Source organism: Trachurus trachurus (assembly GCF_905171665.1).
Source record: "Trachurus trachurus genome assembly, chromosome: 6".
Taxonomy (NCBI): Eukaryota; Metazoa; Chordata; class Actinopteri; order Carangiformes; family Carangidae; genus Trachurus; species Trachurus trachurus.
Genome location: NC_139897.1, coordinates 27,444,945 through 27,589,123, shown reverse-complemented (window position 1 = coordinate 27,589,123; position 144,179 = coordinate 27,444,945). Strand labels below are relative to the sequence as shown.

The window sequence follows — 144,179 nt, the reverse complement described above, 5'->3', positions numbered from 1 at the left end:
TGACACTAGGCAAGAAATAGAAATTGTGGGGTGGTAAAATCTCTCGAACAGCTTTCTGTCAATATCAATGTTCTTTTATGTATTTCACTGACCAGGCTGTGCCATTTTGTATTACAAAGTTTTTTGTTTGACTTAATAACAAGTACTGTTTGGATATGACTCATTTGAAATATGCATTCGAGGGAAAAGTACTGCACACGGCATGTTTTCACATCATTGAGTGATCACAAATGACCAAAGCAAATTTTTACTTAGAGCCTACTATAACAACAACTGACGCACTTCATCTTTCCTATTTATTACTCATTTACTGTTGTTGTGTGTGTCAAGTGCTTGCTACCCTGTGTGCCTTTTGATTGATTGATTGATTGATTGATTGATTGATTGATTGATTGATTGATTGATTGATTGATTGATTGATTGATTGATTGATTGATTGATTGATTGATTGATTGAAACACAGGCACAGTACGACATTGGAGTGACTCTGATGCTTAAAGGTACAATATGTAAGAATATGGCCAAAAACGGTTACTGCAGTCAAATTCAAAACACAGCAATCTGTTTTTTTCTCCCAGCCATAGCGGCAGCTCAGTTGAAGCAGACTGAGGCTGAAACGCCACTGACGCTGCCGTGACTGGGAGAGAGGGCTAGGTGGCACAACATGTAAACACGTAAATTCAAAACATAAACATGATTTGCAGTCTGCAAAAAAAGATTTTTAATGCGAATACTCTGGCTGTACTATTGTTGTTGGTGAGTTCATCATGTTATATGAACATTATTCCTGAGTCTCTGTGACATATTAGGAGGATTTTACTTCAGATTTCTTACATACTGTACCTTTAACTTTAGATTTGACAACTTTCATCTCACATCACACAGTGACTCCCTGGTATCTTACTTTTTCTGTCTCTTGATAAAAGGACTCACTAAAGATGAAATATCCTCTTAAATTCCAGTAAATATCAGTATTTCTACTTTCATGCAAAGGGCAAGATGAGACGATAGGACATCAGTGTCCTATTAGTCTGTTGGATGTGAAGCCACAGCTTGATATAAATAACACATCATATTGTAATTTGTAAGTGATAGCCTGCAGGAAGTCACAGCTCTTGGCCAGGGGATAATCTGTTGTTGTGCACTTTGTAGGCTACGTCTGACTCAAACCACCAGATCATCCCCATCACATCCTGTTACCTATGGTCAGAGCCAGGCGAGCTGTTTGCAGTCTCGCAGTCACACGACAGTGGTAGCAATCTTCCCCTCTAATTCTCTGCAAGAATGACATTTTCTTTTACCAAAATACAAAAGGATGAGTCTGGAGGTTTGTTCGTTTACAGTTTACAAATTCAAACCTTGGGTCCCTCCTCTTGGGCTCAACTGTGCAGCCTCCTGCCCCTGACAACAGCAGCAGCAGCAGTCGTCAGGGCTGCAAAGAAAAGGAAATGCAGTCTGAGAGAAGCACTGGAGCCGCTGGCCAACAGCCACCCGTCACCAACAATGAGAGCCTTGAGCATTATACTGTAACGAGTAGGGCCGTTGTGGTGAGCTGGGATTGGGAAGCGGGTGCTAGCGATGGATGCAAGCTGCCACCGCCGTGGAAATGTTGGATGTCCACCACTTAATGCCAGAAGGACAGAAGGACTGGCCATACAATGTCATATAAAGACAAAAACACACTGTATACCCAGTTTAGTGGATAATCAATTGCAAGACAATGGCTGTCTATAGAGAAATTGATATTGACATTGATTTTCTTTAATGTTGGATCCAATGCGCTGTCAGATCCACCACAAGCAGTGGCCAAGAAGTCCAGCACATCAAACCACTTCGTAGGTTTTCTGTTTGCACAAATCTTATGAGTCATATATTCTTTCCTATAATTTTTTCTTGTCTGCACCATCGGGTTGTTGATTTGTCTATTGTGCCCCAATTTCTGCAAAACAAAGAGAAATCATCTGATACTCTTTTTTTTAATTGCTGACTCCAGTCTGGGCACTTAATTGTTCCCATTGTTCTTTTTCTACGTATTGGTTTTCCTGGTTGTTACGAATACAGTATTGTGGTCACATTGGACCTCATTTATCAAACTTACGTAGGATCTGGTGTAGATTCTGGTGTAAATATCAGCATGCGCCAAGTGTCACATGTGAAGTGTGTGCACTGCCGATTTCGGTGTAGAACCGTTGGGGTGTTGATAAATCTGGCGGCTGAAAACGATCCTAATTTAAATGTCACACCCGATATATTTTAGCGTACCCTACTCTCATGTTCAGATGTCGATTCTTGCGGTAGATTTGGCGTGCACCCTTTTTTTTTTGGTGTATGCGAGTTTGATAAATGAGGGCCATTGTGTTTACCATCCTCGTTGTGACGTGATAATGCATCTGCTCCTGTCATTTCTTCTGGATCTCTTGGATTTAGGATATTATTAGGTCGTCAGCTGTAGTAAAATGATCTTTTCCCCAAAGCAGCAGGAGACCATTGGAAATAGACACAGAACGTGTGACAATAGTTAGGCTGTGTCATGGTTGGTTAGTTTCCTGCCGTGGAAAATGGGTATTATTGGTCAACACTGGATGAATGAGTCGGCTCAGTATGTGGAAGTCATAAACAGACCGACTACTGAAAATTGATATTCAGCCTCTAGTAAAACTGCAAATTTAAACACAGCCCAGATGAAACATCCATTGGTCACTGGAAGACAAAAAAAAAGATGAGTCATCCATTTTATGTTTACTTTTAGTTTGTGTTTTAAGGAACTAAGAGAGAAAGTTTAGGATTAAGAGAGTGCATATCTTGTCCATCTTATCTGGGATTAAGGACAAGTGTCTGTCCAGCAGATTAAATGCCACCTGGACTCTTTTCTTTCGTTGTTTTAGACCGGCTCAGATTTCATCTACTTCAGAAGTGAGTTGGATTAAGGACATGCACTCCTACCATCCCTAATTGGTTGAAGTTTTTTCAGGCTTTGATAAAAAATGAAAAAAACAACCTGACCCAGACTCGTTGTACCAAAGAGGAAGTGAGAAAAATCAACTGTTGAGCTTTGAATAATGAGTTGATTCATTAAGCTGTCATACTAATCATGGGGATCTTGTTTGGGAAGTTTGGTTTTTATCTCCGTCCTTCCGGGGCCACGGGGCCCTTATAGTCACAGCTCCAACACATGCAAATAGCTTTGATTTACAAAACCCAGAACTCCACTTCAATTCAAAATTCAAATCACATATGCACATTTAATTAGTATTTTTGATAGCACTTATCGGCCACAAGGTCAGAATAATGACTATAGTTCTATGAGTATAGTTCCAGTGGTTCATTATTACAAATTCACATCATCACCAATTAACACTCACATCTATTTATTATATACTGTGAAGACACTGATAGAAGCAGGGTTTTATGGCACCATTAATTATAATTTATTGTAATTCACTGAACAAGTATAGAAGATTGAGTGGTCTGATTATCTCAGTCAGTTTACAATCACAGTTATTATTCTTATGAGCCATGAATGCAAGAGTAGAATGCATCATATTCATGCTACAACATCTATAACAGCGTCCATACTGTAGCCTTACAGTATAATGGCATTATTCTACATGTACTCTTACTTAAATGTGCTTGCACAGCTAAAACACAACTCTGAGTAGATTTTTTGTGTGTTAATTAGTGTTTTCTAACCTGCTAATCGTCTCTGCAGCCCATCAGATTCGTCTTGTTACCACCTGTTTAACTAATGAAAGCTATTTCTTCCACTTTACAAGTGTTGAGGAATGAAAATAGTTTACAACTACATAATAAATCCCATTGTTCTCTCCACATCTTCACACAACTCCTCCGTGTTATTGTCACATCTGCCAGCTCTCACAACCTCACAGCTTTAAATCCATAGGTGGTGTTTTTTAATACTTATTCTACGTAGTTACACGTTATCACTCAAGACCAAAGCATTTAAAAGCATTTGTGGTCTGGACTCCTAGGAATGGGGTCACAGAGTCTTCACCTTTTAGTTTCTATTATTATGTATTCCTTTCATTTCCCTGATGTATTTTTGCTTATTTTAGCTGCTAAATGAATTGAAATGTAATTATTATACCTGAATATTTCCTCCTCTCAAATAACATTGATTTATTTGCACCATGAGTGTCAAAATGGTCATTAGAGTATTAGAGCTGCCGTGGAGCAATTCTGTTTGACATTTCAACCAACCAAAAGGCTCCAAATTCAAACAGTTTAGATCTTGCATCCAGCTTATTCTGACCTTTCAACACATTTTCAAAGCGACCGCAGCTCTGTGTGAAGTTTTTGTTCTCTCAGATTTATATCAGGAGTTGAAAAATGTTTTACTTTCTGCCATAAATGATGAATGTGGAATTACTGCTTTGATGTTTTTCCACTCTAACAGGCACCGACCGACTACTGTGTTCAAAAACCTTCCGCTCCTTCGTACAACATGTCCGCCATGGAGATTCATCACCGAGCCAGCATCCTACCCCGCGCTGAACGGCAGCACTAGATTTCTGTCATGTGAAATGACTTCAATGGATATTTTATCAAAGCTTAATGCAGTTAAGTCATGTGTCCTTGGAAATGAACAGTCTTCATAATTATTGGATTAAATGTTCAGTTGATGGTTTACTGAACAACATACTTTCCTAATAAGTGAAATTAAATGATTGTCTGCAGTTGTCGGACCGGTTCACATCCTGCAAGGAGATGTAGAAACAGCTCAGACATACACAGGGGTCCTGAATGAGTCTGTGATGAATGCATAAGGTTGTGCACTTTGAACTGTACTCAAGGTCCTTGTCCCAGATTTGTCTATATGGATTGCATTACCGTTGTTTATGTTTGAGGCCCAAATGCCTTAAAGAAAATTCCAGGAAGTTCATTGCAGATGGTCAACGAGGTGATTGTGATGCTACAGTATGAAAACAGGCAATAAATCAGTGTAGTGCAGTGGTTTTCAAAAATGAGGGCCATGCCCCTGCCCCTAGGGTGCCACCATGCAGAGGCCACTAGGAAAAAATATATATATACTATATACATATATATATATATATATATCATATAAGTTATATCATATCTTATTGAAAGCTTATTTACCATGCTCGTCTTTCTATTGCCTGCAGTTAAAACATAATGCATCTGTTTAACATGCCTGTCACAAATGTAATTATTCTTGCATTCATAAAAATAAAGCAAAAAAAAGTTGGTTTTTTTAGCTTTATTTTGCATTACTGACAATGATGGATGGTCAGCGGTGAAAAGCAAGTTAGGTCTACTCAAGGGTTACACACGCTATGCATTTCAGTAACTCAATCTGAATTTTTATTTAATATCTATTATTTATTTTAACTCTCTCACTGAAAACAGCTGCCTGCTGCTTCTGGAAATGAGGCTGATGAGACTGAGAGTGAGACTGAGGCAAAACAGTGAAACGCGGCGATAAAAGTAAAACAATGAGATTAAAAATGCTATAAAGAGCAAAGCGATCTCTCACATTACACCTAGTCATTTGATATATTAATTCAAAATATATTGATTACAAGAGCTTAATTTAAAAATTGCCTTCTGGCCTGAATCAACACTTATTTTTTTATTAACACCATGTGTTCACTGATAGCAAAGAGTCCATATTTACATAAATTCAATCTGAAAATTGCATTGCTAATTAAAGATAAACAGAAACACATTGCAGTCAACTCTTCATCCTTCACTCATTGAGAGCTCACACTAAATATTTCTCACTCTCTAATGTGCCTCATTTGATTTAAGCTACATATTACTGGAACATGGCAGCTAGTATTAAAATATCCCAAATTCGATTTAGCTCGGAGTAAAACTGGCAGCCGTCAAAATGACTTATCACACACCAGCAACTGTCCATTATGTGCAAGCAGCTGTGCAGTGTTTACTGCTTTTTCTTTCTGTTGGAAATGTTCTCGTTGACTTGACTCCCTGGATTTCTTCAGTCAATGATATGTTTGTTCTGTCAGCAATCGCATGTAGATTTTAGTCTTTTATTGTTTATTGTTGACAGCTATTGGACACTGACTCTTTCTCTCTCGCGCGCTCTCTTTCTTTTCCATAATAGCAGTCATTCATACTTGAGGGAGAGACCATGGGTGGACAAATAATCAATGTTTCTAACCCTCGAGGTGTCAACAGTTTAGGTTTTGTTATTTATTTTCTTTCTTTCTTTTTTAAAAATTTCCAAAATCACAAGACTCTGCAAAATTTGAGTACACCAATTTAGTTTTTTAGGAAACTGAAATTCTGAAAACAAGAATTGCAATAAATAAGAAGTGAACAGAAATGACAGCCTTGGAAATCCTGTGGCTACAGTTGTATAACCAACTTACTTATTGGGATTGTATAACTGTTATATGATTGATTAAATGGTTGGCAGGATTATAAACTCCCAGTCATCTGATATAAATCTTGATTCTGTGCTAAGGTGCCCAGTCCACCGGAGGCTACACGAGTCTAAATATATAATAAATCTGTAACCCATCTGCACCCATGTAATTTGAGCCCATCTGTTGTGCAGAGATTACTAGGATTGAGACCTCCGATGTAGAACCAGTGTTGCACACACACACAGACACACACTGCTAAATTTGAATCAGGATGTGTGTTGTATATCAATGTCCAGCAAACACAGTGCGAGGCAGGATTGGCAAATGTCGTATCTCCCCTTTTCAATGACCTCTTTGTTTTCTGTGAGAAAATCTATATTTAGCCACGTGGTCTGACAATTGTGGGAATTTAGTAAATTAGATATGTCTCAGCCTCAGTCATCCAGGTCACGATCGTATTTCTGCACTTACGCAACGTCATCTGAAGTTCTTGAGGACATCTGACATCTTGTGTTAAGTATAAGTGAAGGGTAAACACAAGTACCTGCAGATAAACCCATTTATTTTTCCGGTTTGAAATCCCCTCTCGTGAAAATCATCCACTCTGGTGCTGACAGCCATTTTCCCCCTTGCTCTGTATCCGATTGGTTACAGCTCATGTCACTTATTGGTTAGCCTGATTCAGACATGATAATCTTAATAACTTTAATGAGAAGAAGAAGACGAAGAACAAGAAGAGGAAGAATTCATTTTATCTATAGGCGCCTTTCAAAACGCCCAAGGTGAAAACAATGTAACAAATCTATAATATTAACAATAAATCAATAGAATAAATAAAACATTTTCATTGATGTGTCCTTGGTCCATGACCAGAAGAATCACTGTGCCGATACTGTATATGGCTGCCAGTTGTATTATTGGTTAAAACCGGAATTTTACTAGGGTATGTCCATTTTACACATCCACAAAATACAGGTTTACACACAGAAACCCTCTTAGGGCATCTAGAATAAAACAAAACATGACTTGACAAAAGTAAAAACCACCCTCAGAACTCTTATTGTTTGACCTTTGAGAGGGAATCAAGCCTGTAGTTTACAGAAGAAATAAGATGTTTCGGTGAAATGAGACGTGAAATCTTATGATGTTTGTCTGCATTATGAAGAAACAATGCGTTTCTCATCTTGTTTACGTTGTCTGAGCAGTGTAACGAAATGTTTGTGGCCGGCTTTACTGATACCTTTGATGCCCAAATCGAATCACATCGTTCTCATTCTTTTCCCTCCAGATACAGTTTTATTCAGTTCCCGCTGGGATCTCTATGCAAACCACATGATGTTGTTTTGTTTATCCTGTTTTTATGTTTTGTTTGCCAAACTATTATCATCATCATCATCATACATGACACGTGGAATGAGCTGGATATTAAATATTCTCAGACTGAAGTCAGAGAGGATGTGGCCTCGTGGGGGTGGGGGATGGGGGTAGGCAGGAACACAACTGAGATGGGCAGTAAATGAATTGCAGCATAACTCCTCAGTGGCCTCTAAGTTTTCTCCTTCACTCTTTACTTCATCCATCTTTTCTCCCACACATGTGCATCCCATACCAGCCTCCATTCAGCCTTTCACTTCTCTGCTGAAAGTGATATCCATCTTCCCTCAGTGAATCATATGACTGCCTCTCTTCTGTAATTGAGTAGAGCTGCACATTGACTTTTCATTAGAGCAGGAATGGAGATGGGTCAAACTACTGGCTGTGGTGAATAAAATAAAAAAAAAGGATCTCTAATATGCCCTCTCATCTTGCTGAAGACAGCTCCCTACTCAGCTGCTGTGTGTTGAATTAGCCGTGACCTGGAAAAAATCTATCCTTGGATGTTTCACACTCATATGGAAATAACTAAAAAGAAAGAGTCAGGCTTCCTCACTCCCAAAGCTCATTAATCTAGCCTGTTTTGCATTGACCTTGTCAGCACAACGCAATGCATTAGCAACAGACATTCGAGCAGCCCCATAAAAAATGAAACTAAAAGTGGAATACAAGAGTGGTGTGTGTAATTTTGAACATATTTTCCCATTATTTAACATATTGGAAAAGACAAGTGTCAAATTAGCCTGACATTTAGCCTGTATACTAACATTTCCTAAAGACAAGGGAGGCCCCTACAGTTTAACAGCTCCTTGGAGACACAAGGAAGGTCAAGGGACAAAAATGTCTGTATTTTTGAACATACTTTTGAACATGTGGCTACATTTAGCCTGTATGCTAACATTCCCAAGCTAAAAAAACAACTTACAACTTATGCAAGGTGGAGTAGGCCTATCATAAGTTTTGCAGCTGCTTGGTGCCAGAAAGAAGGTCAATGGGCAAACGTTATTGAGAATTGGGCCTGTACCAAATTAAAGGTGGTGCTAGTGTAACAGGAAGTCCGCAGTGCACTCACTCACCCATAAAGGACGTGCAAACCAAACTGCCAAGTGGTCATTGACCTCTTGGCAAAATGGTTTGCATCTTCGCCAGCAGTGCGGGAGAGCAGAGTTCAAACCCCACCTACAATGCAGAGGGCCAGAAAACATTAGCTACACTAGTTAAAAAGTCAGATTCTTAGGGTCGGTCCTTTTTGAGATATTTCATTGTGGAATACAAACGTCTTTAAAGGGATAGTTCAACATTTTGGCAAATTGGCCCATTGCCATAATTGCTATAGTCATAGCAGTAGGTTCGTTACCTTTAATTGTAGGTGTAAGCTATTTTTAGTACAGCGGAGCGCAGCAGCAGGCTGCTCAGAGCTACGCTATGGAGGCTAAGGGAATTTCTTGGTTTCCCTCATCAAACTCATCAAATACAAAATCCCAAAACTCCACAGCGCTTTTGTAGACAAGTTGTGAGCTGCACAACCACCACGCTATGAGATAATGACGGAACGATACGAAACGGAGCCGTTTTTGAGGTAAATTCATACAAAACCGCTGATGCGCGTTGCGTTCAGGGACAGTTTTTCAGCAAGCAGTCTCCGTATTTACCTTGTATTTACCTCGAAAACGGCTCCGTTTCGTATCGTTCCGTCATTATCTCATAGCGTGGTGGTTGTGCAGGTCACAACTTGTCTACAAAAGCGCTGTGGAGTTTTGGGATGTTGAATTTGATGAGTTTAATGAGGGAAACCAAGAAATTCCATTAGCCTCCATAGCGTAGCTCTGAGCAGCCAGCTGCTGCGCTCCGCCGTACTGAAAATAGCTTACACCTACAATTAAAGGTAATGAACCTACTGCTATGACTATAGCGATTATGGCAATGGGCCAATTTGCCAAAATGTTGAACTATCCCTTTAAGGTATCTCCTTACAGCTGTTATGACGGTGACTGGCAGTATTTATATTTCAGCGGAGGGACGTGAAAGTTCAATTAACTATTTTAAGTGGACGCAAGATTAGGAACGCTCTCAAGTGCAGAATGGGTCATCAAAAATCATCTAAAACTGTTTTACAGGAAGAGAAAATACATCGATTTTGATGATAATTTTCTGAAAGGAATTTGGCAAATATCAACTGAGCAATCAACATGTGGATACAAGGTTAAAGCTGGAATTTCCTTTTTCATGGGTTAATAGCTCTGGAAACCCAAATCCACAAAAGCCTAAAAACTATGTGATTTAGGGTCTTATGTACATAATATTAAACATGTAAAAAATAATGTGCTTGTGTCAGAGCAAAGATGAGGTTCATCTATTAAGACTGGATGTGTTAAAGTGAAAAAGGCTGGTATCAGAAAATCAGAGCAGATTTATCTCTTCCATGAAAACGTGTCTCAATGAAGAAAGCATCCCATTGTCATTCATCTCAGCTAACATTTCATGTAAAAATAATGCTAACTATTCTACGAAGTAATATTAAAGCAGAAGTAAGCGATCCGGTCGTTTTGGGTAATGCTGCGTTCCAGGCAGGCTTTTGAAACTGTAAATTACAGCTTCAAGTCACGACTTACGACTTTGTAGCGTTCCAGGCAACCCACTCGTGTTTTTCCGACCTGTTTTACCTGTGAAAGTCACTATAACGGCCACTCGTAACTTCCGACCCGTGAACTCGTACCAGATCAAACTGGTATGACTTCACAGGTCGGAAAAACACGAGTTACGGGTTGCCTTGAACGCACCATAACGTCTTGTCAGCCGATGGAGTTAGCAGCCCCCGCCCTCGTCATGGATCTATTGGTCCTCGTCCCTACGTCACCACATTCAGGCGCATCCCTTGGCTGCACACACAGCCCTTCATGCCGTTCTCTCTCCTCATTGGATAAAACTTGCAGGATACGAGAAAAGTTTTCTCTTCGGCTCAGAGCAGAGCAGAGTGACTGACAGACCCGTGTTTCGGTCCAAACACTCTATGTAAGTGATTGCTGTCGGAAGATATAACTATTTAAGACTTATATTAACACAAAAATATTGCTTACTTCTGCTTTAATATGAATCATAAAACATTTTGAAACTTACCATTCAGTGACCACCTCAAATGAATTGTCTTCTGAATCATCCTCGATGTCCTCGTCGCCATTGCTGTGTTGTTGCTATGAGATTGTTTGACATGGGCGGAGCCAGGGAGATGTCAGTCAAAACGAGGGAGCTGCCAATTAAAACTGTGTCTGTCATTTCTTTCTACCTCCATTGAATGTCTTTTGAATCATTGCCCCTAGACCAATAACCAATTTGTCACGAATAAACTGTTGTTATGGTTTAGGGGGACGCAGTTGTTTGGGTTAAAATAATAACTTCATTAGGATTACAGGACCCTTTTCGTTATGGTTACAACACTAAACACGGACATGGTCACGGTTATGTTACGATGGATGAGAAAAACAAACATATATAACAAGATTGATTTTTCAAACAAGAGAGGAACAGATGTCAGTCCAATACAATGTAATATTAACCACAATGACATAAACAAAGTGATTATATTACAGACTGCAAACATAATTTTGGTTTTCATTATGTAGTTGCAGCAACATGAAATTATTGCAAAGACAGACATGCCACTATTACCGCAGACAGCCATGGTTTGCAGACTGCACAGTGTGTATTTGCACATTGTTACTGTTTGATCCATATAAAACAGAAGTAGATGTATCAACATCCAAGATTCAGTTAAATTATCATAGTGCAGCACAGAACCGTGTGCCCACAACTCTGAATGTGGTAACACCACCCAATGCTACTTACAAAACACAAAGATTATATAAATAAATTAATGAATAAATGAATCTATGAATGATCAAGTAAGAAAAATTGAAACTATTTTCATGGTAGAGGGTGGAGGACGGAGTCAACACAGCCTGAGGACAGACACCACTCTTCAGTCTGGTGGTGTGGCAGCAGATAAAATCCTTGCTAGGCGACGGCGAGAGGGTGAATGGGCCGGAGCTCAGGCGGGTTTTGTGTTTTAGTGTTTTTTGTCTCTGGGCAACCCTGTGGCTAAGATTAATTATAGCTGCAGTTGCTGATGATGTAAACAGAACAATCAGTGCTTTATATTTGATTTAATCAAATGTTACAGTTGAATCCAGCCATTGTGTGCTATAAACCACAGGATCAGTTGTACATTCAGTTTAGCAAAGCTCGTGTCGATCAAATAACAACACTGCAGACTGAATGAAGGCAGTTAGAGATTCAGAGAGACATTTGGAAGAAAGTCAATGTTTTTGGGGAAAGAGAAGGAAAACTAGGAGAATAATTACTGGAGACCGAAGAGATATCAGACTAGAAAGTGACCTCAATCAGGCTCCATCGTGATTGTCTGATAGCTGGAGACAGGATGGATTCAAAGTTTGACAGTAGCATCATTATATGCTGATTGAGATGATGGTGAAGTATGGTAAGTTTACCAATCTAACCAAGATCAACTGATCCAGTGAATGAGACTGAGGCGTGAAGATAGACAGCATACAGCATATTCAGTGTTTATACCAGGAACAGCACACATGTGCATGCAAATCTGCTACATGGATTTCAAGTTCATGTTTATCACCCTAATTTTATGTAAATTGAAATGATTATTGATAACTGCAACCAGTCCACACAGTCATGTGTTGTGTGCACCTGGTGTTTTAGCGAACTCAGATTCCCGAAGCCTCATATCAGCTTCAGCCAAACTCTAGGAAGCATTTTTTTTGCATGAAACACAGGCGGTTTTATTCCCATGTACCTCTTATGATGTAGTTGCACAACACTGATTGGGTTTATTGATTAAGGGAAAACGAGTACAGCCGTCAACTTACGGACATTATATTAAGATTCCTGTGGAAAAAAAACACCAAACCGATCTTTGTCCACGAACGTTGGCAGATTTACCTCTTTTTTTTCAGCTGTGTTTGAATATATTCCTACATTTGCCTCACCACTGCTTAATTTTACTTAAAACATTTGCTTGAAATTTTTCCCAGCTGTGAGTAGCTCTTGCATTCCTTGTTTCCTTTTGCACAACAAAATGCTTTAAGAAAATGTTCTCACAAAAGGAAGATAAATTGCCGCACTGTTGTTTTGAAGACAGCATGTGACAGTGGTCTGCGTTTGAGAAAAGAACACTTCTTTAAGAAAACTTTAGCGATATGTGAATTGCATGGTTTGTGTTGAACAGGCAGCACTTGAGTGTGATGCACAAATGAAGCTTTTGATTCACAAAAGTCAGTACAGTACAGAATATTTCATATATCTTGACCGCTAAACCGCAAATACGCACGGTGCATAGTGGGAAATTTCCAAAAGGGATCACGGGGGCAACTATTCTTGAATAAGGTTTGACATAATGGGTGACAGTGTCGAGGAGTAAAAAGGGGGGATTTTGCAATGAAAAGAGGGACTTTCATTTTTTGCAGGGATTGAAGCAAGAACACATGTTTGTCTGTTTCTTTATTCCCAGGCTTAGGTTCCGCTGTTTTTTTTTTTTGTAGTGCAGTTCAAACAGTGTGTAATCCTTGAGGGACAGGTACGGCTTCTTTTCATATTTACTATGAGAATACGACGATGAGTCAGATATTTGACTTTGTATTTCACAAGACTTTATCTTTAAGTGAGTCAAATAGCTCTGAGTAGTCCAACACACACACACACACACACACATCCTGCAAGTTCAAACAAAACTCATGTTGACTCATGACAGCCTGCAAAGGGTAAGAAAAATGCACTCACTTATAATGGGAAAGCCCTTATGTAAACCCTGATGTAGCTTCTTGTAAGCCAGTGGGATATCGTCACACTCGAGACTTAAAACTATTTGTCCAACTTTATTTTACTTCAGTCTCCTGAGAATAATGTCAAAAAGTCAAAACCGTGACTCACAATATCCTTTCTTGAGAAAGAGCCAAAGCTGTTTTTGGAGATGGTTGGCTCTTCAATCTGTGCAGCACTTGAGATTTATATATATATTATAGAACTGTGGGTTTCATGCATAATAGCACCTCAGCCAAACATACCTCGCCAAGTATAGTCACAGCAGTTTAGGAATTAGTTATTTTTATGAGTTTGAATGTTAAACCATAACAGATGCACCACATGGGTGGGATGTAGTAATGGCCAACAATACATGATCAGTGATATCACTCTGCAGAGGAAGGCTTTTGTCTCCGTCCACCTGTTACATGAGCCGATTTAAATGAATGATACAACGCTCCTCTGTAATCCTGCACAGGAAATCCATGGTGTATTAATTTGTACCATAGGGTGCTCAGAAGATATGAATCAACATAGCTATAATATAGGACATAAACAAGCAAAAAAAAAAACAGTGCAATCGACCAGCTGCTTTAATGGACTCCCACACCTGGTTGTAACTCTAGTCGACAATAGACTCTACTGTGTCCATTGTAGGTTTCTTTGATACAAAAATAAGTGTTTTAAAAGCTCTGGTGATCAATGGATACGAATCATTCCAGCGATTGATTCATTGGTACTGCAGCTCTGTAGCTGTGGCAGTGCAGGTTTGTCATTGGTTGATCACCTTGGTTTGCGCTCGTTTGCGATACCTCAACAACAGATGAGGGACATTCAGTGTCCCCAGAGGGTGACGCTGAAGGACTTTGGCGATCATTTGACATTTCTTCTAGTTTGACAACTGCTATTTGGTCCAACAGATTTTTATTTGTATAATACCCTACTTTGGTTTATGACCAAATGCCTGCAAAACTATGGATGCTAGCTGATAGCTTGGTGTAGCTTTGGTAGCTTTTATCACGTACCAAATATGGCCACTATTTCCCAGGATCTCTTTTCGGGGGTGGATCACTACATCTTCAGGGCTGGGGATACCTTGTTAGCATGCTAACTCTGGCAAACTTCCTAACTTCAGTAGAAGAAAGGATATAATAGAGACAAGAATCAAAAGGATAGTTCAACATAGCAAATTCGCCTATTGCCTATTGTCATTGGGTAGGTTCATTACCTTTAATTATTGGTGTATGTTGTTTTGAGATCCGCGGGGCAGAGAGGCGATCTGCTCAGCTAACACAATGGAGATGAACGGAACAGGTCCCCTGCCCCTCAAAACTCATCAAATACACAATCCAACAACTCCAAAACGCTCTGGTGGACAAGTTGTGACCTGCACATTCACCACGCTATGAAATTATCATGTAACATTACTAGACGGAGTTGTTTTAGAGGCAAATGCAGCCATCACAGTCACAGCCACGAGTTACCAGTAAGGAGAAGTGACGGCGTGTGGTGGTTAGCGGTACTGAAGTTAAACTCACTCACCCATAAAAGACGTGCTAATCCACTTGCCAAGTGGTCGATGACCTCTTGGCGAAACGGTTTGCATCGTCGCCTATGTGGTGCGGGAGATCCAGGTTTGAAACCCACTCAGGGCAGGCCAGAACGACATCGGTCACATTGGTGCCATGACCCGGATGCCCTGAGTGGAGTGAGTTTAGGTTTTATTCATTGATTTATGTAGTGACTAACAACCAGGCAGCATCACTTAACTTCCTCTTCTGCCATCAATTTGTCCATGTAATCCTCATTAGACCATTTTGTCTCTTAAATGACATAATTATTTCTGTTGCTTTGTTGTTGTTAGCTTTGTTGACAAAGTTTCAGTTGTTGTTCCAGTGAATTTTCATCTCCCTCTGTTTTGCCTTAAAGGTAATGGAACTGTTCTGGTGTGGTGGTCCTATTCTTTTAACAATGAGTACTGGTTTTGCAATCCCGCCTCTGACAGCCAAAATATTTTTCCCCCTGTGGACACAATGCCCAGATTGAACTGGCAAACTAAACTGCAATAAAAGAAAGGAAGGAGCACTAATATAAAAATACATCTGTGATATGAGAACATTAGAAACACAGTTATCACGCTGCATCACTAGTGGATTAAAGGATATTTTGAAGCAATTACTGGCGATCTGGAAGAGATAGACATGTAAACATAGGGGATGAAAATGGTGAACATCTTGAAATTACAGGTTTCTTTTCTGTACTGTAACAACACATTCACACAGACAGTTCATTTATCAAGTTTGTTTGACAGGAGGGATGAAACAGGTGCAGGCTCCCACCATCAGCGTGACACATCCCACCCAACCAGCTGCTTCCACTGAACGAAAGCATTTCTTGTAATTTTGTTTTGTTGCATGTTTTGTCTTGAGGAATCCCCCTGCGGCTTCTCTATCTCTTGTTCCTTTTCCCGCCGATGAAAGCCGACAACCAGGACATTAATCAGGCAAAGACAGCTCAGACCGCCGGTCCAGTTTCGTGCAGAGCAATATCTGCTCATCCTCACGTAAAACTGAATTGAATCAAGCTGTCATTAATCACCCCTGCAATTTACTGAGCTAGAAATTTAAATATTAGACCCTGAACAGCAGTTTGAATTTTGCATTTTCTTTTTCTCACGGCTTCGCTCTTTTATTTTTTGCCGCATTCGTGAGTGAGGAAAAGCCACGGAGGAAGAAAGCAAAGGGTCACCTGTCGGACTTTAAACCCGGGCTGTGATGACCGTCCGACGCACAGCTACACGTTAACACTACCTTTATGCAAATGTGAAGGAGGAGGCCGTCGCTCATGTCCTGGTCCGGCTCAAGCACCAGTAACCTGCACATCTCGTGTTGAAATGAGGTTTTCTCATGACCTGCAGGTGAAGCACAGAGGTGGAAAAGCCTGAGGGCATGAGGGTGAGAAGAAGTTGCACAGCCATGATGCAGCCTCTGGTATTTAACCCCTTACAATGTTCAGTATGCCCGCAGAGAGCGATCTGTAGATCAGTGAGATGTCGGGCCGTATACAGCTTTGATATTTTAACATTTATTCCTTCCTCTTAACTCGGATTGAACCTTGTACCTCCCTCTCTGTCTTTATTTTTATTACCGTCATTTCCCCAAAAGATTAATTCAGATTAATCTGCTGCTTATCAAGGTTGGAGAACTTCCTCTTTCATCAGAATCAAAGAAAAGAAAAGAAAAGAAAAGAAACATGCTGACCATTTCTACATTTTCTTTTTTTCCAAAACAGAAAAGGTACGTGCTGCCCTGATTGCCGAGCACTGAGCAGGTCCCAAGATATTAAAATATCATGATCTATGAATCAGAGTTTGAATTTTGTTGTGGATTGTAAATTTTTTTGTTTGTTTGTTTGTTTTTTTCGTAATTGTAGTTTTCATTTATTTCAAATTGGTTAGCTCATTACATCTTCCAGGTATACAGCAACAACATGAACAAGAGCAGGAAGGGAACAGGCAATAATCTCTTGCAGGTATTCAAGCAAATTATTAAAGACAAAAAAGAAAAAGTCAGCATTAAATAAATATCATATGGATATTAATTACAACAACCTACAACAAGAAGAAGTTAACAATTAGCAGGAGACCACAGTCATGAGTCCAGGTTTTCAGCCAATGAAAAACCCACCATGTTGGTCCTTTAATGTGGTTTCTCCTGATCAACATAGACTCATATGAGGCAGTTTTTTTTTTCATCATGTAGTTAACCAACTCTCTCATTTCTTGGGGTTTTGGCTGATTTCCAGTAACTGGGTATCGTTCTAGCAGCTGCACTCAGTCCAGTCATAACCACTGGAAATCCTTCTATGGATATGTTAAGTACTTCAAATGAACACTGGCAGCGTCTCTTACTCACCCCACTCACTCACTCTCATGTCTGGGAATTTCACTCCTAGGGGGTTGAACAACTAAACAGTCCCAAATGAATCAGAATTTGTTTGTTTTTTCTAAATGTCCATTTTCCTGCTGCTGAGTTGCCCTGCTTGACAAAATCGTCATTTCAGATAACTATATGAAAAAGAAAATCTGTCCTTTTGACCATTATAAGTGAAATGATGTCCCTTTAGTTCCTTTATTTGTGTCATTGTGGAATGTGAAAAACCTGATGGAGACGGTCGTTCAGACGTCAGACGCATGTGTCTAACACATTATTTGAAAATCTGGCACTTGGCACCGACTCCTGCTTTGATGTTTATTCACGGTAATTACCCATGAGGCCATCTGGCCACAAGAAATCAACAAGTTCCCAAAGTGAGTAATAGTCACATCTAGATTCATATCAGACTCATGGAAGGAAAAGAAAAAATCAGTTTTAATAATAATGTTAACAACGCACCACTTTTTTTTAAACGGAGACCAAACAAACACTTATGGTGTTGTCGTGAGAACTCAATGATTAGCGATAATTTGTGGATGCAAATAACTCAGCAGTCTGTCGTCAGCCGTCTCTTTGAATCCAGCACAGCATTATTTCCTCAGTTTCCTCTGGTTAGTTCCAGGTTTCAGCTAATATTCAATATCTTTTATATATTTGTACATCTAAAACAAAAACACTGCAAAGATATATATATATATATATATTAAACAAAAAAACATGTGGGGAATTAAAGTCGTTTTGGTCACTCTATAACCCCAAGGCTCTTGTAGTTTTTCCCAGAACCTTATTTGCCATGAAAACCAGCGGAGGAGGAGGAAGTGCTACTTGGACATGCGACAGTTTGAAAACAGAAAACAAAAGCTCCTGATGCATGAGTGAATGATTTTCACCAGAGATGGAACAGATTTCCCAGAGAGCCTGTGATGATGAGTCGCTACATATTGGTTTTGTTTTTAATCCATAGCAACAAATATTTCTCTTGTATTTCTCTGTGTGAATGAACTTCTGTGAGTAATTAACTTCCATTCTCATAAAACTGAGTGACATGCATAATTTGTGTAAATGAGGTTTTAAACCTCACAGAGCAAAACCATATCTGTATTTGACAATATTCTGGTCCGGATCTGATGTTTTTTGAAGGTTTATAATGAATAAATAAGAAATAACATTACCAAATCTACCCCAAATCAATATCAGAAAGAAAAATTAATTATCTGAGGTTTCTGTGAAAGTTCTTTGTTCGTGACTGTGTTTTCTAGAGAACCGTCCCACGTTCACACCAGTTTAAGCAGAACCAGAGTGGCATATGTTACTTCTTCAGTTTTTTAAAGTTTATTAAAAAGGATAGTTCAACATTTTTGGCAAATCCAAAACTCCAAAATGCTCTGGTGGACAAGTTGTGACCTGCACGTTCACAAGGCCATGAAATAATAATGTAACATTACGAGACAGAACTCTCACGCACTGCAATAAAACTTAAAACCAGCAACCCTATTTACATGAACAGCACTGTTTTAAAGGAGGTAGTGGCATTTACCTACCTAAGCAGTGTTGTGGACATTATTGGAGGGACATGTTTCATTTATGCTGATATAAAGAGCAGAATCAACAAGGCAAGAGTGGTGTTCAACATACACAGGAAGATCTGGAGCTCCAAAAACATCTCAACAAACACCAAAATATGCATCTTCAACTCCAATGTGAAACAGCATCGCTGTATGGATCTGAGAGTTGGAGGACAACAAAACACACAACACTCAGGCTGCAAACACTCATCAACACCTGCCTCAGGAGAATACTGCACATCTGGTGGAGAGAACAAATGAGCAATGCTGACCTGTGGGAAAGAACAAGCCAGGATCCCATTGACTTACAAATTCGAAGGAGAAAGTGGAGCTAGATTTGCCACACCTATGAGAAAACCTGCCACAAACATAACCCAACAAGCCCTGCAGTGGAACCCCCAAGGGAAAAGGAAACAAGGTCAACCCAGGAATAGTCGGAGGGTAACCTCGGTCCGGGGTGGGTAACCTCGAAAGAACTGCCACACTGTAAAAACTCAACATCTTTCTAAGAATATTTGTCTTATTTCTTGTCCAAATGTCTCATTTCTAGTCAAAGCTAATCTCTTTCCACTTAAGACTCATAACCTAAAAATGTACTTGTTTTTAGATAATTTTCACTTGTTTCAAACTAATTTTCACTTGAAATAAGTAGAAAAGTCTGCCAGTGAAAGCATGTTTTTTGTGCTTGTAATTAAGGAAGAAAAACTTGTTCCACTATCAGATTTTTTCTACTTATTCCAAGTGAAAATATGCTTCAAAGAAGTAAAACGTGTCTAAAAACCAGCTACTTTTAATATGATGTGTCTTATTTTAAGTATAATGAGATTTGTTTTGACTAGAAATGACATTTTGACTAAAAATAAGACAATATTCTTGGTAAGATACTTGGGTTTTTGCAGTGCAAGAACCGTGTGAAGTGGAGGACATTTGTCGATGGCCTATGCACCCAAGAGGAGCAATGGGCTTAAGTCAAGTAAGTTATAAGGAAATACATTCAGACACGGCTGCTGGGCGGAGTGATTTCAAAAGTGCAAATAATTTGGAGTATTTGCTTTGTGTATCGTAATGTTACATAATTATACATGATTATTTCATAGCGTGGTGAATGTGCAGGTCACAACTCCTCCACAAGAGCATTTTGGAGTTGTTGGATTGTGTATTTGATGAGTTTGATGAGGGACAGGGGACCTGTACCGTTCACCTCCATTGTGTTTGCTGAGCAGCTCACGTCTCTGCCCCGCTGATCTCAAAACAACATGCACCGATAAAGGTAATGAATCTACTGCTATGACTATAGGGATTATGGCAATTTGCCAAAATGTTGAACTTATCCCTATTGGTCTAGCATTGGAGTGAACTCAGCCTTGTCCATCTCTTCCACGAGTTCTGGGTACGACTTTCTCTGTCTCGTATCTCGCTTTCTAGCTTTTCTTGAAAAGAGACGAAAATATGAATGACCCACTCTTTACCCAGCCGCTGCCTTGCTCGTTGTGGGGAAGCCCTGACGAGTCGATTACTGAATGCCTCAGTGTTTCTATCTGTCTTCCCTCTCTGTTTCTAACAATAAATTAGCAAGTGTTGAACGGGAAATAAACGGAATTGAGTTGCTCAAACTATCACAGTCAGCAAAGCGTGCTGCATTTTTGGAACCAAACTCAAACGTCACTGGACTCCTTACTTTTCTACTGCACTTGATAATCGACTCATCAGGGCTTCCCCACAACAAGCAAGCGACTGGAGGAGAGTGGATGAGTTTTGTTTTTGTCTCTTTTCAGGCAACGCTAGCAGGTGTTTGATGCCTCGTATTATGGGCTGGGACACTATTTCTACTGTTGCTGAAGTTTGGTGCTGTTCTGAGCATTATTTGTGGCTTTTTTTGATGGCGGTTGGTTGGTGGAGGAATCGACAGCAGTGTTTTGCTATCGCGCGGTCTTTGCTGAAGTTGCTACAACTAGAGAAGCTACAGTAGCAGTCGGCACACTTGATCTCTTGAGGGGAGGGGGTCTTACTCCGTGTCACGGTGAACGTGGGTTAAACCTACGCCGGAGTATCCCTTTAATATAGAAACAAGAAGCGAGTGTAGAATTGGCTGATTTTCATTTGAGTGTTGATGAGTGTATTTTTCAGTTGGTTGGCTGGAGACAAGTCAAATCATCACACACAGGAGGCTGAGTGTTGTTTCTTTTTGTAAGGTAGCGTGAACTGCCCTCCAACCTTCCTCTGCTGATGTGTTTGTGTTTGTGTAACTGTTACCCAGTCCCACCCTGCTCCTGGATCAGCTCTAACAACCTGCCGGAGCAGCACCAACAGCGCTTCCTCTGAGGAAAGTGCTGCCATATGGAAGCTCAATTAAAGAGCTGCAGGAAGGTGTGGCGTCATAATCTGTATATAATTGTCTGCCTAACTTGATATCCTGTTTTAAAACAAAACTCAACTTCGATTTCACTTAAAAAAAAAAAAAAAAAATCATATTCGATATTCAGTTAATATTTCCGGTGTTTGTTTTAATTTGTTAATTAAAGCCACAGCGGTGACACAGCGCTTAGTTTTTTATGGGCCCTCAGGGGAGAGTTGTGAAACCGCATTTATTTCTGATGCTGCATGTGGTGCGGCGGTTTTTTCTCCGCTCCCCATTCCTGTGATTAAATGAGAAGGAATATCCACTGGTAACTTTGTGCTCACTATTGCACAGGTGCTGTGTGTCCTGGAGGGCTCCATGCACTTCCCCTTAAATCAGTGTTAAAATGTGTGAAATGCAGCTCACGCTCTTAGAAAAGTTGACATGTTATAGTCATACGCGGCTGTGCCTTGAAGTCAGGCCTGGAGCCAAATTCTTGCTTTCTGAACAAGAATTTACCAACACACACACACACACACACATGAAGCTCACAGCACCACTGGCTGGACTGGCCTAATTACACATTTCCAAAGAGCAAGTTCCCACAGGTAACAGTTAACCAGCACATGTCACATAGTTGTGTCATTGTATGCAAATATTCTTTTAAAAAAATGCAAGACGTGGCATGTAGACTTTACAAAACAGTAGACACAGTGGAGGTAAAGTTCACCAAAATTCACCAAAATACAGTATGTTTATCATAAGACAGCTCTGTGCAGTGGCTTAAGGTCTTTTTACATCTTTAAAAATAATACTCCTCTTTTTATTTTGCATCTTTTGTTTGTGTAATTCTCATTATTTTCATATATAATGTTATATTATTGGTGAAGGTGTATGGTGAATATAAATAAAAAGCTACCTTCTTACTTTCTTACTACATTACTTCCTACTTTATTCACTGATCTACTATGACCTGCATCTAAAAAAAATCCCTCGTAGTTATTGTAATGCTGATGAATGCTTTATTGTCTTTTATTGTCATTGCACAGTACAATGAAAATAAAGAAAACAGAGGATGAAAGGACAATCACGCATACTAAAAATCAATAAATACCCATATCAATAATAATAATTTAAAAAACTGATATATATTAAAAGTTAAAAACTAAGAGTAAGGTTGTGTATTTCAAGTGCAGAGTTGGAGGGGAAATAGGTGTGCATGTTTGTATTGATAGTCCTAATGGCCCAGGGGAAGAAACTGGGCCATAAAACTAATCATATATAACCTCATATATCATCATATCCTTCAAATCTGCAGATTAAAATAAAATATTGTCATTGTGACTTTCAATCTATCAATAAAAAGGCCAAGGCTCAACTTCCCTACTTGTATATAAATAAAGATAGCTTACATGTGTCATCTATGACCCAGTTTAAAAAAGCTGTCCCTAATAGCTATTACAATCATATCTAACCAGGCAAGAAAATCCTTCTATCTATCTCTAAAATCTGAACCATTTTCAGGTCCTTCACTGGATTTAAAGACTGTGAATAAACTGGACTTTGGAATTTAAACCAGAGGAAAAACCTGTCTGACTTCAGTGGGCAAACTGATAAGCATCTGCCAGCCTGTTGCTAATGTCGTTAGTTATGGTGCTTCGACGAGGCTGGTTAACTGGCGGTGGTTAAAGGTGGAGACAACGACCCCGGGGCTTTATATGACACGGACATAAACCACTGTGACTCCATTAAGGTCAGAATATTGTGGCCCCCCGACTTCTGTTTTGTGGCTCCTTTGCTGACGACTGCGTGACCTGCTGTGGCTTTGTCCACGTTAAAGATGAACTCAGTGAGGAGTTTCAGTAAAACGTGGAATTTCGACAATTTCACTTTTCTCAGAAGTCACAGACTCCCTGCCAGTTAGCTGTGTATGATTTGTGGTTGTGGTGCATCTTCCGCTTGTGCACATGAAAAGATCTGGTTAGTTTTTGTTGTTGTAGGGTTTGTGTGTGTGTGTATGTGTGTGTTGCGCAGTGAATAATGAGCTTTTAATAAGCAACTTCATAATGAAGGCCTTTCCTGTTGTTTTGGATTCCAACAATGACAGAAGAGGAGTGTGTGAGCCATGTGTTTGATCCGTGGATTATTGCAAAAACATCTGTGAATGAAGTGTGATTCAGAAAATTAACTGCAAAACTGTGTAATGCCTGTTTATTAGAAACATACAGTACATAATATATTTGTGGGTTTTATTATGGCAACTTTGCAAGTTTCAGCTACTAAATCTTCATCTTTTTTGTCATTAAAGGTCATCAAAGTGGAGGATTTACAAAACTTACATTTTCACGTGTGGATCAGTGTGACAATAACTCTGTGGTTCACTAATTGCACGTTACTTGGTTAAAGGTATGCAAGGTATGCAGCGTGTAAATGCGCTACAAAGCTGAACGCTACATGTAAGCGTTGCGTACGTGACATTCACATGCGACATCACACCAGCAGCGCTCCACTTTACATCTCTCTTTGTTAAGACGACTCACACGGTCTCCTAAGAAATTTCTTTTCACGATGCATGCCACTGTTAAGACGGATCCTTTACGTTTACTTCCAGGGGGTTCATTGAAGCCGGCGGCTCTTAAGAAACGGCTGTTTAAGTGAAGCAAGACAAGTCTTTGGATTAACCACGGTCTGACCCCTGGTTTTTAAAGGGGGCTTAGCAAGCCCTTTCCTTGGCCCCAGTCTGGCCCCTGTGGTTTAAAAAAAAAGAAAAGAAAAAAGGGCCCCTGTCTGTGGCAAGTCTTGTAATTAACAGTAGGAGGGAGTCCCGGCTTAGAGTATGAAACTGTATCACTTTGTTGCCTGTGATGATCATGCCATTGCAATTACATGAACAATAACATCCAATAAACTGGTGGGAAATGTATACACAACAAACATTTGATGGGATAAATGTATATACTGTGGTTACCTGTGGTTTAATTAACACTCTGGACTTATAGAAACACCCTGTTAAACAGTTTTTACAGACAACTCAAGAGATTTTTCATTCACAGCTGCAAAGACAGTCATCTCTGATTCATCGTTAAAAGATAGATAGAAAGATAGATAGATAGAAACCCCACCCTTTGCCGTAAATACACCAAGGCAAAGCTGCCCATACGTCAGCGCCGCAGCATTGATTAAGTTGAGATCAGCGTCTTTATCAATTCCATAGTAAATTCCTACAGTATCAGTCTGTGCACACGGCCTCCGGCTGCCTGCTTGGCCTCAGGGGGTTAAAAATAAATGTCTCTCTCGCTAATGGGCATGTTTCAGCTGCGTTGATAACAGTTTCATGTGATTCAGTGAGACAGACTGTTGGGCACCGGGTTGCTGCTGACATTCCTGCTCCTCTAGTGACGTTTTTTCAACTCACTCAGTTCATAATAAGAGATAGTCCAGGGAATGTGCTGACACACACGCACACACACACACACACACAGAGACAGAAGGCCACGCTCACAATGCGACTCAAGCCGGATAAAAAGATTGAGGAGAAAAAAATCTTCGGCTGAGTCTTGTGTTTTGTGTTAAAAGTGGACGTCGTTAAATCCTCCAGAAGTTCTTCTTCTGAGCATTATAACCTCTGATCTGACTACGCTGCTGCTTATACATCTGCAATGTAAGCAAAGGAAAAGAAAATCACATAATGTGGCTCGGTGTTCAAGCTGCAAGCATCTGTTCCCCTCTCGCATTTCTGCAGCAACGAGGCTTTTATGTGTAGAGAGTCATTTATTTTGATGACTCTGCTCAGATTTTCTCCTTTATCTATATCGAAGGCTTTAAAGCTGCAAATAATGATCAGTTTTTAATGCTAGGTTATTCATTTTTCGGCAACAACTCGCTTAATTCTGAGTCTCATTATTAATATTATTCATATTATTAGAGGAAACTGAATGTCTTTGTTAAGTCAAAACAGGAATTTAGGAATTGGGTCATGGATATTTGTCAGTGTTTGTTGGGTAATGGAGAAAATAATTATAGTTATTTGATAATTCAATTGCTCAAAATGGATGCAAAATGTGGTTTTGAATGCTGAAATGAAAATAAAAAATACCAAAATAATAAGATTATGTTAATAAATGATTTAAAAAAAAAGTGGATTCAAGGAAATTAAAAGAGATTTAAAATATAATTAAAGTAACTTTTTTCTGTTTTATCAAAGCACGATGTTATCCTTATTGAACGAGAGCTCACTGTGGTGTTCATGCTCCAAGAGATGTTTGGCTTTGCGCTGCGGTGCGAGGTTTACCACGTAGGGTCGGACAGAGCCGAGCACCCAGGTGGCAAATTGGGCTTTAAAGGAGACGAGGTGAAGAGTCGAGTTTGTTCAGGGACTTAAAAGCGCTCCAGGTTGGCGGGCGTCACTGACAACGTGAATGATGTATTGTCTGCCGAGCCCCAAAATAAACCGATCTGTGGGTGTTTGCTGCCTGCCTCATCAATGAGCTACCAATGTATCGGGGGTCAAAGGTCACAAGGCTGAGTAAATAAACAGAGGGCAACAGAGGCAGCCTTTCACCACACAGGGAAACTCTACTGTTTGATGGTTGCTAGGAAACTGGACACCAGTCAAAACTGCAAACTATTTTTAGTTTGATCCTCGAACTGATAGTGACCTGACCAGGCTTCAGTCAGTTAGTCTGTCTGTCTATCTATCTATCTATCTATCTATCTATCTATCTATCTATCTATCTATCTATCTATCTATCTATCTATCTATCTATCTATCTATCTTCATTTACTTATTTGTGACAAATAATATTAATTATTTTTAGGGAGTAGCTACAAGGGGTTTTGGAAAGCAAATTGTTTTCACACTACATTTCCCTTGAGCCTCCGAGCGCACGGTGAAATTCTTGGACCGGTGCAAGACGGACGAAAGCAAAAACATTTGCCAAGAATGTTTTCATTAATCAAGAATGAAAGTCGGAGGTGCGAAGACGATCAGATACCGTCGTAGTTCCGACCATAAACGGCGATTCAGCTGCGTTATTCCCATGACCCACCGGGCAGCGTCCGCCAAACCAAAAGTAGGAAATGCTGGGTGAGTCGACCACTAAATAATAATGACAAAATAACGATAAAGACAAAACGATAGTGTGGGTAACATAGATTCATCCACATTAATATGAGACTTTTTTTTTATAACCAAAAGCAAACTTCTTGGGGTCTCATTAAGTTTAGAATACTTTTTTTTCTCACACATTTGTATGTATTAATAAATGTTTGTTTAACTTTATCCATGTTAATATGTATATACACCTGTCAGAACAGAACACAGCTGCGTTAACATGCGTCTCCATGTCCACGTTGAGATCCGATCACATGTTTGCACTGGTAAATCAAAATAGAAAAAGGAAAATAAATAGGAGAAGAACAGAAAACTGTAGCCGTCATCCTCACTCCATCTACGAGTATCCACAACGTCTCCACAGCTTCTGACGCTGACCGTCATTCCTAAATTTCCTCTCTTTGTCAATTTCTTCTGCTAATTCAGCGTGACTTCAGCTATGGCTTTCAGCATTCACACGCATTTTCCTTATGGAAATGCTCTTTCTAGCAATTCTCACATCTTCCGACATGTTTTGTAGTCCGACTAGTCCTGTATACTTTGTGCTACTTCAACAATTAAACCATCAAATTGTGCAGTTTCTTCTGGACATTCATTTTTTTTTACTCTTTATACTTTTTTTTTCAAATATTAAACTTTTTCAGATTTTTTTGTCCCATAGGAAATGCATTGGAACGGTCCTCAAAATGTCAGGACAGGACACACCTGTGCAGGGCTCCAGAGTGCGGGCGCATTACGTCTGTCCGACTACCCATTTCTCCGACCATACATTTCTTTATTTTTGCATCCATTAGTCCGACCTCCCATTTCTCCGACTTAAGTAGCCCTAACCCTTAACCTTACCCAGAACCTAACCTTAACACTGTAGAATGGGTAGTCGAAGAAATGAGCCGTCGAACTTTTGGGCAGTCGGACTGATGTATGCTCCCCCCAGAGTGCAACCAATTTGGTCAGAGGCGGACTGGCCATCTGTGTGATCTGGAGAATCACAGAACGGCCGGTAGTCCAGGACGGCCGCCAGAAAAGCCACTCGTGATCGTTTAGTTATGCTTCCAGAGGTCTATGGTTGAGCTTGTGTGCGATATTTTATCCCAGTATTGATATAAAACAGACGCGGCCCGACACACGAGCATTAATTTTCATGCATCCGATTGTGTTGGTGGGGACGGCCCATTGAGAACTCACATGTAGGAGCCCATACAGATCCATGCACATCTGGGAGCTCAGAAGAACAAACAAGTAGCTCACTCCTTGAGAGCAGAGGAGGGGGACAGGAAAGAGGCAGGTGCGTGTGTGTGAGAGAGAGGGGAGAGGGGTGGCTGGGGGAGCTACAGTAAAAGACTGTGTGTGTGTGAAAATTAGATACCACTACTAGTAATACTATAGCTATTGCTAATATAATGTACTTTAAAGCAGAAGTAAGCGGAATGTTTGTGTTAATATACAGTAAGTCTTAAATAGTTATATCTTCCGACAGCAATCACTTACATAGAGTGTTTGGTCCGAAACACCGGTCTGTCAGTCACTCTGCTCTGCTGTAAGCCGAGGAGAAAACTTTCCTTGTATCCTACAACCTTTATCCAATGAGGAGAGAGAACGGCATAAAGAGGCGGTCCTCTCTGTGTGTGCAGCCAAGGGATGCGCGTGAATGTGGTGACGTAGGGACGAGGACCAATAGATCCATGACGAGGGCGGGGGCTGCTAACTCCATCGGCTGACAAAAAGTTAGCCAAAACGACTGGATCGCTTACTTCTGCTTTAAGGACAAGCACTTTTATTTGGAAATGTTTTATTTTGCTTAAAGCAGAAGTGAGTGGTCCGGTCGTTTTCGCTAATGCTGCGTTCCAGGCAGGCTTTTGAAATCGTAAATTACAGCTTCAAGTCACAACTTACGACTTTGTAGCGTTCCAGGCAACCCACTCGTGTTTTTCCGACCTGTTTTACCGGTGAAAGTCACTATAACGGCCACTCGTAACTTCCGACCGGTGAACTCGTACCAGATCGAACTGGTACCACTTCACGGTCGGAAAAATACGAGTTTCCTTGAACGCACCATAACAGTCCTCGTCGCTACGTCACCACATTCACGGCGTTCCTTGGCTGCACACACAGCCCTGCATGCCGTTCTCTCTCCTCATTGGATAAAAACTGTAGGATACGATAAATGTTTTCTCTTCGGCTCAGAGCAGAGCAGAGGGACTGAGAGACCCGTGTTTCAGTCCAAACACTCTATGTAAGTGATTGCTGTCGGAAGATATAACTATTTAAGACTTATATTAACACAAATATATCACTCACTTCTGCTTTAATGTTTTAGTTTTAAATGTTCAATTTCAGCTCAGTGAAGCACTTTAAACACTTTATTTTTCTTTTCATATATAATTGTATGTTTCAAATAAAGACAAGCACTTCTCTACACCTCATTATTGATTAAAAATCATTCACATTATATGAAAGTTATGAAGAGCGATAAAAAGGTGACCTTATGGCATTAAAGGCAATACAATGAAAAATTTGGGTGCACCTTAAAAAAAAGGTAAGGTGTACCAGTGCAACTGTAATGCTACCTACCTGGCCCTCTGCGTTGTGTTTCGGTCAATGAGGTCAATGACCGCTTAGCAGTCGGTTTGCGTGTCCTTTGGTCCAGGGTTGACATTTTGAATTCCCATGTAGGGCCCTGTAAAGTGCTCTCAGGATAAACTACAGATAACGAACAGTGTGTTTACTGATGTTTTGTCAGAACAAAACAAGACGTCCAAACAAACACGGTGACAACATCTCGTGTGCAACAGAGACATTCGGTACAAATTTGAACCTAATTGATTAATGAGACTTAGAATACACATACAAAGAATCTCAGAAATGAAGACATGATTCAATTTAAACTTGCTTTGCAGGACAAACTTTGTGAGGTCCCATGAATCTAATAGAAGTTTCTACATGACATTGTTTTTTTTTTTAGAGAAAACATGATGTGAACTGTGAGATATTCAGACCTCTGGATGACTTGGTAAAAAAAAAAAGACCTAGTTAAGATAAAAGAGAAGACATAGGTATCTATGAGACTTTGTGGTTTCTACAACGTCCTTCATCTTTTGGCAGCCCAGTGTCCCTGAGGGACTGCAGGTGGCGCTGAGGGTAAAGAGGATGCAGGTGGATGTTGGAGACTACTGTCTTTGTAAAAAACAGGAAGAAAGCTAATGAGGGACCCTAATTACTTTAATTATTAAAGACACAAAATACAGCTCAGTGTGGGAAAACGGGCAGTGAAGGTGAGAGAGTAAAAGTTCATTTTAGGGAGTAGTGAAGAGTAAAAAGGTTATATAAATATCTATTTTTCTTTTATAAAGAAGCATTTTATGGAGCTAATTTATTCCCTCAGTCTGGGGAAGGTGTACTGGTGTGGGCGGAGTTGTGTTTTGTTTAGTATTTTCCATTAGTTTTGTCTTTGTATGTTTTAGTCATATACCGAATTTTCCGGACAATGAGTTGCGCTTTTTTTAGTAGTGTGACTTAGCGAAGCGACTTACATATAAAAACTACACTCCATATCATCTATGGCCACAAGATGGCACTGTCTACAGGTTATAAAGTATGCAGCCGAAAAAACGGTTATCAAGCCGCAGAAAGAAAGTTTGCTGAGAGTAAGAAACTTGCAGGGACTGGGCAACAAGCAGTGGTAAGTCTCACAATGCGTTCACACCAAAAGCGACAAACTTGCCTGTGGTTGCTCATATCACGCCGCCTGCCAGTTCTAGCAGGCCCTTGCACCAAGCGACCAAAAGGGCATGACTTTGAAGCTGCGCTGCAGATGTGTCCATTCAGGCTCTCTCAATTTCTATCGCTATGAGAATCCGAGTCCGCAATTGGTTGTCGCTGCGGTCGCGCTGCTGCTCATTCGCATAAAGTTGAGCCTCTCTCAACTTTTGTCGCTCACCTGGCAGGCCTTGTTCTTGCCATCGCTTCAACTGTCGATTAAAGCACCGACCAAAAAACTGTTAAAAAAATAAATGCCACTTAGCTATAATGTTTTTTCGTCTTCATGATGCTTTTTTTAATGTTCAAGTCTGTAGATGGAGGAAGGTAGTGATTTTCTGATAGGGAAAAGCTCTACAAATGCCTTAGTTTTATGCAGTCTACGGCGGTACCAACTGGTCAAATTGGCAAAAAAACAAAAAACAAGAGCTACTTTCGAGTTCTGAAGTCCGGTCTGGTCACATCGCCGAAAAACGTCTGAGCAAGTTTCCAAAAAGGCATTATGGATAAACTGACATATTGGGGATCTTTTGGGAAAAGGATACTTTAGTTTTATCCAATGCGAACAATTTTGCCAGGGGCGGACTGGCCATCTGTGTGATCTGGAGAATCACAGAACGGCCGGTAGTCCGTGACAGCCACCAGAAGCCACTCGTGATCGTTTAGTTATGCTTGCAGAGGTCTATGGTTTAGTTTGTGTACGATGTTTTATCCCTGTATTGATAAAAAACAGACGCGGCCCGACTCATGAGCATTCATTTTTGGCCGGAACAACATGCGCCGAACTTGATTGTGTTGGTCGGACCGTCGTCCAGTTGAGAACTCACATGTTGCGCATCAGCGGAATCACGTGACTGCAAACCACCTATACTCCGGTGCAACATATAATCCTGAAAATACGGTGCAATTACTCAGTCTAACTGTCAGTGTTTGAGGTAAAACTATCACTTGTATGGTAAATTATTGTTCTCTCTTCAGATCTGAACATAATAACTCCTTGAATAAAACAAATCCAAATGTTTTCTCTGATCATTTCTCTGACCTTTCTCCTGCAGCACCACCATCAGACCCTCGGACCAAAGTTCCCACTTGTACATGAATCTAAATGAATCTAAATCTAATTGGCCGAGTGCCATTAACATTTAATGAGCACATTCATGCTCTTCATTCCTATTTAACTTCATTACGAACAAATTTCACTCTCAGATGGTTTGTGTGGTTGTTTTATATTATTTAGGAAGTGGACAGCCTGCCCAGGAGCACAACAGTTTTGTTTATTTGACTGCAAGAAGAAGAAGAAGAAGAAGAAAAAAAAAGGGGCCCAAATAAATTCTGGAAAACTCAATCTTAAATTTCAAGGAATTGGATAAGAAATATATTTTTGGTCTTTGTGATGTTCAAAACAGATTCTTTGTGCAGACTTAAAAACGATTGTTCCTTAAAATTCATGAACTCTTGCACTTGTACTGTACATGTGTTCTGTGGCATTTCTGCAATGTTCACAGAGAGTTCCCCTGTCTCTCACAAATCAAACCATGGCTGCTGCAGATTTTTATCTCCCTCCTGCTCCCTGTCGGCACTTCTGTAGGTGACACTCTCATCGTTTCTTTATCCAAAATGGCCACAGTCATTCCTTTTTTTGTTTTTCAATGACTCCTTTGCTTTCTCTGGCGCAGATAGAGAATAAATGAAAGAATTAATAACACATTTGATTCATGCATATGGAAAATCTTTGATTTAAAGAGGAACTATGCAAGATTTTGACTTGAATTAAACAGCTTCTGAGCAATTGTGATGGTTGAATGACTTGTTCCAGGGAGAATGGAGGCTCTCTGCCTTCCACCTAGTGGCTCTTGGCCAAAAAAACAACCTCGTAAGATCAGAGCCTCCGACCCGGCGTCCCAGATTACACGCCCCGTAATCCATAATCTTCTGTTCATGACAGATACAACTACCCAAATATAACATGTGTATGATAAATAACATTATCTACTGCTCCATTGATTGCCTTATTGGCGGCTTTGTTGAAAACAAATGCATATGGCCAAAGGGGAAGGAGGAGGGTTAGCAAAACAGTGAAAAAGCAACCAGACTTGCATAGTTCCCCTTTAAAAACAATGCAAATCTTTATTCCTATAAGAATTGATGCTATAAATATTAAAATAATACTCACAAAAACATGTTTTCACCTGTATGTACAGTGAAGACAACAGACTGATACTTAAGCATCACTAATGCTCTTTCAGCTGAATGGGATCAAATCACTGTGGCCAAGTTTTAAAATCTTAGAGAGAAGCTTTCCCAGAAGATTGGAGGGTGTTTACAACAACAACAACAACAACAACAACAACAACAGATTAATGCCAATGGTTTTGGAATTAACCAACTTAATCCCATCAATCACAATGGTGGTGACCATAAAAGAAGTAGAAAAGTTTGTGAATGAAAACCACATTTCTAATTTCATTTTCAAACAGATATACGATATATATATAAATAAAAGCAGTATTTATTTTCATTTTTACTCAAAAAGCACTCATGTTGAGGTATTGAAGGTAACTAATTAATTAAAGGTTATAAAGGAGGTAATAAGGTATCTTGAAGTCTAACTATAATGGAGGTACATCATAATTTATATGTATATACAGGTTTCCATAATGGACAGAGTAGAAAGGGTTAATAATAATTCCTAAATTTATCATGCATTTTGTTGTGAAGTCTTCACTGGCTTGTTCACCCTGCTACACCAACATGTCCTCAGGCTGAGACGACACTGAATTCATCCTCCACACTCCACCGTGAACAACACTTTTATTTTTATGACTTGATTATTTTTTTATTTATTCAATTTATATAACTCTGTTTTTTCTGCCAGTTGTATAAACGGAGGGTAATCTGTGATTTTGTTATAAAATCTGGTGTTTTATAACCTTTATTCAGGAATCCACACGCTTTTTTTTGTTGTTGGTCGTGTTGTGTGTGCAGAGCTAGATGGCACAGTGTTATAATCTGTGTGTGTTAGATTTAAGAATTTAACAAATGTGTGTTAGTGTAATGTCAGCCTTGAAGAAAATGCAAACAGACTCAGTTTGGCTTCATGTATCAGATGGTTTTTTTTCTTTCTCTTCAGATAGGTAAACACAGTTACAGTAATTGGTTCTGCAAGAGATTAAAGGAAAAAGGACGTTTTCCAAGTTAGAAAAAAATGACCTACTTTTTCTTTTTTTCTTTTTTTTTTTTTTTACTTTTTGAACAATTCTAATTTGATAAAGACATTACTTAAATTGCTTAGCATAACAGATTTGCACTGACATGGTTGGGGCAGAGCAGTGTTGGTCAAATAAGGTGCAAGAGGAAGCAGCAATAAAGGAATTGTGGTGAACGGAGGAAGCTGCTGGGAAAGAGCTCAGAGTTTATTAAATTAAATTAGTCCCTTTAAATTAAATTTTAGTACAGTTTAATATTTACATCCCTGCCGGTGCTGCATGTACAGAAATCAAAGCAGAGAATGATTGAAAAGTATGAACAATATTGAGTTATACATGTTTTTGTTGCATTGCTTGAATGGTAAATTGGTGACATATACATCTGAAAATCTATTTAGTTATTTATTTCCTTTTTGATTTATTCATTATATCTTTGTGCATGGAGAGTTGACCTTCAGATTTGGTCAAGTGTTGGTAACATTCGCTGATTATTTTACCTTGGTTTCATTTGGTGACTATAGAAACTTTGTTCCTATGCTTTGTGTTGCTTTTCTATTTTTGGCAACATTAGAAATTATTAATGGCTTTAAAGGGTAAATTATCACAAAGGATTAAGGGTAGGCATATACACTTACCCATAAAGTTGGAATGTTTTTCTTTTCTTTTTTACCTCTTTTCATGAATTAATTGTGACAATATGGTTTATACTTGATAGATAAAGTGTATATCCTCTCAAAAGTTTATTGATGAATCCTTTCCAAACATATCACTTAAACCACAATTAACCCTTGCAAACTGTGTAATTCAGGCTTAATAAACAAAATTGGGGGTATTGAACAACAGGACTGAGGGCTTTATATCATTTTTTAAAGTTTAACAGAAACACAAATTCAAAGGGGATTTCATGCAAATGAATGTCCAATATTGTGCAGTCACTGATACTGAGTATGTCCATCCCTAAGAAGACGTCGTGGCGTACTGTCCACAACCTCTAACTGGTTTCACCTGGGTGACTGACTCAGTATGTGGTCACTGTACCTGGTCAAAGGTGATGACTGATGTGTATAAATAGGAATAAAAAGAGGAATGTGTCTAGAAAACTAAATTATTCCAACTTTAAGAGCGACAGTATATAAGTGGAATAGCGTCAGTCTCCTCTTTTTTAATCTGCTAAATAATCTGAAATCACACGTTATGTCAGATTGTACTATATGTGCACATGATGGGAATAAAACCAAAAAAATCAGAGCACTTTAACAATTTTTAACCCAATTCCAGCACCAAACTGATTTCTCATTTGTATCTAAATTTATAACCAGTATTTTTTTTGCAGTGCGACCCTCCAGGAAGCCTGTAAAGATGCTGCAGACATACTTACTTATGTTCAACCTGCAGCTAATTCTTTTCCACTTTAAGTCTTTGCGTTTTGAGGCAAAGCAGAGACGGCAAAAGTTTAGACGACGCCAGTAATTGTCTGGCTCGAGCTTCACCATTAGACAGGCATGTACTTAAAAGCCGCACAACCACCTATTGTGGGGCTCTTAAGCAAACACTTCCCCCCAAAGAAGGAGAGGAGGATGAACTATTGATATTTAGTGGTTTTCTGGGAAGACGCTGCCGTGTTCAGATTTAATCTCAGCTGTGTTGTGTTCTTCATCAAGGACACACAGACAGTAATTACTCAAAGCGGAGGAGAGACAGAAAGAGAGAGAGAGATCCATCTCTTCATCTCTTCATTTACATCTCATTTGCACTCATCAGTCCGTCCAGTGTCCTTTAAGTCAGACCTTGGTCGGGCGCACGGCTGAAATTGAAAATCATTAGCATTTCAAACTCTTGAAGATCGTCTAACAAAAAGAGCACGAGGCCGACAAATGCAAATCTACTTCTTTTTTTTCGCCCCCTCTTTTGTACATGAGCAGCACTCACGTGTTTGTTTTAAAGCTGCATCCCACCGAGGACGAATCAGCTGAGAGCCTTGAGCACTTTACTTTGCGCCCCCTCCCACCCCACCCCCCAATGTGAGATGATGCTCTTGGTCTGATGGACAGACTCCCTTCAGCAGCGTGTGTCTCGACAGCGCTACATACTGCAGGCTTAAATTCCTGAGGGTTTTAGATAAAGGCAAAGAGTCGGCTTGCAGAAGCTATAACTGCTACAGTCAATCATGCGGTGTCTGTGTGTATACAGGCATTTCTGTCAACGTGTCCACAGATGCGTGTGACGATTTGTCATCACCTCAAAAACCATGCATAAGGAGCCTGAGATGTGCAGTTGTCTGCTGGAGTTCACACGATTAAGACAGTGTCGTTTAGTTTCTGCTTGGTTTTAGTGGCTGAACATTGATATTTTGTGATATGCAAGCTTCAAATGAAACATAAAGTCTACTTATCTATTGTTTAAAAAGTGATTTACTGATTTGCCACTGATTTAGAGACACGTCACCGTTGCATAGTTTATCTACCGACAAAGACTAGTGTGTTTTTCAACTTTTATTTATGTATTTATTTAACCATTTTTTACCCAAGTGCAGCCTGAACCAAAGAGCAAAGGCTCTTTGAGGGGGGAGCGGGGGAATAGTTGGGGTGCAAAAAGGCCAAAAGGGCAGCAGGTCAGTCAGTCTCAGATGTCCAATCTGTCTGCCCGAGTCAAATTTACACTCAGGGGTCACATGATGGCTCATGTTGCACGGACACAACTGCAAACACACACTCACTCACACAACACGTTTTAGCTGCTTAATTAGCAAAGAAGGTCGTCTTCACCTGATGAGCTAAAACTTGTGCAACACCTCTTACCTGTGATCGCTGAGCTGCACTGTGTGTGTCCGCTGCATCATGGAGGTGAGTAAAACCCTCTTCTTCAGGAGACACGTGAAAGCTGTTTGGGATTTGCAAAACAGCAGCAGGACACTCATCATGTGAGATACGGGGTCAAACTGTTTCTGGCGCCAAGTCTGGAGGAAAACCAGCGATGATACCGTCCGTCCAACAGGAAACCCATCGGTGATGACGAGAGCATCAGGCAGGGATGTTGAAGGAGACCTCAGACTGGTGCTGAAGCTTCAACCTGCTGACACCGCGATGAACCCGCTGACCTGAACCCATCTAAGCACCTCTGGAGAGACATGGAAACATCTGTCCACCAGCCCCCATCCCACCTGACAGAGGATGAAGGGATCTGCAGAAAATCCCCAAATCCAGGTGTGCAGAGTTCGTGGCATCACAGAGGAAGAGTTGGGATCTAATCTGACTATGCGTGTCAATCTAATATTTCACTTCCTCTTTCACAAGCGGCACTATGCAGGATTTTTAACTTATATTTGTACCTGAATTAAACAGCTTCGGGGTAATTGTGATGGTTATATAAATGACTTGTAACTTGTTACAGGGAGAATGGAGACTCTCTGCCTTCCATCTTGTGTCTCTTGGCTGAAAACCAACCTTGTAAATCAGGGCTGCCGACCTGGCGGCCCAGCTCCCGTCTCTGTGGCACCGCGACACACCCGAATGACAGATAAGAGTACACAAATATACTCATCATAACTCCGTGATATGATGTATAACATTATCCATCTCTCCATGGGTTGCTTTCTAGACGGTTTTGTTAAAAAACAAATGCACATGGCCAGGATGAAGGTTAGCAAAACAGCGGAAAAGCGACCGCACTTGCATAGTTCCCCTTTGATAACAATGCAAATATTTATTCAAATAAGAATTGATGCTTTAAATATTAAAAAAATAGTTCCCCTTTAAATAATTATGCAAAAATACACTATGGGATGACACGACTTTGACTGGAACGATTTCAGCACAAGGCTGCGACATAACAAAACGATAAAGAGAAAAGGGATCTGAATACTTTCTGAATGCACTTCACTATCCTCTGGCACGAAGGCCCTGGATAATAACCGTGGAGCAAGCATGTGTGACAGCAAACGCCCCGGAGCAGTATACAGGCACAAAAAAAAAAAAAAAAACGGCTGATCGCACTGCATGAAAGGCAACATTGTGAGTGACAGCTCCACAGTTACATTCTGCTCCGGTCCTGCTGACAGATTAGTCTCTGGCTCAGTTCAACGTGTTGACAAGCTCTCACTACAATTTCCTGCGATGCGTCATTTCTACACTGTTTAAAAGTAATTAAAAGAGGCTTTAGGCTCTTGGCGTTCCTGATGGACATTAATACCCTGATGCTTTATTCCTATTGGCTTCTCCCGTCATTTTTCCCATTTGTCCCAACACTGTCACCGACCACTAATCCATAGGAAACAGATGAGCGACAAGGAGGTTAGGTGTAACTCGATACTCTTGTGTTTATACAACGTACAACTGCAGTTATTTCCCCAAGGAAGATACCTGGCAAATTTGTGTGTTTGATCTCTGTGATGTGTGTTTGTAAATAAATACAGAAGAGTAGCTTACATTATTAAAGTTACAATCAATGTTTTGTGAATTAAACAGGGTGATGGAAAGATGGATTATTGAAACACATACTACTGCTAATATTTTTTACAGTGTAACTTAACTCAACCCTTCAGAAATACTTAACTCCAATGTTTCTACTATGAAGCAGGAAGAGGTTAGAGAGATAACTTCAGGTTTAATCCTGGGTTAATCCTTATATGCTGAACTTTTAACCTGCTCTGGAGCGACTGATAATTATAGGCTTCACATATTATGTATGAAGCTGGATTAAAAAACAACAACAACAGGAATTAACTAAACTGAGTTTTGTAGTAGTAGTAAATTCAGTTTATCATTCTGTGTTTTGTGAATTTAACGGATTCTTGAAACACATACCGCTGCTTATTTGTTTACACTGCAACCTTTCATAGTTGAAAGTTTAACAAATTAAATTCTTCTCTTCATCACTCATATTCAACCCTCATGAAATACAAAACTTGAATGTTTCTATTAGGAAGCAGGAAGAGGTTAGAGAGATAACTTCAGGTTTAATCCTGGATTCACTTCTACCAGTCGCAGATAAATTACCATGCTGTTTACTTATGCTATACATTTCCTGCTGATTAACAAAGTCAAGCTTTGTAGTACTGGTTAGTTTAGTTCATCATTGTGTGTTTTGTGGATTTTAAACTTTTAACCTGGTCCAGAGCGGCTTTACTTACCACGATTACAGTGGGGAAAATAAGTGTTTAATCCCTTGCTGATTTTTGCTCTTATTAAATGTATAACCTTCATATGATCATATTATATTTCCTTGTTGATATTTCTATTCTTAAGATAAATTTACCATAAACACGATAGACTGTCCCGTTTCTTTGTGAGGGAGCAAACTCACAAAATTAGCAGGCGATCAAATACTTATTTTCCCCAATGTATAATAATAAGCTTCATGTATTTTGCATGAAGCTGGATTGGAAAAACCAGGATTAAAAAGGACTACGTGTCATTCATCCACATTAATATGAGACTCTTTTAAAACCAAAAGCAAACTCCTCGGGGTCTCTTTAAATGAGCCGAGCTTTGTGATACAGGCTAACCAGAGCAGTCAGTGTTAGGTTTAGTCCAGGATATGTTCGACTTGTTTAGTCACGTGGCTAACACACTGTTACTGATACAAAACCTGGGGGACTTTTTTTTCTTCCTTTTTTAAGTATGCTGCATCAGTGCAGGAATTCAAACCAAGTCAAGCTGTCGTTGCATTAGATTTGGTGTATTTGCAAATAACATTACATTGAAAATCCAACCAGTCTAACAGAGAGGCTATCAGCAGCATACTTTGGGTACATTGGATTTCAATGTGGAACTCAATTTGGGAAAGCAGAAATTGGATTGGCACCGGGCGGCGGCAGCATCCTGCGACGAAGGATGGCATGATGCGCCATGTGGCATTAAAACGAGCTGAAACGATGCTTGTGTTGTGTTTCATCAACGTTCGTCTGTAGCAGCAGCAGCAGCAGCAGCAGCAGCAGGCGTCTGGACACAATACAAACCAAAAGCGATGAGTTGTGTTCTCACTTTATTTAATAACCTAAAACCCCCACCACCACCACCACCAAAGGGCTATTGCATAAAAAAAAAAAATCTTAAATCGTACAAAAATCAGTCACTCAGCAAAACGAGGTGAAAGAGAATAACGTTGCAAACATAATTCAATGCTGTACCTCTTTTTTTTCCCAGTGGGGCAGATGATTGAATATTTCATACATGTTTTTTTTTTTGTTGTTGTTTTTTTACACCGACATGTTTCAAAAGTGACAGTACACATTGAAAATTAGTAAGAGACAAAAATAATGCACCATGAACTTAAAGCATACTGTCATTGGTAAACAAAAAAAACAAAAACAAAACAACATCTACAGCATTTGCAGTGCATATAAAAAAAATATAATAAATAACACTGGATACACGCACAGTGTAAATATATGTACATAGAGTTATCAGGGCTGAACCAGGTCAATGCATAGCAAAAGGCTAATTAGTACCACCACAGTGCTCCCAACTTACAGTAAACAGGCTTCTCACCTTAATTCCCCTTTGAAGGATTGCACTGAGCCGGGGTCGACACACTGAGACAAATTATTGCACTGTGAAAGCAAAAAAAAAACAATAAAACAGGAGCATCATGGGAGCTGCTGTGGAGACAATGATGGCATCGGGCTGAAAAACAAAAGAAAAGATAAAGAGAAACGCTTCCACTTTAAGATTTTGCTTTTTAATAATGAGCGTGATAAATTGGACGCTGCTGACCTGCCTCACAACCACCACCACGACAACGATGATGATCCCAGGTCCCGATTGCAGCGGAGGGGGGTTCACGCTGTTTGTGAATGATCATCAGTGATTGGCCTATTTTCTTCAAGTGCGAAGAATATTGTTGAAATCATCAGACCTTTTCTGAAAGCAACCATTCAGGCGCTTCCAGTTTTTTTTTTAATACATAGTGGCGTCGTGGTATTAAAAAAAAAGAGAAAAAAAAAGAGGAAAGCCCGAGAGCAGGATAGATTTGTGCCATCTCTTGATTTTCTTTTCAAGTTCTAAATTTGTGTACTTCGCCCCGTGGCAGGGTTTTTTAAAACAGTGGTAGTAATTTTTTTTTTTCTAATCCGGCTACTATGAAAACTCGAAAATGCGGAACATCCTTATGATATTTTAGTGCCAGTAAAACTAAAACGTCGAGCGGGGCAGAATGAAGGAGAAGGTCTGTTTTCTGCAAATGTGCTGTGAAAATTCCCCCTATGAAGTGGAAGGAACTTTGGAAAATGAAGAACACATGATGGAGCCTGATGCTGAGGATGAAAGTGCGTCATTGTTGACTTGTCACATTAAAAAAAACAGAAAAAAAAAAAAAAAAAAAAACGGGTGTTGCCCAGGTCAAAGCTGTGTCTATGTGACAGTTTACCAGGAAAAGAAGAAGAAAAATAAAAACTGGACATTAATGAGGCCGTAGTGTGTAGAGCATGGCAGACAGGCGTGGGTAATGTGAGCGAAGGAATGAGATAACAGTCTTTTCAAAAAATGGGATCACAATGAGATTTTTTGAAGCAGTGGGGGCGGCTGATGATGATGATGATGATGATGATGTAGTGGCGGGAAGTGCCGGGGCGAGATCAATAAAGATTAGCAGACATTGTTGCAAGCAGAACATAAGCAGCAGCAGCAGCAGCAGCAGCAGCAGCACTACAGTGGTGTTGATGTTGTGAGTAAGGAAGGTTATTTTTCTCCGTGTGGTTATTTTAGAGGCACAGACTCTGCAGATATCATCCTGCCTGCGGGGGTGGGAGGGGGAGAGGGAGGGGGAGGGAGGGAAATCTCGGGGACCGCATCATTTCCTTTAATTGTCCATGGTACAATCATTCTGTTTTTAAAAACAATAACACACAGCGAGTGAGTCACATCTTTAGTGATAAAAAAAAAAAATCCAGTGATAAACAATGACTACACTTGGGAGAGACAAAAAAAAAAAAAAACTAAACAAAAACAAATATTTATAACTACGATATGTGAAATCACGTTCCGATGGGTGTAGCAAGCAAGCACGCACACATACACACACGCACGCACGCTCAAGCACACACACACACACACACACACACACACACACAGGCGCGCGGGCATCTACGTCCGGCCTTAAGCTTTAAATAGATTATCCCAAATTGGCTTTGTGCTTATTGTTATGAGTTTCATGTGCAGAGCAACATTTTCCCTTCTTTATAGGATTAGTGTTGGGGCAGGACCGTGCCGAGTCGTCTGCAAACACGTGATTAAATCAGAAAAAAAAAAAAAGAAGAAGAATAAAATGGCAATTGATTAAGAATACATATTTCTAAGAGGGGGAGAAGAATGCAGTCTTATGCTGGGAGCGGTAAAGAGCTCTATAAAAGTAGTCCACCGGATATAAATCACATCAATGTCAATCGCCACTTAATATGCGCTCGATCTCCTCGAGTCTCTTCAAGGCAGCTGCTCGTTTTTTCTCTATATCTTTAATCTCTTCAGTGGACTTACCCTTAGTCCGCTTGTCAGACTGGCCACTGTCCAAAGGCTCTGATTGGTCCGCGGCCACACCTTCGAGGCTCTCTGCAGAGGATTTCCGCACATTCTTCTCATCCCCAGCTCCGTTTCCAACAGCATCAGCGGAGACAGCGCCCCTCCCATCCTCCTCGCCGGGGGCAACCACCTCCTCCTCCTCCTCCTCCTCCTCCTTCACCTCCTCTTCCTGCTCCTCGGCTGGCTGAGGCTTTTCTTCTTCTTCCGCGGTGGCTCCCCCTGCTGCGGTGAGAGGCTGCCCCGCCGCGCTCATGGCGGCCATCTTGCTGCGCACGATGCTCAGGTGTCGCCGCACGTACTCCTCGTTGGGCGCCAGGGCCAGCGTCTCCTCCAGGCAGCGCTCGGCCCGCGGCAGGTCGCGCTCCTCGAAGTAGACCACGCACAGGTTGTGCTTGCCCTGCACGTTGGTGGGGTCCATGCGCAGGATCCGCTCGAAGCAGGTCTTGGCGCCGCGCGTGTCCTTCTTGTGGTTCATGAGGATGTCGCCCTTCAGGATCAGGCCCTTGATGTGCTCCGGGTGGTGGCGCAGCAGCTCGTCCAGCGCGGGCAGCGCCTCCACCTCGCGCTTCGACTGCGAGTAGAGCAGCGCCAGGTTGAACAGGGCGCTGCGGAAGCCCGCCTGCAGGCCGATGGCCTTGCGCATCCACCGCTCTGCCGCCGCGTTCTCGTTGGCGTCCATGGCCAGCATGCCCAGGTTGAAGTAGCCGTTGGCGTCGTCGGGCTCCTCCTCCACGTAGAGGAGGAAGCGGCGGTTCGCCTCGGGCCAGAACTTTGGTTCACCTGCAAATAACAGCACAGACACAGAGGAGAGTCAGATATCTATCTATCTATCTATCTATCCATCCATCCATCCATCCATCCATCCATCCATCCATCCATCCATCCATCCATCCATCCATCCATCCATCCATCCATCCATCCATCACATTATATACAGTGCTGTGAGTATTTGCCCCCTTCCTGATTTCTATACAGTATTTGTCACACTTCAATGTTTACGATCATCAACCAAATTTGGATTTTAGACAAAGATAACCCAAGTAAATATTAAATGCAGTTTTTTAATGATGATTTCATTTTTTAAGGGAAAAAAGCTATCCAAACCTACGTACCTGGCCCTATGTGAAAAAGTAATTGCTCCCCTTGTTAAAGGGACAACGAGGAGTTTCTATTTGGTTATAAAAAAGTCTCACATTAATGTGGGTGAATCTACGCTACTCACACTTGTTAATGGCTCCATTTTCGATCAATATATCGTTTTGTCTCTATCATTATTTTAATTAATGGTGGAAATGCTGGGCGAGCTGACCAGCGTTTCCTTCAGGGATGCAAACGGGTCAGGACCAAAAAAGAGAGGAATTGTCTGGCGGGGGGGGGGGGGCCTCACCATTAACAATATCACAGAAAAGTCAATTTCCAGTAGTTCAACCCCAACCAAGTATTGAGTGCATATAGATGGACAGTTTTCAGAAGGCCAACATTTCTAGATTAAAAATGCTTTAAAAAAATAAAAACCATTGCAATATTTCAATTTTGGAGATACTGATTTTTAGGTCTTCACTGAATGTTAGTCATAATTATTACTATTAAAATAAACTGAAGAAATAAAGACATGGGATTTAACATCCCATTCAGTGTGTAATGGACATATAGGCCTATATAATGTGTTAGTTTCACTTTAATTGAACACATTCTACATCGCGGAGGCGACGTCTCTCCTTCACCGTAGAAACGGGGCAGAGCTCCGTGGGAGACACCTGCCTGACACAGCAACGGACATGCACGGGGGGAAACGGCGGCGCCGTCGCACCGAATGCACGCGGATACGCGCCGCTTTGGGTAACGAGCGCGCACGTCGCGTCTACATTGGAGGTGAATAGGAAGGATGTTACCAGTGTAATCAGAGACCATGAATGAGTTGTCGCACACACTGAGGTGAGCAGCAGCAGAGCGGCCGCACCGTGACCGCGGTCCGCTCCAGCTGCCTGGTGTCTCCATTACGCACCACGCGTCTTTTCAGTCACTTGTCCAAGTTCTCTTTTGGCCCCTGGATCATGATTTTTTGGGGCGCATTCTTGGTTAAAAAAAATCCTCTAAAAAAAAAGACAGTTGGGATGCATAATGTGTCTCATAACAGTATACTGTGCGTCACGTTATCGTCCCCCCCCTCTGTACTGAGCTGGCCGGTACTGGGTATAGCGTCCTGCTGATCACCGCGCTGAGGCACCGGCCGGTCTGAGCTGCGTTCATGTGCCGACTTTAAAACTCTCCAGAATGAATGGATCAGAAGCGACGGCGGCGTTTGGCCTCAGTGTCTCGGACTTCCAGAGCAGCTACAGCGCAGCGTTGTGACCTCAACCATGGTTGGTGAGAGCAGAAATGTTGTTGTAGGCCTGTGCATATTCTCATTTGTCCAGGTCATAGTATTTCAAAGGAGGTTAAATCGAAAGCAACTGGACTTATACTGAGTCTCCACACCAGTTAGTTGGTCCAGTCCCAGCCTGGTCAGATGCTACATGAACTGATGAAGCCTCATGGATGAGAGGTGAAACGTCTTCCTAGACAAATAACTAAGTCCAGTTGAACCTCCTTTGAAAAAAAAAAAAAAGTTGTTGGCGGGCTCGTGAATTTTTTTTGAAACGAGTGAAAACGAGCGATAAATCGCATTTCTCGCGTATCTCGCGTTTGGTTGCGCGTAAAAGCTCGCGCGAAAAAAAAGCGTTCCTCGTGTTTGTGTGGGAAGCCCCTGTGGGTCTTCCCACAGGGGCTGTGGGGCAGGGGCAGGGGCCCCTGTGGGTCTTCCCACCAAACACGATGAAATAGACGAAGACGCGAGGGTCCCGTCGCCATAAAAGAATCGCGTGTATTGCGTCGCAAAAAAAAAAAAGTCGCGTATACCGCGTCTCGCGCCTAATCGCGTCTTTGCGTCACGGCCTTTTACACCGCGGACGTAACGAATAAACGGTGACGGTGTGAACGAACAACATAGAACAGGACCAGACGTGCGTTGTTTCCTCTTTTCACCTACAGCTCCACTCTCTCTTACTTACACTAACTACTGTTATTGTTGAGGCCAGAGAATTGTGGGATTTGTAGTTTTGGACCAATCGCAGGTTGTGCTCTTTCTTTTTTGTGATTTTCCCGGTTCACACATGTCTTTTTTTTTTAGGGGCAAATGCGAGTGAAATGCTCGCCCATGGTGGGCATAAGAAAATTTAAGACCTGTCTAAAATTATTTAAGACTTGAACACAATAATTCAACAAATTTAAGACATTTTAAGGCCTAAAAGTGTGTAATGGACATAGCCTATAAAATGTGTTAGTTTCACTTTAATTGAACACATTCTACATCGCGGAGGCGACGTCTCTCCTTCACCTCTGAAACGGGGCAGAGCTCCGTGGGAGACACCTGCCTGACACAGTAATGTACGTACCGACTGCACGCGGATACGCGCCGCTTTGGGTAACGAGCGCGCACGTCGCGCGTCAACATTGGAGGTCGGCAGTTATCAGTATGATCAGAAACCATGAATGAGTTCGCCTCAGTTTCACGTGATTGTCACTGTCAGCCTGTTAGAAAAACATTTTACTGACCCCAGCTGAGACGCTGAGACCCCCCCCCCCCCCCCCCCCCCCCTCAAAACAAAAACTCTTCGGATCTGAATGATTCACACAAGTCACCTAATTGGTCATGAAAAAAGCGAGTTTCGCTTTTCGGCGCGCTGTTTGCATCCCTGTTCCTTACTTTCGGTTTCACGGACGCTGCCCGGCAGGTCATGGGAATAACGCCGCCGAATCGCCAGTTATGGTCGGAACTACGACGGTATCTGATCGCCTTCGAACCCCCGACTTTAATTCGTGATGATTGAAAACATTCTTGGCAAGACGTCTGTCTTGCGCCGGTCCAAGAATTTCACTGTGCGCGTGGAGGCTCATGGTAAATGTAGTATGAACACGCTTCGCTTTCCAAAACTCCTCGTTGTCCCTTTAAATCATGAACTAGCTGTGATGAACCTAATATTTTTTTTAAGCTGACATCATTTTGACTCTCCACACCTTGGCCTGATCACTGCCAGACCTGTTGAATCAAGAAACCACTTCAACAGAACCTGTTTGAGTGAAGTGAAGAAGGCTGAGGCATCTCAAAAAGCAACACATCATCAGGTAGGTTGTGATAGCTTTTTTCCCTGCATTTTATATTTACTTGGGTTATCCTCGTCTAATATCCAAATTTGTTTCATGATCGAAAATATTTACCGGAAGTGTGACAAATGTGCAAAAAAACAAAGAAATCAGGACGGGGGCAAATACTTTTTCATGGCACCGTACACAGATATTAATCTACACGGTTTATGATTACGAATGATTAAACCCTTGAGTTTTGGTTTCTGGTGATTTCAGAGAAGTCAAGAGTAACTGTACAAACAGCTGCCTTTCAGTCAGAACATAACTGTGGTTTTGGATTGAGAAATATTAAACATCTCCCAAACCAAAACAGATATCATCATGATTATTTAAAAAAGTAACGCAAGTAAGCACGTTAGGAATGAGAGAGAGAGATGGAGAGATAGAGATTTGTGGTACACCTGTGTTCACCTGCAGCTGAGGTGACAGAGAAACAAAAAATAAACTGCTTAAACATTAAAAAAAACTCAAACCAAAGCATTGCACTGAGTTGTCTGCGGCGCTGAGGCATACAACAACAAGTGACCCTTTGTTGAACTGTATCTGTCATCTGATTTGTCATCTGAGAGATTAACAAAGGAACTGTGGAAATAAACAGCTCCTGGAGAAAACAATGGAAATGCAGAAACAATCCAATCATGTGCATCTTTGCTGTTCATTCACATCATAAACTGTAACTTCTGAGATGTTAGTTTCTGGAATAATAGGTATGAACTAATATAAGAGGGAAACTCCTACCAAGAAGGTGTCGTTGTGACAAAGGAAAACATTTCTTTGCACTTAGGGCTGTAAACGTTTGGAATGAGCTTCCCGAGGATGTAGTGAGTGAACTCAGTGAACTCTTTTAATAACAGACTTGATCATTTCTGGTCAAATAAGGATTTTTTAATATAATTATAAAGCGAGGTTATGAAATTGTAGTCTTGGTTTTTTATTTGTTTGTTGTTGTTTTTCTTTGAGGTAATGTGGGAGATTATTTTTCAGAGTATTTTATTTTTATTTATATTATCAAGTGATATTATGTATGGGTTATTGAAGTTTCTAATGGTATATTTGTGTTTATTTTCTGTATGTTGTCATTATTTTGAGTCTGATGTAGAGGATCTATATCCAGTATCAGATGTATTTTCATTAAATTTCATTCAAATTAAATTTCTGCAAGTGAAGAAAGTTATTTGACCAAAAAAAAAAAAAAAAAAAATCTGTTGAGCGGAGAATGAGCCGGTGTCAGTTTGGCAGACAGGAGGCGAGTGGTGCAATATTATCTAGAAAGTCTGTCATTTTTTCGATACTTGTTCTTAAAACAATAACTGTCAGGTTTAAGTGGTAGAATGAGTCGATTGTGTGATGCTCCATCAATCAAAAAAGGGTTTTTAAGAAGCTTTTACACCTGTGATAACATAATATCAAAAGGTTACTGAGGTGAAAGTGACTAACTGTCAAAAAGACACATGGCTTCCTTAATGACTCACCTCTTTGTTAAATTGGTTGGAACCACCCTCGGATGAAATTAATGTTTTTTTTTCCTGTATCACTGAAGCAGAACTGGACAGAAACTTGGCCGTGAGTTCGGTACATGCAGGGTTCATTTCATCATGAGGGCACAACTCTTAGGAACGAGGCTACACCCTAAAAGGTGGTATCAAGTTATTTCTTTTGTTCATACCACGCCGACGTGTTTTTTTTTTTTTTTTTTAAGCCCTTCAAGTGCCAAGTAATCCTTTTGCATCAGCAGGCGCTGACCCCTATTTGCACTTCGGCTGGAGAATGGATTAGCTCTAAACTATTCACTTCCTCGACGCCGGCCTGGCAGGACCTCACTCACCCGACTCCTGCATTAGGAGCGCCGAGTTGAAGAGCGCCAGCTTGTGGCGGGGGTTGAGCTCCAGTGCGTGGTTGAAGTTCTTCAGCGCCTCCGACGGGTCCTTCATCTCGATGTTGACGATGGCCAGGTTGTACCACAGGTCAGCGTTGGTGCGGTCCAGCTCCAGGGCTCGGAGGTAGGCGTCCCGGGCCTCGGTCAGCTTGTTCATCTTCAGCAGCAGCTCCCCTCTGAGCAAAGAAAAAGAGTTAAAAAAGAAAAAAGAAAAGCAAACACACAAGAAATCAGAAGAAAACAAATCTTTTTTTTTTTTCCACATGATGGATTATATACAGTAAAACTTGTCCAGAAATACCAGCAGAACCAGTCGGTTGTGCAAACAGGACTTTTCTAAAGTCACGTAACAAGTGAGTGTCAGTTTACCTTCACTTCTTTTGAACAATGTTTTTCGCTAGTAGAGTGTAATTGTGAAATATTTGTGAGGGTATCGGATTTAAATTCAAGAATTCTTCAGATTGTTTGGCGTTTTGTTACCGGAGAGCTGGGAAAACAGTGAGAGAAACATCCTGGTGTTCCAGCTGAGTCAGGGGAGAAGAGTGGAAGTTAATAATTCACGCTCATGAAATGTGACGGATAGAAAAACCTGCCTGCTAATGTACGCCTGTTTGAAGTCTGGTCTCATGCTGATGGCCTGCCGGTAGAGCTGGTCGGCCTCCTCCAGGCGCGATTCGTTGGCCCGGATCAGATTGGCCAGGTTTATGTAAACGTTCAGGTGGTTGGGGGCCACACGTGTCGCGTACTTCTTACCGGGAATAACCTGATGGATGAAGGAGTCAGAGAAATCATTAATGTGCCTTTAAAGGAGAATTCTGGTCATTTTCTAAGTAACGCTCTACAGCTCTAGGTCCCCGAGGGCGACCATAGGAAAAGATCTGAGAAAAATATGCGCAGACGGGACCTGTAGCTCTCCTCCTGCTAGCTGTGCTACACTGCAGTTAAACAGCAAAGTAATGGGGGCAGTTCTTCTAACCGCTTTGGCCTCTATATAATGCTCAAAATATCAGTACAAATGCTTTGCAACATCCACCAGTTCCTTACCACACAACGCTGAGTCTGCATAACTCTTAATATGAGAGAGCAGTGTTAACGTGTGTTTTTATCACGTACCTCTGTTTATACTAGCTTCCTGGGTAGACCTTACTAGTCGCCTGTGGAACTCAAGACTTTTTCCATATCAATGAAGACAAAAACGCGAGGAAAACATGGATTTAGGAGGAAAAAATGATTTTGGATGGGAAAAAATGCATCAATATGAATATAACTGCTCCCCCCCCCCCCATCCATCCATGTCTTCCTCGCGTTTTTGTCTTTGTTGATATGGAAACAGTCCTGAGTTATGCAGACTCAGTGTTGTGTGGTAAGGAACTGGTGGATGTTGCAAAGCATTTGTAGTGATATTTTGAGCATTATATATAGAGGCCAAAGTCGCCGTTAGAAGAACTGCCCCCATTACTTTGCTGTTTAACTGCATTGTAACGCAGCTAGCAGGAGGAGAGCTAGGTCCGGGCTGCACATTTTTGCAAATTTTTCTCTGATTTTTTTCTATGATCGCACTCTGGGAATTAGAGCTGTAGAGTGTTACTTAGAAAATGACGGGAATTCTCCTTTAACTTAACTAACCACCCCTCTATGGCGGCTTTATAGCTGATATGTGCTGGTAATCGGGCAAAAATAGTAACAGATAAATAAATAATAGCAATAAAAAAACTTGACTTTTACAGCACTTGTACGGTAAGTGTTTTTACAAGTCATATTAAACAAAGTGTGAAGCTGCCTCTTTAGATTTTAAATGACATTTTTAATACATGTCAAAACCAGCCAGGAGGCAGTTTAGAAATCGAGGTGTGCCGCGCGGCATGTGCCACTTAACTTGATATAAGTTGGTGGCCGAGGTCGACGATGACAGGCACAAACCTACGCCCTCAAAAAAAGCACTACAGGCTACGCCGAGCCCGCAGGACTGTCGCCTACCGCGTCTGTGTTGACATTGCGTGTCACGGCTCCTGAATCAGAGAGACCTGTTCGATGACTATGGCAGTTTATTGCTCTACCGTTTATCATTAAGACATTAAAGCAGAACTAAGTGATCCGGTCGTTTTGGCTAATGCTGCGTTCCAGGCAGGCTTTTGAAACCGTAAATTACAGCTTCAAGTCACAACTTACGACTTTGTAGCGTTCCAGGCAAACCACTCGTGTTTTTCCGACCTGTTTTACCGGTGAAAGTCACTATAACGGCCACTCGTAACTTCCGACCCGTGAACTCGTACCAGATCGAACTGGTACGACTTCACAGGTCGGAAAAACACGAGTTACGGGCTGCCTTGAACGCACCATAACAGTCCTCGTCCCTACGTCACCACATTCACGGCGTCCCTTGGCTGCACACACAGCCCTGCATGCAGTTCTCTCTCCTCATTGGATAAAAACTGTAGGATACGATAAATGTTTTCTCTTCGGCTCAGAGCAGAGCAGAGTGACTGAGAGACCCGTGTTTCAGTCCAAACACTCTATGTAAGTGATTGCTGTCGGAAGATATAACTATTTAAGACTTATATTAACACAAATATATCACTTACTTCTGCTTTAAGACAACATTCTCACACGCTGTGTACCCTGCAGTCTGCTGCAGTTGGTCGTAAAACGCTGCCTCAGCATCCAGAACAAGTGCAAATAAGCTAAGGCGCAAAATCTATGAATGGTGAGGTGCCACGAGTTGTCGCTCTCCCTGATTGATGAATGAAATGTTCCAGTGTGAACTTTTTAACTCGCTCCAAACATCTGTACAACATGATACGACACGATACCTGTGGCATGAGGGATTTGGCAACCAAGTAGGCATCTTCTGCCTCTTTAGACTTGTTGAGGTTCTTGTAGGTTCTTCCAACGTTCATGTGAGCGCCGATGTCATCTGCAACAACAGAAGGAAAGAAAAGAAACACAGACCTTTCAGAAAAGTCAAAGTTTTTACCTCAGCTGACCCTTTTAAAACGTGTTTCTTCTGCTTTGCTTTGGGTTTAACGTTACATAAACTCCCCAGCTAATGATAAGCATGAGTAACCAGAGCTTAGACGCAATGTAAACCATCTGGGCAGGCGCGAGGAAAGTGAGGTGTTGAAAGGGGGGGGGGGGGGGGGGGTCCGTGGGTCGGGTCATGTCTGGCTGATGCTTGATGATTAGCATAGCAGGAAATCCTCATCGGGTTAATGTGTTTACACTGTTAATCTTGGGGAAACACTCCTGGGTGGTGAAACTAGCAAAAAAAGTGTTGCTGACGACAGCCTTCCTGAAAAATAAGCTATGGAGCGAGACGGAAAATGCCAGGAGGGGCTCCGACCGCATGTTTCACCCTTTTATAATTAAAAAAACGCACGCAATCGCCAAGTTCTCTGATTATTATTAATAGATTCATAAAAACAGGAACTTGGCTGTTGATCGTGCGGGGAGAGAAAATTCCAAAGTTGTGAAATGAAATTCGATAAGACATAAGGAGGTAAGGCCAGACCTTGATTTATTATTGAGAGGTGTTATTGTTTGTTTCCAGCAGCGTCTCTCTAATCACCTCTGAGATCCCTCAATCGGTTTTTTACTGTTGCACAGAAAAAACCTCCTTACGTTTCCCTTTTTGCACAGGCCTAATGTAGTTTATGCTTCTTCCGCTGCTTTTGTAATAATCTAATAAACCATTTCCTCTCATTTTTCCTCCAGTGTGTGGGCCACTGAGGGGAAACTAGCAACTAGCGTTAAGTGGGAGCTGGTATTGATCCTGTGAACAATAAACAATAGCCTTTGTTAGGCCGTGTGCTCACCGTGCACAGTAGGATTCATAGGGGATCAGAGCATAAACTAACAAGAGTGGAAACAAACGCTTCACGGTGCGACATCCCCGCGTTTTTGCAGGTGATAGGACAACGTGTTGTGTTGTTAGGAAACGGTTTGCCTTTCTGTTGTGAGTCACAGAGTTTTACCGTTTTGAGTGACAGATGTGGAAACATCTTACAACATTTCGCACCTGAGAGCTCCCTCATGTCGCAGAGGAAAGAGAGTCGCGTCACTCGCATAACTTCACTTGTAAGAAGTATAATTTGTCTTTGTTTCTGTAATTGCACATCAACAAACCCAGGAAAACCACGCTGGAAAACAGCACAGGCAGGACCTTGACTGACACGCACTTAAAAAGGACGTTTGATAGACAAATCAACAAAGAAAAAGACTCATCAAATTAGTTACAAATTAGCCAGAACATAATAAGCGTGCTGTGTGTCCTGCTGAAAGCAACACATGAAAAGAAACTCTTCTTTTTTTTTTTTACCTTGTTAGAATAATCTGTCAAGTCCTAATCAAGTCTTTTTTTGGTGATACCGCAGTCAAACAAGGTGTGATGATGATTTATGTTACGGTAACCTTACCTGGCTGCACACGAGTGGCCTGGAGAAAGTACCGCAGCGCCCTGGCATAATTATTTTGATTTTCGAGAGCGTGGCCAACATTGTTCCACAGCTTGGCGTTGTTCTTGTTGACCTGGGGAGGCAGATGGTTTCAGAAACATGACAATAAGATAAAGCTGTGCTCGGCGAAGTGATCAATCATTGTCAATTTTTAAGTGTAGATGAGCCGTTGTGTTAGACTCGTAAATCAGATCTTAAATCAAAAGGTGGTGAAAGATGTGTTTCAACATTGGGGAGAGAGGCCTGTGCACACTGGCAGGGTGGGCCAAGGTACTCTGGCAGCGCTGCCTCGGTTCTGTCTTTCCATCTTACCTTCAGGGCAGAGGTGAACAGAGTGTACTCAGACTCCCAGTCCCAGTTCCTGTTGAAGGTTTTCACTGCATGTGTAGTCAAAAGCACCGCGATCATCAACCAGGAAATCTTCTTCAAGTGACTGCGAAAGAAAACTCAATATGAATTAAATTAATTTGCCAAATGCCTCAAAACTCACATTTAACACTTGAGGCATGTATGCAAAATCTAATTATGGATGAGTCAAAACCTCCTCATGTTAAACACTGCCAAGACCGATGTAGTTGTGTTCAAACCATGTAATAATAAGCAGATGTCTCAGATGTCAAGTCACCTTTGACCCTTCCCTATCATTTCAGCCCCATATCAGGGAAACCACCAAATCAGCTTTCTTTTATTTCACCTTCGTCATAATTCGTAATTCGAATTAAAATCCCCTGATCTGAAATATGCTCGCTCTGGCCGGGTTTTAAGTTGATTCAAAAAGGGCTGGAAACAGCTGTATTCGAATTAAGTGTGACGTAGTGCGTTTTCACCCCGACTGCTCCTGTGTTTGCAGTTCACTCACAAGACAACATCAGGATTTCCGTTACATGAAACCGATTGTAGCGCACCGCCACGGCAAAATAAAAGCCCCCACACCTTCATAATGATGTTAGCCTATTACTGCACAGTTCGTCATAGTACCTCCTCAGTAAAAACTAAACTTAAACCAGCGTTTACCATTAAAATAGTCTGTGGTGGCCGCAATTCTCTCACACACACACACTATTTATGGAATAGTCTCCCACTGCATATCAAACAATCCACTTCCACAGTAATTTTTAAAACACTTCTTAAGAAACACCTTCTTACACAATGTTTTCAGTAAGAAATTTGAGTTTCCTATTTATTTCCCTGTGCATTCCTTTGCTTGTTCTTTCTTCCGTCCTCCACAGTATGTTTGCCTATTTGGCCTGTATTTTTCTGATTCATTCATTCATTCATTCAACACTTGGGTGAGGCGTTCAAGGTCGAGTCGTTCTGGTATCAGAGGGAGGACGCTGCGTACCAACCTGGTTCGATGTAATTAATCAAACTTAGTTTCGCATAAAATGAAATTTTCCTGGAAGTCAATTTGTCTTCATAGCACAGCAGACAGTGAGCTGCGCTGTGCAAACATTGGAAACTACCTTTTTTTCTGTTTTTTAGAGTAGCAAAGACAAGTTAACATGACGTTAATAGAATGTCAGCAATTTGGCAGCATGTCACACTGGAAAGTCCCAAAAGACAATGTGTTAGGAGTGGATTTGATTTTCAGAGGCTGTGTTAGAACAACACATTTATTTCAGAATTTTTCAACATTTATTTCTTATTTTATGATTTACTGTCAAATGAGATAATAAAATTTGTATGTGTTCATGTTTTGCAGAGGGTTTAAAGTGAGTCACGCCACACAGCAATGACAGAAATCATGTCACATCCATTAGTAGTATTAAGTAGTAATGTTAAAGCAGAAGTAAGTGATATATTTGTGTTAATACAAGTCTTAAATAGTTATATCTTCCGACAGCAATCACTTACATAGAGTGTTTGGACCGAAACACGGGTCTGTCAGTCACTCTGCTCTGCTCTGAGCCGAGGAGAAAACATTTATCGTATCCTACAGTTTTTATCCAATGAGGAGAGAGAACGGCATGCAGGGCTGTGTGTGCAGCCAAGGGATGCGCCTGAATGTGGTGACGTAGGGACGAGGACTGTTATGGTGCGTTCAAGGAAACTCGTATTTTTCCGACCGTGAAGTCGTACCAGTTCGATCTGGTACGAGTTCACCGGTCGGAAGTTACGAGTGGCCGTTATAGTGACTTTCACCGGTAAAACAGGTCGGAAAAACACGAGTGGGTTGCCTGGAACGCTACAAAGTCGTAAGTTGTGACTTGAAGCTGTAATTTACGATTTCAAAAGCCTGCCTGGAACGCAGCATTAGCGAAAACGACCGGACCACTTACTTCTGCTTTAAAAACAATGTTGAATGTAATGGAATAAGATCAGTATTTAAAGGGATACTTCACCCAAAATCGATAATTCACCACTCATCTACTCACCGTCATGCCAAGGAAGGGTTCGGAGAACTTTTAGAGTCATCAAAACGCTTTTGATGTTCATATAATGGCGGCGGACAGAGTTCACTTTTAAATCGTCCAAAACACACACTATGAAACATCCAGATACCTCCATACTGCTCGTCTTTACTGACCCAAGTGTCCTGAAGCCGCCACATGAAAAAGATGTTTGGAAAAAATGTATTTGATCTCTGTTTTTATCCTTGTTGTAGCAGTAGCTCCCAGTGATGATGTTTGCACATGCGCAACAGTGCAAGATTTGCTGCGAGATGTTCTTCTGTGTTTACATCTTACATCCAATGGTTTACAGCGACGAAGGGTTAGAGCAAATCTCAAGCCCTAACCCTTCTTCTCTCCCTTTCTGAACAACTTTTTCATGTCACGGCTTCAGGACACTTGGGTCAGTACGGACGAGCAGTATGGAGGTATCTGGATGTTTCATAGTGTGTGTTTGGACGATTCAAAAGTGAACTCTATCCGCCGCCATTATATGAAAACCCGTCACCAGCCGGACCCCCCCTGGAACTCCAAAAACGTTTTTGATGACTCAGAAAGTTCTCCAAACCCTTCCTTGGCATGACGGTGAGTAGAAAATTTGTGAATTATCGATTTTGGGTGAAGTATCCCTTTAATACCGATTAAGGTCCAAGTTCTTGGGTGGCGTTGGACCATCGGATCTAAAACATCTACAAAAAAAAAATCAATATCTTTGCATACATAAGAATGTCTAACGTCTATTTTTTTAAATAAAGGATAAAATTGTAGCCGTATGTAATTGGTGTAACCCTTGATAGTGTGTTTTAGCACCAGCGGCGATGTGAAAAAAAATAGCCTTGTTATTAATGTTCGCCTGAAGCGTATGGGATGCAAGCAATTTGTTCCGTCAGATCACAGTTTTTTTTTTTTTTTTTTCTCTGTTACATTACGAGGAAGTTGTATAATTTCTGGATGAACACTCACCCTTTATGTGAGACAATCTTGAAGCCGTGCGCGACAAGAACGCAGAAGCCCATACTGGGCACGTACAGCACCCGCTCTGCCACCACGAAGCCCACCGGGAAGAAGAGGTTGGATGCAGGAATAAAAGGCAAGACGATCAGAGACAGGGCCTGAGAGAGAGAGAGAGATAAAACAGACAAACACACTGATAACTACCAAGCAAAGTTCAGAGATCTTGCTTAAACATGTGTAAGAAACCTGCAGAGTATATTATTATATGATCGATGCTCAACCAAGATTTGCTGATGTGAGAAAAGAGAGGATTTGGGGCTTTTACACTATTATCTAGACAAATCAGCAAATGCAATATTTCACCTGCCTTCTGGGAATTTGCACTTGAAACTGACACTTTATAAACAAAGGAATAAAAATGAGATGATAGTTGCAAAAACACATAGGCGAAGGTAGATAATGTTGTTCCAGTTGTTGAGCAAGTCCGTGCTGGCAGCCTCGAATCTTTCAGATCCATCTCGGAGAGAGTGAATTCAGCTGATGCCAAGAGATCAGATCCTGTAGGTTGTGCACAAGCTGGAACAGTGATCCGTCATCTGTGTGTCTGTGTGCGACTGTTTGCTGGTTATCTTTTAAGTTCTGGACAAAACGTAGCAATATTTGCATGTTCCTCCATTGTTTGATACTTTTTAAGACAAAAAAAGGACAATAAATCAGCAGATGAACTGTTAAATGAGTGTAATTCTTGCAAGCAGGCGGCTCAGTAAACATCTGTTATCTGAAACAGTTTCATGTGTCTTAATGCGGGGAGCCTCACAACGATCCAGTGTAGGTTGATGCAGTACGATATCGTTATGCAACGTATTCCAAAACCAGAGTTAACAATACAAAGGTCAATACTTGGGTTGATTTGTGGTCCCCTTTTCGGAGGACTGGAGCTCAGAGCAGCGGCTGTGTGAGGAAGTTTACTGACCTTAAAGCGCGAGAGCCATGAGCCTGTTGCACAACGGATGCTCAAGTTTGTTTCTGTGCCACTCATTCATCCCCTTCTCTCTATTTTTAGCATTTTCATTTACTTTGTTTTCCCAAATAAAAAATAAAAGAATTCATTTGATTTCATGATGAAGCATGATAAAGGATAATCATGTCGTGCAATCTTTGATTTGTGCCACGGAGCGACGCCATGCCAGCATGACAAGATCAGAAAAGGCTGCCATAATAAAGTCTGTTTTAAACATGTCAGTCAGTTTTAGCTTCATCTAACCCACTACCCAATTTAGTACCATCATTTGTTGTCCATAGCTTTGGTAAAGCCTCATCTTTTGAAGGTTAAAAAAACACAACAATTTCAGCAATTTCTAAACAATCGATATCGGAAGAAGCTGTTCAGCATAATCTGAATGTGTAGAGAGAACAAAAGACATTTTTAATGTGAAGATCTTTGAGTGAAATCTATAGCGACAAACACTGGTTTGACTTTCCGAGCCTTAATTTGTTTCACATGGATGGTAAACGATAAACAATTTGAGTTGGGTACAAAGTTGACATGAAGTTAATCATGTGACACATCAGTGTTACATTACTCTCCTTCCCTGACATGAAAAAAGCAACTCAAAATGCGTCAGACCAAAGCTTCCTCTCACCATGATGACGGTCTTGGCAGAGCTGTGGCGGTAGCGCAGGCTGTGGTACGCCAGCAGGCCCAGGGAGGAGTAGAAGAGCAGCGTGGCCAGGTTGCGGAAGTCGAGCAGAGACTCCACCAGAGGGATGGTGCCCATGGTCCAGTCGCAGCACAGCTCCGACGGGTTCAGCAGGAGCCACGCGTTCACGGGGAGCAGGTAGTTGAACGTCAGCTGTCTGGTGGGGGTCGGGCTGACCGCTGCCGGGTTATCAAATCTACAAGAAGACACACACGAGAGAGAAAATGTTTAAGGTCAGATGATTGGAAACTATGACTTTCCTATTAAATTACACTGAAATAAAGCAAACATCATGATTTTGCAATTATTATAATCTCATGATGTATACCACACTACAAGACTTGTAAAAATAATAATAATGACTATATTAAATGCAACAAATGTTAAAGGGATAGTTCAACATTTTGGCAAATTGGCCCTATGCCATAATCGCTATAGTCATAGCAGTAGGTTCGTTACCTTTAATTGTCAGTGCAAGCTACTTTTAGAACGGTGGAGCAGAGCCGCGAGCTGCTCAGAGCTACGCTATGGAGACTCATGGGATTTCTTGGTTTCACTCATCAAACTCATCAAATACACAATCCAGCAACTCCACAACGCTCTGGTGGACAAGTGGCGACCTGCACATTCACCACGCTATGAGATAATAACAGAACGATACCAGACAGAGTTGTTTTCGAGGTAAATTCATGCAAAACCGCTGATGCGAGTTTTTCAGCAAGCAGTCTCTGCATTTTCCTCTAAAACAACTCTGTCTGGTAACGTTCTGTTATTATCTCATAGCGTAGCTCTGAGCAGCTCGCAGCTCTGCTCTGCCGTTCTAAAAGTAGCTTGCACCGACAATTAAAGGTAACAAACCTACTGCTATGACTATAGGGATTATGGCAATGGGCCAATTTGCCAAAATGTTGAACTATCCCTTTAAGTAACTGTCCTGTTTGTTTTAGCATGAAAAATACACATTTAAACTACATGCAAAAGAAGAAGAAAAGCACAATAATATAAAAACTTGAGAGGCAGAAATCCTAATCAGTTGGGATATGAAAAAAACCAATTAAGGTAATATATGAAATTGAATTAGCTCACTTTGCTGCCATGAAAACCACAGTATTTTCCTTTGAATTTCATTTAAAATGAGATTTAGGATTGCTAAACCTTTAATTATCGTCTGGTTGACTGGTTTTTGGCAGGTTTCAGACCTTTGTAAATGTGTCGGAAATGATCAGCTGTCATAAAGAGGTAAAACCCAGTGAGAGTATTACACAGTGGAGGAATGTGTTCAGGCAGAGGATGTGATTATTATAGAGTATCCATCCATCAGCTATAGCACTTGGGGTGGCAGTGTGTCTGGAGCCAACGGCAGACGACTCTTGGCAGAGGCCGGCCCGGGCCGTACACCACTCTTGATAAATTGCCAGTGTATCACGGCGCTGACATATTAAGAGAGGGCTCACATTCACACCTACAGGCAATGAAGAGCCGCCAGATAAACCCAAACTGGATGTGTTTGGATTGTGAGAGGAAACCTGAGCTCCTTTAAAACCTTACGGCAGAGTGTGAACTTGCAAAACTCGATATCTAATTTATTAAAGTATCTATATTAGTTTTAATTTTTACATAACCTGATCTGCTGCTCTATCTTTCTCCATAGAGGTATATGAGGTACGGTGATAACATAATACTCACCATACCTCATAAACTTCTGCATGTGAAGGTTTACGTATGGGTCGATTATCATAGTTTTATCTTATGGACCAGCTGAAGTGTGATCATGAGGTGCGAAATTGGTCTTTCATCCTTCTCAATGAAGAGTCGCCTCACGCATAATTACCATGCATCAATCTGTGCAGTCAGGTTTGTACAGCTTGGTCTGTATTTATGTAAAGCTGGAACGGTGCCTGTATATACGTCTCTATCTGTGGCTGCATCTCCACATCCATCTTCATTCGGGTGTCTTAACTCACACTGCATGTCCCGATCAGAGACTATAGATGTTCTTGTTTACATCTGCACAGTTAATCTGGGGCCACCGTACCCTCACTCTGTGTCATCCTATTCCCATAACAACCATAATCCCAACATCAAAAGGTCGGGAGATGAAATCTCAATGTTTTTGCGAAATCAATACCGTTTGTTGTGTGGTAATGATAAAGAAAGAGGCTGTTAGCGTAATGTAAAATGAAGAAGGAGCTGTTGTTTTCATTATTTAATAGTGGATATAAGTGAGTCGGGGGCAGGAAAATATCTGGATTTAAAAAATAAAAAAAATAAAAAACCTACTAGTGACCATAATGTTGTCAATAGTGAAATACCAATTTGGAAATAAGACAAACATGATCTAAAAAAATGAGAATGAGTACAGTCCCTGCAGTCACAATGCATGTTGTGTCTATACAGCTGCTTTGCGACACCCCTACATCCTTAACTCGTGCTCTATCTCTTACCTTTGTTCAAGTGAAGCGCCGCAGACCCCTATCTGTGTCTGCAGCGCTCTGGTGCGACAGGTAAGTTAGTTTAGAAAGGACCACGCATCGCAGCTGAGGAGGTGATAATCCAAATATGTGGTATTGTTATGGCTCTAACACAGAAGTTCTCCCAGACAATCTGGAGACAGCTTTAGGATTATAACGGAGCGGGGGGGATTAGCATATCTAGGCTAATTGTCTGGAATTTTATCTTCACAAGCAAATGTCATTTGTTTTGAGTCTGTGCCGAGTCCTGTACACTCAATTTTTAAATAGTTTAGATTTAATCCAATCAAAGTATTAACATTTGGACACTGGCACGGTGTTGTTCTCACTGGTCACGTAGTTCAGCGTAATCTAAATACTCAAAATTCTCCCTGCGAATAATTATCTATTGTCGTCATGCCTTCGTACAAGCAGATCCTGGTCTCATCTTCCACATCAGACAGTGATATTTGAACACAGACGACCTAATATAGCAGATATACACGTCAGTTTCTGTTTTAGTAATTCTAGTTTGAGTGAATGAAAACTGGCTCCGTGTTTGACACTAGTTACTTTTACAGTTCTACATAGTAGAGGGTAAATACTGTACAAGTTAATGTAACTGGTAACTCCTCCCATTGGTTTGCTGTAACTCACTGTCTCTGGATTGATACTAAAAAGGTTTGCTGCTGGATTGAAAACTATCAAAGAAATGTGAAAAGAAAATCTTATTTCGTTTAGTTTATTTAAACCTCATTTAGTTGTGGCATTCATTATGTGTATAAGTTATCTCTAAAGATAAAAGGGCTGCTTTTCAAAACATGTTGTGATGCTCAATCAAACCATAAAATATCTTTATGAAAACAATGCAAATGTCTAAACAGCACAGCTGACTAATCACACAAGAATTTTAAACTTAAAAAGCGGGATATAAAAATATTTTTGAATGGATTTCATGTTTACTTTTGGAATTTACATATAGACTATACAAATATTTATGATATGACCCCCAATATCCAATCACATGAGCAATTTCTTGCTTAATATATTTTGAGGATATGATTCATCTACGGTAATCATTATTTTTGAATATTCACCACAGATGTGTTGTGATGCACAACATCTGCATGTGGATCTGCACTGAGCTCCGTGCCCATCCAAAAGCTGCTGTGGCCTTGAGAGCGTGAGGCGATCCCGTGCTCTCCACAAGCTCTGTGACCCATCACACATTCCTCCACAGTGATAACAATCTCCTCTTTAACTCCACCAACATCATAAATATCATACACACAAACTTCCCTTAAGGGGGCAGTTATCAGGAGGGTTATGGCATCTATCTAGGATGCTCATAACTCAAAGTATTTTTAAGACCATGAATGTTTTTTATTTTTTATTTTTATTTCACTAGTCATATAAGCGGATTCTAGGGAATATGTTTTGTGGCTTTCAGACTGCCATGGAATTAACCTCTGACCTCCACATGTGAGATCAAGGAATGAGATAAGAGCAACGCTGAACAAGAATAAATACACCGCACATGTGTGTGTTCATGTCTAACACACCTCCACTGCAGAACTCTGTGTGCAAAATAAACGTCGGCCTGTTTAGTCGCAGCCTCCAGCTGCAGGACGTGAGAGGCCATGGGACGATTCCCTGCTTTAATCAAATAAATGAAGACATTATGTAAACTATTACATAATATGAAATAAATAAAGAACTAGCCCAGTATAATGTGTTTATATAATCGCGCAATCCATTTACATTCAAATGGCGACTTTGAGCGCGTCCTACTGCCCTCTGCACCTACAAGTGTCGTTTCTCTTTATGCAGATAAGATGCAGCAGCTGTGGAGCTGCACTCTTCAAAAGAAAAGAAAAACTGCTCCAACTCGAGCCTTTTACTACAACCCATTAAAAACAAATTGCTATCATCCTCAGATCTCATCATGCTGTTCAAAGCAATAAAACTCTGTATGAAATAGAGCACCTTATTTTGTAATAAAATACAAATCCATTCCTGATACTATAATAAAAACCCAACGAACAAACGGTGAGAAATTGCTTAGAGGGCCCGAAGGAAAATAAGGCAGCAGAAGCAGCAGAAGTGTCGAAATTCTTTAAACTTTTCACCCTGGCTTTTAAATGTTCCTTAATGATCCTGTATTCATGATTCACCTTTTGTATTGTATCTTTTTCCCTTTGGTTCTTTCTAATGTTATTTAATCTTTTTAAATCTATTTTATTGTTTCTTTTACCCTACCATCCTTTTTTAAAAATCTTTTCAGGCAATCTAGGAATCTGCACTGGCACAAAATACAAGAGATAATGCCGCCCACCGTGTGAAGACGGGGAGCTGGGACTGGATGACTTGGACTCTGACGATGACGAGCAGCAGGGTGCTGATGACGAGGACGATGAGCTTCAGCAGAGTTTGCAGGACAGCGTAGGGGAAACCGTCTTTACCCTGCAGGACCTGCCGCAGCGTGTCCAACAGCATGGGCAAAGTAAACTGAGAGCAGAGACAGACAGGAAGAGACAAATCAACACTAGAGTGAAATTGAGCTTTTACTGACGACTCCATTTTCGTTTTAATGTAAAACCTTTTTTTAACCCACTTTTAATGCTATTCACTATCTGTTTAAAATATACAATTTTAAAGACCTACTTCAGGTCTTGTTGCTTGTTAAAGGGATAGTTCAACATTTTGGCAAATTGGCCCATTCCCATAATCCTTATAGTCTTAGCAATAGGTACCTTTAATTGTCGGTGCAAGCTATTTTTAGAATGGCGGAGCAGAGCCGCGAGCTGCTCAGAGCTACGCTCAGGAGGCTCATGGGATTTCTTGGTTTCCCTCATCAAACTCATCAAATACACAATCCAACAACTCCAAAACGCTCGTGGCTCTGCTCTGCCGTTCTAAAAATAGCTTGCACCGACAATTAAAGGTAACGAACCTACTCCTAAAACAATAGGGATTAAGACAATGGGCCAATTTGCCAAAAATGTTGAACTATCCCTTTAACACCACTGCAAAAAGCGAGACAAGATAAAGGAGCCTCACCCCTTGTGCAACAAAGACTTCATGGACGCAGCAGATGCCGACGACAGTGATTCCCTGCTCCTTACACAGTGTCGCTGCTGCCACAAGAACAACTGTCAGAGCGATGGGAGCCCAAACTGAAGAAAGAAACAAAAAAAAACATTAATACAATGTTTGACAGGGTTTCACATTCATTATATACAGATTTTCTTAAACCAGATGGAGCCTTCTCGTGCGTGGACACAATCTATTTATCCTCTGCATCACACACTGTCCCAAAAACCCATTGTTTAATGTGGTGTTCAGAGGAGCCTGAGCAATCAGTTTAGTAGTAGATATCACACAATTAGATGTTCTCACTTACCTGGCTATAAACCAGACACTTCAAAAAGATACCACCACCGACTTTAATAGACCAGTGGGGGGAAAAGAAAAGTCACTGCAGGGTGAAAATAATGGATGTCAGGCATTAGGTCCTGCTCTTGCTCCTGTTAACGGGGCGGATGCCGTCCAATTAAAGCAAACAGTTTGGTCGTGCACTTTGAAATATTCGACTTAAATAATGAGAAGTCTCTGAACGGGCCATTAATTTTGGCCCTGGTGTGGTGAGACTGTCTCATTAGAGAGGGGAAAACCAGGTTCAAGCCTCAGGTCTTTTGAAGACCTGGCAGTTGAATTGGGACGAAGCTTTAAAAAGGAGCTGCCAGATGCCTGGGGAACAGCGCTAGCAGACACCTGCCAGGTGACTCCAACACAACAACTTCGTACCGATGCGAGCCAAACCCGACAGTGAACATGGTGCTTCAGCAGTTTACAAGTTTTCAATTTACATTTACAAGTTACAAGACTTACAGCCAGACTGATGTGTCTTAGTGTACACACACACTGGAGGCCATGTGTTGACTGCATGCACATTTTTGGCCGATGACTAACAAATAATTAGCGATGCACCGATCCGGCTTTTTCAGTCCCAATGCTGATATCCATACCTGGATTAGCATATCGGCCGATTCCCGACACCGATCCGACACCACTGTTGAATCGATAAACTGTACACCTCGCCATGTGGAAAACAGTGAAGGCATCAGGCTTGGCTTTAACGTTACTTCCCTAACTTTGTAAATCGTAGTCACTGTGTTTCCTGTCTACCGGCTGCGTTCAAGTGAATAGATCGGCCTCGTGGATGGATCAGCGCCATTATCCGATACCTGATCTGGTTATTTAGTCAATATCTGGGCTGATATCGGATCTTCATATCAGATCGGTGCATCCCTACAAATAGTATCAATAAAGACATGGAACAGACATTGTATGTCTGAGGAAACTTCATAACAGCATCACCATGATTTGCAACAGAGAGGACTTAAAAGTCAACAAGTCAAATATTCATCAGCATCAGCTTTTTTTAAGGTTATATTTCTTAAAATATGACAGTAACCGTAAGTGATGGCAGGAAACAAGGAACAAGACGCAATTAAGGTTTCCAGCCAGATGTTCATGGTTGATACACCAAAGTCTTCAGGGCGACTGTTGATTTCAACCTTTTTGGTTCGACTGTGCTTCCAACTTAAACAACTGTCATGTTTTTGTTCACTCTGTTATGGGTTGAAATGTTGATGCAAAACTAGAACCAAGTTTCCTCCGTCATAAGGTACGAGGGTTTTTTTTAAAAATAGGGCTTGTCTTGATCATGCTGAAACCAGGCCAAGCTGATCACTTGGGAGTATTTTATAACAGCGCTGTTTTGCAACATACAAATTTTCCTCACGGTTAAATTAGAGAAACACACGCAACCGGCATGTGTATTTAATAACAACAAGGATCCCCTACATGTAAAGCAACCATTAAACTATAAAATGCATAAAGATATACATATAACACAGGTGCGTTGCATATGATATTTTTTAAACTTCAAACACTATACATATAACGTATAATTAAAACAGACAGTCAGAAACCAGTATGTAAGCAGTTATCCCATTAAAAGGCAAAATATCGATAAAAATTTATTCACTTTTCAAAATGCAAAACAAATTGGCACTTAACCACTCAGTTTTCCCTCGGAGCCAGATGTCTGAACCCATTCAGAACTCCTCCTACTGTCATAAACCTCTTCTTCATTCACACAAAACATTTGACTGTGCACTATTTCAGCTTTTTTTTTTTTTAATGAATGAAGACTGCAACACTGTTTAAGACCTTGCCAAAGATCACTCGTGTTGTAGAGTCACAAGTTGGCTTTCCCCCCTCAGTCCTGAATGTGCATAAATATGTCTTCAGGGGAGTGCACGTGGGAAATAAAAAAAAAAAAAACGAACAAAAAAAAGACAAATCCTACATGTAACGAAGCCAATTCATCTTGTATATGAGACGTATAGCACATAAATCAGAGACTTATGAGTGACATACATGAGACTTACCGATGGAGTGATCTGCACTTGTTGATTTTGTGTAGGCCAGGAAAGCAGCCAGGAGGAAGATTGAAGACAGCAGCTCCGCTCTGCCAACCACACCTGTGACCTGATGATAAGAAGTGACAGGTCGCAATATTTCAGGCCTATACAGATTTAGACAGATTTAGAGAAGGCGCATTTCGTAAAACTGACTGACTTTACTTAATCTATGGGTGAACGTGTAGGAGCAGATCCCACAATAGCTGATGTTTTATACAGCTTGAATAAACTAATGTAGAGAGCTAACGTCCATTCTAGTCACTTGAAGAACCTTAAAAGACACAATTGACAGCAACTTGAACCTGCATGTTCAATGCCTGGAATCCAGTTGTGAAACAGATTTTTTTTTTTTTTTTTTAAACATCTTAATGGATAATAAGCAGATATATATCCCAGATAAAGCAGTCTCTCTGACAGCAGCGCCTGTCATTTGTGTAAATGATGACTGCCCTCATGTGGAAGAAACAACATTCTCACTTCTACCATAATCAAAGGCTCACACACACAGACTGACATTCCCTGAAAAACCCACACAGGAAGGTCCCACATATGGTTCTGCACTGCAGTTTACAAAGCAGGAGTCTAATGTGTCTAGTCCGCCGCCCTTAAGAGCAGCTAAGCATTTGCAAGAGGGTTAACAACTTCCTAGAAAAAGGTATTAACATCTAGATTAAACATGGCACTTGCATTGTTCTCTGACTTTCCTATTTGTCTCCTGGTGGCAGAGGAAATAATTCCCTTGGCTGCCCGTTTAGCTGCAGCTATTATACATCACTGTCCTCCGAGTGGCCACTGCACATGTGTTATCATCAGGTAGCCTCGCTGCAGCAATAGTGTGCCTGATCTCCAGCGCAGAGGCCGTTTGTCTACACACCTCTCATTTGATAACACAGATTGTTTCAACACGGCGTTATCTAAATAAGACTTGACCTACTTTCTCTGCAAACACTTTTCCACTAGCAACTGATGAGGAGGACAGACCGGGGACGGGAAATCTGAGGACAAAATCTAAAGGAATACATCTGTTTAGACTGAGGCAGCATTAAAATTGACTTGTTGGTCTGTCAAAACAAATTTAACAGAAGAGGGCAGAGTGGCTGACCACATTTAGCTCAATTTGTTTGAATTACTCAGACTACAAATCCCATTTTATGTCTCTGTGTGTACAACACTGGGACACAACTAACCCGGCGAGCGCTTTAGCTATAATGCCATTTTGGAGCATTTAGATACTGTTATGGGGTCCGCTCAATCATTTGTACTTGAAGGTACTTGAGGGAGGGGGGTGGACACACACACACTCAACTGAAATCTTCATTCAAAAAGTCTGATAACCAAAAAAAAAGACACTAAGAAAGACATGGGGACACACAGGGGCCCTTTGTACGTACTTATCATGAAGGGACCTTCAGTGCTCGGAGCATAACTCAAAAACAAATGATCCGTTCAGAGAGATTCCAGACGGCGATAACATGAAGGGCATTCGCTGGAGTAACTCTAAGGGCTCATTTGTGAGGCAAATTGTTTCCATTCAAGAAGTCTGAGAGACTCTGCATAGATTAGAGAACACCATGAGGAGGACTGGCGCAGTGGTGCATGCTGTGTAACAGTAGCACTCCTCCCCAAAGAAGCAGAATGTTTCCTTTGTTTTTCTGCTCTGGTCAGGGCCTGTCTGGTCATCACTTCAGCTAAGCTCAATAGGATGAATTACAAGTCCTAATTGGGTGAAGAGGCTTTTACAGACAAGTCCTATTGAAGAGAATGAGGTTAAGATTAAATGATTGACAGTCAGTAAAAAACAAACAAAAGGTTTTTACTTTCTGATCAGTTAACACAACTTCCTGATCTTGATAACAACCATGATGAGAGCTGTAAAAGTTAAAACGTGTGTTCTTTGAGTTTTACAAATTGTCACAGGTAGGGATGCACTGATCCAGCGTCTTCAGTCCCAATTCCGACACATCAGTTAATACCCAATACCAATCCAATAATACCACTGTTCAATTAATAAACTGTACACCTTGCTGTGTGAAGGAGAGTGGAGGCATAAGGCCTGACTTCAACGTTGCTTTTCTAACTTTGTAAAACGTTGTTGCTCTGTGTTTGTGGTCTACCGGCATGACACATGATGTAGCACGCCTCACAAACATAGATTTGAAGTGAATAGATCGGTGTCATGGATCAGCCCCGTTAGCAGATGGATATCCGATCTACATATTGCCAAATCTTAAAGGGGAACTATGCAAGTCCACTCGCTTTTCCACTGTTTTGGTTGAAGGTGAAGGCAGAGAGCCTCCGTTCTCACTCGTAACAAGTCAAAAGTCATGTAGTTAACTATCACAATTACTTTGGAGCTTTTTAATGAAGGTAAAAATAGCACAACCACGGGAGAAATCCTGCTTAGTTCCTCTTTAGTATCAGATCGGTGTATCCCTAGTCAAAGGACAACGACTATACCGTGTTAGCTACAGCTGTAAAAACAGCAGGGGTTTAAATGACAGTAACTGCAGTTGCCTTAATCTGTAAGTGAGTTAATAGCATGTATACGACTACAGGGGGGTGAGTATTGTGGATAAGCTACAGTCGCAGCTGAAGTAGGCCATAAGGGAAGAGGATCTAACAAAATAAATAAATATATATACTATGCTGAAAGTCATTATTTCTAATGTCACTGTCAACTAATTGGAAGGCTACTGCTACCCCAGTCTGCAGGTTGAAGTGCCCTTGAACCTGAACCCCAAATTTCCTCTGATTTAAAGGGATAGTTCAACATTTTAGAAAATTGGCCCATCGCCATGATCCCCCTAGTAATAGCAGTAGGTTCGTTACCTTTAATTGTTGGTCCAAGCTGCTTTTAGATCGGGGGAGAAGAATACCGAGCGGCGCAGCTACACTACGGAGGCTAATGGAATTTCTTGGTTTTGCTCATCAAACTCAGCAAATACACAACCAAAAAACTCAAAAACGCTGTGGTGGACAAGTTGTGACCTGCACATTCACCACGCTATGAGATAATAGCGGAAAGTTGCGAGATGGAGTTGTTTTAGAGGCAAAGTCGGACTTTACACTCTAGACGGCTGCTCGGCGGAGTGATTTCAAAAGCGCCTGTTTACTGCAGATACGTCCGTATACTACGGCACTGGCTGAGGTGCGCACACTGTGTCCCTCCGACCAGTGGTTCACTGAAGAAAGTAGTTCCGAGTATTTGCTTCACTTCTCTTAACTTTCCGCTATTATCTCATAGCGTGGTAAATGTGCAGGTCACAACTTGTCCACCACAGCGTTTTTGAGTTTTTTGGTTGTGTATTTGCTGAGTTTGATGAGCAAAACCAAGAAATTCCATTAGCCTCCGTAGTGTAGCTGCGCCGCTCGGTATTCTTCTCCCCCGATCTAAAAGCAGCTTGGACCAACAATTAAAGGTAACGAACCTACTGCTATTACTAGGGGGATCATGGCGATGGGCCAATTTTCAAAAATGTTGAACTATCCCTTTAACACTCAGAATGTTTACATGACACTTGAAAAAAACAAATTATTGCCTTAATCTGACTATAACTGGAAACTAACGTGTTAGTCCGACTAATATCGGAGTTCTCCAACTCCGATTAAAACACCCAGATAACACGATTGGGAATCAATTTTCTTCAGCATGTTAACGCCTTAATCAGGCCGTATTAACCTGCTGAAGCGACGCATATCGCCGCCTGAGGAGGAGGACACCGTCAGTTTTTCAATTTTCTGTGTTGCATGTAAACTGGGACAAGAACAGAAGTCTGTGCATGTAAATGTACTGAGTGTCTCTGTGCATTGAAGAACAACTGTATTCTCTGGTGGTGTAATGTACAACGAGTGTTCAGTAAGACTAGAAAACCACTACACTGCACAGGCTATTTACAATGTGGCTTTAGTATCGATCTTGTGGAGGAATCATGTAACCAATAATATGAGTCAAGACTGAGCCATGATGCTTCACCCTGCGGAAGGAGGTGATGGGCATGTCGGAGCAACACTGAGGCGGTGATGTTACAGCTGTGCTGCGTACCAAGTGATTTCCCAATCCTCTTCCCCTGTTCAGTGAGGGCACGTACATGATGTACTGGGATGGATGGCTTTTATCTTTTACACCTTACTGTATATATATATATATATATATATGTCTGTTTTGGCCCATCATCGCTGTGTTTGCTTTTCATCTTGACAGGAGCACCACAGAAACGCTCGCATCTGACCTCATGTACTGACAGACAGGTCTGCATATGTGGAAAGTTACATTTCGTGTCAAAAGAAATCAAAGAGCGCTGCCCCTGTAATTCTTGGTTCTAATACAGTCACGGATCGATGATTGTGAACTTTAAGGATTATCTTGGCATGTTGCCTGTTCTCAAACATAACAGGAATGTTATGTTTTGCATACTTTAAAGCTCAAGTGGATGGTGCAAGTCAAACAAAAGGGTGGTGCAATAATAGTTTGTGTGGACAATGTCACTCCAAGACCACCTGCACAAGCAAGTGTTAAAAAAAACATCACAAATTCTTTTCTCCCCATAACTCACTAGTCATACAGTTAAAACTGGTCCCCCAGAGAATACATTACAATAAGGGAGTCATACCATTGATTATATCATACCATTGATTATATTTCAATGGACCTTTTAGCAGAGAAGCATATTCAGGTCAGCGTTTCTGTTTAATGCAGCAACAACTGCTTTTTAAAATCTTTTTTCCGTTAGCTTTGACTCTTTTGACTTAACATCCATTAGATAACTCGTGGTCACCCTGTAATTGTGCACTTACGGCTTCAGTGTGGATGGGATGCACAGCGAACAGCAAGGCCGCCACCAAGCTGGAGTTCTTGTCCAGGAAAACCCGGCACACTCGCAGGAAAAGCACACACACTACGGCGTGTAAGACCACGTTGAAGAGATGGTACGAAGCTGCGGTCAGCTCACTGAAGAGGTAGTTCATGCGGAAGGTGAGTACAGTGAGGGGTCGGTAAGATTTATGGCTCCGCTCCTGCAATGAGACACATGTTGATGCTGTCAGATGCAGGTCACATGACTAATATATTAAAACTACCAGGTGTTTGTTACAGTTTTAACCTCTTATACTGTAAATTTCAAACATCAGTCAATCATGTAAGTGTCTCATCGTTTACCTCTGCCATAGGCGTTCCCCAGAAGTCATTGAGGAACAGGTTGCGGAGAGGGGTCGAGGGCCGTAGGTCCTTGTTGTCAAGGATTGCCGAGACATCGTCAAATACGAAGCCACACGATAGGCTGTTCCAGTAGCACCCCACCACCAGTCCAGTCAAAAGTAAAATCTCCTTCCATGACACGACAGCCATGGCTGACCAAAGCCGTCATTGATCACTGAACAGGAAAAATAAAGGCATCTTATTTCAAACAGCTGACACCAACATGAAGATGGATGTGTATGGTCTTGCAGTTTCAAAACATGTCAACTCTCCAAAGGGCGTGGAGATGTATTACTTCATTCAGCAGTTTCACAACCTTTTCTTTACTCACTTCCTGGTCAAATTTATTTGGGATATAATGACTTAAAATCTATGTTTATCTATTTAACCTATATTTATAGTGGTAATCAATTTTAGACACAGAGAGACTGGTTTCAGACAGGTATAATAATACAACATTAGTTACAGACAAACATTTGTCAACACTGAACATACAACATTTACTAAGTGACTGTGGCGAATGGAAACAGATTAACACTATAAACAGGAACAGATTTCCAAAGATGCTTTTTCCATCCCACGTTTAGTGGGATCAAGCTGGGCAACTACAGATCCTGCTTGCTGTAGCTGTAGCATATTTCGGGTCATATTATGTCACCGTTATCTCTCTCTCTCTCTCTCTTGATAATCTACCACCCTGATTCATTCTTCGGGACTGTGGTTTATTCATGTCATGGCAGCTGAACTAACCCAACAAATTACACAACGGCCGAAATATCACCCTACAAGATAAAAAAAACACAAAATGGTCTAGTCACTGGTCAAGCACAGTCACAACTGTATGCTAAAGCAAAATTAGGGTGTACCTCGGCAGTGACATAAACCCTTTAATAACGAACATAAACAGTGGTTAAGTATCTATCTAAGTAAATATTTTTGGCTGATTTGATTGACAAAAACAACAACGCATTGATACCAAACGGTACGAATAGGAGAGAGCTTAAAACAGCACATTTCAGACATTTTTTCAGACCGGTTGCTGCAACATAACATGAGCTAATTTAGCGGCTAATGCTAGCTAGCTTGGTACCAGTCTGTAAACCGGATACGGCGAAGTTGCGCGTTTGTTGCATTTCTTACGGGTCTTTGATAATAATCCAAACTCACCGTGTCTGTAGCAGGACAGGTGGTGACAGCAGAGGTGGTATTATTATTATTACAACGTCAGGGATGCTTTACAAACACATAGCGTTACCCTCCATGCAGTAAAAGCGGTACTCCACTTGTATAAGCTAGCCTAGCTTAGCCCCCTCCTCATCACCGCCACTATCACTTCCGGGGGCAGAGGTGAGCGCGAGAGTTAAACGTTAGCCAAGGCAGAGCCAGTCAGTTGATTGTTTTTACTTTTTTAATGGCAAATTCAACCGTGTTCCGCCAATGCCAAGCTTTAAGAGCGGGTTTTATAACTACTGTGTGTTAGTGTTCATGTTCGCAATGTCTCTACAAGTCGGTAAAGTTACATACAAGGGTGCACTCGCCGTGTTTTATTGCTAGTTTTGTTGCTTTTTTCTTGTGGACTCTAAGCAAGCTAACCGTTGTTGTCAGTGGTAACCCGGTAACCTAGCAGCCAGCGTCTGTCCATGGAAACCTCGGGATGATTATTTACTGTATTTTTTATTTTATTTTTAACGTATCTGTGGCCTTTATTCTTTTATGTCTGTCATACTTAACTTATGTCGCCGAGTTAGCTCAAATGATTCCTGACGTTTGGGGGTCTGACGTTATTAGCCAGGTAACTCATATAAAAAAGGCTAACAGAAGTGGAGTTTCCTTTGTAACGGTAAAACTCACCTTAAAGTTGGTGTTTGTTTAAAACGAATTGCAAATCTAATGTTGAGGAGCACAGCAATGTATAGCAGGGAACTAGCTACGTTAACCAGTCAACACTCACTTAACGTTACACCCTGTAACGTTAGTTAATATTATCACTGAGCTCTCTGCTGCTCATTTTGTTTTTAATCTTTATAAACACACTATAAATAAACAAACAAACCAAGATGGCTGCTGCACTTGATTGGAACAAAGTGACGAGAATTGACCCAGCCTCCCTCCAAGAAGAAGGCGAGGAAGACAATTTGAAGGAGGTCTTCAGCATGCTGGTCTTGGTAATAGTCCACACACTCCACACACTGGTATTAATCACTGCCTCAGCCTCCAACACACTGGTATTAATCAGTCCATCCACACACATATTTCCGCTCCTCCAGTTGCCCAACCACCACCACCACCACCATTGCATCTCTGGTTTTAAATAATTACAGATAGTAAACAATAGTAAACACAGTGGTACTTTTAGTCCACAAGAACAGATCAGCATGTTCTCCCAGGGCTGCAAGAAAGGAAATAATGATGTCATTATTTTCTAGCCACCCTGCTGGTTTGGGAGTTCTTGCAGCTTGTTTTTGACACATCATCTTGTTTGGTGTCCGACAACTATTGTGTGATTGGACATAAATTTGAAGTCATACTCAAGAAGAGAGTCAGAACTAACTTGGTTCTTGTTCTTGCCAACTTGAGAAAACAAACAAATATCTCTGTTATCGGGGAGTACATATGTACAGGCCTTCAGTCAGTGTCTGCCACTGCTGCTTGCAGGGCAGAAGAGACAGGCTGCTAGCCCCACTGATCCTGGATTATTTGCCCAGGGCATTACAGCTCCATGCTTCTTCTTTTTTTGGCTTCGTCAGCAAAATATAAGATTGGCCAGATTGTTTTACTTTGAATGTCCCCTCCTTCTGTGGTCTGACTCCTTTGACCTGCATATTTCACATACTGCAGAAGCTTTACACAAACATTAATATATATGTAATATTATCACCCTTGTGTTATCTTATGTTACTTTGAGTCTGACTGTTTTTTTTCTTCATTTCATTACTTTCCTCTGTGCAGCCTGAAGACTGGGGGGTGAAGGGCAAACCTCCTGAGAACATTATTCACGTCCTCAAAGTGTTTCAGGCCATGCTCAAGGTGTTCAATCTTGTTATTCCTATACCCTGATCTTTACCATGCATGTGTATCAACAACCTTTCTTTCAATATGTAATATATATATATATATATTAAAGAAGTAAGAATACATAGATTATAAGTCTCATTATAAACCCAATGCAATTTTTGTATTATTGTGAAATAATATTAGTTTGATATTATCATCTTCTGTCTCTACCTCTGTGTGTGTTAGATTAAAGACCGGGAACTTACGCTTTCTCACAACTTCATCGAAAACATTGGCATGAAGTACGCCAAAACTGGTCAGTGCATAGAGAAAGTTTACTCATCAAAATGTTTGCTAGGAAAAAACACTATTTCAATTAACCACCATGGCTTCTGTACTATAGAAAAGGAACTCCTGGCCAAGGTGTCCAGGCTGGAACAAGACCGCAAGGTAACACTTTAAAATATATCTTTTTATGTGTTGTTTCTTTATAGTATGCTTATACTGTATGTTAAACAGGTGTGAAGTGTCTATGTTATCACTGGGACATACATTATTACCACTCTTATAAAAGTGAAAGAAATACATTAAGGTGTGCACCTGAAAATTACCTTTCATGCCGCTTTACTACCGGCAACAGTGCCAAATCTATTATCCAGTCATAAGAGTGTAACCCGGGCTACAAAGGGATTGGTTGCGGTGACTGAACGACAGCACATAAGAAGATTACAGCTAATTCCCTGCATGCTCACAGCCATTACGTGTAGTGTCAACTTGATTGTTTTTTAAGGTCTGTATACAATTAGAATCAATTTTCTTTTTCACGATTTGCACATCGGCTTTGTAAAGAGAGAAATTTAATACTAGTATAAGAATGAGTAAACGCCACGGTATATATTTATTAGCGTTGTAAACAGATGGAGGTGATGTGGAAACTTAAGAGGTCTCCTGTGGTGGGGGTTGTTTATGTGTTTGTATGTCTTATTTCCGGTCCATACGGCTCAGTTCTCCGGCACTGGGCCAGACACCCGCTTTCTGAGAGATGAGATTCGGCAGCTTGAGACCCAGCTGGAGCAAAGGGAGACGGAGTTGACCCAGTTAAGGAAAGAAATGGGCAAGGATAAGAAAACCAACAAGGAGGTATGAGCACGCTAGCCACTGTTTGCACGGATAGCATAAGACTTTGGGTTCAGCAAGGAGTCCTTGGATGACCCGTGATTTGTCAGTGTGTTGACATTGCGCTGGTATTTCCCTTTTAAGTACATGCTATAGAAGAGAATATTTCTATCCTGTGGTTGTTATTAATGGAAAGAGAACAGGTTTAAATGAACTGCGTGATAATATTTTTATTATGCAAGCACCAAATCATTATTTTCCACAAAGAATGTAAAAGAAAACTACCACTCTGTCAAATTTAAAGAGAGCAGTTTCACATGTTTGAATTCTTGGCAAATAATCTGTAGTTGCACTAATCCTATTAGACATTGTCTACCAGTCACTTTCCACTGATTAATTCTCAGGTCAAAACACAGAGGCGAGGCGCTCGTCTAGTCAGTTATCTCCTCAAATGTGTCAGATGTTTACTAGTGGGTTTCCTCTTTTTTTTTTTTTTTTTTAGCTATTTCTGACTCACATGAAGTGATGGATTAAAGATAAGCAGTGTTTTCTAAGGTCACAGCTGTCCTTAACTGTGCAGAGGACAGTCATTGTTTTGTACACAGATTAGTTTCTCTCTCAGCCTTTTTGTTCTGCTGTCTGTCTGTTCTGTTTTCCCAGTTGGCCGTGCGAGCAGAGGAGGCTGAGGATGAGGTCAAGAAGTTGAAGAGAGAAGTATGTGGTGGCTGGCACTACATCATGTGGACCTTAAACCTTTTTTTTTTTTTAGGAAGCGGTCTTTGCATTCTCCATCAGCACACTGTGTACCCCATCTAGTCTTACTTCACCTAGTCTCCTACGCCCTGCCATAATTTATGAATACAAATGTTTTTTTTTAAAGCTCATAATCTCTTTCCATCTCTTTCTACTGTGTTGCCAAAGATAAAAAAGCTTAAGAAGAAGGTAAGACATTCAGGTAGTGTAGTCAAATAGAACTATTTACAGTTGCAACAAGTCGTCCAGTAGCAATGCACAATTTTTTTTTAAAATTTGATTTACCACAGTTTTTATATGGAACGCCATTAAAAGGTCAGAGAGAGTATGAGCTTCCCAGCAATGATTGTCAGACACGTTGAAAACAGGTGTCAGATGAGATAAGATAAGGTTTAAATTGGGGGAGGGGGGGCGAGGTAGGAGCAGGGTACAAATAAATAAATCAAAGTGCTGCAGGTAGTATTTTATTCTATATGCATGAGATATATAGCTCCGTAGAGAGAAACTACATTTCATGGTCGTGGATTACATTGGAAATACATCGTAAAATATGGAGGGGGGGGAAAAAAAGACAGCTGCTCAGAGGCTCAAAAGGTTCAACTCGAAAGCATCCAAATTAGCTCTTCATTAATAAACCATTTCAACGTAACATGAAAACATAAGAGAAACCAGCTCCTCACCATATCACAGTGTACAGGATAGAGCTTCATTTCTGACAATAATAACTCTGTCCTCGCTGTGCCGTGACAGAACGAGCAGCTCCGGCAGGATGTGGACTTCTACGTTGGAGAGCTGGAGCAGAAGGAGCCGGGCCCGTCCAGAGACGAGAACGCCGAGACCCAGAGGAAACTCAACTTAGCCAACCGCCAGCTCTATCAGTGCTTGGAAGACCTTCAGGTACCTGGAAATATGTGTTTTCTCTTCCCTTCCTTCCTCTGCTGAACAAAACAAGTCAAACAATAACACACCATACTTTAGTCTTTTGAGAACCCCCCAAAACAGACCCGATCAGTGTTTTTATTTCAGATTCTTATGGCTTTCATCTGTTTTTATTATGCCGTCTTTGTAGATCTGATTTATTCCTTGCAAAGGTATGTGTCTGCAAATCAAGATCATAATATTATCCTGTGTCCGTCAGCGAGCCGAGGATGAAAACCTGTATCTGAAGACGCAGAACGAGCAGATGCAGAAAAGTCTGGAGGAGTCCGTGAAGGAGATGGAGAAGATGACGGACGAGTACAACAAGATGAAGATTGTTGTACAACAGACCGACTCCATTATGGATCAGCTCAGGAAAGAGAGGGATCATGCAAAGCTGCAAGTAAAGACCCCTCAATGAAAGATTCCTGTATTCGATTATTATTGCGCTGAAAAGAGTTACCGTACATGACAGCGCTTATCATTTACAGATGATCACGTGCACGAAGTCAGTTCCTATTAAAAAAAACACTGCTGCGTTGAAGCTGTTACGGCTTTTTAAAACAAACAACAACAAAAAAAAAAACCTACAACATGATAACATTGTGTGGCAGATCCTGAATTGCACCCTTGTATCTGTGTTTAATTTGCAGGTCAGAGAGTTGACAGATAAGATCCACAGCATGACTGAGGACGATGACCCCATCATGGCAGCAGTCAATGCCAAAGTGGAGGAGTGGAAGGTGGGTGTCAGGTTAATCTCTGCAGCTGTCACCACATCACCTCTTATCTGTTGTTTGTCTGTCTAAACCAGATGTATGTTAAAGATATGTGAAGTGGTAGAAAAGAGTAACCCACAGAGTTAAAGGGTAATTGCCATTTTTTTTTTTACAATCTGGACCTTATTTCTAGCATAAAATACGATCATTTACTCACCCAGATAACTTTGGTGTCATTACGAGTCCTTCCGACGAAATTAGATCCAGCCGAGAGCCGCGTATATCCATATAATGCGAGTCTACAGGGCAGCGCAATGCAGCCTCTAAATAACACATTATCTGCCGTGAAACTCGTTCATTTCAATTCATTTCATTTCAAACTCTCTTCAACCTGGACTTACTAAAGCTCTGGCTAGAAATGGACCAGAATGCTGAAGCGGAATGATTATTATAAGAATGAGCCGGGCAGCGGTCAGAGATGACATCATCCAGGTCTGTAGGTCAACCTACAGATGCTGGATGTTGATAACAGCTAACCCCGGACTCAGAGGGGAATAGCACTAGCGTATCATAACAAAATATCGGTGAAATGAACGAGTTTCGTGGCAGATAATGGGTTATTTAGAGGCTGCATTCTGCTGCCCTGTAGACTCTCATTATACTGATATACGCGGCTCTCGGCTGGATCCAATTTCGTGGGAACGACTTGTAATGACACCAAAGTTATCTGCGTGAGTAAATGATCGTATTTTATGCTAGAAATAAGGTCCAGATTGTAAAAAATGGCAATTACCCTTTAATATGGCTCCCTGCTGATCACAGGAATTTAACAAAGAGTCCTTTATTCACTTTTTTATGCCTTCATATTAAGGTAAAGGTGAAATCTTCTATTGAAAGACATCCCAACCCAAAACAGTCAAAACAGCTTCATTCATCCACAGAGTAAGCATGCATGTTGTTGTATCGAGTGGAAATTTCTTTATTGATGTCCAAAACAAAGTCACGCTCTCAGTTCACAAACTCGTCTAAAAAGGCCGATGTTAGACACAAGCAATGTGTTGCAGAGAAAAACAAAATAACAAATAAAATAGAAACAGATAGAAAACATTCACCACAGTGTTACTACTTTGCAGAGTGCTGCTCTAGCACTTTCTACTATTAAAGCTCTTCACCCCAGTGGGCCACATAACCAGGCCAGACCTTCTTTTGCTGCCACTTTTTTTTTTCCTTATGGCTCCACACTGGCGACATCCGCGGCCGAGCATCTGACCATCCCATTCTCATGAACGTGATATCTCAGTATCGACGCCTTGTGTGAGAATTTCTTCAAATTTGGCACAGACACAGAAAAATCACTATACAGCCGATCTTTCCATTGAGAAAGTGCTCTCTCACTTTTGGACAGACACTGTATTTACAGCTCGGCTTCTTCCTGTTGCACAACACGAAGAAGCGGAAATTACCGACTAGACCTTAGCTTCTGAGGGTCATTTGCATATTGGGATCAGCCAGTGATTGACCCAGTTTTGGAAAACACACACAGCACACTGCCATGTGTGATTAAAATCATATTTTGACAGTGCACCGGCTGAACAATGCCAAAGGATTTGTCACGGAGCCTCAGACGGTTATTTTGACTGACAGGTCTGTTGTTAATGTGTTTGCTAGAGCTAGAGGGAGAGCGAGCGAGGGAGATCAGGGCGAGGATGGGCTGAGCGAATCAATGAGCTGCACTTAGCTCTGCAGTGAAACAGGATTTCACCCATTTGAAATGGTAAAAAAAAGAAGAAATCAATGTTGATATTGTGGCAGGCCGCCACAAATATGTAGATGAATGTATAGGACAAACTGGAAACAGTCATGAAGTAATGACTGATGTGTATCCAGATCAGCTTCACCGTGACATCTTAATGTTCTGCAAAAAAACATTGTAACTCAGTCAAGAAGTCATGATGAACCCATACTTCCTTCAAACTGACTGGTTTGTGGTGATTTTAGTTTTGAATGTGCCGCTATGCATCTTTTCCATCCGGTGAGTTTGACCCCTCTTTGAACTATCGTGAACCTTCTCCAATTTCTCACACAGAGAGTGCTCTCTGGGAAGGATGATGAAATCCTGGTGTACCAGCAGATGATCCGTGATCTGAGGGAAAAACTGCGCTCGGTCCAACTGGACTTGGACAAAAGCAACGTTATTGCCCTGCAGCAGGTCTGTATACTATTCAGCCAGGCCTCGCTAATCACATCGTCGAAGGTCACTGTGGGCACATGCCTTTAATTGTGTCCTCCGGTGCCAGGGAGTGCTGACTTACCATCAGTTGCAATATCATGTTCTTCCATCTATCCATCTATCTGTCTGTCATTTTCCCTCCTGTCTGCTTTCTCTCTTTTTTTTTTTGCCTTGTCACATCTTATCAACCCGTCTTTCCTTCCGCCGCCCCGGGCCAGGTCATATATGAACTCTGTGCTGTAAGTTTCATCTGTCACGAGCCGCTTATCCACCCCCACTCTCCTGCTCCCTGCTCCCCCTCTTTGTTTTCATTTCATAAATTTTCCTAATGATGAAAGCACCAATAACTCGTAACCGCCGTGCTCGGCCTTACAACATAAATCCTCATCATCTTCTGTGAATACCCAACAGGCCGTTCAGGAGCGAGATAATCAAATCAAGATGCTGAGCGAGCAGGTGGAGCAGTACACAGGCGAAATGGAGAAGCACACCCGACTCATTGAAGAGCTTAAGACATCTACGAAGAGAGACAGAGGTGGGTGGATGTTCCTAGATATTGCTAAATGAACTCCTTCTCCCTCATATCAAAAACAGCTGTGATGCAGTCATTCAATCGCTCTGTTTAAAGTGACACTCATTATTTCGCCTCTAAGCAACACACCACACTTCAGTCAGCCTTCCCTCTGTTTATTGTGGGCTGCAAATATTTAGAGTAATAGTGAAAAATTAGTTGTGGAGTTGTGGTGAAAGTTGATTTGCTCACACAGCAGAAACAGAAAACACATCAAATTTAGAAAGAACAAAAAAAAAGAAAGAAAGAAACTCCAGCTATTTGTAAGGCCCCTTAAAATAGCACATGGAGAAAACTATGGGATATTCAATTAGGTTTAGTTTAAGGCCACAGTTCAAGCTCAATGCATTTCGCTCAAGTCGATAATTTAAACACTAAGTATGAAGTACTGTAATTTAAGACAGTTGTCTAATACGATATAATGATGTCATCTTATATACAAACTATGAAATTTAACATCATAACATTTTGCAGAAAACACTTATTGATATAACTCAGGAATGTAAAGAGAGAGATTGTGACCAACTGACTGGTTGATGGAGACGTATTACTGCAGGCCGATAATTCTAGTTTAAATATAGGCACATGACATTGACAGATCAGGACCATTTATGGGCTCTCTCTCAGTGATGGGAGCTCTTAAAGGGGACATATGATGGAAATATCACTTTTTGAAGGCTCTTTAACATATATTTGGGTGTTTGTCTTGCCTTCTGGCCCCCAAAATGTGAGAACTGACAACAAAATCTGTAATGTGCAGGCTCTCTCTAGGTTGAAATCCACGTGGTTTTATGAGCTGTTCCCTCAGTTCTCTTCCAGTGATGTATAGGTTTCGAATTTGCATAACCCCACCCCTACCTGGGACTGGTAGAAGGGGCGGGGCAAGCAGTGGTTCATTTGCATTTAAAGGGACAGGCACTGAAACCAGGGCTGTTGTGAGAGGATGAAAAGAGCTGTGATGTTTGATCCTTGCGGTATTTTGACCAAAGCAAGTCACAGACATGTCTTTAAGACACCTGGGAACTATTTTAATTTGTGGAAAGGGGGCGTAATATGTCTCCTTTAAGTTTTCTCTCTTTGGTGAGGTGAGGGGGACGGGAGGGCGAGACAACTGCAAAATTTCATCATAAACCAATCAGAGGCGGAGTAAAGAGGCTGTTTGTTCACAAACACACAGCAGCAAATACCGTACACATCAGTATCAGGAGGAGTTACAGCGATGGTGGCGAGTTCAATGAGTTCGAAGGTAACTTTCTCAAACTTGGAAGCACAAGCATTATTATTCCTTCATCGAGGTGAAATGTACAAAGTTGTACATAACATGCGGGGTGGGGGTCTAAGTAATTTGACATATTTAAGGATTTTATTAAAAAAGTAACGCAAAAGTTCATTTTTCTTGGTAATAAGTTACTTTTATAATGTAGTAACTCAGTTACTAACTCTACTAGCCACAACTAATGACTTTTTAAAAGTATAAGGTGTGAGGTGAAAATGCTGTGCAAACAAAAAGCCCATTGAGATTATCTCCTCTTCCTTTCCTTTTAAAGTAGACTAGATTAACTTATTAAGTTTATAACACATTATTTCTTTTTTTGTGTGTGTGTTTTGGTTGAAGACCTGCCGTTGACCACGCAGCAGAGGAAGATGGAGGATCTGAAGTGGAAGCTGGAAGCCACAGAGAGCCGAGCCGTGGAGGCAGAGCGGGCTGCAAAGCTCGCAGAAGCTCACGCTGAGGAAAAGGACAAAGCGCTCATTGAGGCCTCGAACCGCTTGAGCCAGTACGAGTCTGTAAGTCTACACATACCCTATCTCTCCGCTTGGCTCGCATCACAGATTTTGTTTTTTCTTTTTAATTTCCAAATCGAATTACTCGATCCTTAAATTCCCAGAAGTAGGCCTTATGGGTTTTTTTTTTTTCCTCGTCCATATTCAGTTTTAACAGAGACACTGAAATGGCTATGTGACTGTGGTGTGATCCACATGCTTTTTGGGTCCACAAGCTCAGTGTTTGTCTTTCACCGTGTCTAATCACATCCTGATTTTTTCCCAAGAAGCGTAGGAATTGGGAAAACAAGGAAATAAAAGACAGTGAGACAAGTCGTGCTTTTTGATGGACGAGTAAACCGCATCTCTGTCTCTTGTGTTACAGGGCACTTATGGCCTGGAAGCTGCCATAGCGGAGATCAAAGAGTGTAAAAATCAGATTAGAGTGAGAGATTGCGAGGCCGAGGCCATGACCAAAGATATCAACCAGCTTGAGATGAGAATCAATGACCTCATGGACGAAAACGAAGATTTGCGAGAAAAACTGGGTCAGATTCTTAAATAAAATTAACAAAATTATAGTTCCCATCTTCTTGTCTATTTAGACAACATTAATTCACTTTATGTGGTTCTTTTTTTCATGACTGCAAGGCCTGGGACCAAAGCAAGAGGTGGATCTGACAGAATTCAGGCGAGCCAAAGATCTCAGGCAACGTCAGTACAAAGCAGAAAACCAAGTCCTCACCAAAGAGGTAAATGTGGGATGTCAGCGGTTACAACCACAGCCTGTCAAACCACGACGTTTCCCCGAGATCCTCTCATCTCACAGCTTGACATTTCTTTTTTCTCTTTTTTTTTTTTTACTAGATTGAACGACTTGAAGAAGAAAGACTTGAGCTCAAGAAACAAGTCAGAAGCATGGCCAAGGAAAGAGGTGATGCAATGTGTTGACACTCTTTCATGTTTTTCCCAGAAGCAGAAGCAGAATCTTTTCACCATTTTTGTGTGCAAGCCTTTAAATGTTTGCATTATTTAGCAAAAATATGTAACTCAAAATATGATCTCTGGTTTTGTCTGGGCCTCAACGGTTCAAGCGTTATTTACCATGTACCATGTGGTGCTTCATGTTAATTCCCAGAATTACATCATAGCGTTGGATAGGGCTGTCACAATCACTCAATTTTAGTTCACGATTAATTACCATACAAATATTTTCTATTAATTTAATTTAATTGTCTTTTTCTGATTGTTTTGTGCCACTATAATAGTATAAGCCTAAATATAGCAATAATACATACACCTTATGAAGAATAAGAATAAAAAGAGCCATTTATTGGCTTTGCAGATAAATTCATGATGCTAATGTCAATAGATGCTCAATTAAGTGCAGTTGTCGTATATTATAAGAAGAAGAAAAGGCACAACATGATTATGTCATTAAAAGTGGACCATTCAAACCTCAAAAGGTGGAAAACGACGAGGAAGTAGTGATGGAAATATATTTCTGTTAGTTTCATCCAGCTGTTTGGAAACGATTTAACAGTTATGCAAAATAATTGTGACAGGCCTAAAAATGTTTTCATTATTTAGCAAAACTATGTAACTCAAAATATTATCTCTGGTTTTGTCTGAGCCTCAAAGGCTCAACTCTTGTTTACCATGTCCTGGCCATGTGATCCTTTGGTTTCCTCAAATTACACAACAGCGTTGAATTTCAAATCCATATCTTTTTTTGCGCTTTCACCCTTGAACGTTCTCTGCCTCCAATACAGCGAAGAACAGTGGAAGTTGTGGTGCCACAGTGCAATGATGATTAATTAAACAGTGCTGATTATAATCGTTGTCTCTGTAGGGATGCCACAGTCCAGCTTCCTCCTGGAGGACGACATCAGGCCCAGCAGAACTCTGCCACTTAAACAAAGCAGCACTTACACAGATGAGGAGATCAGACGCAAGGTAAGCTCCTGTCTGATGATGTCATCTCTCACATCTCCACTTAAGATGAGTCCCAGTGTTTCAAAGAAGCACCATTTACTGATTAAGCCACAGAATCAATTTTGTTTTCAGAGTTAATTGCAAGTGCTGTCTGCAACAGTTTGCATCTTTTAATCTGATTATTATTCGGTGGTTTGATTGTTGAGAAACTATGTGTCGTCAAATCAAAAGAAATTATTTGTTTTTATTCTAATGCTGTGCTTCTTGTGGCTTTCACTACTTTAACACCGTTGAGTGTAGAAAGTCAGCCAAACACCAAAATGTTTGGCTCAGTTAGGACTCGCTTTTAGTACTTATTTAGTCAAGAGAAGTTGCATAACATCGTGAGGAGTTTTGCTGGTGAAAACACACACGTGGTTGTTTAATTTGTACTTGCAGAATGAATACCTAGAAGAACAACTGAGCAAGAAGGAGAGAGAGCTGTCGCTTCACAAAGCCCAGTCTCAGGTCAAATGTAAGTAAAACCATACTGTCCATCAGGAGTTCACAGGGTCATCAGAGGCTCTTCCATGAGTCTGATAACAGTTTAAAAATGGAGAATATACACACAGGGGATCATTTTTATTTATTTTTAGGTGAATTAAATACTTATGTCTTCACTCATATTGTGTCTTCTCTTATAAACTTGCAGTGGAAGAGCTGTCAAAAGTGAAACAGGAGCTGGAGTCTGCTCTGAGAGACGCTCTACAGGCCTTGAGGACTAATCCAGGGGTTTCTCCATCTGCTGGTGCCATCAATATTTCTAGTCTGGAAAGACTGGCTAATGTGAGAACCCACCTTAAACCTTATACATCTAATGTTACATTTTGAATGTTTTAATCTATTAACTTATTGCCACAGTGTGTTACATGGCTGAGGATGTCAATTTTGATGTACACAGGAAGGAGGAGGGAGGAGATTTCTGTTAGTCTTAATATAAAAATAATATCAACACACATATTAGGCCGGGAGCCAGGTCCACCCCTCAGGATGTTTTTTGCTACCTTTTTTTCACTATTATTTCTTGTTATCCCATACATTGGGCCATCACAAGTTGATAACCTCCACCCCCAGCAAGGGGCCGTTTGGCCCCAGGGGCCAAAAAACCCCCTTTTGGGGAAAAGCTTCTGGCGAAATGATGTAATGGCATATATTAGGGTACAGCAACTGCATACATGGTCAGATAACTCTGAAATTTTGCATGGTGTATCCTGACACATAGGGGAAACTATCAGAATAATATTCTGGGGCTTACTGCCTTTCTATTTTCAAATATCACCCTCAGTTTATCCCAAAAGACAAAAAAATGTGTTTCCGCCTGACAAATTGTCATCACATGTGATCATTTTCAAGCATTTTATTATACATATCACTGCCTTAGATGGATATGAAAAACTTCCCACATTTGTAAGACTCAATTTAAGCCCAAGATGACCTTTCTATCTAGAAGATTACACCTGCTATGACCAAAGTCTTCCAGTGTCCTACCTCAAAATCAGAGAAAACGGAACTTTCAGCATTAGCATTCCAAATGGGATTAAGCATGATTTCTTGCACATAAACTGTATCTTAAACAAGATTGGAGACTTTAGTTATAGGCTACTACTATACTATCTTAAGTTAATTACATGAAAAGTGAATAATGTTACACCCCCAGGTGGACCAGGGTATCAGGGTACAATATAAAAATAAATGCTAACCGATTTACACACACCAACACACTTACCAACCAACACACTTGAACCAAACAACTAGTCTATGGGCCAGACCAGATTTTGGTACCACTCAGGGGGGCAAAATCTAGTAACATTTTTTGAAAAGGTACATGTCCATAGATTATATTTTGGTATGATAACCCATCCTAAGTGGCAGCTTTATGACAGTTATCAGCTCATAAAGTTATCAACCCCCTGCAATAAATAGGCCTCTAAACGCAGGGGGCATATCTTGTTTTGTGCTCATTTTCAGATCTTTACTCATGTTATGAGGGCATGTTTGGTAGCATTTTAAAGTGTATAATCCTAGCTTTCATACCTAGTTTTGAGCCTATCTAAAAAAAATATAAAGGTCACATGGTCAAAGGTCAATCTATCTCAACAACTATTTTTCCACTATTTTCGCCTAAACTGTAGTCTTTTTTATAGCACTGTGAAATGTAGGAACAGCACTGACACAAATAACAAAAACTGAAATACTCACAGGACTGTAACAATTCAGGAAATGTATAATCTTCCCATAATTTCCTACTATAAGGGATGATTGTGGCCCTTAAAGTGGAACATGGGCCCAGGCGAGAATTGTCAATAACTGCTAATTCCTCTGTATTTCTCAAAGAGTTTTTAAGTTTTCTATATATCTTTGCCCCAATTATCATCATAATCATGATTATAGTCCAGAGTTAAGGCAACTTCTTCATCCTCCTCCACCCTCTGATTTGTGCATGTTTGCAGTTTGCACATTTTCGTGCACTCTCTTTACATCTTTACCCTAATCATCATCATCATCAGCCCAAAGTATGTAGCTTTGTAGGTTTGAGTGTCCTAGCTCTTTAAATAATAATTGATAAATGAGTTATATAGCGGCACGGTAGTGCAGTGGTTAGCACTGTCGCCTCACAGCAAGAGGGTTCTGAGTTCGAACCCGCCGGCCAGCTGCGGCCCTTCTGTGTGGAGTTTGCATGTTCTCCCCGTGCATGCGTGGGTTCTCTCCGGGTACTCCGGCTTCCTCCCACAGACCCAACTGCCAAGTGCTCATTGAGCTCTCGGTAAAACGGTTTGCATCGTCGCCTGCCGTGCAGGAGACCAGGATGCGAACCCCACCTGGGGCAGTCTGTACCGAGAAACACAACGCAGAGGGCCAGATTGACATTGGCTACACTTGGTCATGGGGGGTAGTACAGGAGGTTGGCATCGAAAGAGTATCACTGTTAGGAGAGTGGGGGTCGAGGAGGTCAGGTTATGGAGTGCTTTCAATGTGAGAAGAAGGATTTTAAACTGTATACAGTACGTTAAGAAACAGGAAGCCAGTGAAGGTTTTGATGTTGACAATGGAAAGGGTGAAGTTGGCCGTAGATTTAGTGAGAGATTTGGGATCAATGAAGAATATCTGATTTGTCATAGTTAAGTTTCAGAAAGTTGTGTTGCATCCATGATTTAATATTATTGAGGCAGGAGATGAGAGTGGTGTGGCTGGTAGTAGTGATGGATTTTGTAGAAATGTAAAGCTGGATGTCATTGGCGCAACAGTGAAACTGGAGACCTTGACGATGGGTGATGTTAGCAAGTACAGGATGAAGAGGAGGGGACCAAGCCCTGAACTCTGGGGGACACCTTGGGACACCTGGGGAGGAATTCAAGAGAGTGCAGTTCCAGTGATGTTTAGGGTGGAGGAAAGATTGGAGAGGAGGATGGAGTGACTGATGGTGTCGAAGGCTGCAGTGAGGTCGAGAAGGATGAGGATGGTGAGGTGGTCGGAGTCTGAGGCGAGGAGGATGTCATTGGTGATTTAAGAGCTGCCTGTATGTTGTCTATGGAATCCAAATTGAAATGGTTCAAATAGGTTGTTAGCTGAGATGGGTTTGAAATTGAAATTGTTCATGATGTTGGGACTGAGGCCAGGTTTCTTCAGGATGGGGGTGACAACAGCTTCATTGAAGGAGGGACAAAGCCTGAGGTGAGGGAGGTGTTGATAACTGAAGTGATGAGAGGAGTGATGATGGAGAGACAGTTGGGATGGGATCAAGCACGCAGGTTGAGGTTAATTCTTTAAGAAGAGTTGGGATGTCAGGATGAGTGGGTAGCGCCCCCCAAAAACGCCAAAATCCCCTGCAATATCCTCCTGTGGGTATTCACTCTTGTACTGAGCTCCAAGTGATGCCATGTGTGTGTCAGTCACAGGTGTATGACTGGTACCTGATTGGCGTCCAGACCTCAACCCAATGGGCTCTTTGCACAACTCCACTACTTCCTGAACTTAATGCTGCTCCTTCATTTCCTGTCTTACATTATTGGACAAACTGATTAATCCAGGTGTGTCTGAGGAGTCACAATGGTCAGACACACCTGGATGAATCCAATAATGTAAGACAGGAAATGAAGGAGCAGCATTAAGTTCAGGAAGTAGTGGAGTTGTGCAAAGAGCCCATTGAACTCTTGTGGGATCAGCTTGGGAGTTGCTGTACATGCTACAGTAACCAACACAACCACACTGGTTGACCTTCAACAACTCCTGGTTGATAGATAGTAAGATAGATACTATATACTTTACTGTCCCCTGGGGGTAAATTTGGCCTGGACTCAGCGTCGTCAGACCCTTCAACCACATACAAAGACCTGTAGGCTTCCAGACTTCCCCTGCCTCACCCAGGGGCGGGTCTGCCATGGTGGCATGGAGGGGCACCTGCCCGACCTAAAATCTGATTGGCCACCCTGTGTGCCCCCCCAATGGTCAATGACTTGTGGTCAATCACTGTGAAAAGCTCTTAACCACTCCTATGTTCAGTGTACAGAGCTACTGTATAAGCACTAACTTCTGACTATGGGCCGGATCTACTAAAGGTTTGTGTGTATAAAAACATGTTTGTGCGTGCAAACTTGATTACACGCGCAAACACATGCTGAAGCTGATCTACTAATCGGGTGCACCGAGGATTGCATCACTCAAACGGTCAAAATTGCACGTGCAATCCATTTAGCGTGTTTGCCTTAATGAATATGCAAATATGGGCGTTTCTGCCAGAACGTGCAAAATATTGGGAGGAGTAGATGCAGAAATATGCAAACATGCACAAATCAGAGGGTGGAGGAGGATGAAGAAGTTGCCTTAACTCTGGACTATAATCATGATTATGATGATAATTGGGGCAAAGATATATAGAAAACTTAAAAACTCTTTGAGAAATACAGAGGAATAAGCAGTTATTGACAATTCTCGCCTGGGCCCATGTTCCACTTTAAGGGCCACAATCATCCCTTATAGTAGGAAATTATGGGAAGATTATACATTTCCTGAATTGTTACAGTCCTGTGAGTATTTCAGTTTTTGTTATTTGTGTCAGTGCTGTTCCTACATTTCACAGTGCTATAAAAAAGACTACAGTTTAGGCGAAAATAGTGGAAAAATAGTTGTTGAGATAGATTGACCTTTGACCATGTGACCTTTATATTTTTTTTAGATAGGCTCAAAACTAGGTATGAAAGCTAGGATTATACACTTTAAAATGCTACCAAACATGCCCTCATAACATGAGTAAAGATCTGAAAATGAGCACAAAACAAGATATGCCCCCTGCGTTTAGAGGCCTATTTATTGCAGGGGGTTGATAACTTTATGAGCTGATAACTGTCATAAAGCTGCCACTTAGGATGGGTTATCATACCAAAATATAATCTATGGACATGTACCTTTTCAAAAAATGTTACTAGATTTTGCCCCCCTGAGTGGTACCAAAATCTGGTCTGGCCCATAGACTAGTTGTTTGGTTCAAGTGTGTTGGTTGGTAAGTGTGTTGGTGTGTGTAAATCGGTTAGCATTTATTTTTATATTGTACCCTGATACCCTGGTCCACCTGGGGGTGTAACATTATTCACTTTTCATGTAATTAACTTAAGATAGTATAGTAGTAGCCTATAACTAAAGTCTCCAATCTTGTTTAAGATACAGTTTATGTGCAAGAAATCATGCTTAATCCCATTTGGAATGCTAATGCTGAAAGTTCCGTTTTCTCTGATTTTGAGGTAGGACACTGGAAGACTTTGGTCATAGCAGGTGTAATCTTCTAGATAGAAAGGTCATCTTGGGCTTAAATTGAGTCTTACAAATGTGGGAAGTTTTTCATATCCATCTAAGGCAGTGATATGTATAATAAAATGCTTGAAAATGATCACATTTGATGACAATTTGTCAGGCGGAAACACATTTTTTTGTCTTTTGGGATAAACTGAGGGTGATATTTGAAAATAGAAAGGCAGTAAGCCCCAGAATATTATTCTGATAGTTTCCCCTATGTGTCAGGATACACCATGCAAAATTTCAGAGTTATCTGACCATGTATGCAGTTGCTGTACCCTAATATATGCCATTACATCATTTCGCCAGAAGCTTTTCCCCAAAAGGGGGTTTTTTGGCCCCTGGGGCCAAACGGCCCCTTGCTGGGGGTGGAGGTTATCAACTTGTGATGGCCCAATGTATGGGATAACAAGAAATAATAGTGAAAAAAAGGTAGCAAAAAACATCCTGAGGGGTGGACCTGGCTCCCGGCCTATATGAAACACAACCTGAAAATGATTTTTCCTGCACATTGAACCCAGTATAGTCCATAGAAGTTCAGTCATAGACATCTAGATACAATCATTAATGAGGGGCTCTCCTCCTTTACAGACTTACCAAAGTTTATTAAAAAGTAATCATGCACAATTTTGTTAATAATTGCACAGAAAATTCACCACAGTATCAGTTTGCACCTTGTACAGAACAAAGTACAAAGTCTGCTGAAAACAATGGACTCAGGTATTTCAATGTCTTTTGCCAGTTGGTGATGCAGAGGGCTTGTTACATAGCAACTCCATAAACAATGAGAGTAGTGAGACATTTAGTGGATGATGGTGCGCTGTGAGATGTTTAATGTTGACTAATGATCTTTTCTATTTCACAGACTGGTTCTATAGTTGTAGATTTGTTTTAATGGTTTTCTTTCTTCACGTCCCTCAGGTGACCAATGTGGACAACATGAGCGGCCAGTCTGAGTCAGCCCTTCACCTCAAGGCCCAAATACATCAGCTAGTCGGGAGAAACGAAGAACTGAGGCAGGAGCTGAAATCGGCGCGAGAGGAAGCGACGAATAGCTTCGGCCAGATCGCCAGAGCCAGAGAAAAGGTAAATCCAGACGGTGTGGTGTCAAGACAGTGAAAAAAATACTGTTGTTGTTTATATTGTGATGCGTTATAGGGATAGTTCAACATTTTGGCAAATTGGCCCATTGCCATAATCCCTATTGTTTTAGCAGTAGGTTTGTTACCTTTAATTGTCGGTGCAAGCTATTTTTAGAACGGTGGAGCAGAGCCGTGAGCTGCTCAGAGCTACGCTACGGAGGCTCATGTGATTTCTTGGTTTCCCTCAACAAACTCATCAAATACACAATCCAACAACTCCAAAACGCTCTGGTGGACAAGTTGTGACCTGCACATTCACCACACTATGAGATAATAACAGGACGTTAGGAGACTGAGTTGTTTTCGAGACTGTTTGCTGTAAAACTGCCCCTGACAGGAATGCACATCAGCTGTTTTGCATGAATTTTCCTCGAAAACGACTCTGTCTGGTAACATTCTGTCATTATCTCATAGCGTGGTGAATGTGCAGGTCACAGCTTGTCCACAACAGCGTTTTGGAGTTGTTGGATTTTGTATTTGATGAGTTGATAATGAGGGAAACCAAGAAATCCCATGAGCCTCCGTAGCGTAGCTGTGAGCAGTTTGCGGCTCTGCTCCGCCGTTCTAAAAATAGCTTGCACCGACAATTAAAGGTAACGAACCTACTGCTATGACTATAGGGATTATGGCAATGGGCCAATTTGCCAAAATGTTGAACTATCCCTTTAACTCGCGTGTATGTGTTCATGTGCAGGGGGGCATTTGCCTTATTTGGCAAGAATACAGAGCAATTTTGGTCACCTCACTAGATTTTTATGGCCACATGTTTAAATATGATTTGTCAAGTCGTTCACAGTCAAACAGTCACTAAACGCTGGTTACACAAGGCCAACTGCAAATGTTTACAGCTGTGTGTCGCAATTCTGTTTCCCACAGCATAAACATCTCACATGAAAGTAGTTGACCACACGCATTTACTAATTTACATAATGATGATTTACAGAGACAGTGGCAACGCCTGACATGCTCTCTCCGAGGGTAATTACTAGCATGACTACAGCATTTCTCCATCGAATCCGTCTTTGCTGGTTTTACATGTGCTGCTTCTGTTTCATATAACAAGAAGTAAACAGACTCCTTGGCCTGCGTTCGATGTTCGGCATTTAAAGTGACGGAACATAAATGAGAAGTCATGTTTAATAGAAACCGTGTTTTTCAGAGCACGGCCAGATCCCGGATCGTAAAAAGGAGAAGAACGTTTCATATATCAAAGCTTCAGTTCTTTACTTTTATTCTGCTGCATCAATCTCTGTCTTTTTACAGTCTTTTGGGGTTTTTTTCCCGCTCTATGGTCCGGTTCACTGCTCTCACATAACATTTTGCATTTTATTATAATTCAATTTTATGTTTCACATTGAATCTATTGGAAAGTCACTGGAATTTTTATGGCAGTCACCTAATCTTAATCTCAGAACAAAACTGCTGTTTGTCATGACAACTACTCACGCTCATCCAGTCCCTATTGTTAAATATTATTTATTCAGATTTTTTTTTTTTTTTTTCATTTTTATTTGTTCCATGCATGGACATTTTTATTTAATCATACATTATTGACAAAATGATGATAGATTGTAATTCACACATTCTATGCATGGAAAGGAGCAGGATGAAAAAAACTCATTTTTTCCCACACTTACTCAATTCATTTTAAAATTAGAAATAGATGATCTGCCAGTTATTCTTGTAAATATCATTAAAAAAAACACAAGCACTCAATTATGGCCGATGACTTCCCATTAATAACATTAGTAACTACCTGCACATTTCACATGGACTTTGAATTTTTTCTTTGTATCTTTTCTTAAACTCTGATATGTTCATACATCTTTTTATATCATTATGTTATTATATGGGAGGAAGTCATAATTACGCGCAAATGACACTCCTGATGACACTGAAGTTGGTGTGGCTGTGATTTTCTTTGTCTCTGCTCGTCAGGTGAGCCAGCTGGAAGGCCAGTTGGAGCTGCACAGGAAGTCGAGCGACGGCGGCGTGGCCCTCCGACCTCTGACCCTCCCCGATGGCCTGGGGCCCAGCAGCACCGAGGTCATTAGCTCCCTCAACGAGTACGCTGTGCGTCTTCTTCAGGTCAGTGCAGCACCGTCTTATCGAGACCTGGGTGGGAAGACCTGTTGATCAACTGTGTCTCTAGTGTGATTTAATCATTCGCTGTCATGTAATACTTTAATCGATTAGGAGCTGAAAAACAAGGAGGAACAAATCAAGAAACTTGCAGGAACTCTGGAGGGATACAAGGAGAGGTTTGCTGTCATCAGCCACCAACAGGGACTGCTCTATAAAGAATACCTGAGGTGGGTTGACAAGAGAATTTGACATCTGTCTTGAAGTGCAAAGCGTGAAAAAAATCTCAAATGTGTGTTTTTCTTGCCCAGTGAGACGGCGGAGTGGCAGAAGGAGAGAGCCACGCTGACCGAGGTGAAGGACAAGCTGGAGGAGCAGAAGCAGGTGGACTCTGTTAAAATCCAAGAGTTCAATGTAAGTCAGACGAGTAAATGTTTTCCATTGTTTGTGGTATTTAGCGCCGCGGGAAGCACCGCACTTACCGAGTGGTTTGAAAACACTCTCTTTAATATTCAAAAACCCACAAGATGGAACTAAATAGATTACAGATAAATCTCCTCCACGTTGTTGTGTCTCTCACTGAGGTTTTCCTCCGAATTGATAAATGTGAAACATGCATGAGGGAAACAGGCCTCATGCTCTTCCAGTTAAAGGTGCTCATATGTAAGTTGTTTTCCCTGTTTGATGTGGTTTCGTGTCAGGAGTCGGTGGTGATGGTGATGGTGATGATAATGGTCGCTTTGGCAAGAGCTTTGGCACATTGTTGCATTTATTTTTAAGGTTAAAAAGAGCATAGACTGGACACTACTGTGACTCACTACTGTAAAATGGTCTTATTAGCTGGTCCAGCATGTGAACTTAAAAGTTAAGAGAGTTAAAATTGGTGTTTCCATTCCACCACTGAGCCTTGAGAGTCCTGACAGGCACAGATAAACCTCAGAAGAACTTTTTAAAAGCTTTAGCGATACATTACTTTGCTTCGCTGTGCTTATCTGACTTCGTAGCGAGTTTTCACCTCCTTAAATTCATAAGAACACCTGTCTTGTGTCTGTTATCAGGAGCTGCTGGACACTCTTCAAAAGGACCCGGAGGAAATCAGGAGACAGTTGAGTGAGGCGCTGCGGAAGCTCACGGTGCTGAAGGTCAACGAGAAGAAGCTCACGCGGCGCTACACCACGCTGCTGGAGCAGGAGCAGCACCTCCGCAAGGAGAACAACAAGCTGAAGGACGAGAGCAGCCACATGCAGGCGGCGGTCACGCAGAGGATGGGCTACCTGCAGAGATACAAGGTGAGATCCAAAGGGTTAAATTAGCCCAGTAAACTGTAAAACAAAACAAACTCTAGTGTCTGTCTCCCGTATTATATTTTTATAAAATAACTTTTTTTTAAAAATAGGGAAATCAGCAGCACAGAGAAACAAAGAAAACTCATCAAGTGCAAAAGACGGAGTGAAAAATATGAAGGACTTCTACTATACAGGAGCATCTAGAATCTGTAAACTTGTCTTATTCTCTCATACTTTTATGAGAGCTCATGGACATTATAATTGGTTGTAGAGATTGTAGACTCCAGTAAGAGTGACAGCAGCTGCAGCAGAAACCGTTTTAATGATTTGTCTTTGACTTGAAACTTAAAGGGATAGTTCAACATTTTGGCAAATTGGCCCATTGCCATAATCCCTATAGTTTTAGGAGTAGGTTTGTTACCTTTAATTGTCAGTGCAAGCTATTTTTAGAACGGTAAATTCACGCAAAACTGCTGATGCGCGTTTCCGTCGGGGGCAGTTTTTCAGCAAGCAGTATCTGCATTTGCCTCAAAAACAACTCTGTCTGGTAATGTTCTGTTATTATCTCATAGTGTGGTGAATGTGCAGGTCACAACTTGTCCACCAGAGCGTTTTGGAGTTGTTACATTGTGTATTTGATGAGTTTGATGAGGGAAACCAAGAAATCCCATTAGCCTCCGTAGCGTAGCTCTGAGCAGCTCACGGCTCTGCTCCGCCGTTCTAAAAAATAGCTTGCACCGACAATTAAAGGTAACAAACCTGCTGCTATGACTATAGGGATTATGGCAATGGGCAAATTTGCCAAAATGTTGAACTATCCCTTTAAGTCAACACATTTGCTATTGTGACATGCGCAGGCTGGAATATGTGAGTAACACAATCACGTCACTTCCTTTTAAAGAATCAAAAGTAAAACATGTGTTTGACATCGGCCATCATTCCCACTAAGCCACGACTTTACCTTTTTGTCTTGTCTTCTATAGGAAATGGCTGCATATAAGATCGCGGCGCTGCAGAAGGCCTTGGACGACAGCGTGCCCTCATCAGACCTGGAGAAGGCCAACAGACAGTACACAGAGCTCACAGTCAAATACAGAGACATGCTGCAGAGGGACGGCCGCCTCATACAGAGGACCACCAACCTGGAACATTTGGAGGTATTTTCATTACACCTTCAATGCAACACATTTATTTTTGGGGTAGTTCGCAGTCGACTAACTGTAACATTTTTTTCCTGTCTCAGGCTGAGAACGAGTCTCTCCAGGAGCAGATCTCTGCCATGAAGAAAGAACTGGAGATCACAAAGGAAAAACTGAATACCTTAGAGCAAGCATGGGGGAGCGGCGGCTCAGTTGGTAAACGATCAACGACTATAATAGATTTTTATTTGTTTTTGAATCCTAGTTTATGGATCTCACCTTTTAAATTGTGTTTTTTTTTCCCCCCGTAATGTTAGGAGGTGAAAATGCGATGGACAAAGCCGACAAGGCGATGGCCAACAACGAGATGGTATCTGCCGCCAGACGGATCACCACTCTGGAGATGAAGGAGCTGAACGAGAGGCAGAGAGCCGAGCATGCCCACAAAATGTACGAGCATCTGAAGAATTCTCTCCGGCAAGTGGAGGAGCGCAACGTGGAGCTGGAGTCCAAGTTTGCAGAGGTAGGAGGCCAAGGAAAACGAGAGATAAGTTCTTGTTTCTCTCTCATGCTTCAGACTTGAGTTTTTTTAAAGGGGCGTCAATGTGATTGTTTTTTATGTAAGATCCTTAGATATGAAATCAAGGTCACCTGGCAGACATACAGTCTCACAATAAAAATAAAAAAAACTCTTTTGAGAGTGTTCACATGAAGAATCTTGTTTTATGTGATACAGAGCTTGTTTAGAAATGATCTTTTTGTTTTACTGTCTCACCATGTTGGCTCACAACCCCGGCCAATACAAAGCGGTTACGTGAACAGCTCTGAACATTTACATTTCAAGGTCTTTTATTTAAAGGATCTTATCAAGCAGTAATAACCTTGTGTTTCTTTTCCCCCCACAGCTGACCAAGATGAATGTGGAGGCGCAGAGGGTGGAGCGGGAGCTGAGAGATGAGCTGTCGAACAGCATCGGCAAAGCCGTGAGCGACGCTGACAGAGCCAGGATTACAGAGCTGGAGAAGGCCGAGGCCGAGCTGCGCATTGAAGTTTCTAAGTAGGTTTGACAATGTGCAGAGCCGGGAGTGATCAGTAAAGGTCTTATCGTGAAAATATATGTGCAGGTGCAGGTAAGTGATATGAACTGTGAATGCAATGTTCATCAATAATTAATAAAACCTTCAAATGGCTGTGATGATAAATAAAGTAGGAGAATTTAACCTTTGGGCAAATATTTGGCCTGATAAGTTATTTTATTGATACTCACATTACACAAACTGAGCACCATTCAAAATTTATTTAACGCTTTTAGTCCAACTGCATTTTCAAAGATGCTAAAAACGTCCCTTTGGCTTTGTTTTTATTGTTTAAAATGAAATGTGTGAATAAAGATTTTAATATGTTTGTGTTGCTGTTTGTTTTGGTTCAGGCTTCAGGAGGTGTCTGATGTGGCCATGATGCAGGTTTCTGCTCTACAGGCCAGACAACAGTCCAAAGAGAAGGAGGTAGAAACTTTGAGGAGACAGATAATGGAGTACCAGGTAACTGGGTGTTATCTTTTTATATTTTATTAAACTTAGGAAGGTTGTAAGTGGTTTCACTTTATCTTATTGATATATCAGGGGCCAATCAGATGTATTTATGAAGAGACGGTCATGTCCAACCTTTGATTCTTCATTAAAGATTTCAACTTGATGTAGCGTAAAATTTCATTTTTCTTTCCTTCTTTCCTTCCTTTCAAGACTCTCATGGTCACCTTACATAAAAAAAAACACATAAACAGCTCTGACAAACAAGAATAAAAACAATTAAAATACAAATAAATAAAACACATAACCAAACACACAAACCAGAATGTGAAATATTATGAGGGGTTAGCCAGTCTGAACCGGTGTGTTTTGAGAAATAAACGTAACTTTCTCTCACCTTTTATCCACTGATAAGTAACATTATTTTATTGTAGTTTATTCTCAAATTCATGGAAATAACTAGTTATGTTATATTGTTTTTAAATGTTTCAATATTCCAGCTCTGTAAAGTCTTGTTGTCTCTTTCCCTCAGTCCCAGTCAGACGAGAAGGCTCTGATCGCGAAGCTCCACCAGCACGGCGTCGCTCTGCAGCTCAGCGAGTCGGCCGCTCTGGCCAAGCTGGAGGCCGCCACCGCTCGCATCCGACAGCTGGAGGCCCACAAGCTGCGCGCCGAACAGCGGATCGACGCCGGCGAGCGCACGCTTTTCCTCGCCCGCCAGGAGGGCAGAAATCGCTCCAAGCACCTACGGCAGACCATCCAGTCGCTGCGACGGCAGTTCGCCGGGGCGCTGCCGCTGGCCCAGCAGGAGAAGCTCTCGGTGACCATGGTGAGCCTCCAGGAGGACAGAGGCAAGGCCCAGGAGGAGAAGATGAAGGCAGAGAAGGAGAGGAGGAGGGCGGAGAGCAAGGCCGACGAGCTGGAGCTGAGGCTGAAAGGTCTGGAGGAGCTCATCTCAACGCTGAAGGACGTGAAAGGAGCCCAGAAGGTCAGAGGGGAAAACATGGAAACACGCTGCAGGTGAAGAATTACTACACTCTTTATCTTCTGCAGCTTCTTCTTGATTGACGTTTAACCCTCAGGTCACCGAGTGGCACAAGAAGATGGAGGAAGCTCGGCTGCAGGAGCTGAGGAAAGGGAGGGAGCTGGTGGTCCAGAAGGAGGAGATCAGGTTCCTGAAGAAGCTGGTGGAGGAGCAGGAGCGAACCATCCGCTCGCTGGAGGAGGACGTTGTGCAGCATAACACAGTGAGAGGAAACAAAACTCAGAGTTGGAAATAGATTCAGTGATTTATGTAGAGAAATGTGTCAGGAAGTATTTAACTAACAATTATTTCATTGTCAATTAATCTGTCAATTATTTAGATGATTAATCGGTTAGTTGTTTGGTCAATAAAATGTAAAAAAAAATGTTGAAAAATGTCAAACTACAAGATGACGTCCTCAAATCTCTTGGTTTTTTTTTGTCGCAAACCAAGAGATACTTAGTTTATTGTCGTAAAGGAACAAAAAAACAGAAATATTCACATTTAAGAAACTGAAATCAGAGAATTATGACTTTTTTTCTTCAAAAACTACCCAAAACCAATTATTCAATTATGAAAATAGTTGACGATTAATTTAATAATCAATTATTGCGCGATTAATTGATTAATTGTCTACGTCCGTCTCTTTATCACGTCAAGCTTCAAGAAGAACGGCAGCTCGTCTGGGATCAGCGAGAGGTGGAGCTGGAGCGCCAGGTGGACCAGTATGAGAAGCACCAGAGTGACATTCTGAGCGGTGTGGACAAGGTGAATCAATATAAGTTATAAATCAATAAATAAATCAAGACAAATTCAGTGTTAAATGTAGCAATAGTTACATTTTCCATGTTGCTAATGGCGATAACTGTGGTTGTGTTCAGCTGGAGGAAGGCTCTGCAGCGCTACCCGACCCCAGTCTGCCTCTGGCTCATCAGTTAGAGTTCGCTTTGGGTAAAATCCGAGAGCACGTCCGCACCATCCTGGACACGCAGGCGGCTTGCAAAAGCCTGGACGAGGTTCAGTATTGTTCTTTTACTTTCACGTGTGTTTTTCCCTTTTGAATTGAACCCATATCACATTGTGTGCGTGAACTCTGCCCCGCGTGCAGAAGCTGAAGGAGAAAGAAGCAGCTCTGTGGAAGGCAGAGCAGAACATCGTGTCCAGGGACAGAGTGATCAACGAGCTGCGGCTCCGGCTCCCGGCCGCCGCCAACAGAGAGCGCCTGCTGGCCGACCTCGCCAAGCACGAGGAGGGCCAGGCGGAGAGCCAGCCGGCGCTCAGGGTCGCGCACCAGACCATCAAAGACCTGCAGGGTCGACTCGACAAGAAAGAAGACGTGCTCAAGAAATACCAGAAGCAGCTGGTTCAAGCCCGACAGGTAGACTCGCCCGGAGATGATTCCTAATAAACGAAAAAAACTTCAGATTTGATTCCCGTGTTGCTTCTTTATGTCATTTTAACTACAACTTGTGGATCACAGGAGCAAGAGGAGATGATTAAGAGACACCAGGAGGAGTTAAAGCTACTACATCAGAAGCTGGACCTGCACACTGACACCTCGCTGGACCGGTTCAAACAGACCGCAATGGTATTCACTGTGTTTTGTTTTGCTTTTTTTTTGTCCAACTTAAACAGCTCTGACTGTTTGCATTAACTCCACGCTGCATACCAAACTACTTACACATGTGAGATGGTTGGAAAATAGACTTGAAGAGTGAACTTATGCTTTTGGCTCCATGTACGAATGCGTAGAGCAAGTGAAACGCCAACGCCCACTGTGGGGTCTGTGTTTTTGTTTGGATAAGATGAGTATCTGTTCAGTGAGCTGCTCGAGATGAACATCCGAAAAACATGACCTCCTGGGAAACTAGATAAGGCAACACGACGACAGCAAGTCATATTCATATAGATGACTAGATATGTCTCTTTTCTGCATGTTGAGTGATAATTGAGTGTAATGTACAAGATATTACTTTAAAGGGATAGTTCAACATTTAGGCAAATTGGCCCATTGCCATAATCCCTGTAGTCTTATGAGTAGGTTCATCACCTTTAATTGTCAGTGCAAGCTGTTTTTCGATCAGCGGAGCAGAGCCCTGACCTGCTCAGAGCTACGCTACGGAGGCTAATGGGATTTCTTGGTTTCCCTCATCAAACTCATCAAATACACAATCCAACAACTCCAAAACGCTCTGGTGGACAAGTTGTGACCTGCACATTCACCACGCTATGAGATAATAACAGAACGTTACGAGACAAAAACCACTGATGCGCGATCCTGTTTTGGGGCAGTTTTCCATCAAGCAGTCTCTGTATTTGCCTAAAAAAACAACTCTGTCTGGTAACGTTCTGTTATTATCTCATAGCGTGGTGAATGTGCAGGTCACAACTTGTCCACCAAAGCGTTTTGGAGTTGTTGGATTGTGTATTTGATGAGTTTGATGAAGGAAACCAAGAAATCCCATTAGCCTCCGTAGCGTAGCTCTGAGCAGCTCACGGCTCTGCTCCGCCGTTCTAAAAATAGCTTGCACCAACAATTAAAGGTAACAAACCTACAGCTAAATCTATAGGGATTATGGCAATGGGCCAATTTGCCAAAATGTTGAACTACCCCTTTAATGTTTTCTCTTTTTTTTTTGTCCAGGAGCTGATGAAGAAGCCTACCATCCGGGTGCCAACCTCCAAACATCTGGAGCGTCTGGCCGAGCTGGAGCAGATCGTGGCCGAGCAGGACCTCTCGCTCTCCTCGGCGGCGGAGAAGCTGAAGATGACCACGGCTGAGCTGGAGCGGCAGAGGAGCGCCATGGAAGCACAGGCTAAGAAACACGCCGACGAGATGTCAAAGTGATTATACCACCCCCACCCCGTAACCCCAGCCCGCCGTGGCTTTTTCTGAGTTTGAACCCACTGTGGTCGAACCGTGACGATTACATTAAAGAAGACTCTTTATTCTAATCCTTACATTTCCTTTATCTTAACTGCGTAACTGAGCAGCAGAACGTGAAACTGATATTCCACCGTTACACCTTCATTGATCAGACATAGAGCTAAATGATAATATCAGGCAGTGAGGAGGAGTGAGATGATTTTAACAGCGTTAAAGCTACTTAAGAGGGCGCGCAAGGAAACTGGGCTGTGGGGGGTTAAAAGTTAATAGGATTTCAGATGTGTGTCTCAGGTCTATGAGTACACAACAGATGTCATCAAAAGGTCAAGTCAGTTTTATGATCTCATAGCATCAAATAGGAATATATATATTGTATAACTCATTATGATCAATGAGAATAATATTAATGATCATGATTCAGTGGCAGAGAAAACAGCCCCATGATAGAAAGAGAGAGAGAGAGAAGAAGGAGAAGCGTAGTAGCTTGTATGAATGGGATTTCACTGTATATACAATAGATGGAGAGAGGATGATATGGCCTGTAGCAGCGTAACTGGAAGATATTTCATGGTTAACATGTACAACCTCATATACAGTGGGGAAAATAAGTATTTGATCCCCTGCTGATTTTGTAAGTTTGCTCCACGACAAAGAAATGGATGGTCTCTACAGTAGTTCTTATGTTAAGTTTATTTTAATAGAGAGACAGAATAAGTGAAATAAGGGCAAAAAATCTGAAGCAGCTTAGCGCGTCGCCTTTAATGCCAATTAAAGGTTCCGACCTCCGTGACAGGATGTGATGTCGATCTAATGAGTCGAGTCCAACGTCCAAATCTCTGTTTAAATCCTCAAATAAAGTGCAGAGAGTCACACTATTCATCACCACCACCAGCAGCTTGCATGGAGAAAATTAGGTCTATCTTGGGCGGCTTTGGTTGGTTGGTGCCACCTAATAAACTAAAACAGTGTGTATCAGCAGCTTCACCTACTATCGCTGAGCAGAGATTAGGCGTCTCTCTGGTGAGCTCGCTGCTTTTTTTATCAAGATTTACTTGTGCAAATCTGGATTTTTTCCAGCCGACCGGGTTTTAATCTGGACGTCTTAGACAAAACTATCAGCCTGTGAGTCTCGATGACCTGTCAACCGTGTAGGAAAAACAAGCCTGCCAGAAATACCCATCTCCTTGATAAAGATATTGTCTTAAATGTAGGGATGCACGCTAGCTTTTTTTTTTGTTTTTGTTTTTTTCCACCGCATATCGATAACCAGTAACTTCCTGCTCCTCATAACCGATAGCTGATAACATTTTTTAATGGTTTATATCCACACCTGAGGTCAAGAAAGGCTGAAACATAGTGAGTAAAGATACATTTAACATTATAGCTCTGTCTCTGACTAAACAAAACAGTTATGACTCTTAAAAAATCAACATTTATTATTGTTTCAAATCAACTTAGGGGGCAAATGAGTAAAAAAGTGGACTTATCTGTGTGCTTTGGTCGATAATCATCGATACTGATAGTTATCATGTATTGAGATGACTTCCAAGCCTGGACTGGGCATGAGATTTAAAACTGGCATCATTGGGAAGGAATAAAATAAAAACAGACTAGTGCATGTAAAACGTGGAGCTGGGATACAACCCACATGTAGCGGGAAAATACTGCAGCACACAGGATCCCTTTAAGGAGTATATATTTTTTAATATAATTATTATCTGTGTGGTTGTAGTCTTTAGATAATTATCTTTCTGTTTGCTGTAGTGTAAACTTTAGATCATGTTTGTTTCAAGTGTGTGCGATTGTTATTTACGCTGCTCATGACTCAGCGTGCCACATTAGCAACAGATCACAAGAACAAGGTCACACGTTGATCACATTTTTGAATAACGTCCATATGACCAGGAGAAAGTTCATCAGTTCCCTACATCCATGTCAGATAGACAAGACAAGAAGAAAAAAGGCATAGAAGGATGAAAAAGCACTAGGCTTGCTTCAGGCACTCACTCGCTAGAGCCAAGGATTGTTTAAAAAAAGCCTTTAATAAGTCAATCTGTTTCAATTAGAATACTGTAAGCATCTCATTATAATACATATAAAAAAAATCATCATCACACAATCACAGGCTGACACTTTGTTACAAGAAGGGTCTAATGTCAATATCCTCATTTAGATCTGGATATGTAAGGCATCCGAGTGTGAAAATCCAAAAAATTTCCCTTTGGAGAAGTTGTTTTTAGACCCCTCCACCCGACCCAATGGACTGCTCTACAGAGTTTAAACCAGTCGGCGTTTTATTAAAGGCTTTTATTTAACAATCCTTGGCTCTAGGGAGTGAGTGTCTGAAGCAAGCCTGGTGCTTTTTTCGTCCTTCTATGACTTTTTTCTACTTAAAGAGCACCCCCAGGGCTCCTTTTTTTTTTTAAACTCGGAGCACAGTGGCCCCCTAACTTAAAATTTAACGAGCAGAAAAGCAGAAAATTTAGGGGCGCACACAATAAGTGGACTTGCAAAGCAAATAATCACATTTCCTTTTCACATTGGCCTGACACATGTAATGATATATACCACATTCTTTGAGTTCAGTTGCCACTTACACATTTCACCAGTTTAAAAAAAAAAAAAAAAAAACCTGCAAATTTACTGGTTGCACATGTGCAAGTAGAAGAAAAATTTATTTACACCGTCTCAAATTTTAAGAGCAAAATGCCTCCATTCAGGCAGTCTGGAGCCCTGACCACGCATCACCTGGAGTTAACTTGTTTTTTCTATTTAGAGCGCTTGGTACTCCCCGCTGTCTCTTGTGTTAAGTGTTTGAAATTATTTTTTGATACTGGTTAACAGTGACAAGACGTGGTACAGTTTGTTATTCTAAAACAAACTAACAAGAGGCGGTGTGTGTTGCAGGCTGGAGGAGCACCACGCCGCTCATCTGAAGGCGCTGAGCGGCGAGAGCGAGGATCACAGGAGCCAGTCGGCCCAGGTGGAGAAGGAGATGAACTACCTCCGGACCGAGCTGGAGGCCCAGAAGGCGGCCAACACCCGCTCCCCCAGCAACACCATGAAAAACCTGGTGGAACGACTCAAAGCACAGCTCACCCAGAAAGAGAAGCAGCTCAAGGTCGGTCTTTTAAATCACCGACTTTTTTACTCATTCTGCTTGTCCTGTCTGGAATGAAGTGTAGTATAAAGTATTTCAGTTAATTTCTGTGGGAATGAGGACACACCACACCACCGCCTGTTGTTTTTTGCATGTTTCCCCCTGAGTCGGTCTGTTTCATCTTCTTCCAAAGATGTGCACACCAGGTGGACACAGTGCTGTAAATCCATCATATAAATGAATCTGTCTCTCTCTCTCTCTCTCTGTTGGCTGTGTCATGCACTGGCATCCTGGTCTGGAAGCCGTCCTGCTCCTTCTTCACTTGTATCCCTGTGTTGTGAAACATGAATGATGTGTACGAATGTAGCAGAAACGGATGATTCACCGAGGGTCTCGCCACTGCACTCATCGTATTATTCATCATAATAACAGCTTCCATCTCTTTGTTCCCTGTCTCTCCCCCCACCCCCCACCCACAGGCGCTCAGTAAAGCTCTGCTGGATCTGCGGGCAGAGATGACGTCAGCCGCGGAGCAGCAAGTCATCGCCAGCGCTGCTCAGAAAGAAGAGAGCCTCAATGTGCAGATGTTGATCGACAAACACACCAAAGATCTAAAAGTAAGACTTCCTGTGTCATCAGAACAAACTCCATTCATCTGGGTAAGATGACTGTGAAGTTTCTCATCATTCATCTGAGTCATCGTAGTCAACTGGTGCTAAAATCAAAGGCAAGTGGACGTCTCTTTGGTTCTTGAAGACATTTCCCATCTCATCCAAAAGGCTTCTCCGCCACAGGTTAAACTTCACGCAAAATCAACAATTCACCAATTTTCTACTCACCGTCATGCCAAGGAAGGGTTCGGAGAACTTTCAGAGTCATCAAAACGCTTTTGGAGTTTCAGGGGCGGTCCGGCTGGCAACGGATTTTCAATTAATGGCGGTGGATAGAGTTCACTTTTGAATCGGCCAAAACACACACTATGAAACATCCAGATACCTCCATACTGCTCGTCCGTACTGACCCAAGTGTCCTGAAGCCGCCACATGAAAAAGTTGTTGGGAAAACATTAATGTGATCTCTGTTTTTAGCCTTGTTGTAGCAGTAGCTCCCAGTGGCTGCATGAGATTTTCTGCAAGATGTTCTTCCGTGTTTACATCATACATCCAATGGTTTACAACGACGAAGGGTCAGGGCAAATCTCAAGCCACTACTACAACAAGACTAAAAACAGAGATCACATTAATATTTTCCGAACAACTTTTTCATGTGGCGGCTTCAGGACACTTGGGTCGAGCAGTTTTGGACGATTCAAAAGCGGACTCTATCCGCCGCCATTATATGAAAATCCGTTGCTAGCTGGACCCCCCCTGGAACTCCAAAAGCGTTTTGATAACACTGAAAGTTCTCCAAACCCTTCCTTGGCATGATGGTAAGTAGATGATTGGTGAATTATTGATTTTGGGTGAAGTATCCCTTTAAATACCTGGGATTCTGACACCAGTTTTGTAGAACTGAAGAAGCCTTTTCGATGAGAGGGAAAATTGCTTTAAGAGCCAAAACATAGTACTGTAATGACTAACCCAGATAGTCGTAAACTGAAGGCAACTGGACGACGTTATGGCACAAGTACTCAGTATTTATTGGTTGGACTTCACCCATTTTGGTCTTCAATGCCCACCTTTAAACTTCCACAGCTGTTTTCCTTCAGGCTGAGATGCTTATGGAATGACACCATTATACAGATACATATATATACACACCGGGCGTATAAACAAGGGCACGGCAAGGCAAGTTTATTTGTATAGCCCATTTTTACAAACAGTTTGTCTCAAAGGGCTTTACGCAGCATCATGACAACATCCTCTGTTCTTAGACCCTCACATCCACTGAGGAAAAACGCCCAAGAAAAAACCCTTAATGGGGAAAAAACAGGAGAAACCTCAGGGTGAGAGACCCAGGACGGGCAGATGTACAATATGTTGAAATATGCAAGATGTTGTATACAGACAAGAAAACAGAAATCCAGATGCACCAGGATAAAACAGAAGATTTAAGATGCCATCACAATTACAAAATATTCTGTACAATATAACAGGCTCAACACAGATAGATTACAAACAGAGGAAGTCGGGCTGTAGTCTTTGTTTCTGCTTGTTGTTAACAAATCTGATGAGCAAATAAGATCAACAGTAATCAGCCTCTCAATTATTCATTTTTTTTTACCTCCAGCCACTAGTCCCTTTTGAACTTCACTAAGCAAAATAGTTTATTGTTTATTGTGTATGGATCCCCATTCATCACCATATCACCATGGTGAAGACTATTCTTCTTTGCGTCCATTTAAAAGACAAACAACTGTATACAGCGATACAATCAAACAATAAAGTCAGGACACAAAAATATACAATAACAAAGATCACAATATCACATGTACATTTAATACAACAAAGAAGATTAAAACCTTTTTTTTAAATAGTTGACCAGAAGCAAACAATAAAATTGGTTTAAGACACAATTTCTCTGTGTTTTACAGCTTTTTTTGAGTTTCTTTTTGGACCTTGATTTATTTTCAATAAAAATTAGATGAAGGGGGAATGGCACTTCATCTGTAGGATATAGAGTAATGCATATCTAAACTATCTAGTGCACTACATTAATGGTAGGAGGACTGCGTACTGTACTGTCGATGGGACTGTCGTATCGTATCCGTTGTATGAACATGTCACCCTGTACAACGCTTTGAATCAGTGATAGTTGTTTAAGAATCAGTGACATCGATTCTTTGGTCTTTTTATTGGATCCTTTTCCAGTAAGAAAATGACACTGTACATCACCAGACATGTATTTTTTAACCAGCAACTTAATCTCTCTTCTCCAAAGGCGCGGATGCAGGATCTGAATGAGGATCTCCAGTCTGCAAAGGAGTCTGTGAAGGCAGCCAGAGGTCGGGAGAGCACGCTGAAGGAGGAGGTGGACGGCTTGAACCAGGACCTCCAGAGGAGTCACAAAACCCAGAGACGCCTGCAGGCCGAGAGGGAGGAGAAGGAGCAGGAAATCCAGGAGCTCAGGCAACAAATCAAGAGGCTCAGCAGCGCTCTGCAGGTCGGTGGTGTTGTAACGCCTTGATCTGCAGCTTAGCCTCGCGCGGCCGCTGCTCTTATTATTACACAAGCCGCGGAGCGATGTGCTCAGCGGCGGCCGCATGACTGCGACTGCGTTATCAGCATAACATCATGTGGACAAGTGACCGGAGTCCTCTGACTGACATGCAGACCTTGAAATGGGATAGAAACACTGAAATGTAGGACGTGCAAAAAGACCCAGAGCGGGCTCTTCCGCGTCAAATTAAAAAAAGAAATCGAGGAATGCATCGAGAATGAGGATCTCACATTCTTCTTAAGATTTCAGATAAATTCTTCCAGTGGATATCAGACATGATTTAATTATTCAGGTATTCTTGCGGATCAGCGCCACCAGGCATGTAATCTATCTCGGGGCTTCAGCTAAATCTTCCCGTCTGTCTCTTATCTCGATCACGATGCCATGTGGTGTGACCGTAACCTTCCCAGTGTTTCCAGTCTTAGCGCCTCGCCCACTCGCTCCCTCTCTCAATTAAATCAAGCAGGGAATGGAGCACTTTGTTAGAAACGCCATCCATCTCTGCTTTATGTGTGTGTGCGTGTGTGTGCGTGTATGTGCGCACGCTGTCGAAGAAAAGTGAGGTGCTATGAAAATCTTCCTTCTCCTTCTGTGTTTTGCTGATTAGAACCAACCAGAACCAGATGGGAAGGGGCCGAACGTGGACAATCTGCAGAAGAAGATCAGGAAGCTGGAGTCGGACCTGGAGAAACGAGCAGATACGAAAAATACCAAAGACGATCAGGTAAAGGTTTGAAGATCAAAACGAATCAAGTAGTGCTGTGCGTTGGGGGGGGAGGGGGTTGTGCAGCAGGATAACAGCACAAGGGTGTCATTCAATTCGTCTCTCCACAGAGCAAAGAAGAAGTAGCGCGGTGGGAGGAGGGGAAGAGATGGCAGTCCAAGATGGACAAGGTGAAGAACTCGGTGAAGGAGAAGGAACGAGAGAACGAGTCTCTGACCAAACAGCTCAGCACTCTGAAAGACCTCTACAGCAGGTCAGTGTGAGCATCAGCAGGGGTCATTCACACAGCAGCTCTTTGTATGTATCTGACAGATGGAAACATATGATTACATTAAGTTCATAAACTTACAAAATACGCCATGATATCACTAAATCTCTCACAATAGAGAGCCTATGCGGAAACGGAAGAGAAGCTCACCATGGGACCTCAATTCAGGGAAAAAATCTCCATGTAAGTGAATGGGAGTCAAAATTTTATTTTGTGAGCCGATTGAATTGCGTCATGAGAAAAAAAAAAGACCTTAACCTATTTAAAATATCGTGTTTCATGCCAAAGAATCAGCAGTTTGTCGTAAAACGGAAACGGAAGAATTTATTTTGTGTGAAGACCGCTCTACGGACTAGCTAGAGCAGGGGTGTCCAAACTTTTTGCAAAGATTTGGTGAGGTGAAAATGTGTGGGGGCCGACCATTCAGCCTGACATCCTTTGAGCCATTAACATTAAATGCAAATTGACTATTTAATACATTTTTTTATTGCAAATGGCATTCTTTAATTTCAGGAACAGTAACAGGAAGTGGAGTAGCTGACATGTGGTGTGTGACGTCACCTACACCACCTGTTGTCTCTCTGGTTACAGTTTTACGGAATTTTATTTTATAATAGTTTTACAACAAACTGCTGATTTCTTGGCATGAAGCGCGATGTTTTAAATAGGTTAAGGTCATATTTTTTTCTCATGGCACAATTCAATCGGATCACGAAATAAAATTTTGACTCCCGTTCACTCACATGGAGATTTTTTCCAAATTGAGGTCCCATGGCGAGCGTTACTTCCTGTTTCCGCTTAGGCTCTCTATGCCTTTATAAAAGATTATAAAAGAAATGTCACTTTTGTTAACTGTAACACAATAATAAAGAGTAGGAGGGTCTCTACATTCATGCTTTTATATGACAAACTGTTAAAAAACCCAATACCAACCCATATCCAGTTTCCTAATAAAAGTGAGAGATCTCACATTTAAGTAGCCGGAATTAAAGAATATTTGGACCATTTTCTTTTACCATTTGTTTTTGTATCAAACCAATTGCAGTTAACTAATGGATTAGTTGCCCCAAATTGATATAGCATTTAAGAAAAGAGATGCAGCTGGGGGTTTTGGCTATTCACATACTTGTACACTGATCTGGAGACTGGTTTTAATGTGTAATTTACCTTTCATACACCTGAACTGCCACTGTCAGTTTTGAAAATGGACCAAAGTGTTGCTTTTTTTTGTGTGTTTTTTCAGGTGGAGCTGTCACACACTTTTCCTTTACATCTCTGTCAGCTGTGGGTCCCCTGCTCTGTGTTTATTCTGCGTTGTTTTATTGTGTGTGTGCGCAGACTGGAGCAAGAGAAAGGCGCACTGCAGAGAAAGCTGAAGGCGCGAGGTGTGACGGCCGACCAGGTGGTGGGAGTGAGATCCACCGAGATGGAGAAGGAGATGGAGGAGCTGAAGAAGAAGAACCTCGACCTGGAGAAACAGATCCTCATCATAAAGTATCTATGCAACGGAAACATATTAACCTTTTTAAACAGCATCTAACCTCTGATGTAATGTTCATTCTGTTGCGTAATTTTCTTGTAATATAATCATATAATCATATCATCATTATTGGAAACGTATGAGAACATTATGTACAGAATAAGTCCCATTATATGTATGAATTAAGGTTATTTAAGCAGGAATTTTTACACGATGTATCTGTGTAATAAAATTCCCCCATAATATACCAGTGCACAATCCAGACTCTGATCTGATCACTGTATATTGTATTAAATCTGCAGACAGCACCAGGCTTTGCCCCGGGACGACGCCATGGAGAATCTGACCCTGAGGAACCGATACCTGGAGGAGAGAGTCCAGGCTCTGGAGAGCCAGACGTCCAGAGAGCCGCCGTCCAGACCCTCTGTAAGAACACAGCAGCTCTATGCCATGTTAGCTTTGAAAGGCTGACAAATATACCCACTTTAAACACACCTTAAAGGAGCTGTATGTAGAAATGTGGCCAAAACTGTCAAAACTGACTTGAGACTCGAGGATAACCTCTGCCGTGCTCCAGTTCTGTGGCTATGGTACCCCGAGACTCACTCACACAGTCTCTATGCCACCGGAGCCGCGATGATGTACTGAAATTAAGAAGATAAAGTTGTATACGTGCAGTGGGAAAACAGATTATGGTGCAAAAAGCTTGGTGTGTGTCCAGGAGAAAAAAATATCCACTCCAGGATCTGTACTCAAGTTCTTCTCCACTTTCAGCTGTCTCCATCTTTCAAACTCATCTCCTCTTATGTAGATCTTGGTTTTGTTTCTGCTTTTGTCAAGACGTGTTTGAGAGTCATAGCGGGGTCTTTAAATCTTAGTAACATCAGATATAATCCGTAGTGTTTGTAGCTGCAGCTCAGTGGTAACTGGCAACCTGGATGACGAAATGCTTCTGATATGTGATTGGCAGATTGAGCGGTGGGTGGCACAACAGGCCAAAAAACAAAATCAGAACATTCTGGTGCTGCAAATAAAACTTTTAAATGTGAATTAGTTAGATCAGTATTTCAAATTATTTCTAACATGATCCCTGAGTCTCTGGTGACATATTGGTTGATTTTATGATCACTTGCCATACGTTTCTTTACTTACATATAGCTCCTTTAGGTGTTGAAACATTTAGTTGTATAATTGATCAGAAAAAACAAGCCTAATTGATTCTGAGGTAACTTATCGGATAGGTTTTATTAGTTCTCAGTTCAGTTTATTGTCATTCAATATGTTAAGAACATGAAGGAACAAAATAAGCAGCATACAGGATGAGAAGATTAAAAAAAAAATAGACCCTATACTGTAATGATAATAATAATAGATTATTAAAATAACCTAAAAACTTAAGTAGTTAAACCAAGCAGCAAGTAGTCACAAAGTGTGGAGGACAGACGTTTTTAGCCTCACAGCCTCTGGGAAGAAGCTGCGCTTAAGGCTTTTCGGCTGCAAATATCAAAACTAAACAAAAAAAAACAGATGTTTGATGAACTGAATTGAGTTGAACTGATGTTTTTACATTGAAAAACAAAAAAAACCTGAAATCTTAAAGTGAAAACAGATCGAATTCATTCAAATTCATTAAAAACATGAAATACACGGTAGCCCATGAGGTTTTTTTTACCTCTTCTCATGAAATGATTGTGACAATGTGATTTACTATCGATAGATGAAGTGATCCATTGATCCATCTCTTCCAAACATATCACTGAAAATTAAACCACAATTTACCTTTATAATAGGAATCAAATAGAGCAATGTCTGAAAAACAAATTATTCCAACTTTATGGGCAACCGTGTATAAAAAATACACGTTTGTGTATATATATATACACATTCTGTCCTTCACACCTCAGTCATCACTAGCGCTGTCAGCGGAGTCACAGAAGTAGTTAGAGATCAAGAGCTTACACCGGACCATAGTGTAAATCCGCCAAAGATGTTTCTCCTTTTCTGTGTTTCTCTATTCATCCTTCTTTTTCTCTCTTTCCATCTGTCTTTCCTCCGTCAACTGGATGTAATGTGATTGATTGCCTGTGAAAAAGGTAAAAAGCCCCTCCCCTCAGGCTCTGAGGCGGATTTGCTCCGTCACTGTGGATGTTGCGGACGCTTCGCGGCGAGGGAACACTCTGTCGCCTCGTCCTGCTAAACCCCTCGCTGACCATCAGAGGGAGCCAGAGGTGAGGCAGACACACAGGGCAACTCAAACCAGGTTTGTTGGAGAAGATGTGGCTGAAAACAAAGAAGAAAAAGAAGAAGATCTTAGAGAAGCAGATCATCCAGGCAGCCCACATTCTCCTGATCCTCAAGAAAACGCTTCGCCGACTCAACCGCAGACAGAAAACGAGCCCGGGCCCGATGATCCGTCAGGAAGACCGCAGTCTGTGATGTCATCCTCCGAACCAGCAGCCGCAGAGGGCGAAACCTGTGAGGGTGTGAGAGAGGGCGGTGCAGAGATAGATGATGGAGATGCAGACGGAGAGCAGGGGGGGATCAGGGCAGAGGACGAGGAGGAGGAGGAGAAGAAAGATGAAGCTCTAGAGACTACAAAGGAGGATAATCCACCACAGTCGTGCTCAGTAGAGCCTGACGTGGATTCTCAGTCTAGCACCGAGTACGTCGGTAGAAAAAGGGACGAGCGCGTTCGAAAACAAGAGAGCAGATCGCTTAGATACGCAAAGGTACTCCAGGCGTCTGTAGTGGCCCAGCTCCAGTGATGTGGTAGATGTGACAGTGAAGGTTCAGTGGTTCGTTAGCGTGTTGTTGGTGTTTTTCCTTCCCCTCACTAAAGGTTTCTGTGGTTGTGTTTAGATCCACAAGTTCAAGCTGTTCTCCTCCTCACCTCCTCCTCTAGAGCTCATGTTTCTGAACATGCAAAGACTTATTATTCAGTCCTTTTCCTTGGCTCTGTCTCCTTTTACACCTTTTGCTCTCCTCTAGACTTCGGGACGAGGAACTGGAACTCCCTCTCAGAGAGATCAGGACCTCCAGAGAGAAAACCTCAAGCTGGCCTCCGAGAACCTGGAGCTGCGCTTCCAGCTGGAGCAAACCAGCAAAGACCTGCCCAGACTCAAGGTGCACGACAGCAGACAGCCAAGTGTTCAGGACTAGTACCAGAGCTGATTCTATGGCATTTCATAGGGATAGTTTGGGATGTTTGACATGGGGTTGTGTGTGTGTGTGGGTATTCAGGCCTACTAGTGTATTAGGCTGCAGAGCATCATGTCACTGTGCAGCATGAAAAGGTAAAAGTAGTAGTGATGCACAATAACTCTTTTTTTCCCTCATAAATAACCGATAACTTCCTGCTTCTCATAACCGATAACATTTTTATATACAATACCTGAGGTTAAGATGAACTGAACATTATAGCTCTGACACTGATTTAACACAATAACGTAACAAGAGCAGTTATGACTCTTCAAAAATCAACATTTATTATTATTTCAAATCAACTCAGGGGGCAACGGACTGAAAATGAGCAAAATCAAGGCAACGTTGGCTGATGTCAAATGTCATTATCTGACTTGTGTGTTTGCCAATAATTATCAGCCAATATCGGGGTGATAATTACTGGTATCGGTAACTGACAGTTATCGTGCATCCCTGAAAAGTAGAATATTCTGTCAAAGCTGCATTTTTCTTTGGTACTAGAGTTTTTTCAACCCATGAACTACTGTATTCCTACCAGTGATGGGAATAACGGCGTTACTAACGGCGTTATCTTTTTCAGTAACGAGTAATCTAACTAATTACTATTTCCACCGTTACAACGCCGTTACCGTTACAGACAATTAAATGAGGCGCGTTACAAACTACTCAGTGAAGCCGTTGTCCTCCGACTTGGCTCATCTCATCTCAGACACAGAAGCTGCTAAACTGTTGTTGTTTTTTCCTCCTCTCCTTTGGTGAGGGGAGGGGGGAGGAGGGAGGGACGAGACAACCGCATAAGTGATGATGATTGGTTGAGGCAGAGTAAGGTTTCATGCTAAGCCAATCAGAGGCAGTGTTCAGTTTGTACACAAACCACACACGCACGCAGTTTAGCCTCACACACACAAACTAGCAGAGGGAAGCTGCCGAGATCGGAGGGAAAGTGGAAACAGACACTACTTTAATCTCCCTGAGGTAAAAGACAAGAACATGTGAGGTGTAGCTACATTATGTCCCGGAGCGAAGTGTTTGTCCTGAGCTTCTGCTCACCTGACTCTGTGCAGCTTCTTCATTAAATCCAAACAGTCCGACACAGCGACGCACTGCTCCTTTAGACTCTAAAGTCTCTGTAGCTCATCAGCTGGAACTCTTCCAGAGCAGCTACAGCAGCGTTGTGACCTCAACCATGGTTGGTGAGAGCAGAAATGTTGTTGTTGTAGTGAAAATGGGCGGGCTCGTGAAGACGCGAATTTACACAAAGTCAAAACGAGCGATAAATCGCATTTCTCGCGTATCTCGCGTTTGGTCGCGCGTATAAACTCGAGCGAAAAAAAAGCGTTCCTCGTGTTTGAACACGATGAAAAGGACGAAGACGCGAAGGTCCCGTCGCCATAAAAGAATCGGGTGTATTGCGTCGCAAAAAAAAAAAGTCGCGTCTACCGCGTCTCGCGCCTAATCGCGTCTTTGCGTCACGGCCTTTTACACCGCGGACGTAACGAATAAACGGTGACGGTGTGAACGAACAACATAGAACAGGACCAGACGTGGCGTTGTTTCCTCTTTTCACCTACAGCTCCACTCTCCCTTACTTACACTAACTACTGTTATTGTTGAGGCCAGATCATTGTGGGATTTGTAGTTTTTGACCAATCGCAGGTTGTGCTCTTTCTTTTTGTGATTTTTCCGGTTCACACATGTTTGTTTTTTTTAGGGGCAAATGCGAGTGAAATGCTCGCCCATGGTGGGCATAAGAAAATGTAAGACCTGTCTAAAATTATTAAGACTTGAACACAATAATTCAACAAATTTAAGACATTTTAAGACCTAAAATTTAGATTTTCACATTTTAGACTTTTTAAGACCCCGCGCGCATACCCTGTTATTTCATATAAAAGTTTAAGTGCATACATATTTTATGATGCTGTGTATTATATATTTAAGACCATCTTAGAATTTTCTAATAAATTTAATACTTTTTAAGGCCTTAATTTTAGATACATGAATTTAAGACTTTTTAAGGATCCGCAGATACCCTGTTGTGCGCTCGCAGCAGGACAGATAATCAGATGGATAATCGGTAAAGTTAATAATTTCACTTAATGTGGCCATGAATAAATTAATTTCGATGTTTCGCCTGTTATTAAACGCAAATCTTGAATAGGTCTCCGCTGTTTTCACATTTAAAAAGGTCTTTGTTGTCTTTGTACAGAGACAATATGAGATTTGCTTGTAGCCACAGCACTTAAAAAACCCACTGTAACCTATTTTCATAGGCACACCAGCCTCGCTTTCAATAAAACACACACTCGCATTCCATAATTGCGATCAGTGAAATATATGAAAACAATAAAATACAATTTAAAAATGAGAGAAAAAAATCCAAGTTCTTCGACATATTTAAACTTTAAAAAAAGAACGCAATAGTTACTTTCCCTGGTAACTAGTTACTGTTATAGTGAAGTAGTGGAGTTACTAACTCAGTTACTTTTTGGGAGAAGTAATTAGTAACTATAACTAATTACTTTTTTAAAAGTAACGTTCCCAACACTGATTCCTACACACAAGTGCACCTACAGTACAGTGTACTATTACATTATCAACATGGGAGCTCACATAACAGCTCACATACAGTGGAACTGGATCTGAAGTGGGCCAGACCAGTGAAATAAAAGCATATTAACCTAAAAATGAGAACTCTTAACGTTTTCCCTCCGTTTTGGTGCAAAGAAGTAAAAGAATATCATTAAGATATTTACAGCTAATTAACTATCCTTTTACAAAAACATTTTGTCAGCACTATAAAAATTTCTTGGGAAAACTACATGAAATTTCAACAATATTATGCCTGTTTTCACAGTCTTGGCAGGTTCTGGCCAATATGTTTGACCCCCCTGCTGTAGAGACAATGTCCTAATTGCAGTCGCTCGGGTTTGAAATATAAATTTAAAGGCTTTATATTTATATAAATGTAAATATATAAATGACTGTAAATAACTACCACACACAACTATACATCAAATAACTCAAACTGTCCCTTAGTGATGCTGAGATGTGTCACCTATCAGTTTATATACAAATACCAAATAAGATATGAATTAAAAAGTGAGTTTGTTTCTGCAGCACAGATTCACACACGTCTCCATTTGTTATTTCAGCTTTCAGCCGTTTTATGAACTTCTAATCACATTAACAAAATCATGAGCATGTAATTTTTGGAAACAAGTGATTTATATCATTTTTGTCATCCAGTTTTCCTTTGTTTTCCACAGAATCAAGTTGCCGACCTGAAGGAGCTGTGCAACGCGCTGAAAAAGGAGAAGGCCGAGGTGAAGAAGAAGCTGGTTCAAGCTCAAGGAGTAAGTTATTACATGATATCCCAGAATTATCCTCAAATGAACTGTTGTTGCTGTGGAGAGTCACACTATCCATCATCAGCTATCAGGTCTGGTGGCTGCACCTAATAAACTACAACAGTCTGTATCAGCAGCTTCAGCTACTATCACTGAGCAGAGATTAGGCGTCTCTCCTCTGAATCTCCTGATAATAAGGTTGTGGACTAATGTGGACTCTTTCCAGCCAATCAGGTTTAATCTGCTCGTCTGAGACACAGCTATCAGCCTGTGTGTCACAATGACCGGTCAAACATGTAGAACAAACCTGCTTCATAAAGATATCGTCCTGTGTCTTGTGTGATTAACCCTTCAGGGGTTTGAGCTTATTTTGGCCCATTTGTTTAAATACTTTTGACTTTTTCCTTTATATACCACATAAAAAATGTTAACTATACCCACATTGGGTCTTTTATTTTCAGCACAACTGATCACCTATATGATTTGACAGTTATTTTTTCACTTTAACCTACTTTATTAACATATTAGGCCCAAAAACACAGCTGATTCAACCACTTTTTCCCAGTTTGTAAAATGACGAAGTAAAGAGGAGCTATGCAGGATTTGTATCTTAACTATGCTACATTTATTTACCTTATTTAAACAGCTTTATGAGTAATTGTGATGGTTTAATAAATGGCTTAACCTGTTACGAGGGAGAATGGAGGCTCTCTGCCTTCCACGTCCCTGTCACCTTTGCAAGATCGGGGCCTCGTCTCTGCAGCACTGCGACACAAACGTGCCCCGTAACCTGTCATCTCTTGTTTATGACAGATTAAACTACACTAATATACACGTCGTATATGATATATAACGTTATCTCTATCATTATAAACAAATTCACATGGCCGAGGGGAGGGTTAGCAAAACAGAGGAAAAGCAACCGGACTCGCATAGTTCCTCTTTAAAACTATCATATCTCTGGTTTTGCAAGGTTTATCAACGTCAAACAAAAACTAGGAGAGATTTTTCAATCTGCACTTTTGAGTGAAGTTGACAGCAGCGCTCCTAGTTTTTTTGTTACGGTTTCTGTGTTTGCAGGTTTTTTGATAATGTTTTTCTATGTTTGTGTGTGTCATTTTGGCTCAAGTTTGTTGAATAAGTATCAACTTTTAGCTCAGAACTTTTCCCAGAAATGACCAAACAAAGAAGTACTGTAACAGGAGACCTCCTCATGGGATTGATATCGTTTATCTATCTATCTAAACATATTACTTCATATTATTTTTAAGTTTTTAACATCTTATCTAATAAAACAAATATCAAAGAAACTGAACATTTGAACTGTAGATCGTGATCATGATTTGGATCGTGTTCCTCGTCAGACTGGTCACAGCGGGAAAACGGTTCCTGAACTGGAGAAAACCATCGGGCTGATGAAGAAGGTGGTGGAGCGGGTGCAGAGGGAAAACGAGACGCTGAAGAAATCCAGCGCACCTGCACATCAAGAAAAGATCTCTGCCCTGGAGCAAGAGAACAACAGGCTGAAGGTTTGTGTCTCCTTCTTGTCGGTTCTTCATTTACATCTTTGCTCTGTTTCTACGACTGACCGTAACGATTGTTTCCTCAAGGCCGACTACGAGAAACTGAAGAGTCAGAGTGAAGCCGAGCTCAACGCAAAACTTGAATCTAAAACAAAAGGACTGGAGAAGATAGTGATGGAAAATGAACGTCTGCGCAGAGAGAACAGGAGGGTAACTACAACGCATCTTTTCGGACAGAAGCTGAATTCACAAGTTCATCTCTGCCGTCTTTAACTGGTGTGTGTGTGTGTGTTTCTCATCGCAAACAGGAAGTGGAGGCAGCAGAGAAGCTCCGAGTCGCCAAAACGAGTCTGGAATTGAACAACGAGAAGCTGGAGACGGAGCTGGAGGAAACCAAGCAGCGTCTCCGAGATGCTCTGTCCAGGCCCATCGCAGAGGGAGCCGACAGCAAGAGCTGGAAGGCGTCCGTGGTGACGAGGTCAGCAGACTGAAACGTGAAATTATATATAATCATATACAGCTCTGGAAAAAATTAAGAGACCACTCCCAAAATGATCCGTTTCTCTGGTTTTACTATTTATAGGTATGTGTTTGAGTGAAATTCAATTTTCTTTTTTTGTTTTATTCTATCAACTACCGACAACATTTCTCCCAAAATTGAAAAAAAAAATATTGTCATTTCGAGCTTTATTGGCTAATGAATCAGACCTTGAATAATAATAATAATGCAAAGAAAACATGTTCATATTTATTCCTAAAGAACACAGCAAGAATATTTTAACTCAGGAAAAGAAAAGAATGAGTGTCGTACATGTAAAAATGCTTTTATGAAACATTTTGTGAAAGTGGTCTCTTATTTGTTTCGGAAAAAAATAAGAGACCACTTTCACAAATGTTTCTTAAAAGCATCTCTACATGTACGACACTCATTCTTTTCTTTTCTTTTTTAAATACCAACACAAACTCGTTCTACTTACTGAGGCACTGATGATTTTTTCCAGAGCTGTATATATATGACAGGTTATTCATGATGTGTTTGTGTGACTTCCATCTGCAGAATGTTTGAGAACAAGATGAAGGAGCTGGAGAAGGAGCTGTCGCAGAAAACCTCCAGCCTGTCGCAGCTCAGGCAGCAGCTGAAGGAGGTGAACGAGCGCGAGGAGAGAGCGCAGGCCAGCGTCCGCCACCTGGAGGACCAGGTACAGGACAACCGCTGAAACTGAAACCTGTGTTTACTGAAAGACTTTTACATCTGAAGTTTAATTATTAGACTTCTAGACTCTCTATCGACGCGTACATCAATTTGTCTGAAGGTCAAACTCATCACCTCCGGTTTGAAACTCAGACTTTCTGTTAAAAGTCTCTATACAACAGGCTCAGAGCTCAAACACAGTTTTAATTATACATTAAAAAAAACTTCCAGCGCACACTACAGCATAGGATAGACAAGATTTATTATCAAAAGTAAAAACAGAAGGGGCGAACAATGCGTTTCACATGTTGCTTCATCAGATTTGCTCTTGATATAAATAGACTTAAATAGACAAGGTGAATGACATCCTGATCCTGACAGCCCGACAATCAATCAATCAATCAATCAATGAGATACAAGTATCACTTTACAAGCTCATCTATAAAAGGCAAGTACATACAAATACCATAAATAGCATGAAAAAGAAAAGAGTAATACAAATTCCATCATCTGACAAGTGTCAACTCTCATGAAAGGAGACAATATAGATGAAAAATGAAAAAAGATAATGTAGATCATAAAAAAGTATAATAATTAGGACCCATTACAATAATGAGATACAAATGCATCATCTAAATGTACTGTACCAACTCATTAATGAATCAAAACAGAGTGTATACATTATAAAAAATCACAAAATATAGAAAGAGGAAATAGTACACATCAAAAATTATAATATATAGGAATGCATATCAAAAGCAAGTGGGCTAATGTAAACCAAGGAGGAGATACTCCACTAATCTACTCAAATCTATGTATGGAAGTTTGACAGTTTTAATTATGTTTGTGTATTTTTTTTCTCTCATTTCTTAGATCGACATGTTGAAAGGTTTTCCCACCTCTGCAAAGACGGACGCAGCAGGACTCAGCAAGGACCCCCAGGCCATGAGGTATGTGTAAATCATTAATGATGCAGCCAAAGTGGCACATTGTGACATCACATCCAGTAAATACTGTATGTAAATGAGGAAAAACTAAACAGAAACATCGGTGGTTATGTTAATTAGACCGACTTGATTGGAATGAATCATTTAAATGACAGAACATCCGGAAAACACTGATGATCGTATCATCACGGTCCTGTTGATTTATTACCAGACTCTTTCTGCAACAGAAGGCATCATCATCATCTCCGCTGCCGTCAGTAATTCTTCATGACTGTCAAAACACAGTTTAGCTTAGTTTGTTTACAGGCAGGGATGATTTCCCATGTGGATCCCGTACGTTTTCTTTCACATTATTCGACTTGTGCAACTGATAATTTGCTCCACGTTGTCGTCAGATTGATGAACGCCGAGCTGCAGAAGGAGAACGCAGATCTGAAGCAGAGGCTCGGTGAGTACAGCGAGCGATACGGGGAGACGTCTTCTAAGAGAGGTGAGACTCACACACACAAACACACACACACTGTTGTTTCTGCAAACTATGTGAGTGTGTATGTAAATGTGTCTGGTTATTAATATGTGCATGAGTGTGGTTATTAGCTAAATGAGGGTGAGGATGGGGAAGGAGATAGTTGGACTGTTGTCTATGTGTGTGCTTGTGTTTGAATGTGTGATGAGAATAAGAGAGAGAATGTGCTTCTCATTTAATTCTATTGTGCATTTCATGATTTGGCGCTCTTGTTCCCTGCCTTTGCTAGTTTACTCTGTCTATTTTTAAAAATATTTCAGATCATATCACTTTTATTCAACATTCTTAATATATTGTTATCTGTCTGTTTCTTACCTGCCCAGGGACTACAGGTGGAAATTAGCAAATTATGTTGCTACAACCTGGCTCAATGCATCTTCTCTTGTTTTACAAGATTAATGTTTTTGTGCATTGTCCCTGTTTTAAATAAATAAATTCATATTCCTATTCCTATTCCTATGAAAATGAAGCAGCGAGAGATGCTGGACCTGAATATGTTGAGTTGAAGCCGTTGGTTTTGTCGTTTGCAGATCAAGGGAAGCTGAAAACGCTACTTCAGGCGTCCGAGGCCGAGAAGACGAAGCTGCAGACGGAGGTGAAGAAGCTGAAGAAAGAGCTGGAAAACTTCGACCCGACGTTCTTTGAAGAGATCGAGGACCTGAAGTACAACTACAACGTGGAGGTGAAGAAGACCATCCTGCTGGAGGAGCAGCTGAGGAAGGTGTGCGCTCGCTTCGGCGTTAAAGTCGAACTGCCCAACGTGTCGGTCAGCTAACACACGGGCAGATGTGCTGGTAAAAACCACAGCTGGATGCTCTTTAATAATCAACATCTTCATCATGAACTTTTCAGGTCATTTTCAGCTTCAATGATTAAGGTATAAAAATAAACTGTCAGGGACCAAACTGATCAGATTTGTTGCCATTTACATTCATTTTGAATCATTTAAGACTTTTTTTTGTTTGTTTTTTCCTTTAAATGTTTTTCGGTGTAAGTTATTTATACCTTTTTGTTCTTGGTACTGAAGCTCAGGTTTTGCTTTTGCATTTCCAAACTGTTGTCCCATCTTCAAGATCACATAAAATCAAAGTCTTGTATATAAAAGTATTCAACACTAATGTAAATCAAGGTTTTTATAGATGAAGCAGTTTTAAAATCTCTCAGTCCCGACAGAGCAGTGTGAAGTTTACATGTTAGCTCCTTTAGCCTTTTCCATAAAGCAGCTGTTTTTGTTAATACGAAGATGTAGTATATTTATAAGATTTCTTTATTATATTTGTACAGTTTTGTCACATTGTGTTTTTATGTTTTTTGACAATAAAACAGATTTGATAACAATCACACTGTTCACATACTCGTTCTTTATTCAGATGTAACAGTTTTTTTTTTGTTTACAGTTTATTCATGGAACATTTAAGGAACTTAATTCGGTACAAACGTCCAGTTGGTCGCTCATTTTTTACATTAAATCTTTATATTCACATTATTGCAGCAATAACAGCTTCTGTGCTGCGTGGCCGTATCAGCATGCAGACGCAGCCATCGTGTTTGAAATGTATTTTTCATTTTCACTGTAGCTACGGCGACTGCATTTCAGCTTGGCACCACCAGAGGGTTTCAGAGTAGTGAATAAATACTTCACCGGTCTCTGCGGACAGCTCAGAGAAAACCGTTGTTGTTGTTGTAATGTGAACACACTTTAAACTCAAAGCTGCACACGTTTCTGTTTCTGTTTCTGCAAAGCAAAAGCCCAAACTGTCTATTTGTACGTTTACTCTGCCGCTGAACAAGAGCCTCAGCCATCGTCGTATTTACAGGACAAGAGCTTCGTCTTCGGGGCAGATCGGAGGCTGCAGTGACTCGCTATCGGAAAACGGCTAAACCGGACGAGGCTAACTGGTTAGCATGCTAACTGCAGAGATAAGAGTTATGAGTTATCGTCGTAAACCATTCTCATTAAGACTTATTTAAATATAGAAAACCCTAAGTGACAGAGCTGAACTGTGCTGAAACCTTAGGTGGGAATTTCAAACCACACACATCTGGAATTACAGGCGAGAACATCTGGCCAGAGTGATAAATCCCGTCGGGGTTTTGAAGCTTTTGGAGCTTTTTTTAAGGAGAGGGAATGTTTCATCTTCTTCCGACCGCGGAGTCACGGGTTGAAGTGGACGTCCTGCAGCCGGCTGAAGCACCGTCCGTTCAGAGAGGAGAAAGACGAGAACAAGTCCGTGCTGTTGTTGTACTCGCTGACCTCCCCGTCGACGCGGACAACCACCGAGCGCTCACCGAAGCTGGACTCCCCGTCCGGCCACCGCAGTCCCAGGTGGTGACGATGAACCTGGAGGAGCACAGAGCGGTTCAATTTTTTTATTTTTTTATTTAAGGAGGACAGTGCACATTAAAGCAGAAGTAAGCGATCCGGTCGTTTTGGGTAATGCTGCGTTCCAGGCAGGCTTTTGAAACTAAATTACAGCTTCATGTCACAACTTACGACTTTGTAGCGTTCCAGGCAACCCACTCGTGTTTTTCCGACCTGTTTTACCTGTGAAAGTCACTATAACGGCCACTCGTAACTTCCGACCCGTGAACTCGTACCAGATCGAACTGGTATGACTTCACAGGTCGGAAAAACACGAGTTACGAGTTTCCTTGAACGCACCATAACAGTCCTCGTCCCTACGTCACCACATTCACGCGCATCCCTTGGCTGCACACACAGCCCTGCATGCCGTTCTCTCTCCTCATTGGATAAAAACTGTAGGATACAAGAAAAGTTTTCTCCTCGGCTCAGAGCAGAGCAGAGTGACTGACAGACCCGTGTTTCGGTCCAAACACTCTATGTAAGTGATTGCTGTCGGAAGATATAACTATTTAAGACTTATATTAACACAAATATATCACTTACTTATGCTTTAATGGACATAATAAAATGTAAAAGTGCCAGTGTTAGCCAACGGCTAGTTTCCGACTGTAGTCCTCCTGGCAAGGTGTTAAAAGCCATTAAAATAAACACAAGGACATAACAACAGAATTCATAAAACAGGAAAAACACACATGTATCCAACAGACAAAAAAACTACAAAGAGAGACAATTAACATGACGCTACTGTGACAAAAGAAAAAACAAAAAAAGACTGTTTATGGATGGATAAGATGGATGAAGATGCAACAATGCAGGACCACAGGACAGGGTTTCTTGATGGAGTTGTGCTAGGATGGATTGAGAACATAACAAAACCAAAATATAGTACAGTGTGATAAAGTGCTACTGTGCGCAATAAAAAACTGTCAGGGATGGATAGATGAAATGGGGGTGCAGCAATGCAAGAACCAGAGCAGGGTTTTTTGTTGTGCTAAGATGGAATAAGAAACACAAACAACAACAACATAACAATGTAATAAGGTGCTACAGTGCTCAAGTAAAAGGTTGCAGTGCAAAACCTGCAGCTTGCACAGATCACACATCCTCATCTTCTCTTTTATTTCATCTAACTACAGTGGACGAGTCGTCCCACCTTGATGAGCGTGCCGTCGTTGCAGTGCCAGACGATGCCCTCGACGCGGCCGTCGGGACTCTCCTGGAACCAGGAGCAGAGCTGCTGGAAGTCCACGGGCGGAGGGTTTCTGATCCGGACGCTCCCGTGGGACACCAGGCAGTGGACGGGCTGCTTCTTACTGCCCAGGCCTGTCCACACACAAACACACAAACACCTCATTTTACTCTTTCAGACTGACACATAACATTAGGATTTGACTCTACACAGCAGGAAAAATAATATTGAACGCGTTTTGCTTTTTTTAAACAACTGTACCTGCTAATTCCAGGTCTCTACAACTCTTCTGACTTTTCTTTTTTTTTTGTCCCACAGTGGGGAAATTTATATTTGTGCAGCAGCAAATAGCAACAGTATAAAAAGAGAAACAGAATAAGACAAGAAGACACTTAAGTTATAAAAACGATAAAAAGTGCAGTATGTGCAATAGTCCGAGTAGTCCGAAATTGCCATATGTTCTTTTCACTTCGGTGCATTCAGGGGTCTAGGAACACGTCTGTAACCAACGACGTCAGTATTGTTTTCAACATAAGCTTGTGAAGGTCTTGATAGAGAAGCTCTTTGCTTCAACCCATCATCATGAGATGTCTCTTGTGTGACACCGAGGTGATGAGAAACCTTTTCATAGGTCATTAATTAGGACTCATGAAAAATGGGAGCAAAAACAAAAGTATATATTTTTATATTTATATTATATTTTTGTTCAGTGTATATTCCTTCACTTCATGTTCATATAATGTTATCTACTGCTCTTGCACTTCTGTTTGGATGCAATCTGCCTTTTGTTGCCTTGTTCTCTTGACAGATTCCAGCTGGTTTCTTGGCTTTCCTTTTCTTTCCTGCACCTTTATGTGTTCAATACTTATTCCCTGTGTCATTTCATTTTATTAACTTCATTTATGGACATAAATATTTTGATTTCTTTGTATGTGTGGATCACTGGGCTTGTTACTGACATCTGGTGAAAATTAGAAATACATTTACTGGGAAAAATTATGCATCCAATACTTATTTTCCCGCTGTATAAGATAAGACAAGTGTAGAGGGGTGTGAAGTAACTGTACAGTTGGTATAAACAGAATGGGAATATAAAAAAATAAATGAACACATGCAAACTGTATAAATACAACCAGTCGGGTGGTGGAGTGACTCGTCTGATTCAGTTAATGCTCCGTGTCACATTTCCAACATCTGCTGTCTTGTTTTAGAAAATATACGATGGAACTGATAAAGACATGGATCCAATATCTCATCAATGTGACAGTGAAATATGTTCACAGACAGGAAACAGACAGGAAACCATCCGTCTTAAATGTCAAGACTCCACAACTGCAGGAAATGAACCGAATCATTATTTAATTAAGGAATTAAAGAGCGGTTAAAAGCAGCTCTCCCCAGATAATAACACAACGCTGCCTGTGTGTGTGTGTTTAGTTACCGTATGGGTTGGCGTTGACGTTGGTTCCGATGAGCTCCAGCGTTTGCTCCACGAGCTCGGCCAGAGGAACGGCCGCGATCTCCAGCTCGTCCTCGCCGCCGTCGGCGCCGGGCCGGAGAACCAGAGCTTTCCCCACCTCGTAGTCCACCACGGAGGAGTGCCAGCAGTACTGCTTGTTGTCCTTCTCCACGGGAACCCAGCCTGAGTTTCACAAGGAGCACAGACACATTTTACACATCACATCATCATCATCATCATCTTCTCCAGGTCTGTCCTAACACCCACACACCAATATAACATGAATAAATTCTAATTACATGATGAAAATACTCTATATAATAAAATACACTATAATAAAAGAGTATAATAAAATAGAAATGACAGTAGTATTTAAATTTACAGACGTACAGATGAACTTAGTGAATCCAGATGTTTCAATTACAAGTCAATTTAAGACTCAAAACCATTGAGGTTTTAAATTTCGAGTTTTTAAATGCTATGTATCAATAAGTTCATCGTAACACAAAGGATAAGAAAAGTAATTTAACTGATATTAGCAGATATTACAGTAATGAGTCATTGATTGGTTTTTGTATTTCATTCACTTTCACTGAAAGAAATTTTAAATTGTTGATGATGTGATTTTTTATTTTACATTTTTGAATTTTGGTCACATCACTTGAAAGCTATTAAAAAATATATAGAAATATTATTAATCAATCAATCAATCAAACACTTTATTTGTCCCCAAGGGCCAATTTAAAATTTAACTGAATACACATCGGTAAGTGAGTAAGAAAAGCTAAATTATTCTGCAACACTGATTTGTTTTAGGGTCTGACAATCTTAATCAGCTTTTTTAAATGTGTAGATATTAATTCATGGATTTTATCTTTTTCTCGTATAGTAGATATTTTTATTTACATTATTTACATTTAGAAATAGTTTACTGCACTGCTGCCTTTTTGAATAATGGAAGTTATTTATTGTTAAACAGTAAAACACTATAGCTACTTAATAATTGGATATCGTAATATTGATTATATTTTGATCTGTTGTGCAGCAGTGGATCTTATATGAGTGTTTCCCTTGTTGGACACTAATGAATGATCACTAATGAGGAAGTTTGAACTGCAAACACAAAATCTACAACAATTTTGCAATGTGTTGATTTAAATTCAGGATTTTTAATTAATTAACAGGGTTTTAATCACCTGCTGGTTAGAGCTAAAGCAGATTTGACTGAATACCTGGCTGTATTTATCTCATCCGACACACAGAGGATGTAAACGTGTGAGCACCTGGGATGTGTCCGTGTTCGTCGGGCAACGGGCGGCCGTTGTCATGTTTGACCCTGTGAGCCGGGATCCACGTCTCAGGCACCGTCTTAAAATCCTCCTCTACGTTCCACTGGAAACCTGGAAAAGGAAACACAAAAAAAACAGTTCAACCAGTCTGAGGAAACTAACACTTTATTTGACGTGTGGGTGCATAGCACATTCATAAGACCTTTGATAAGGTGTTCGTAATGCATTCACGACGGCTTCATGAGGCATGACTCAGCATTTATACATCGGGTTTCATTGCTATGGAATAACGACCTGCAGATTTTTTCAAAATAAGAGTCCCCTGATTGCACCTGGAAATACAAGAACAAAATACCCCTATTCAGCTTTCTATTGCTATTATTTTGTATGTCGCATTTACAATTAGCAGTGAAGGCTTCATAAGCCAATAGGAGTTACTTGTAAATCTTTCATGTATGGTTTATGAATGTTACTTTGCATGACACTTCACTATAGAGGTGGAGAAGGATTTATAACTGAATGGCAAATGATGTTACCACTGGGATGTTTTGGTGTCTAGGTAACTTTTAACAAAACCAAACAATGCATAATTTCTGCATACATGACTTTAACTCAGCCTTTGTACGAGTTGGTATTTTATCCCAGTAGGCCTACTTCCAGGCGCATGAAACATCTGGCTGACACGCTATGCCAGTGTTTTTTAACCATGTGGTGTCACCTGAAATGCTAGTAATTGATTTTAAAAAATGTATGTGATAGCGGGGTCGCCACAAATTTGTCATGTCAAAATGGGGTCACGAGTTTTATGAGGCCTTCATGAACTATTGCAATAGAAAGCTGAATAGGAGTATTTTGTTCTTTTATTTCCAGGTGCAATTAGGGGACTTTTATTTTGAAAAAAAAAAAAACTAGTTTATTATTCCCTAGCAATGTAAGCCGATGCATGAATGCCTTATAAAGCCGTTGTGAATGCATTACGAACACCTTATGAAAGGTCTTATGAATGTGCTACTGTATGCACCCACCCATCAAGTAAAGTGTTACCAGAAACTCTCACCTGTCACACATATAGATAGATAGATAGATAGATAGATAGATAGATAGATAGATAGATAGATAGATAGATAGATAGATAGATAGATAGATAGATAGATAGATGAGTCTGACCTTTACAGCTCCTGTGAGTGTGCTGGTGCTTTTTAAACCTCTTCTCTGCCTGTTTGTTGGGTTTCCTGTCCAGTCGAGCCCACAGGTACGGCTCACCTGCAACAACACCGACACAGAAAGCAACAAAATAAAAATGTGATGATTCGGGTTCATCCGATGAAACATCAAGGAGCAGGAGGAACAGACGACCGGTTCAACACTCTCACCTTTATAAACCGTGACATAGCAGCAGGTCCCGTCCAGCTTCTCTGTGGCGAGCGCACAGTCGACGCTGGCCTCCGTGGCGACAGGGTTCAATGTGTCCGTGGCAACCACCTGAAATTGCTGAAGATGAAGAGACAGAAGAAAAAAAACAGGTTGTAATTTACTTTACAATTTAATTAACAATTAGCCTAAATCTTCCACAGTTACACAGTATCAGGCAGGACGTTTATATAACTCCTGTTTCATTAACATGGTTTAAACTTTAACTCTCTTTTTAAACTCACTTTTATTTAAGTGCTCTATAAATAAAGCTTATTATTATTATTATTATTAACACTGCACTGTGCACTATTATGAGCACTGTGGTGTCCAGCTTCATAGGCATCAATATTATTAATGAATAGGTAAAGCAGTGACCAATACCCAGAGATAAAGGGATGTGCCTATCAATCAATAACTAAATATCCATCGATAAGTATATAATGTAAGTACATTTTCCAAGAGTTTACAACAGAGCTGCACTGCTGCCACTTTAAATAATAGGCTATAAGTTATGTATTGTCACATGACATAATGTTGACATAATACATATTTGAGGGATCAATATGACCAATAATGGGCCGAATAATCGATTATTGACATGTTTCACTCCGTAATGAGTCAGGATCTTGTTTCTCTACTCATTCTGTATATTTATTCTCATGCACGTCAGCGTGTGCGTGTTAAAAATGAAACTGCGTAACGTTATAAGACTGTATGTGTGTGTGTTGTTCAGTCATTTACAGACGGTCCCTGACCACAGCGGGATGTTGTTGTGGTCGCGTGCAGGACAGGTAGCAGCAGCTGATATGATGACAGCTGTTTCCAGATGTGAGGTTGTTGTTGACACTCTGACTCACCTGAGCAGCTCGTTTTCTCGACTGTTCTTCTTTCACCTCCGTCACGAACACACACGGGATCTTGTGCTGCACGGAGCCCAGACGCCTCATCTCTGAGTCGGACTCACGTCTGGCTGCTACCGCTGAGAGGAGAAGAGGAGGAGAGGAGGAGGAGAAGAAGAGGAGAGGAGAGGAGGAGGGTTTCTCTCTCTCTCTCTCTTTTCTAGCGACGTTTCAGCAGCAGCATGGATGCAGGCAGCAGGCAGGATGCAGGTGAGCTTTCTGGTCACGTGGTCTGCTTCTCCTTCTCCTCTTTATTCTGGTGGCGCTAAACAGTGAAATGACTCACTAGCGCCACCGCTCCTGTGTGGCCATTTGATATATCTCTTTTTTGTTAATGATTCAGAAACATATAATATAATATCATATAATATAAAGGGATTTCTTAAACTAACTGTAGGGAACAAATAAATATGCATCTATCAATATTAGCCCATAATCCATAATAATGTTATCTGACCTCTCAATCAAACTACTGACAATCAGATTTTTTTTACTATACATCTTGATCTCCTTTGAATGAATACTTATTAACACAATAACATACACATATACACGTATACACATACACAACACATATAACATAATATAAAAAATATTTTTTAGGGTTAGGGTTCGATAATATTTCCATTTAATGGATCCATAATCGACATAAAAACACATATTGTTCAGTTCGAGGGGACAGATTAAAATAAAAAATAGAATAGGATAATTGATTATTAAATTAATCGAATAATCAGTTTGAGTAGTTTTTTAAGAAAAAAAAGTCTTAAATGTGAATATTTCTGATTTCTTTGTTCCTTTGCGACAGTAAACTGAATATCTCTTGGTTTGTGGACAAAACAAGACATTTGAGGACATCATTTTGTGGTGTGGGAAACACTGACTGATATTTTTCAACATTGTATAACATTGTATTGACCAAACAACTAATCGATTAATCGTTTAAATAATCGACAGATTAATCGATAATGAAAATAATCGTTAGTTGCAGCCCTAAGATGAAGTATATATCTATTTCAAAAGTCCAACTCCTAGGCATATATACAAGATACACTTTTGTAGTGATTTAACAAATGAAAGAAGCACGGATGAAAAATGAAGTCACTTTATTTCAAAATTATTATAGATTTACAGAGGAAGAGGGTGAATAACTGCAGGTTTTCACTCACAATAAAAGTCACTTTGGAGGAAAATGGGTTAAAAGATGTGCATATGTGAATATTTACAATCAGAGTTGCTGGTGTTTATTAGTTAACGCTGTGTTTTTTTTTTCACCTCATAGAAACATCTGCAGCTACTCTAGAGACATCGTTTTCATGTCTGGATTCACACACAGCGTGATGTCACTGGAGTACTTCCTGTCTGCATCTCCATACTCATCATCGTCATCATCATCATCATCATCTTCCTCGGCTCCATGTTGACTGTGCAGGTCCATCTCGCTGTCCGCGTGCTTCCACATCTCTGTCTCCGTGTCATCTTTCTGCTGCCCCGGCGACCAAAAGGTGAAAATATTCCTTTTTTTTCACACAAAGAGAAAAACAAAACTGGGATTGGTAAAGTTTGTGTTTTATGAGATTGCTACAGTATAAATGGATGTGTCAGCGATTTAATGCATAATCAGACTCACAGTTTGTGGTACCACACGGCTCCCGCTGCCGCCAGGAGCAGGAGGATGACGCCGAGGATGATGAGCGTGGTGGGAAGAGCTGAGAAATAAAGTGAGGTCATCCAATCACTACCATGTCATGCAACAAGAAACATGACACATTCATATTCCTAAATAAGTTGTTAACTAACAAGACACTGGACCCAGTTTATCCAGCTCTGTCCAAACTGGGGGGACAGGTTTCTGAAACTAGGACGTAGCCAGACCTGATCGTAAAAACCTGATCAAAACCAGAGCGCTTATAGAAAAATAGGACACATTCTGCATCCACAATCATTTCACTGACACTTTGACTTTTCCTAAAAAACTGTACAAATTCCAAATCCAATATTTATAAAGTATGAAAATATCATTTAACATGTCAATTAATCAAGAGTTAAACATTTATAACTGTGAAAAAATCAATCTATCAATCTATCTATCTATCTATCTATCTATCTATCTATCTATCTATCTATCTATCTATCTATCTATCTATCTATCTATCTATCTATCTACTGTATCTATCTATCTATTTGGCCGAAATTCTATTAAAGGGATAGTTCAACATCTTGGCAAATTGGCCCATTGCCATAATCCCTGTAGTCATAGCAGTAGGTTCGTTACCTTTAATTGTCGGTGCAAGCTATTTTTAGAACGGCAGAGCAGAGCCGTGAGCTGCTCAGAGCTACGCTACGGAGGCTAATGGGATTTCTTGGTTTCCCTCATCGAACTCATCAAATACACAATCCAACAACTCCGTGTTTTCGAGGTAAATGCAGAGACTGTTTGCCGAAAAACTGCCCCCGACAGGAACGTGCATCAGCGGTTTTGCATGAATTTCCCTCTAAAACAACTCTGTCTGGTAACGTTCTGTTATTATCTCATAGCGTGGTGAATGTGCAGGTCACAACTTGTCCACCAGAGCATTTTGGAGTTGTTGGATTGTGTATTTGATGAGTTTGATGAGGGAAACCAAGAAATCCCATTAGCCTACGTAGCTTGCACCGACAATTAAAGGTAACGAACCTACTGCTATGACTATAGCTATTATGGCATTGGGCCAATTTGCCAAAATGTTGAACTATTCCTTTAATACAGCTTTGGTAAGTTGTTTTTTGTCAGTTAAGGTGAAGAAAGATGGGGAAAAACATATGTTGAATAAAATAGAATAAAATAAGATAAAGATACCTCCTAGAGGAGGCCTGGTGGGCTTCCCATGCAGCTGCAGCTCTGACACAGACGTAGAAGACGCTGCAGAAACAGACCCGGTGGGTTTTGAGGTCGTACGGTGAGGAAGTGACAAGGGAACTCGGGTGGAGGAGGATTTAGTGGAGGTGGAAGAGGAAGTGGTGGTTGAACGTGTTTTCTGGACGAGGACAGTAGAGGCTGGAGGTGAAGTCGTCCTCCTCCTCCTCTCAGTGAACTCTGTGGCGGTCGGCCGTAGAGAAGACGCAGCGCTGGTGGTTGATGATGGTGATGATGATGGTGATGATGATGTAACCAGAGCTGTGGTTGGTGCTGAGGTTTGGGTCAGAGGTGTCAGCGCGGGTGGAGCGGATGTGGACGGATGAGGGGCTGCTGCAGAAGTAGACGGAGCTTCCTGTGAATCTGCAAATGCAAAAGCCACAACACAAACTGCATTGACTTTGTGAGGTTTGTTTTTTGTAGTTGTAAGGACTTTTAACTTTTAGTAAATACTTATTTTTATGTATTTGTGCAGATTGAAATAAATAAATAATCAGTACCTGAGGCATTGAAGCAGAAAACACCAAACTTCTTGTCTGGACTTGTTCGCCACGGCGCTAACCCGGTTTTACCTTGTCCACACTTTAGGTCAGATGAGAGCCGTGGGATGACTGCAACCTGCTCAGCTGTCCAGCCGAATCTGTTGGAAAATAATAAAACAATGATAATGTAAACACAAAGGATTGATGCTTTAAAGCAGAAGTAAGCGATCCGGTCGTTTTCGCTAATGCTGCGTTCCAGGCAGGCTTTTGAAACCGTAAATTACAGCTTCAAGTCACAACTTACGACTTTGTAGCGTTCCAGGCAACCCACTCGTGTTTTTCCGACCTGTTTTACCTGTGAAAGTCACTATAACGGCCACTCGTAACTTCCGACCCGTGAACTTGTACCAGATCGAACTGGTATGACTTCACAGGTCACGAGTTACGAGTTTCCTTGAACGTACCATAACAGTCCTCGTCCCTACGCCACCACATTCACGGCGTTCCTTGGCTGCACACACAGCCCTGCATGCCGTTCTCTCTCCTCATTGGATAAAAACTGTAGGATACGATAAAAGTTTTCTCCTCGGCTCAGAGCAGAGCAAAGTGACTGACAGACCCGTGTTTCGGACCAAACACTATGTAAGTGATTGCTGTCGGAAGATATAACTATTTAAGACTTATATTAACACAAATATATCACTTACTTCTGCTTTAAGGTGGATTGCACCTTTTTTTTTTTAAGGTGGAGCTCTACAGATCGTGGAAAAAAATTATTACAAATTATTTTTGATTCTTCAGGTATCTGATTCTTTACTTTTCAAACTTTCTTTGAGACAAGACTAAACTTTAAGAATGTAAAAGTATTTCTTTGTTGCTAAATCCATCTGAAAAGTAGAGTTTGACAAAATCTTCCACTGTGGAAATAAAAGTGTCAACGTGTTTCCTACTTCGATAGAAAAAATACAAATTTTCGAGTTTATGAGAATTTTTTTAACCTATTGTAAATTTGTGACTTTAAACTGAAAATTATGTTTTTCATTGTTTTAAACTCTGAAATGTACCCCCCTTTAAAGGGATAGTTCAACATTTTCGCAAATTGGCCCATTGCCATAATCCCTATAGTCATAGCAGTAGGTTTGTTACCTTTAATTGTTGGTGCAAGCGGAGTTGTTTTAGAGGTAAATTCATGCAAAACCGCTGATGCACGTTCCAGTCGGGGGCAGTTTTTTCCGGCAAGTCTCTGTATTTACCTCTAAAACAACTCTGTCTGGTAACGTTTTGTTATTATCTCATAGCGTGGTGAATGTGCAGGTCTCAACTTGTCCATGAGAGCGTTGTGGAGTTGTTGGATTTGATGAGTTTGATGAGGGAAACCAAGAAATCCCATTAGCCTCCGTAGCGTAGCTCTGAGCAGCTCACGGCTCTGCTCCACCGATCTAAAAATAGCTTGCACTGACAATTAAAGGTAACGAACCTACTGCTATGACTATAGGGATTATGGCAATGGGCCAATTTGTCAAAATGTTGAACTATATTTGAAGATATACATTTGAAAACATTGCTGTGTGTCATTGAATAGTGTTTAAGTATCAGCCGCCACGTGCGTTGGGCCTTCTTACTTGCACGTCTCCAGTCCCTGCTGTAGCGCTCGCTGCATCTGCTCTCTGGTCGCTATGGTGACACCCAGAGATTGACAGGCATCTCTGGCAGCAGTGAAGTTCAAGGTGTAACTCCCTCCCTCAATGAGCAGGAAGACCCCCGCTGGTCTGTGGCTCTGAGGGACTGTTGACACACACACACACACACACGGATCTTAGAGGTAAACTATATACTGTGATATAAACTGTATTTTTACAGGAACATAACAAAGGCACATAGCAGACGACAAAAATACACACTAACATGTTCTCTTTTTATCTCATGATTATATAAATATAATAATGAACATTTTTCTCATATTCTCAATGCTTCTTTTGATTTTTGACTTGAAGAACAACCAAGTGTGCAGAAATTAGACATCTACTTGGAAGCTCACACACAGGAGCAACTGTCGGTATATTTTATAAATGTTACACAACACATTCATGCTTTCAAATGAACTTTAACATAAAAACACACTTGCACATATTTATTTTTATCTGAAAATCCATTCTGTAGATATGTTTACTCAAGTTATTTGTATTGTATTATTCTGTTATGTTTCTGTTGTGTTAATGTTAACACAATAATATCCCAGCAGAACATCTTAATCTTAACGTGAATGCTATTGTATTTGGTTTAAAAAATAAAATAAAAGAGTTACCAGAAACAAACAGCTTACCTTGAATGAGTCTGGATTCAGAAGCAGGAAACAAAGCTCCAAACCAAAGCAGCAGGAACTGAGTAAAACACCCAACTCCTGCCATGTTGTGCATAAAAATATGTAAAAGTGCACAGTTGGCGAAGCTAAAGTGAATGAAGAGGAGGAAAAGAAAAAAAATCCTCTGGACCAATATGATGTGGATAAGAAGAGGAAACAGGAAGAGCAGGTCAAATCTGCTTGGCGCCCTGTCAGGAGATAACAGCCACATCCACACACACGAGCCGGACCTTGACAGTAGCTCTGAGTGTGCTTGATCCAAACAATTAGATATATATACGTATACACATGACACTTATAACACGTCCAACAGCAGATTTGTTAACAGTAAAAACAAACTGAGGATGTCCAGGAAATTATTAAAGCGTGACGCCAGGAAATATCAACTTTAAAGAGTCTTCGTAGGAAAATAAACGACAGAGGATGCTCCTTCAAAGAGCAGAGGAATCACACATAGGTTGATTTGTGCTTTTTTTTTTAAATCAAATTTGAGTTTTAGTCGTTTATATAAGTTGTTTATATGAAGCAATATTTGGTTAAAAATAGATGTTTTTAGGGGTTTTGAGATTTTCTGCTTCGCCAGCATCTCACTTCCAGAGGTATGTTCACCCTGACAGGCCGGTCGGAAAGGGAACTTCCTCAACACTGTTCCTGCTTCTGTCCTTTTTTTCTCCATAATCTCTTTTTAACAACCACTGATCTCTTTCTCCTGTCATGTTGAGCTATTTCTCAATAAAGTTGTAGTTTTCTTTTTATATAATGTATCTGCAGCCTCAGTGTCACCGTGGTTCAGTCCTTGTCCTCCTTCTGTCCATCCTTTCAAAAGGAATAAACAGACTCAGATCAAACGGAGGCATCGAGCAGCATCGATCATCTGTTTCCCTTCTGCTCAGTGTGTGTGGGCGGCGCAGCGGGGAATCGAACCTCTGACCTCCGCAACCCTGAGGCCACATTCACTGCTAATCACCTAAAACTCCTGTGCTTTGCTTTGTTCACACTGCCTCGACTTTACTCTTCACAAACTGTAGGTACAATCTTCTTTTTTATCAGACTTATCAAATTGATTTTTGAGGGTAATTTAAAAGCATGAATGTGTAACATTTATAAAAAATGTGTTAACAGTCGCTCCTCATGACTTTTAAAAGTGGATTTTAAAACTTCTGTGCACTTTTGTTGGGGAGATCTGGGTAAATTGAGACACTTGTCATATTCAGGATCACTACATCAAGGCAATTATAGTTTTGCTGCTACTATATCTGCATATATTTCAGGATGTTGTGCATCTCTACAAACAAACAGAATGATCAAGTGTAAACATAAACATAGGCCTAACTCTTTTGATAATATAGCAAAAAAAAAGTAGATTCGTAGGGGTGTGGTATACTGCAAAATTTGGTATCAATCCAATACCAAGTAAATACCAATACCGATACTTTTAACTTGCAATACAATTTTACTTACTAGTAGGCCTAATAATATCATATCCTATTATAGTATAATTAAGTGAATGCATCAATATTTATGCAAATATGAATGAAAAATTAAATTTTCATTATCATTGAATTATTTTGTAATTTTTCATGATTATGTTCATAATAAAAAAGAAGTGAAGTGAGAGAGGAGCGACGTTTGCACAGCCACTCGTAACGGGAGTGAAGAGAAACCGAAACTTGAGTATCGATCTCATCGCACAAGTATTGATCAATACCAACAGTGGTTTATTTCATGTTTTAAAAGAGTAAAGCAAGACGCAATAACCTGTTTATTTTTCACTGCTTGCAGATTCACAGGAAACTCTTCACATGTCCACATCAGCTCCACCTGCACTAACCACTCTGCTAACCAAAATCCCAACACCAACCACACCCGCTACCCTACCTGTTAGGGACATTTCTGAACTTATTCACTTCCTGTTTTATTTAGTTAGTGAACGTAATAGTCTTATCTCTGTTCCAAGCCCAATTCTTGTGAAGTTTCCTGCTGCTTTCTCAGCCACACAGAGCGATTGATATATGGTAGCCTAACAATCGCTCTGGGTGTGGATATGTTTTTTTTTGATTATGAAGAACTGAGTGTGGTGAAAGAGTTTAAAGTGATACGCCAACATTTTTTTTTCGTGCCTCACTCCTGAGTCCATGACAAACAGATAGACACCATCCTTTTGACTGTGCGTGCAGTAACAAGGGAGATAGAGCCGTAGGCTATCGCTGTAATTAGCTTAGCTCAAACGCTGGAAGTGTATAGTGTTAGCCTGCCTGCTACCTGAGCCGAAATCAGCAGTCAGAAGCGGATTTTATTTTAGCTCCAAACTCTGTAAATATATCACTTTATCGACATTTCAAACATTTTTAGGTGAGAAAGTAGCCGTTTAGATCAGCAGTGTGTCGTTAATTTGTCTAAATACCAGCTGTTTACAATTTTGTTCGGCCGAATTTGGCGCTACTCAAGCTAGCCGTTGTGAACGCACTTCTGGTTACTTCCGGTTACTTTCACAAAATAAAACACCCGTTGCTCTTTACATACAGAAAACCATGACGATAGAATTTGTGCTTTTACTTTGAAATAGGAAGCTACGATGTAGCTAGCTTGAACCAAAATAAACCGTCTTTGCTTGAACCCTTCGTTACCGGCATTTGACCGCTCAAGATGCCTTACCGGAGAGTTTTGTCAGCTCAGAGACAATTAAAGATCGGAAAGAAAAATAAAATAGTAGAATTAACAGTTAGGCTATAGGCTACAAACATTAAAAGACACCCCAGTTGTGTTGGGACCACGCAGAGGCCTCACTGATTTGAGGCTGCTGTTGTCCTACATCTTGATGGCGGTGGGAACAAAGGCGTTCAGTTGGAGGTAAAACCACTGGCTGAATCTGAATGGTGCATATTTTCCTTCCCACTCTGCACCGATCCACCTCAAAGCCATCAAGGTCGAGTCCCACCACTGAACGGGCTTCAACATTTTGGCAAATTGGCCCATATTGCCATAATCCCTATAGTGATAGCAGTAGCTTTGTTACCTTTATTTGTCGGTGCAAGCTATTTTTAGAACGGCGGAGCAGAGCCATGAGCTGCTCAGAGCTACGCTACGGAGGCTAATGGGATTTCTTGGTTTCCCTCATCAAACTCATCAAATAGCTACACAATCCAACAACTCTGGTGGACAAGTTGTTCACCATGCTATGAGATAATAACAGAACATTACGAGACAGAGTTGTTTTAGAGGTAAATACAGAGACTGTAGAAAAACTGCCACCGACTGGAACGAGCATCAGCTGTTTTGCATGAATTTACCTCTAAAACGACTTTGTCTCATATCGTTCTGTTATTATCTCATAGCGTGGTGAATGTGCAGGTCACAGCTTGTCCACCAGAGCGTTTTGGAGTTGTTGGATTGTGTATTTGACATGTCACGACATCAGCTAATGGGGATCCTAAAAATAAACAAATACACAAATATTACATTAGTAAAGTAAGAAAATATTTATATCAGCACCTATAAGGTATCGTTTTTACTTCAGGGGCAAATCCTGCACACACCAACGACCTCGGCCCCCTTAACATTACCCTAAAGTTCCTGCAGTGGAAACGGGGGCTTAACACAGTGAGCAACCAACATGCACCATGGAAAATAGTCCCCAAGTGCAGAGATCAGACTGAAGGCCACATGGTTCAAAAACACTTTATTCACACTTTTATTCTATAACAGGCAAGTACAAGCAACAGCAGATATTAATATTCAATATTCAGCCCCAAAAAAACTCAACAAGAGGTCAAACATGGGAACAGGAAGAGAGCGTTCTTTCTGCATGTAAAGCATCTTTGGATTATTGAAAAGCGCTATATAAAATAAATGAATAATATGCTAAACAGATGTGGTTGAGAAAGCGGCAGGAAACTTCACAGGAAGTAGGCTTGGAGCAAGGATAAGACAGAGGTTAACAAAATAAAATAGGAAGTGAATGAGTTCAGAAATTGTCCGTAACAGTTGGCGGGAACGACACTAACAAGTCCGGCTTGTGTTGGTGCTTTGGTCATCGGAGCGTCTGATGTGGTGGGTGGAGCTGATGTGGAGGTTTGTAGAGTTTCCTCTGAATCTGCAAGCGGTGAAAAATAAACCGGTTTATTTTGGGGTCTTGTTTATCAATGTTATGAGGTCAACACAAATATGCATTGCTGTTGTGGTTTTTGCTTCTGCGTTGCGCTGCGGCCATCTTAGTTATATCAACATGATTGAAGGAGGCATCAATGTTTCTGTTCTGCTCACATAACATTCAATAGATATTAGATTTTACTCTTTTAAAACATGAAATAAACACAAACAAGCACCTGAGAAGCAGAAAGCACCAAACAGCTTATCTGGTTTCGCTGCCCATTCCACCAGTCCTGTTTTATTCTTTCCACACTTCACGTCAGGTGTGAGCCGTGGAACGACCGCAACCCCCTCAGCTATCCAGCCGTATCTGTTGGAAAATAATAAAGTTTTCATAATGTAAACAAAGGACTAATACTTTAAGGTGGATCACACCCATTTTAAGGTGGAGCTGTACACACAGATTTAGGAAAGAACCACTGAATTTGGTGCAACAAAAAAACAGTTGAACAAAAGACTTTATTCACCTGTTTGTTTTTAGTTTTTATATGTGATTGGTTTCTGGTTTAAATAAGTCAAGTCAAGTCAGGGTCATTTGTATAGCACATTTAAAACGACAGCAGTCGACCAAAGTGCTGCACATGGGAGCATAAAAGAACATAAAAGCATCCACTGTGGGAATAAAACAAAGCATAACTTCTGAAGTTACATGCTCCTATGTGCAGCACTTTGGTCGACTGCTGTCGTTTTAAATGGACAGACGTTCCGTCCAACATTACAAAATGTTGACATGTTTCCTTCCTCGATTGAACAAAACATAATTTTAGATCTTTTTTTTACTTCATTATTTCTTGTAAACACATGGATTAATTTAGGAATCAATAAGATAACATTTAAAGATACTGGTACCTGATGTGGCATGTATTTTTTTGTGTATATGTGTGTATTTCATCAAAACAAACACCATCAACTACAGTCATCACATCTCATGCGTTGGTCCTTACTTGCACGTCTCCAGTCCCTGCTGTAGCGCTCGCTGCATCTGCTCTTTGGTCGCCATGGTGGCTTGCACAGATTGGCAGGCATCTTTGGCAGCGGTGAAGTTCAGGGTGTAGTCGTCTCCCTCGATGAGCAGGAAGACTGTCGCGAGTCTGCGGCCCTCAGGAACTGTTGATACACATGAGTCTTATTCTTATGTCTGTGCACATTTAAAGCGTTACATCTTTAAAAAGTGGTTTGATTTTCAGAGGTAAACTCATTCCAACATCATTATAGTGTGATATAAACTGGATTTTCTACAGGTACAGTAAATAGGAACATAACACCAAAAAATTTACTTTAAACCATTAAAAAAACCATTAAAAACAGGAACGACTGTGAATACATCTTTGTAAATGTTACACATTCACGCTTTCATATTACCTTTAAAATCTATACTTCATACAAATAAATACATAATTGCTCCAGTATTTGGTTACAAAAAAACCAAACCAATGTGTTACCAGAAACAAACAGCTTACTTTGAACGAGTTCGGATTCAGAAGCAGGAAACAAAGCTGCAAAGCAAAGCAGCAGAAACTGAGTAAAACACCAAACTGCTGCCATGTTGTAGTTAAGATGTGTATAAGAGCTGCTGGCGAATCTGAAGAACCACATTAAGTGAATGCAGAGAATAAAAATCCTCTGTACCGATGTGGTTAAGAAGAGGAAACAGGAAGTGCAAGTTTAATCTGCTTTCACACCCTGTTTGCAGAAAACACCCACATATATCTCAGCACCCTATATACACCCTATATATCAGAGTGCTTGATCCAAATATTACACACATATACCCACCACTCACTGAAAGTTTGGGATGTTTGACTTCTAGAAATTAATGCAAAATGTAAAAAGTTCATATTATATCATCAAAGTAGCAGGGCATTTAAGTAAAGTAACAGCCCCGTCTTCATATCCAGCATTGTTTCTCTACGTGTCGCCATGGCAACCTGCTGATGACACAACTTCCCTCTGACAACATCCCATCGTCTGAAGCCTGTTATTGTTATACAGATGTGACGACTGATTCAATACAAACTGTCACTAAACCAGAATATTTCATTCATGGATCTGACACTTTGTTGTTGTTGTTGTTGTTGCTGTGATGTTTGTGGTTTATTTATCACCAACAGCATGTTGTGTTATAAGTGTTGAAACACCGAACAGTTCGACATGTGCATTCAGAAGTTTAGAGAAGGTCAAATTCAGTTCACCTGTAAAGTTTATAGAGCATTTTAGGTGCTTTCCGAAATTTCATCCCAAAGCCCAATGTCCCTGAGTAGTAGAGTGAGTAGAGTATTTTTGTCTCTTATCAAATGCACAAAGCTCAGATGGAGATTGAAACGAAGATACTGTAAAAATGAACACTGACACTTTTCCTCTTATTAGGATTTAATAAGTCTGATAAAAAGAAGATAATGTGAAGAGTCGAGGAAGCGTGAACAAAGCAGAGCACATAGGCCTACATAACACTTGTTAGACTTGTTAACAACAACAAATTGAGGATTTTCAGGAAGTTATTCAAGTGTGACAACAGGAAATATCAACTTTTAATCTGATTTATTAAAGCAGAAGTAAGCGATCCGGTCGTTTTGGGGCTGGGGCTTGTCTCCCAGTAATAAAGTAAGCTATATAACATTTATACTGGGGCTCGTGTCCCAGTAAAAAGGGTCTGGTGAGGAAGAAAAGATGAAATTCTGCAACTAATTCAAACAATATTTAAAGCAGAAGTAAGCGATCCGAACTTCTTGTCAGCCAATGGAGTTAGCAGCCCCCGCCCTCGTCATGGATCTATTGGTCCTCGTCCCTACGTCACCATATTCACGCGCATCCCTTGGCTGCACACACAGCCCTTCATGCCGTTCTCTCTCCTCATTGGATAAAAATTGTAGGATACAAGGAAATAAAATAAAAGTTTTCTCCTCGGCTCAGAGCAGAGCAGAGTGACTGACAGACCCGTGTTTCGGACCAAACACTCTATGTAAGTGATTGCTGTCGGAAGATATAACTATTTAAGACTTATATTAACACAAATATTCCGCTTACTTCTGCTTTAAATCCTAATAAGAGGAAAAGTGTCAGTTTTTATCTCAAACTGAGCTCTGTGACAAACACCCAGAGATCACAATAAAAAAACATTTGTGTTATATTAAAGAATTTGAGGAAATATTTAGTATTTTACACACGATCAAATGTTGTTTGTGCTCATTTTAATGGATAAAAGTCGTTCACCGACAAACAAATGCTCAGTGTGATGTTTTACATCTGAGATCTCGTGTTAACAGACTGTTCGAGAATTAAGTATCTCATCAACAGAGCAAAGCAGGAATGATTTGATCGACCAATCAAAACCATCTAAAGTTTTAAATGTCTTGCAAGTGGCTGGAAATAGAGGATGCAGCTAAATTGTGTTTATAATGAAAGTTTACACGTTTATAAGCCAATTATAACACATTAAAGCTATATTTATAATGCATTATTGATGTGGGCATTGTCAGCGAGTTACTAACAATTATAATACCTGACCTTTTAAGTCATGATAAAATGCTTTATAGTGTGTTATGATTATTGTTATAAAGCATTGTTATAGATCATTTATGAGTGTTTATAACTATAGTTATAATGTGGCATAATGATCAGCTGAGAGTAAAACTTGCTGACACAGAGTAACCACAGGGGCAACAAGATATAATATAATATATAATAGTTCCTGTTATACGTTCATGTTCTCATCTTCTAACTCTTGTATTAACAAAAAGTCGGTGCTCCGTGTGAGGATACACCCTGAACAACTGAGTTGAGTTATTGTCTCTGTGTAAAACGGTCAACTCCCTCTACTCTGATCCTTATTTAAACCAACGTGTTTCTTTCTGTAGAAACACCTGAGGAAGTGAGTAACAGAAGTGGACAGTGAAAGCCATCGGGCTGCAGTCAGTCTGACCTCAGGTTTGTATGGACTTCTGCTGTCCATCACTCAGGATTAACAAACACGCCGCAACCACTTCCACAGAGCCGCAGCTCTCAGTTCTCTATTATGCAACATATCAACCCATTTGAATTCATCTTAAATATAAAATACATGTGTAATAACATAGCGTAAAATCTGTGTTTATGAAATGACTATGTGTTTTCTTATTCTGAAACCTTGTGTTTTGTCAAATGCCAGTGAGGCGATTGTGAGATGTCGCTGCATCAATAAATATTGTGACCTGCAAAATGTCATTGTGTTTTCATATCAGTTTTGTTCTTGTTTTGGTTGTTGCGTTGTGAAATGTTAAACATTTTCAACTTGTGAAATGTTGTGTGATATAAATTGCACATGAGAATAGAAACACACAACTTCCTGTTTGTTTCAGAGAATGTGTTTGTGCATCCTGACATTTTCTACACGTCCATGATTTTCTGAAATGTTTGTTTCGCACAACACCAGTGTGTCTTTTTGTGTTTTCTGAGATGTCGTGCGTTGTAAATTTTTTATATTTTTGTAACATTGCAAACCTGCAAAATGTCATTAATCTTTTCTGAAATGTTGTGTAACATGAAATGTGCCTGATGAAACATTGTGGTTTGTAAAATGTCACTCTGTCATTGTGTTTTCTGAGCTGTTGTGCATTATTACAGTAAATATTGTGTTTTTGGAATAAAGCATCATATTTTGTGTGATGGATGGTGTCTTTCTGTCTGAGATGTTTGGCTGTGTTTGACCCAACAGGCCACCGTACTGACGGGATTACAGTCACTTTATCATCCCTCGCTGACAGGGAGGAGGATGTTGTGACAGCTCGACATGACCTACTTCCACGACTCGGTGAATATCATGTGTGTGTGTGTGTGTGTGTACGGCAGCCTGTGATGGACACAGCGCTGTAACACAGATAAGAAGCTGCAGGAGAAGCTGATTGGTCACACCTCCCCGGTCAAGACGAGTGTGAGTCTAGAGAGAAACAGAAGTGTGAAAATGTTCCTTCACACAGGAAGTCGTCCTCGGGGAGAACAGAGGGCTGAAACTGAAACAGTTTTTTTTCTTTCTTCTTTCAATTACACACTTTTATCCTAAAGACAGAGTCAGATGAGTTATTCTCCCTAAACGTCCTGATTTCTCTTTTAAAGGATTTGACCATTGCCACTGTTAATAGGATTATTTTACACTTTGCAAAACCATCTGAAACTTACCACACTTTTATCATTAGGACAATTTAAAGGGATAGTTCAACATTTTGGCAAATTGGCCCATTGACATAATCGCTATAGTCTTAGCAGTAGGTTTGTTACCTTTAATTGTCGGGGCAAGCCATTTTTAGAACGGCGGAGCAGAGCCACGAGCTGCTCAGAGCTACGCTACGGAGGCTCATGGGATTTCTTGGTTTCCCTCAATCCAACAACTCCAAAATGCTCTGGTGGACAAGTTGTGACCAGACAGTTGTTTTCGAGGTAAATTCAGAGACTGCTTGTTGAAAAACTGTCCCTGAAGGCAACACGCATCAGCGGTTTTGCACGAATTTACCTCTAAAACAACTCTGTCTTGTAACGTTCTGTTATTATCTCATAGCGTGGTGAATGTGCAGGTCACAACTTGTCCACCAGAGCGTTTTGGAGTTGTTGGATTGTGTATTTGAGGAGT

At 41.0% G+C, this 144,179-nt stretch overlaps 4 protein-coding genes across 5 annotated transcripts; 1 reads left to right on the top strand and 3 right to left on the bottom strand.

Annotated features, from left to right (window-relative positions):
- Nucleotides 1-39,516: 39,516 nt before the first annotated feature.
- On the bottom strand, nucleotides 39,517-71,984 carry tmtc3 (transmembrane O-mannosyltransferase targeting cadherins 3). Its single transcript, XM_083973970.1, has 14 exons — nucleotides 71,860-71,984; nucleotides 70,654-70,867; nucleotides 70,293-70,511; nucleotides 65,466-65,565; nucleotides 63,067-63,182; nucleotides 62,342-62,514; nucleotides 57,500-57,752; nucleotides 55,866-56,014; nucleotides 52,825-52,945; nucleotides 52,474-52,585; nucleotides 50,872-50,975; nucleotides 48,655-48,824; nucleotides 48,011-48,237; nucleotides 39,517-42,780 (listed from the first exon to the last, which is right to left on the bottom strand). The coding sequence occupies exons 2-14, from the start codon at nucleotides 70,840-70,842 to the stop codon at nucleotides 41,864-41,866; spliced, it is 2,850 nt and encodes a 949-aa protein (XP_083830096.1). The 5' UTR covers nucleotides 70,843-70,867; nucleotides 71,860-71,984; the 3' UTR covers nucleotides 39,517-41,863.
- Nucleotides 71,985-72,082: 98 nt separating this feature from the next.
- cep290 (centrosomal protein 290) lies at nucleotides 72,083-121,306 on the top strand. 2 transcript variants are annotated; one of them, XM_083973839.1, is made up of 51 exons: nucleotides 72,083-72,857; nucleotides 73,642-73,719; nucleotides 73,933-74,002; nucleotides 74,090-74,136; nucleotides 74,692-74,826; nucleotides 75,463-75,516; nucleotides 76,306-76,452; nucleotides 76,694-76,876; nucleotides 77,127-77,216; nucleotides 79,279-79,401; nucleotides 79,834-79,957; nucleotides 81,609-81,781; nucleotides 82,143-82,305; nucleotides 82,409-82,509; nucleotides 82,625-82,691; nucleotides 83,610-83,713; nucleotides 84,131-84,206; nucleotides 84,384-84,517; nucleotides 90,440-90,604; nucleotides 92,599-92,748; nucleotides 92,857-92,972; nucleotides 93,054-93,156; nucleotides 93,801-94,031; nucleotides 95,012-95,185; nucleotides 95,272-95,383; nucleotides 95,485-95,690; nucleotides 96,073-96,224; nucleotides 96,597-96,708; nucleotides 97,229-97,684; nucleotides 97,779-97,943; nucleotides 98,381-98,488; nucleotides 98,602-98,736; nucleotides 98,829-99,098; nucleotides 99,201-99,308; nucleotides 100,365-100,564; nucleotides 103,515-103,728; nucleotides 104,187-104,324; nucleotides 106,588-106,809; nucleotides 107,474-107,590; nucleotides 107,701-107,843; nucleotides 109,197-109,352; nucleotides 109,641-109,764; nucleotides 112,327-112,461; nucleotides 115,809-115,895; nucleotides 117,254-117,418; nucleotides 117,500-117,622; nucleotides 117,721-117,890; nucleotides 118,470-118,611; nucleotides 119,478-119,554; nucleotides 119,947-120,041; nucleotides 120,608-121,306. In XM_083973839.1, exons 1-51 carry the CDS (start codon nucleotides 72,750-72,752, stop codon nucleotides 120,850-120,852), a joined length of 7,293 nt encoding a protein of 2,430 aa, XP_083829965.1. In that variant the 5' UTR covers nucleotides 72,083-72,749; the 3' UTR covers nucleotides 120,853-121,306. The 2 variants fall into 2 exon arrangements, 1 of the variants encoding a protein (XP_083829965.1); XR_014595451.1 differs by lacking the exons at nucleotides 117,254-117,418; nucleotides 117,500-117,622; nucleotides 117,721-117,890; ... (2 more) ...; nucleotides 119,947-120,041; nucleotides 120,608-121,306 and having other exon boundaries at nucleotides 111,432-112,461.
- A 232-nt stretch (nucleotides 121,307-121,538) lies between these two features.
- On the bottom strand, nucleotides 121,539-128,891 carry rlig1 (RNA 5'-phosphate and 3'-OH ligase 1). Its single transcript, XM_083972898.1, has 7 exons — nucleotides 128,650-128,891; nucleotides 127,753-127,870; nucleotides 127,547-127,642; nucleotides 126,374-126,490; nucleotides 125,073-125,273; nucleotides 123,596-123,765; nucleotides 121,539-122,418 (listed from the first exon to the last, which is right to left on the bottom strand). Exons 1-7 carry the CDS (start codon nucleotides 128,737-128,739, stop codon nucleotides 122,233-122,235), a joined length of 978 nt encoding a protein of 325 aa, XP_083829024.1. The 5' UTR covers nucleotides 128,740-128,891; the 3' UTR covers nucleotides 121,539-122,232.
- Nucleotides 128,892-129,985: 1,094 nt separating this feature from the next.
- Nucleotides 129,986-140,196, bottom strand: lyve1b (lymphatic vessel endothelial hyaluronic receptor 1b; the record flags this gene model as incomplete). Its single annotated transcript, XM_083974373.1, has 8 exons — nucleotides 140,041-140,196; nucleotides 139,525-139,687; nucleotides 138,757-138,890; nucleotides 133,692-133,854; nucleotides 132,088-132,227; nucleotides 131,531-131,950; nucleotides 130,322-130,400; nucleotides 129,986-130,208 (listed from the first exon to the last, which is right to left on the bottom strand). The coding sequence occupies exons 1-8, from the start codon at nucleotides 140,174-140,176 to the stop codon at nucleotides 129,986-129,988; spliced, it is 1,458 nt and encodes a 485-aa protein (XP_083830499.1). The 5' UTR covers nucleotides 140,177-140,196.
- Between the last annotated feature and the right edge of the window lie 3,983 nt (nucleotides 140,197-144,179).

What these genes read in the sequence shown, in the direction of transcription:
- cep290 (XM_083973839.1), top strand. Translation starts at nt 72,750, where the DNA reads ATGGCTGCTGCACTTGATTGGAACAAAGTGACGAGAATTGACCCAGCC. An exon ending in TCGCCAGAGCCAGAGAAAAG is followed by an intron (nt 90,605 to 92,598) that starts GTAAATCCAGAC and finishes TCTGCTCGTCAG; the next exon opens with GTGAGCCAGCTGGAAGGCCA. An exon ending in AAGAGAACAACAGGCTGAAG is followed by an intron (nt 117,419 to 117,499) that starts GTTTGTGTCTCC and finishes TGTTTCCTCAAG; the next exon opens with GCCGACTACGAGAAACTGAA.
- rlig1 (XM_083972898.1), bottom strand. Translation starts at nt 128,739, where the DNA reads ATGAGGCGTCTGGGCTCCGTGCAGCACAAGATCCCGTGTGTGTTCGTG. An exon ending in CGAGAAAACGAGCTGCTCAG is followed by an intron (nt 127,871 to 128,649) that starts GTGAGTCAGAGT and finishes CTTCATCTTCAG; the next exon opens with CAATTTCAGGTGGTTGCCAC. An exon ending in CGAACACGGACACATCCCAG is followed by an intron (nt 125,274 to 126,373) that starts GTGCTCACACGT and finishes TGTGAAACTCAG; the next exon opens with GCTGGGTTCCCGTGGAGAAG.
- tmtc3 (XM_083973970.1), bottom strand. Translation starts at nt 70,842, where the DNA reads ATGGCTGTCGTGTCATGGAAGGAGATTTTACTTTTGACTGGACTGGTG. An exon ending in TGTTCACCTCTGCCCTGAAG is followed by an intron (nt 52,586 to 52,824) that starts GTAAGATGGAAA and finishes CTGCCTCCCCAG; the next exon opens with GTCAACAAGAACAACGCCAA. An exon ending in GCTCCTAATGCAGGAGTCGG is followed by an intron (nt 42,781 to 48,010) that starts GTGAGTGAGGTC and finishes TGTTATTTGCAG; the next exon opens with GTGAACCAAAGTTCTGGCCC.